Source organism: Python bivittatus, unplaced genomic scaffold (genome assembly GCF_059951505.1).
Source record: "Python bivittatus isolate LINGU-HERP-01145 unplaced genomic scaffold, Pbiv_v1 ctg000700_np1212, whole genome shotgun sequence".
In the NCBI taxonomy this organism is placed as follows: Eukaryota; Metazoa; Chordata; class Lepidosauria; order Squamata; family Pythonidae; genus Python; species Python bivittatus.
In genome coordinates this window covers 104,410,451-104,519,600 of record NW_028277098.1, presented here as the reverse complement: position 1 = coordinate 104,519,600, position 109,150 = coordinate 104,410,451, and the positions used below count along the sequence as shown (strand labels likewise).

Here is a 109,150-nt window from a genome sequence, read left to right as displayed (position 1 = left end):
TAATGGCCCGATCAATGAGGGGTTCTTTACCATCAGCCAGCCAGGGCATGCTGTGCAGCCCCGGAGGAGAGGACAAGCAGGAGGCCAGCCCCGTCGTGGGCTGCCGGGGCAGAGACGAGAGCCTCGTGGGGCTGTTGGCTCTTGGGGTTGGGCTCCGTCGTCTTCATTTTGCCCTCAGCACGTCCTGATCCGGGCTAAATGGCCAGGCCAGGCCGTTTCTCCCGGGCTTTGGCTGGGGAGGACTTTAGAGTGAAAACTCGTCTGCGGGGCAGGGCTTTTTTTCTGGAGATGCACCTGGCGACCTGGCCGGAGGCTTCCCTGCAGAAAAGCCTGCGAGGGCCTGTTACGGTGGAAGCCCAGAGATGCACAGGGGTAGTGAAGGAGTCCAAATGGGGGCCAGTTCAGAATCAGCTGCACTTGAATGCCACCTTTGTGATAGGCTAAGCAGCAGGGTACCCTTCTGGGCCAAGAAAAACAACGTGGAGAATGTTCAGCTTTACACTCCTTTAAAATAATTCTGCACTTTAAGGTGTTATAGTGACTGACTACATGTGTACTTTCTGAAGTAAGCTGCTGGATATTAAAGAACAAAAGCAGAAAATGTTGTTTGTTTATTACCAGAATATTTCTTGCCTGTACTTCGTTTGTAGATCTTTGGGTGAGACAAATCAAAATAAAACAGTTAAAACAATGTCACAAAGGAACAAATAAAACACTACAGGGGTTCCTGCTGATAAATTCCAAAGCCTTGGGTAAATATTACAATACAGCTTGTTGATGCGAAGAACTTGTACCCTGTATTTTTATTGCTTTGGAACATATTGAAGACTTACTGCAGGCAATGCTTAAATTGGTACATTTGAAGAATTGGGAACATTTTAATTTGGAATCCTGCATGTGAGGGGGGGGGAGCTCTGGATAGCCTCAAGAGTCCCTTCCCACTTGGTGCTAGAGCATTTTCTGATGCAGTTACATTACTCAGGGCTCTGGTATGTATCCTGTGCTGGAAACCTCAATTTTTTGTTGTTCAGTTAAGTTGTGTCCGACTCTTCATGACCCCATGAACCATATTGCGCAAGGCCTTCCTGTCCTTCACTGCCTCCCTGAGTTTGCTCAGTTTCATGCTCATTGCTTCTGTGATGCTATCTAACCATCTCATCCTCTGCCGTCCTCTTCTCCTTTTGCCTTCAATCTTTCCCAGCATCAGGGTCTTTTCCAAAGAGTCCTCTCTTCGCAAGAAACCTCAGTGCTGCAGCCAAATTCTCCTTGTGGGAAAACGTCTTTCAGATCTTTCAAGTATCCCTTAGGGGCTGATCTACAGAGACCACAAGGCCCTTCTTTTAAGGTGGAAAGTAGTAGGGGAAGGTAAGGCGGGAGGGGGGTTAAAATTGCCAGCCTCTCCCTCCATAATGCAGCCTTAGGCCAAGATGGGATCCTGCCCTGCCAAAGACTCCAGTCCTTTGAGTGGCTTCCAGGGATTGAACCTTGGTCCGTGTGTGTTGGAGGCGTCCTAGACGTTTTAGAAGAAGGAATCCTTCCAATTTTGGAGGTTGCTGCTGTGACGTAACAGCTGCACGAGGTTACCCAGCGGGTGTGGAACAGCCTGAAGAACCGCAGAGGCTGGTGATCATCGTGGCTATGGCCTTGTTTTTGGAGGCCAGGAGTAGGAGTAAGATGACAGGCTGAGAAAGTACACCCAGGCCTGGCGGCTGGGGAGGACCCATGCTGCTCCTCCCCTTTTGTATTTTAGGGGCTGCTTCATGGTTGGAAGGGAAGCAAGATGCAAAACAGCTCAGAGGCTCCTGGAGTGCTAGACACAGGTGCAGACAGGCTCTTTCCTTAGCAGAAAATGGGCAGCAGGAGCCCTGGTGTGCCCTGTCTGGAGGTCTCCCCCCACATCAAGTCCAGGGAGGCTGCGATGGTGCCAGGGATGAGGCCTTGTAGGTGGGGTGCTCCCTCCTGCACCATGCACTGTGATTCTCAGGATGGACTGCAACTGTTAATTTCCTTGCAGAGCCCGGAGGAGAGTTCTGTGGAGAGACTTGTTCTGGGTCCAAAGGCCTGGCGTGCTTCGAACGGCAGGGCGCCTTGCTTCCCTCCTAGGAGGTGCTGAGCTAAGCTCAGGGAGAGGAAGCCCAGGCAGCACCCCTGAAGAGAAGTCCTTTGGGAGGACATGCTGGCTTGCAAGTCAGGAGCCAGGTGGTGGTGGGTAGGTCTGCAGAGGAAGGCCGCAGCTTGTGGGGAATCACCTCTGGTTTTGGGGGGTGGGGTGGCTTCTTGCTGGGAAGGGCCTTTGAAAAGCCAGTGGCTCCTGCAGGGCTGCCTCCTGTGAAGCAGCAGGCGACTGGTGGCCTTCCTCAAAGGCGAGAGCCCAGGCAGACCAGGGGTTCAGCTGGAAGAGACCCACGGCTTTTCCTCTTCCCTTTCTCCAGCAGAACCCAGCACGCCAACAGGAAAGGCCCAGGGCTGTGGCAGTGGGTGGGGAAGGGGTAACCAGGGAGACCTTTTGTCCCTCCCTCATCTGGTGCCCTCCAGATGTCAGCAGAGCCACAGCTGCAAAACTTTGAGGAGCCATTCTGGAGAGCTGCCAGGCCCTGCATGAGGCTTGTGGCCCCTGTGATTGGCATACTGTTGGGGGTCCCCACCATCTGGCAGCCATGTAGGTGTCCAGCAGCAGTGTGCATGCTGCCACCCTAACCCAACTTGAAATCAGCACTGCTGCGATGTCTCCCGAGAAGCCCCCCCACCCTTGGCCCCGCAAGGAGCAGGAGCAACCAGTCCCGCCAGGCCGCCTTGGAGACATGCGAAGGCAAGGCCCGTGGGGGGCTCGGGTCCTCTTTGTGGGTGCAGGGACAGCATTCCATGGGCAGCGGGCCCCAAGGAGTGAGATCTCTGGCCTGGCCAGCTCTGCTCTCGCTCGCTCTGAGCCTGCTGAGGTCAGCTTCGCTGCCGGACTGCAGAGAGGTCCTGCTTTCTTTTTGGAGCTGGCTGGCGGCTGCATAGCCTCGAGACGCAAAGAAGCCAGGCAGCTCCATTGCTGACAGTCGTGTGGTATTCTTTTACCAGTGGGTAAAATATTCACATGGAAAATATTTTAACTAGAAGGCAGGATAGGTGTGTCATAATAATAACTGTGTAGCCAAATGTGGTTATTCTGGGATGGCAACAGATGAGAGAGAAGCTTCCTGAAAATACAGGTCTTGGGAGCAGCTTCAGGCTGCCAAACAGAGGCTGGAGAGGCGCGCTCTGCTTCGGGCAGCGAGGTTGGTCCCGGGCAAAGGGGCGGGTGGGCGGAGGGTCCCCGGGGCCAGGCCAGGGCAGCGGAGTCTGGGATGATCCTGGGAGCTGCAAGCCAGAGACCTGCAGGGAAAGCGTTGGGCAAGGCTGGTCCAGAGCAAGACCCTGCAGCTTCTGCTGCAGGTGACCAACGGGCTCCTTTGGCTGGGAGACCGATGGAGGAAGAGGCAAATCGTCTTTTCTCACTCTTGCTTCCCAGCAGCTGGCCATCCAGAGGTTGACTGACTGCCCCGGAGCCTTGAAGTTCCAAGCCCCTGACTTGACTAGTGTCACCGAACTGAGTTCTCTCCAAAGTTGCCTCTCTTAAAGTCACCTAAACAGCCATCAGCCCATCAGGGGGCAGGGATTTTGATTCCTTTGCGGGATTGTGCTTTAGTGGGGGTGGGTGGGGGTGGCTGGAGTATCTCTGGGTCACGTGTATCCCACGGCCACTAAGTGCCCTTGGGCCAACAGGAAACAACCCGTCTCAGAACTGCTGAGCGGCAGAATTCTGGAAGAAGGAAGTCGGTGAGCGAGACAGCAGAGGCAGATCCCCTTCAGCCATGCAGTCTCCCCCCACCCCCCTCTGCCCTCCTTGCTAGAGTTGCAGAGGGTCAAATGGGAGGGGGGAAGGCTGCATATGCTCTTGGCCTGGAGGAAGGCAGGGATATGAGGGAGTGGGAAGGGGAGGACCTCCAGCCCCATCTCATATCATGTCTTTCAGAGGACTAAAACGGAGCAGTTCGGGAGTGGGGGAGGGGAGGGTGCTTTGATTATGCTTTTACCCTCCCCCTGGGTCACTTGGGCTCTGGACTCAGGGTACAAGTGCCCCCAGCTCAGGGCAGCTCATCCCAAATTACTGGCAAAGCACAGAGACCCCTGGCCATAGCCTCCCGCGGGAGCCAGTGGGGCAGGGTGGGGAATCGTCCTGGTTTTCCAACATAGGAGTCCCATTGCAGGAAAACAGCTCTCTGGAGACAGGATATGGAAGAGCAGGCGCGGCGCATTTCCTGGGGAGGTCAAGGAACTGTGCTTCTTCCAGGCCAGTAGCCAAGTTGGCGGGGGCCCATGGAAGGCGGTGGAAGCCCGCCACGGAGCCATGGGCTCTTCGGGCCTGCTGGCTGGGTTTTCGTGACCCTCAAGGGCTGCAGCCCTTCGCCTCCTGGTTGTGTGAATCAGGCATTCTGCTACGTGTCTGAGCCTCCTGTGTACTGGCGATCCAGCACGCTTAAGATAGTGCGCCATCCCTGCCAATGCCCTGCAGCCCCCTTCTCCTGAGGGCGGCAGGGCAGGGCAGGGCAGGGCAGGGCGGCCAGGCAGCCCTTCTCGGGCCCACAGGCCGCGCAAGAGGATCGCATCCCGCAGACCCTCCAGCTCTGTCCTGGTCTGCCGGCAGGGCGGGCGGCATCAATCCCACCACAGTCCCGGCGCCGGGGGAAAGCGGCCACCCGGGACAGAGGCCGGGGCCCCGCTTTGGGGTGCGCGGCGGGGGCGGGGGAGGCCAGGGCTGCGCGGCGCCCCTTCCGGGCCAGCTCCCGGCCGCCAGGCGCTCCCCTCTGCTGAGGACGCGGCAGCTTCTTTCCTCCTCGGCCCGGCGCATCCCCGTTGCTGCCGCCTGCGCCGGGCAGGGCCGGCGTTCCGCTCTGCCTCGCGCGCTCCCCTCCGGGCCAGGATCGCCCCGTTGCTGAGAAACGCCGCTGCTTCCCGCGGCTCCCCGCCCCAGCCGAAGCGGCCGAGCCCGTGCACCTCGGCTAGCGGCAGCGAAGCGCAAGAAGGCCCCGAGCGCCGCCGGGCTTTCCCTCCACTCCCCTCCCCTCCCTCGGGCTGGGGCGGGCTCAGGGAAACCGCCAGGGGGGGAGTATAAAGGCGGAGGGCGGCTGGCAGAGCGCGAGAGGCCGGACGAGAGGACACGGGAGTGCCGGCAAGTGTGGCGGGCGACCGGGCGGGCGAGAGGCGAAGGCGTCTCCGGAGGGCGGAGTGGCGGGGGAAGCGGGATCCTCTTTTCCTCGCGCACCGGCTCTGCCGCCTCCCCCCTCCCCTCAGTTCTTGAGGCTGGCAGCCCTTTTGGCCGGGAGCAGTCCGCGCCCGGGCACTGGGGCTCGGCATCAGCTCTGAGCGCGGCCCCTCGGCCACCGCTTTGCTGGAGCAGCGACAGGCTCCTGCGGGCTTATTCGCGCAAAGCGCATTTCCCGAACGTGTTTAGAACCGGGGGAAGAGTGGCGGAGGTGAACTCGCCTTCGGGACTTGGGTCACAGCGGCTGGACGCGCAGATTCGCCCGGCGCGCTGCCTCCGGTGCGGGTCGGCTCTCGGATGCTCTCCGGGAGGCTGGTCGCCGGTTCCGCGGAGGTCCCGGCCCGGGAAGGAAACGCTGCGAAGCCGTGGCTGCCAGCCGGAACACTTCATTAAACGCGGGCGGGCTCCGGAACTCCGAGGAGCGGCTGGCCCGGGACCCTGCCCGCCCCGCCTCGACTGCCGAGTTCCGCCGTTCCGCCTTTCCCCGGCAGGCGGGACGAGCGCTGCTGAGCTCACTTCGGGCCGGCCTGGCTCAGTGCGCCAAGCGAGCGAACCCTGCCCGGTGCGCGCGGCCTTCCGGGCAGGGGAGTCGGGCGGAGGGCTTGCTTGGGTGCCAGTCCTGTGCCAGCCGGGCGGGGCCCACGCCTGCATCCCCCGCTCGCTTTTTCCAGGGACCGGAGTGGATAAAAGGGGCCGGAAGAAAACGCCGCGAGGCTGCGAGGTCGTTTCGGAGGAGCCCTCGCCACTTGGAAAGCTCTCCGGAGCAGCGAACGGACGAAAAGTCGGGTTGCCTCAAGTCAGCCCGGAAACTAAGCTCGGATCCTTAGCCACAGACTCCCTTTATATTGCCCGGGGGAGAAAAGGCGGCAGAAAGAAAAGGGAGAGGCGAGGGGCTGGTTCTTCCCTAGACCCCTAGCAGAGAGCAGTGGCCTCCGCCCCCCAGAGGACTGGTGGGGGGGTCTTCGAAGCTATCCAGGCTGGCAGTGGTGCTTTCTGTTGCGGGCCTGAGAAAGCACGCCCTCCCCAGCTGCCTGGAGCCTTGCGCTCTCAGGACTGGGCCAGGTCCGAGGTGTGCCCCCTGCAGACGCTTCCCTGGCTCCGAGCCGTGAGCTGCCGTCTTGCTCCCTTGCAGAAAGCGCTGCCATGCTGCTCCACTGCCTGCTGTTGCTGCTGACCTGGCTGGGCCCAGCCTCTGCTGCCCGCCACACCCCTGCCTGTAAAATGAGAATCACATCCAAGGGCTTGGAGCTGGGTAAGCAGCAGGGGAGGGGCCAGCAAGCGAGAGGGGCTGGGGCAGAGGGACTCCAGACTTTGGGGAGGCCTCCCCCTGGCTTCCAGCTGACGGACCACCGTTTCCCGGCTGGATTGGCCCCCCTGCCCACTTCACTGTGCGGACGGAACGGTGGCCTGCCTGTCACCTCCCTGTGGCCTGGCGGATAGTCTGGGCCTGGGGCTCCTTGCAGCCAGGGGAGCTGGGGGTGATGCCCCTGGGGGTCTTTTGCAGTGAAGCAGGAGGGGCTGCGCTTCGTGGAGCAGGAGCTGGAGAACATCTCCATCCCTGACCTGCATGGCAAAGAGGGCCAGTTCCACTACAACATCAGCAAGTGAGTTGGCTGGTTGGCTGCTTGCGGGCCCAGGACCCCGGCTCCTCCTGAGCGCCCTACCTCCCTCGCCCGCCTGGGGTGGAACACCCCAGAGTCTGATCCCTGCTGGTTGAGTGCAGCTGAGTTCATCCAATGAGTGTGCAAGCCAGGTGTAACGGTCTGTGGGAGTGACCTTGGGAGATGGTGGGAAGAGCCGCAGCCAGGGGAACCATCAGATAAGACGCAGCTGAGCCCGCAGAAGGAACGGGGGCCTGGCAAACATCTCAGAAGGGACCCTCCCTAGTTTTTTGGGCTGCAAAGGCGACGGGAGAGACATGTACATTCAGACTTGCAAGATTCTGTTAATGTCACCTTACAATAAAGTAGAATTAGTCCATCTGGGCATGCTTCCTATCTGGTCTACCTTGTAAGACTCACATTGATCTTGCAAGTCTCATGCTCTCTTCCAAAGAGAGGCAGAAGATCCTCCTAGGAATTTTAGGGATGGCCTCTGATCCCCAAGGGACTCCTCCGTCCACCGAGCACCTCGCAACACCAGCAGCGGGTAGATGTACAAGTGAACACAGTTTGCAGAACGCCATGACACAGCTAAGACAACAGCTGGGACGGAATTTGCCTTGGCCTGCAGCAGCACAGTGGCACGCAGCTCTTCTCCCTGCCTCCCAAGGTCACTCCCACAGAACCCTAACCCTAACTCACACCGGACGAAGTGAAGCAGTAGCAGACGCCCTCACACGGTATGCTAAGCATTTCTGTGACTTAGCTGGCTGTGGGGAGCTGGCCCATTTGGGCTAAGGCAGTATGGGAACCAAGACCATCGCTTCTTTCAGTAACCAGCTTAAGTGTGTTATGTCAATGCAGCCAAAAAATACTGTCATCATATGAGTGTGTGTGTATGTGGGGGGGGGTGGTATTTGGAATTGCCTATCCTCCCTCCTAGAATACAGGGACCTCCTCCAGGAATTTACCAGGGACTGACCAAAACTGGATTGATTGCACAAGCTCTTCAAACAGGGCAGAGAAGTGCAATAAAGTTTACCCATCATGCCTCTGTGACAGCTTATGCAAGAAAAATGAAAAGATCAGCCTGACACTGCTTGAAGGCTGGGCTGGGCTGGGCTGGGCTGGAGGCAGATCCAGGGTTATAACAAGGAAGCTGATGTCTATGTAAGTAGCAGGTGAGGAAAGGCTTCCAGGGTCTTCCAATCCTGGGTTTGAACCCCCAGAATTCCCACATTCATTTCCTTTCTACTTTACTCCTATCCCTTTTGTGTCCACACCACATCCTTAACTTGGTGCTGTTTGTGCAATGCCTTGAGCCACATAGGCTGAGGCAGGGCAGGGGATGGTATCAAAGTGGGTTGATGGCAGGCACAGGCAGGGAGGAGCCATATGCAGGAGGAAAAAAGTGGGGTGGGGGCAGTGGCCTGGCCTGTGGGACCCCCCACTCTGGCCATCTCTCTCTGCAGCGTAAAGGTGACTCACCTGCAGCTGAACTTTTCTGAGCTCCACTTCCAACCCGAGCAGCACCTGGCCTTCAGAATCAACAATGGCTCCATCAGCATGCGCTTCCGGCGCCAGCTCCTTTACTGGTTTTTGTGAGTGGCTTATGCCCCCCCCCCCCCCCCCAGCAGTCCTGCAGTTGGGACCCAAGACTTTTCTGCCTTGATTTGACACTGGCATCTTCTGTATAGTCTGAACAGGGAGGGGGTTTTATGGCTGAACAGGGAAGTGTGTGGCAAGGGGGCACTCTGTGGCTGGAAGGCGCCCCCCTCCCCTCACTTACTCAACTGCTTGCTGCCCAGCTATGATGTTGGCTCCATCAAGACGTCGGCTGAAGGGGTCAACATCCACACCCTGCTGAGGCTCTCCAGGGACAAGGGAGGACGTCTCAAGATCGCCAACATGAGCTGCAACGCTTCCATTGCCCGAATGCATGCAGGATTCAGCGGCACGCTTCGGTAACTCCAGGCAGCAGCTGGCAGCCCCTGCCCCCAGCCATGTCTCTGGAGAGGCAGCCCCTGGCCCCTCCCTCTTTCTGTGGCCTGAAATGCGCCCTGAGGAAGGACGGGAGAGGGAGCCCATCTTTCTCAAGGGAACCCTGGGCCTATGAAGGACCGAAGATATGCACGGGGTGGGTGGGAAGCCAGGACTCAGGTCTGGCAAGAGGTAGCCAGCAGCAGCTGAGAGTGCGAAGCAGGGTATCTTCTAGCTGCTATGGAAGACAAAGTTGTCTTGGTTGACAGAAGTGGCGGGGGGGCGGGCGGGGGGCTATATTCTTGGGTTTCTCCATGAAGGGGGATTTTTGACCTTGACCTGTCTTTCCCGGCTCTCTCCAGAAAAGTGTATGAATTCCTGGCCGTACTGATCACCACAGGGATGCGCTACGTCCTCAGTCAGCAGGTAAGGACCAAGCCAGAGGTGAGCTGTACTGGGGGAAGGTGAGGGAGGGCTGGCCTGTCAGGCGCAGGTGTTGCCAATGTCTCACTTGCTGGTTCCCACTCCCAGCTCCAGGGGGAGGGGCCGGTCTCCACCTCCTGCTTGGAGACACCCAGAGGCATCTGCTTGGCCTCTGAAGGATGATGGGCCTCGATCCAACCCCACATGGTGATTTTAATGCTTTTGTGTTAAGTAAGTGCCACCTACTTGGGAACTGAAGGGGGCCCACGGCCTCCCGTTTCACATCACTTTTCTGACTGCCAGTAGGGCAGACCCACCCACTGTGGGTCAAGCAACATACCCCCAAGGCCAACACAGAAGAGGGAAGTCCTGATTTTGCTTATAAGCGAGGCAATTTCCCACCTTACCTTATTCTGCCCATGATTTCTCATGATGGCTGTCTTGGGGTTCCAACCAGAGAGGGAGGTTTGCTGGCATGGAATAGTCTTGGAGGGGGTGCGCAACAGCTGGTACCTGTAGGGAGTTTGGGGCCAGCCTAGGCAAAGAACCTGCTTTAGGAGACACACGCTGCACCACGCTTCCCTCCCACTTCCCAGCAGCTCTGATGTCTCTCTGGCTTTCAGATCTGCCCTGTGCTCAATCACGCAGGGCTGGTGCTGCTCAACTCCCTGCTGGACACCGTGCCCGGTGAGTGGTGGGCAGAGGAGCCCTGGCTGCCAAGGAGGGGGAGGGAGAAGATAGGCCAAGCTGGCCCAGGGTCTCTCTCCTCAGCTGTTTTTTCTGTGTCCTGCAGTGCGCAATCCTGTGGATGACCACATTGGCAGCGACTACTCCCTACTGAATGACCCCCATGTCACCACTGACACCATAGACCTGGATTTCAAGGTACCTGCTGAGGGCCTCATGCAGAGGGTTCCCTTGTGGGATGTGGTATCAAAGAGAAATTGGGATGGGCAGATTAGTCGTCCTCCTCAGTGCTGCCAAATGAGAATGGCAGCCACATTTTGTGTCTGGTGGAACAATATACTATGTGCTGAGCACCACGCTGGGTCTGCTGGCCTCCCCTTACAGCTAGTAAAAAAGAATTTTTTTTTCAGTTTGGTAGACCGCCATAGTGACATACTAAATACTAGTAAAACATACAGCGAGAGAAGCCTTTGCAGTGTATCTGGGTCTGAAAGTACAGTAAGCAGATTCTCCCCTGCCTGCAGTCCTCCACCCGTGTTGGTTTGGGGCTCAGTCCTGTCTCAGACCCAAGCAACGAGGGGAGGGGGCTGTGGCCCCAATAGCCCATCCTGGGCGCTCTTCCTGACGTGACCCAGCATCTTCTGCTTCCCAGGGCATGTTCTTCCCCTTGCGAAGCGAGAACGAAACGCTGGCCAATCTGGCTGCAGAGCCTCTCATCACGGAGTCGGAGCGCATGGTCTACATGGCTCTCTCAGAGTACTTCTTCGATTCAGCCCTCTTCTCCTACTACCAGGCGGGGGTGCTGAGCATGGAGTTCGTGGGTGACGAGGTGGGCTGAGCAGAGGTCTCTCCAAGAGGCCATGGCCGGAGGGGCCGCTGGCCAGCAGCAGCAGAGGGAGGAAGGCGCAAGGAAGCTGCTGCTCTGCCCGCCACCTGCCTCCTGTGCCCCATCCTTGTTCCAGGTGCCGAAGGACTTGCAGGTTTTGCTGAGAGCCTCCCTCTTCGGAAGCATCATGCTGATGGTAAGGTGGGGGGTGGGGTGGGGTGGGCTGGGAAGGAGGAGGAGACCCTGCAGGAAAGACCCCATTATCCCAGGAGTAACTGACCATCACAAAGTTTTGTTTTCTCCTGAGCTGCACAGAGCAGGGAAATTCCGATTTCTGTCCCAAAACTTGCCATTCAGCTTCATGTAAAATACTGGGGTATCTTATGAAGGCAGCCCAGTTTCTCCAGACCCCGAATTCCACTGTCGTCGTGCTCCCTGCTTTACTGTTCTTCTGAAGTAAAAGACTCTGATTCTGGCGGCCTTTCCTGGCTCCTGGGGTGGTGATGAAAACTGGCAGCTTTTCTTTCAATCCCTTATTACCGAAAGCCGGAACAAGCTCCCTCCAGGCCCCTGAAGTCACAAGGCAGTTCTTGTTCCTTTTTCGCAAGCCCTCTTCCCCCAAGGGTGCCTGGATCAATCCAGCAGGGCCCAGCTGGCTTTCAGGGCTCGGCTGACCTGGCCCACGTCCCCTTCCCCAGAGCCCTGAGGTGGCGGACGCGCCCCTGACGCTAAAGCTGCGGGTCACCGAAGCGCCTCGCTGCACCATCAGGCCCTCCGGCACCTCTGTCTCAGTCGCGGCCCTGTTCAACATCTTCTTGGCCCCCCTGGACCAGCCCCTGATCCTGCTCTCCAGCCTGACCATGGTGAGCCCACCCGCCCTGGGACCCCCCTCCCTGGGGGTTCCCCTCCCACCCTTCTGCTGCCTCTGGTGCTGAGCAAGGGCCATCCTTCCGGGCAACGGTGGCTTTCGAGGGTCAGGGCTGACCTTCCAGGCTGCAGCAGGCCGCTCCAATGAGGACAGGGCCTGACTGATGCCGAGGGAGGGGTCCGCAGGCCGTGGTCTGGGCCCGCCCTATCCCATTGCGACCTCTCTCCCCCACAGGAAGCCCGGTTGAGCGCCAAGGTGGTACTTCACAAAAAGGCTCTTCGGGTGCAGCTCGACCTCAGAAGGTAGCGCTGTCCGTCATGTCCTGGGGGGTGGGGGGCAGAAGATGGGGGACCCCGTCTGGCAGAGCTTCTGGCACTCATCCCCACCCCTGCCCCCTTATTCAGGTTCCGGATCTACTCCAACCAGTCGGCGCTGGAATCCTTGGCAGTAAGTCTTTTAGAGGCAGGCAAAGGAGGGGCACAGCCCGGAAGCTAAGTCCATCTTGACTGAGGGGGGCCCTGGGACTTTGTCCCCCACAAACCCCCCTTCCGCAAAAGGTGCTGTGCCAGGGCTGGACTGGTCCCAACCCCTCTCCCGTCCCCCCCAGCTCATCCCGCTGCAAGGCCCTTTGAAGACTCTGCTGCAGATGACCATCATGCCCTTCATCAACGGTAGGCACAGGGAGGGGCCGTCCCACGCCGCTCTGACTGAGGGCGACGGGGGCAGGCAGGAAGTCGGGGGGGGGCTTGGTCCTTCGCGTTTGGGTGTATGGGCTGCAGAAGAGGGGCCGGGGGGGGAGCATGTTGTGCATGTGCACTCACACGCTCTGAAGGTTCAGCGATGCCCCAGCCGGGCATCTCGCATGGCTCCAGGCAAAGCAGCCCCCTCTGTTGCTTGCAGAGAAGACCAAGAGAGGTGTCCGGATCCCGCTCCCAGAAGGCATGGACTTCACCAAGGAGGTTGTCAGGAGCCACTTGGTAAGTAGGATCCCTCCCAGCACGGCAGAAGAGCCGGGCTGCCTGCAGAGCCCCCTCAGGCAGGACCCGTGGAGCCCCCAACCCCGTTTCTCCTTGCCTCTTCAGGGCTACCTCACCATCGGGGCCGACCTGCATTTCAGCAAAGGGCTGCGAGAGGTCATCGAGAAGCTCCGGGCCCCGCCTGGCCCTGCTCCACCCCCCATGGCTGCATAGGGGCTCCGGGTGTCATCCCCACCAGCTCCGAACTCCTCCTCCTCTCCCTGCAGAGCTGCATGAGGGGCCTTTGGAAGCTTCTGGGGCGCTGAATAAAGAGCCCGCTGCCCGCCTACTTCTGCCTCCTCCCTCCTCCTTTCGGAGCCCAGGCGCGGGGAGTGCGGGCGGGGAGGGCTCTTCTCCAGGCCCTGCAACAGCACTGCCAGGCAGGCTGGCCCGAGCACACTCACGGGCCCATGTGGGGAACGTGAAGTGAGGCCTCCATCTTGGCTGGCAGCTGGCAGGGAGCCAGAGGATCCTCTGGGCCAACGCCCTCCCAGGGCTCCGGGCCTCCCAAGCATTTCAACCCTCCTGCAAAGGGGAGCCCCCCCAGCATCTGTTTCATCGTGGAACAACAACTCCTGTGGAGAATGCGCGGATGGGCCACAGCCTTGGTGGTCTGGCCGTCCCAGGAGGAGCTCATCGGGGTGGGGCAACTCAGTGCAACATCTGCAACACCTCTGGATTTCAAGCAAAAAGGCCCCCGGACTTTCCTGGGTTGATGAGCTGAGGGGGATGCTGAGGGAGCAGAGCCCTCACCCCGCAAGTCAGAGGCCCTCGTGCCGGCTGCCCAGATATTTGAACCGGTCCTTGGGCTGAACCAGGCCCTGCCCTCACCCAAATCCTCCGTTGGCCTCATTTGGGGGCCCAGCTGGCGGCAGCAGCCCAAGATCCCCCGCTACCCACCCGTCCCAATCCCTAAGGGGAGCACCTGGATAGTCGCTAAGAGATGCGACCATGCGGCTCTGGAAGTCACAACTTGGCTGCAAATTCGGGGGAGGTCCAAGGGGGTCACTGCCCCGGTCTGCTCCCCTTCCTCAGGGCTTGGCCTGGGGCCTCCCGGGAGAGGCAGGGGGTGGGCCGGTCAGAGCTAAGGCTGCCTGCTCAAGCCCCTTCTCCAGATCCGCCTGGGGTTGGTGGGCACCCCATTCCCGGGTGGGCAACCCTCTGTGCTGCAGCTGGAGGGCAGAAGGGAAAGCCTCACAGGGCGCCTCCAGCAAGGCCCTGCCGCTTGCTCAGCTCCCTCCCGGAAGAAAACGCACGGCTGCTGCTGCCCCTCCCCACCAGCTGTTTCGGGAGCAGCACAGAGGGCAGGCCTGCGGGGGGAGGAGGGGGAGGAAAGGCTGAGGCCGGCCACTGCTTCACACAGGATGAGGAGGATCCTTAGCGACCAAGAACCATGGTCTGGAGCCAAGGCAGCCCTCTCCTCCAGAGATCACACGCTCCTTTCCTTTAGAAAAATAGTAGTTTAATCCCTTGCCTGGGCCAGAAACCAAGGCTCTTGGCCTCAGATCCAGACCCTCCTCCAAGAGCAACCGAGAACCAAGGCTGAGAAACGGTCCCTCCAGGGACGAGAACGAAGGGGAACTTCTTCCTCCCTGAGGACAGTGCAAATGTGCAGAGAAGGATGAGGGAAGACGGAAGCCGTGCAAGAAGACCTCCTCCGTGCAGAGGCCCTGGCCAAGGGGACCAAGCCCCCCCGGCCTTCTGCAGAGGCAGCAGGTCTCCCCAGCAAAGAGGCTCTCCCTGAGCTCTGGGCTTAGAAGGGCTGCCGGGTGAGGAACCGCTTAAGCATGTTGAAGGCCGCTCGTGGCTGGTCAGCGGGCACCATGTGGCCAGCGCCCTGCAGGGGGAGACACGAAGCGAGGGTAGCCTCACCGAGACCTTGGGTGGGCAAGCTTTGGTCCTGGGAGGGCCCGGGCTGCAGCCCCCCACGTTACCTTGACAGTAAGGAAAGCGATGTTGGTGAACTCCTTCACAAAGCCCCCGATCTGCTCCTGGCCGTCCTCATCTGTGAAGATCCAGGGCCGCCGGGCCACCTCCACCTGCCAGTGAGAGGACGGCTGCGGTGAAGAACTCGAGGCTTCCAGGGGCCAAGAGCACAGCATGGAAAAGAGGGGCCTGGTGGGGCGGGGTCACAGCTGGAGCCGGCGAGGAATCCGCAACTGCAGGTTGCGCCCCAGGACCCCCATCGCCTTCCTACCGGGTCCTTCCACGCATTCCCCAACCCGCAGGGAGAAGCCGCAGGCTGATCGACGCCCTCTGCGTAGAAGGTGGCCCAACTGGCCCCTTCCCAAGAGAGACGGGGGGGTCTGCCCAGGGCACAGCATAGGGCAGAGCAGCAGGGGGGTGCCAGAGTTGGGCACTCCGCCTGCCCAGCCCTGATCCATGGGCACGGGATGGGATTCTCCCACAAGAGTTGCCCCAAAGACAGTGCTGGAGACAGAAAGCAACGCCAGCTCAGCCCACCTTTTGCTGCAAGGACTCCACAAACCATTCGTCCCCCAGGAAGTTGCAGGCCATGTCCACATCCCCGTTGTACAGCAAGATGCGGTATTTCTGCAGCAGAACCAGGCCACAGTCAGCAGGGCCCCCAGGGGGAGCGCCAGCCCGCTTTTCCCTCCGCTGGCGGGGAGGACAGCAGGGAATACTGCCCCCCTGCCCAGTAGGCCCCCTGCTCACCCCATCAACTCACCCCAGTGCTGAGCAGCTTCAGGTACTGGTCGTTCACGTTCATGTAGAGGCGCTTGTAGCCGCGGCTGACGGTGAAGCTGAAAAAGAGCACCCGTTTCGTGGTGGCCTGGAGGTGCCCCTGATGCAACGAGAGCTGCCTAGCGCCCCCCCTCACCTGCAGATCTCCCACGCCGGTGCGTCATCCTCAATGTGCAGAGCGTGGCGCACGTCAGGGTTGTTCAGGTAGAGGGTGGGGCCCGTAGTGTTAATGCAAGGGGGGTCCAGCCGCACCTTCTTGGCAACTTGCAGGTTCAGCAGATTCTGGGAGGAGGGGGAACGATTTGAAGCACAACTGCTCTAGCCTGCTTCCACCAACGATCCACATCCTCATTTATTCATTCATTCATTCGTTCGTTCGTTCGCTCATTTATTCTCCGGGGTTTGCTTGGTCAGCTGCCTTCAGGCCATTCAAGGGGCAAAGCAAAACTGCCTTAGGTCGCGGCCTCTGCGGAGTGAGGGGCTCCCGCCGCTGCTGAGACGCCCAGGCAGCCCTCACGGCTGCTTCCTTCCCTTGCCTTCCGGCAGACCGGCTTAAAACCGAGGCCAGCCTGAGCCGGGGGCGGGGGGGAGAGCACGGACGGTGCATGCAAAGTTCGCCCTGCTTTCCCCGGCTGTTAGAAGAAGGGCGTTTCTAACCCGGTGGGCTCCTGGGGGTCCCCAGGAGAAGTCCCCACCCTGAAAGAGGCCATTTGTGGCTGCTCCCAGAGACCCTCCAGCAAAGGGTCTCCCGGCACACAGTCTTGGGCTCCCCCAGCAGGAGTTCTGTCTGGGGCCCCACGCACCCCAAGAAACCCCCTTCCTACCTGCCTCCAGGCGCTACGCAGCGGCTGCCAGATGAAGGTGTTGCCCAGGTCGTGCGTGACAATGACCCCGTCCAGGTCCCTGGGAGCCGGAGAACAGCCCTGAGCAGCCTTCCGAGGCCCCGACCCGCCCCCTCCACACAGGGGCAGCCTTGGCAGTGCCTAGGGTCCCACACGCCACTGCCAGGAGCCGGGGCGGGGGCAGCCTGCAAACCACCAGGCGCTTACCGGTATTTTCCTGGCACTCCACCAGCACAGGGGGCGTAAAGGTTGTAAATGTTGAGGCCCGACTCGTCGACAATATGGATCGTCTCCGACATCTGCAAGGAGCGAGAGAGCAGAGGAGCAGGCCGGCCTCGAGCGGGACGCAGGCCCAGACTCCCTCCGCCGCCCCAGGGGCGCTCCAGGCCCAGCCCAGCCCAGCCTGCAGCAGGGAGCGCCCTGGCCGTTCTCGCCACTCACGGCAATCGTGCAGTTCGTGTTGGGGTTTTTGTGAAAGTTGCACTTCCCCTGGGAGCAGCAGTAGCGCTGCAGGTCCGTCCAGAGCCTGTGGGACAAGCAGCACAGGGCCTGCTCAGCCGCCTCAGGGCCCTTCCAGTCTGCTGCCCCGCCAGCCGGGGGGCCGAACCCAGCCCCTCCCCTGCCCAGGACCCCGCGGCATCGCCAGCCCCCAGGCAGATCCTCACCGATTCCCCAGGAGGCCGTGGTAGTACGCAAAGTAAACCAGGGAGTTGTCGTTGGTCTCGTAACAGGAGAGCCCGTTGCCCACCGCGATCCCCTGAAACACACCGTCCGGCGACATCAAGGCGGGCCCTGCCGCACTTTCCCTCCGAGACGGGGCGGCGCTGACTTGGTCCAGGCAGCCGGGCCCTCCCCGCTGCTGGGCGGCCTCGCGTGACAGGGAAGCAGGGGAGGCGCCGGCTGGGAAGTCTGGCACCGTGCCCTGGTTTCGGTTCCCCAAAAGAGCACCTGACGCGAGGCTCGGGGGGAAGCAACAGCAGCTGCTGCTGCTCAGGGGAGCTGGTCTGGCTACTCTAAATCTCTGCAGAGCTGCCTAGGGCCTGGGCAGTGTCCTCTGGGCACCCCCTCACCTGCAGCCGCCACCCCGATCACGGCCAGGCCAGGCCAGTCCACCAGGGAGGCTGCTCCAGGGGACAGAGCCACTGGTACACCCACCTTCAAGTTGAGGCTGGGGTCCTGCATGACCCACTCCGCCAGGGTGGGGATGTAGATCCCCCCATAGCTTTCTCCGGCAAGGTAAAGGTCTCTGTTGCGGTGCTCTGGAAACAGGCCAAAGAACTCTTTCAAGGCCAGGTAGTTGACACGGGCCACCTGCGGGGGAGAGAGGGCACTCGGCAGGCAGCGGCCAGGGGCGAGGAGGGCAGGGCCCGCGGCAAGGGCCAGGACTCACCTCCGTGTCGTTGGTCTGGTAATCTTGGGTATCGGAGTAGGAGTAGCCAACGCCAACCGGGGACTCCAGGTACACGATGTGGGCGAGCTAGAGGGGAGACACGGAGGAGTGATGTTCCGTGGGGAGCTTATCCTCCCCGTCTCTCGTGCCCTCTGGTGGCGGGGCAGGACACGCCCCAGCAAAGCTTTCTGGGCTGGAGGGCTCACCTTATTCCAGGCGTATTCATTGTACTTCAAGCTGGCCCCATCTGGCTGGACCTAAAGGAGAACAGAAGGCCTTCAGGGCGAAGGACTCGGCCCTCCTCGGTGAAGACCCCCGGGATGCCCGCAGCCATTGGCCCGATACCAGGCTGTTTGCCCCCTGGGCACCTTGGAAGGTCCCCTGGCAAGGGCTGCCAGGCCCAGCTGCTGCCACAAGTGAGGCAACAGCTGCAGGTGTGGGTGTGACCTCACAAATGCCAGAAGCACAGGGGCTGGCCCTCCTGCAAGGCCCCCAGGAAGGCTGACGGGGGGCTCCCCCCAACCTCGGGAAGAGAGGGCTTCTGCCTGCCTCCCCACAGCCCAGGCATGGGGCCGCCGCGGGGGGGGGTCCCGACCGTGAAAGGGCCGTGCTCGGTCAGAAGTCCGTCTAGGGAGCTGCAACCGGGGCCCCCGTTCAGCCAGAGCACCAGCGGTTTGTCCACAGCGCCGGAGCGGGCGTCCTGGGCCTCGACGAACCTGCCGAGAGAAGCAGCCGCGGTCGGTCGGTCGGTCGGAGGGGCTGGCCCCGGCGCCCCCCGCCCCGCCCCGCCCCACCAGCCAGCCAACCAGCCTACCAGTAGTGCAGGTACTTGTCGCCGTCGACGGCCAGGTAGCCCGTGTACTGCTCGAAGGCCGGCTGCTTTGGCAGCCCCGGCAGGAAGCCGATCGCGTACTTGGAAGACGGAGAGCCGGACCCGGCGGCGGCGGCGGCGGCGGCGCCCAGGAGCAGCAGCGGCAGCAGCAGCAGCGGCGGCGGCGGCGGCGCCATCTGCGAGGGGGGCAGCGCAGGGCGGGCGGGCGGTCAGCCGGGCACGGAGCGGCCCTCCGGGTGCTGCGGCACGAGGCGGCCGAGCTCCCTCCGGAGCGAGCCCCGCGCGGTGGTCCCAGCGCGCGACCGCCCCTCCCGTCCCCGTCCCCGTCCCCGTCCCCGCGCTTGGCCCGACCGCTGCCCCGGCGAGGCTCACTCGGCTGCGGGGGTCCTCTTGCTCCGGCGGCGGCGGCCGGGCGCACGTGACTGCCGCTCTCCGCCGAGCCCTGGTCACTTGACGGGCGGGGCGGGGCCCGGCGGCGGCCAATAGGGGCGGCGCGCCACCTCGCCCCGCCCCCGCAGGGTCCCCGCTCCGCCCCGCTCCGCCCCGCTGCGGAGGCGGCGGCGGAGGAAGCGGCGCTGGGGGCTGCGGGGCTTCGCCGGGCCGGCCCCAGCCGGGGCTTCGACGCAGCGGGGGGACCGGCGCCCGTCCTGCTGCGCAGCCGTCTGCGGGCGCAAGCGCGGCCCCCGCTCCCGGGGCCTTCTGGGAGTTGCAGTCCCGCCGCCCCCGCGGGCTCCCCCGCCCGTCCCCGCGCCGGGGCTGGGGCGGAGCAGCCGCTCCCTCTTCGCGCCGAGACGCCGCCGGGGCGGGGCGGGATGAGGGTTCGCCCGCGGGGGTCTGGAGCGGGATTCCCGGCTCCGCCGGGCGGGCGCTCTGGAAGGGGCTCCGCTCGGGTGGGTGCAGACGGTCCGGCTCCGCTCCTGCCCGCTCGCGCTCAGCGACCCGGGGGCTGCTTCGCCCGGGCGGGGGGCGTCTCCCTCGCCTGGCCGCGGGGCCCAGACGGCTGCTCCCCCGGGGAGGGCAAGGCCCCTCGGGGCGGGGGTGGGGGGCGGGGGGCGGGGGGCGGCCGGCTCCCTCCGCGCGGCGGGGCTGAAGACAGCCCGGCGCGCCCGCCCTTCGGAGGCGAGAAGCGCTCGGAGTGGGACCCGCAGCCCTTTCAGGCCGGGCAGAGCCTCCCTGAGCCGCCGCCCCGGCTCTCTGCCGGCCGCCGAGGAGGGAGGGCTCCGGCTGCAGCGGGCGCCGGCGGCCGGCGGCATTGCCAAGCTGCCGCCGGAGCCCGCGCCTGCAGCCGCTCCCAGGCCGGGGCGCCGGGGCCCATGGGGGCTGCTTCCGCGGGCCCGCGCCCCGTCTCGGCCGGGGCCGCCCCGCGCGCGCCCAAAGGCGCGCTGCCCGGGACGGGCAGGCGGTCTCACGCTGGCCCCGCGGGACGGCCTGGCGCTAGGACCGGCCGGCTCCCCGCCACCCGCTGTCCCTATTTGGAACGGAGCGCCCGCGAGGGCGACTGCCCCGACTCGCAGCCCGCTTAAAATAGCCTCTGCTGCGGCCGGAGGGATCCGAGATGGCGGCCGCGGGCCACCCCCCCGCCCGGTTCCACCGGGTCCACGGGGCCAACGTCTGCATGGACCCCTCCTGCACCCAGGCCACCCGGGTGGAGAGCTTTGCCAACGGCCTGTGCTTCAGCCACCGGCCCCTGGAGCCCGGGCAGATCTTCCTGGTGGAAATCGAGGAGAAGGAGCTGGGGTGGTGCGGCCACCTGCGGGTGGGGCTGACCGCGCACGATCCGCGCAGCCTGGGCGTGGTGCCCGAGTACTCGCTCCCGGATCTGGTCAACATGGGGGACAGCTGGGTCTTCGCCATTACCCGCAGCCACAACCGCGTCACTGAGGAGCGGGCGGCGGCCAGAGTGCGGGGCTTCCTCTCTGGCCCCTACCTGATCATCGAGCAAGTCCGGATTCCCCGGGACAAGCTGGTGGGCCGAAGCAGGCCTGGCCGGTACAGCCACATCCTGGATGACCTGTACAAATCGAACGTGCTCCCGGCCACAGCCCGGAAGAGTCGGATCGGGGTGCTCTTCACGCTGCAGCCTGATGGAACAGCCGATATGCACATTGTCATCAACGGAGAGGACATGGGGCCCAGTGCCAGGGGCCTCCCTGGCGCCCGCCCCCTCTATGCCGTGATCGACATCTTTGCTTCCACCAAGAGTGTCCGAATCATCCAGGTTGAGTATGGCTGTAGGTATTGCCATGTGTGTCCAGGGAAACCCCAAACCCAAGACCCTGGGCCCCAGCTACACCAGCATGGGCTGCTGGTTGGCTAGAACTAGGAAAGCCCCACAGGGTCCAGCCCAGGCCGTCTCACGGCGAGGGCCGCACAGCTCTGTGTTGGGCCGGAGAGGGAGCCCAGGTGAGGGTGGGAGGCGTTGGCACGGAGAGAGCCCCGGCCAGAACCCTGCGGTTTGTTCCTGGCCAGCGTTGGGAAGCTGTGGGAAGGATCTGAGTGTCCGTGGTGTAAGAGGAGCTATCCGTGATGGCCTCAGACAGCCAACGACAACAGGTGCAGGAAGACAACTCGCCAGGCAGCTTTGGGCCAACCCGCACACCCACCCCTGCCCATGCTAGAGATTCATGCCAGTCCTACAGCTTTGATGGAAAGATTACAAGAGGTAGGGCTGGTCTAGATGCTTCTGGAAGGCTAAAAAGCGATTTAGGAACGCTAAGGATTATCACCGTCTTAATAAAACATTAATTAAAAAAGGGTTATACTGTCTTACAACTAAAGATCAAACCATCTGGCATCTTGCAGATTAATATGTTTATGATGATGGAAAGTTTCATGGATCACAATCCAGCCATGAACCACAAAGAATGATTGTGACAATAAACTGGTTAATCTTTAAGGTGCCACAAGTCTGGGTGGTTTGTGCTGCAAAACACTAATGCAGCTTCAGTCCCTGTGGAGATTTTAAAAACAGGGCTAGCATGAAACTGTCAAAACACATGAAAGAAGGTAGCGTCTGAAGAGCATGGCTGCAGGACTGCCTAACCACAATGGTTTTCAAGGGGGGCTCTGAGAAAACAGGAGTTCAGGACAGTCCATCAGGAGAGAAAGCCACCGTTGCTGACTTCTCCGCTGTAAGCCAGGAGGGGGTGCAGCCAGCATGGCCAAGAGTGGAGCATGCTGGGAGTTGGAGTTCAGCGACATATGGTGTGCCAGGTGTTGCCCAGCCCTGCAAGTGCAGGACCACGTGAAGCCTTACCGGGGCCTGCAAGGCGCTTAGGGGGCCAGGAAACTAAGAAGCGGAGGGTTTCTAAATACGCTTAATCCTTTTTCCTGAGTTCACACAGTTTATTGAGTCATAAGCTAACCCAAAGGGCTGGGTTTCCCCATGAGTCTAAGTCACCAAAACCAAATAAACCACAACAGTCCCAAAGTTAAAGCTACCCAAGCCTATTCACTTGTGGCTTCCAACGTTATGCAGAGCACAGAAAACGAGAGAGAGAGAGACAGCAGGCCGAGGCCCCTCGCAGCTTTGCTGCTCTTCTCTGCCCCACTTCCAATTGCCTAGACCCTTCTTCGATTATGCTGGCCCAAATTGAGACTAATGCAGTGTCTAGAAACCATAGCACTCCCACGCGGGTAACCAAAAGTATGGATCCGGAGTGTGGACAACACCATCACAATAAAAAAGGAACAACTAGAGAAGACGCGTGAAACAGTCAACAGCATCTTCAAAGGAATGACATTCACAAGGGAAGAAGAAAACAACAGCACGCTACCCCTCTCGGATATCCACGTCAGCAGAGGAGATGATGGCAAATTAGAAATGCAAGTCTATCGAAAAACAACCCATGCTCACCGAGCGCTCCATGACCAAAGCAACAACCCCACCTCCCACAAGAGCTGTATAGGAAACATCATTCAGTTGAGCACAAACGCACTGCAGCAACCCAGGACAGCAGAAGAAGGAAACAGCCTATACAACATCTGCCCACAAAATGGATATCCACGCAACTTTCTCAAAAGTGCCTGGCCACTCACCCCACCACAGCACAACCCACACAAGCTATGAAAGGGTAGCACTCCGGTACACCAGAAGCATCTCAGAAACCACCCACAGACTATTACAACCACACGGCATCTCCGTAGCACACCAGCCAACTAAACCCTCCCAAACGTCTTAAGCAAACCAAAAGACCCCGTAGCCCAAGAAGAAAAAGCAGGAGTCATCTACAACATACAGCGTTTAAGGACCGTAGCAGCCATCACGGAGGACAGGCAGGCAGAAGGCTGGCAGAGCGCGTCCCCGAGCACCAACTAGCAGTCAGAAGACACGATGAAACCCCCCTAATCTCACAACACGTGGACAGACACAACCACAGTTTCAGCTGGGAAACTCTCAGCGTCCTAGACCAAGCTAGATCCAAAAATGCAAGGGAATGCCCGGAAGCTTGGCACTCAGACAAATCAGCCATCGATAGACACATAGAGATAAACAGCATCTACACACTATTCAAAAAAGGCAATAAAAAAGCTAAGAAGGAAACAAAAAGACCAGCACACATCCTCCCCAGCAACCAAAACCCAGATAAGCAGGGACTGACGCCAGACAAACAAGCAGAAAACAATCAAGGAACTACCAAGGAGAAAACCACACTCCACCAACACGGGCAGGCCATGCTACTGTACTGTATGTAAACGGAGCAAACCCCACTCCATTCTAGCACTGAAGATGTTACCTAGTCGGGTAATGAAGTGAATAAAGTATCAGTACTGAGTTACAATTAGAACAACCTCAAGGCCAGAGCAAAGGCGGCACAATAGCTTTGTCATAAAAGGAGGCGCTCACCGCTCACAACGGACGCACTTCCAAGGCCCTCCGTAATGGCCCTGTTCTTGTGGCTTTCTGGAAATTCAACAGGGTGGGTGTCTCTTGGTGTGGGCGTGTGGATTTCTCTCTTTCTAATGTGTAAGTTGCTGTTCCAAAGAAGGAGGTGGGAGAGAGGAGGCTTGTTCCCACGGTCCCTGCAAACAGCCCTGCAAACCTCCAGGTTTTACTGGCCAGGCAGAAGTCACTGAGAAGAGGCGACTGCAGAGGTACCCAGGTCCCAGGCCATGAAGGGCTTCAAAGCTCATGAGTAGCCCCTGTTTGTAGCAGTCTTTCCGGTATGCATTTTTCTCTCATCCACAACCTCTTTCACTTAATCACGTCATCAAGAAAACCCCTTTCAGACTTCTCTTTAGTCCCACAGAGAATTGTGGCCCTCTGTAGCAGGGTGATTTCATGGTTCTTGGCAGCTTCCACATCCTTTTTCCTTACTTTTTCTTCCATTTATTTTGTTTGGAGAGTATTCTGTCTTCTAATACTTCTTCCTACAGGACTCATAGCTTTTTTTTCAATCCTATTTTCATGTTCATTTCTTTCACTTCTTCCTTTTTCTTCCCAAGATCCATTGATGACACTGAAAAAAACGTTCCATTCAGACCCTCTGGTCACGCTTGCGTCCGTCACTGATCCCCTCCATCTTTCATCAGAAGCAGTCGGACCAATCGTGCTTTTAGACTTACGGTCCTTCCTTTGCCGTGCGCACAGGAGTTGACCTGCGTGTAAGTCACCTATTGGCAACAGACCTCCTCCTACGTGGACGTTCCCCAAACAGCCTTCTCGTGAATTCTCGGGCCTGCGAATGGCTCGGCCGCTGCTTCTGGGCGCCCTCGCCGCCTCCCGCCCGGCCGCTCGTGTGGCGTGGCGTACCGGGAGAGTTTCCCCCCGAGCCTCGCTCGTTCAGGACGCTTCACAGCGTTCTTCCAAACTCACCTCTGGTTCTCCCACTGTCACCACAGCGCAGCGTGCAACCCACGGAGTCCTGCTTCGATACCTAGCCGTGGCAACCCAGATGGCTCCAGTTCGTTCTTTCTGACATACGTTTTAGTCCTTCTGCTCATAATCAAATCCGCATCTTCACTTCCCTGCGCGCATTCGTCAATTTCTCTCTACAGTATCAGACCCACTCGGTTCAGATCATTTGTATCTGTCCCCTTTCTATTTCCTAGGCCCCCAACATAGCAATCTTTCTTTTTTCCTTTCATTTGCTAATTCATGCTGTTTACCATTTTCTCCTCTTACAAGTCCGAGTCTCTCATATGCTGTGGTTGTCGCTGGCATGTTGACCTGTGCCACCCACCCACTCACTCAAGGCTGAGAAAAATAAACACTGTAGTTTAACCCTAACCTGGTCTGGGGTCCTGCTGTAGCCCAGCCAGCTTGGTTGGATAGGTGCTAGGGAGCCATGCAGGTTCCTACTGAGATTCCTCTAGGAGCTCTGCTAAAAATAAATAAAACACACTTCTCAGTATTAAAACCATTTTAAAATAAAGCAGATAAAACACAGCGAGGCCATGCCAAAAAGAAGTAAGAGAACACCGCCAGCGGACCCGGGCAATGCTGTTCTGGCCACTGCTGCGTCGCCAGCATCCAGCACCGCACACCCTTAGACTAGGACAAGCTGCCTTCTTCCTTCCTGCAGGCTGAGTGGCAGCAATTATTTTGGAATGGGAAAATCAAACTTAACTGAGTCATCAAGCTTTAAGAAATACTAGGCATTTACAGATAAATGAGTTTCCTTCTTTTTAATTATAGTTTTCTCCACCAATCAAGTTGTTTAAATTAAAACCAATACAACTAATAATATAAATAGCAAAATGCATTAATACAGGGTACAGAGCATTCTCTCTTCCTAGTTTTCCCCAAGAACAACCCTGCGTGAGGTAGGCTGGGCGGGCACGAAGTCCTGCAGGAAGCTCCTGTGGCGGGGGGCCCTTGAGTCTGGGCCCCAGCCCAACGCCTTCAGCCCCACAGCTTGCCAGGACCATGACTCCGAGGCCAGTGGCAGGGCAAGAGCAGGATGCTGGCCAGGCTGCCCGATGAGGGGAGGGCTCTTGGCGTGTGCATGGCCCTCAGAAAGCCCCTTTGTCCCAAGAAAGCAACAAGATGCAGGACCTTAAATATTTCCCTCCCTGAAAGATTCAGAGCAAACGTGAAATGCCAGGATACCAGCTCTTTATAGCAACTGCAAGGAAAGAATCCAGACAAATGATTCTGTGTCACTTTAACATCTATCTAGGAGATTTACTACGGCACACACTTTCATGGAATCTACTTCAGGGCGCCATACGTTTGCTAAGTTTTCCAGGTGCCACAACACTTTTGGTGTTGCTGTTACCACAACAGATTTACACAACTATTTTTGGAAATTATTCCTGAGGAATAAAGTCACACAGGGTAAACAGGACTAACATAACAGCTGCTTGGTATTTTTCAACTTCCAAGAGAATTTCTGGGAGGGAGGGTGATTTTGGGCCCTCCAGACAGAATTCACGAGGGTCATTTGGGTCATCTGGTCCAGCTACTTGCTCATGTCTAATTTATCAAATTATACTCTTAAACTACCCAGTAAATGCAGTACCTTGTGCAGGCTACAGAACAGTTGAAAATATATTGTAAGAACTGGATAATCAAGATAAAATCAACAGCAGGAACTGAAACTCTGAATCCAGTATCTACCCAGTCAGAGCGACGCAACTTGAGTTACAATAATGGGAGGCTTTAAAAGCACCACAGTGACTCTTCAGATGCCTGGGGGAGGCAGAAAGTTTTTGCCTGGTGCTAGAAAGGTTTTGAAAGAGGTGCCGGGCTGCCCTCTCTGCGGAAACCTTCCCAGAAATGGGGCACTGCCGAAGAACCCCCCGGCCTTTTCTCATTGGAGGGGCACGTGGAGAAGGACATCAGTGGAGGATCCAGGTAGAGAAGCAGGGGAGTGGGACTGCCCACCCCACCCCAAACTTATGGCTTTGTAAGCTAATGGCAGCATTTTGAGTGGGACCCAAAAGAGGTTGCCGGCAAAGATGGGAAAGCACTGGCTGAAAACGACTGCCTCTACCAGACCTGGCTGCCCAGGTGCTGCCCTGTTCTGAACCAACTGACCAGCCCAAATCCATTCCCTTGTATGGGAGGTGAAAGGGAGCACAGAGGAACCCTGCTGGTAGCTGCTCTGGGGTCCTCCAAATTCACCTTCTGGAACTGCCCGTTCAAATAAGAGTGGGGCCCAGAAATAGAGCAGGCTCCCCTCCAAACTCAGACAGCTGATCCAGAAGAAGGCCGTGGTTGGACCATGAAGGTTGAGAGAGCGATCATGGCAATGGAGCCGGAGGCCCAGTTCCAACCAAGAGTGCCTGAAGATTATCAGCAGCCCCTCGACCACTCCTGGGTTCCCCCTCAGTTACCCTCCCATCCTCCTGACCACTGGTCATGGGGGCTGGGGCAGGCAGGAGTGCGAGGACCCCTGAATTCTTGCCCTGGATTGAGGGCGCCAAGAATGGGAAACATATTCAGCTGTTGGGGAGCAGAGCAGTTTGGGAGGCAGAGTGGCCTAAGGCAGATGCTGCCTCCCAAGGGGATCACAAGAAGTTCTTCGCTTAGGGGGCGAGCCCTTCACAGCCAACATCAGGGACACACTGATAAGCGTGTGTCCGACTGGTCGCTTCCTGGCCAGAGAAGGACCATTGGCTCATGGCCTGGCCCTCCCTCTGGGTCTGCATAGCTTGCTAATCCACGCACCATGACTGACAAACCACAGTTACAGGCGAGGCTGTAACCCAATAAACTACTTGATGGATAAGTGGGACATGTGAGTGCAGCCACAGCTTGTGTGTTTGTTAATCCTTTATTTTAGCAAAACCCATTATACGTAAACTAAACGTGGCGAAGTGCCCCTAAGGTAGGAAGGAGAGTCAGTGTGGTGATGGCACAATCGCTTTCCCCTCCAGGCAGAATCCAGGTTCAAGCAAACAAATGGGCTTCATTGAACTTCTCCCAAGCCCCCAAACTGCTGCTCTGGGAAAGCAACACTGTTGTCCTGAAACCATTTCTGTCATATTTTAAATGTGACATCTCTCTGAATCTTAGGTGAGGGCAGATGAGCCTATTTGGTGATATTGTCATTTAGCCAGGACAGTTTGAACACATCTGTGTTTCAGTCGTGCTTCTAGCGTAAACAATCATAACCACTGTATTCATTTATACACTCAAACAACAGATGTGGCGCTTTATAGAATTAAAAGAAAAGAGCGAGCAGTTCCAATGAAGAAGAGATGAAGGGGGCAATGGAGGAGGATGATAACCAGATGGGTTTTTGTACCTCTTTAGGCTGGGCAGGGGACGGGGGGAGGTAGGAATGAGGAGCAAGAGAGCACAGACAAAGGCTCCGAGGAAGTAGTTGAGCTGGGAAGAAAGGAAAAGATGTTCCTTGCAGGGGCAATGGCCCCCTGCATCCTACAGATGGAGCCCAGCTGCTGGGGGCTAAATGGGAAGCCCCTGGCCACAAGGCCAAAGGGATGGGGGGGCTGGAACTAAGGGAAGAGGAAACCCCTGGTCCCAAAGGGTCTGACCTTCAGGGGCAACAAAGGAGGCCCAGAAAAAAGAAAGATGCTGGATTAAAAGGAAGGAAGAGAAGCCAGTTATGTCCAGCTGGGGCATCCCCCTGGTTTGCCAGGGGCAGGGGCAGAGCCCCCCAGAGGTATCGGTCAAAGTCTGGAAGGGGCAAAGAAGAGAGGGGAGGAGGAAGCACTGCCAAACCCAAGGAAGGAACATGAGGACAACCTGGATGAAGTTCTGAAGACTTTCCCCAGTTGAAGTATCAGAGAGGCAGGAAAGGAGCAAGTATGGAGGGTGGGAGGGAAGGGTTGAGGATGGGAAGGGCTGGATCCCAGCTGTCAAAGGACGGCCTTTCTCCTCTTGAGCAACCCTGATGCTTTGCCGTTAGGCAGGCAGCCCACGCAAGGCCTTTCAGATCCTTCCACCCACAGCATCCTTCCGAGGTGAGGAGCAGCAGCTTCTCTGAATGGAAGGCGCCATGGCAGAGACATCACTGCCCACGGGCAATGCTAATCCCATGCTAAGCAGGGTGGGGAGGGCTTTGTGGTACTTCAGGGGTGGGGAGCCCAAGGAGGTTCTCTGGGGTTGGCAAACAAGCCCCAGCTGGATCACAGGAGGGTGCTGCAGTTCAGCAACCGCTGAAGGACTCGCTCACTCAGGCGTTGCGATGCCGGGAGGATGGCGCGCCAGGGCTGGGCAATGCCTCTGCCGCGTAGCAACTTCCACTCTGAAAAGCGATGCCCTCCTCATCCAGGGGAGGCCCCGGGGCAGCCAGGAGGACCACTGGGCAGCCTGCCTGAAGGAGGGAGGGGAGGCCATGATGCTGGAGCCAGGTGACCACCAGCCTCGGAGGGAGGGGGCGGCTGGGAGCCAGCCAAGGGCAGCATCCGTGGTTCTGGGCTTTAGGCAGCCCAGGTGCCTTCTGGCTGAATCCATCAAGTGCAGACTGATTACGTCCCAACTTTCCCTCTAGACCCAGAGAGCTTCAGGGTGGACCCTGCTCCATGAGGGCTTCCCTCCCTCCCACTCAGCCTCGCCCCCGTTTTCGTTGCTGAGAGAGCAGAGGGATAATCCCGACGTTGTGCCACCCCTGACTCTGTCTCCCTCTCCTTTTCCTTCAGTCCCCTCCTTGCAGACGCTCTGCCGCATGGCCATCCAGAAGCACATCATCCATCGGCTGGCGATCGATGGGCTCAATCTCCCGCCGGTGCTGAAGAACTTTTGCAAATATGAATGAAGCACCAAGGCTTCTGCATACGCATGACACTCACACTTCACCTGCCCAACTGGTGTTTCTGGGTGGGTATGATTCAGCAAACGCGTAGGAAGAAGCCGACTCTCCTGACACCCTGCTCTGCCAGCAGCAACTCCTGCTGCAAGCAACAGGAAGCATCAGTTGGAGGCGCTCCCAAATGAACACGGATAACCTTTCGTGCCACAAAGGCAACCCGGAGGGTGCTGTGGTGGAAGTGCCCCACTGTGGAGAAGGCGAGAGTTGCCTACATACAAATCTGGATCAACTCCAGGATCAAGTGGCGTTATGGCAGTTCAATAAAAACAGCCTTAAGGAAAGGATCATGTTCTGGGCGCAAGGATGTTTCTGTAGCTTCTCCAGCCTTCGGCACGGTAGTTTCTGTAAGTCACCAGGGGGAACCATACAGGGGGAGTGGGCTCACCCCTCTCAGAGCTGAAAGAAGTTTGGTGGCCTGAGGGTCCCAGCTCACTTCAAGCCGCCTGACCTCTTGAGCACAGGGCAAGTTCTAGCACTGAATAGAGACCCCGCAGGTGGCCACACAGTGGGTCTGTATGACGTAAGGTCCAAGCCCTGTGATGCTGGTTCTAGAATGGGGGGGCTCGGGGTAGGCACAGCACGGCACTGACACAGTAGCACTGACCAGGTTGCAGCACGGACGATGGCCTATTGCGGCCTGGGAAAAGCTTCCTCGGCCTCCTTCCCACCCCCCCACCAAGGTAACCCCTCCCCTCTCCAAAATAGTTTGAACAAGCTCGACTTGGCAGCAGCGCGAGAAGGACCTAGAAATGCTAGCAGACCCCCAGCTGAGCAGTGTCGTGCTGCAGATAGATGGGCTCTGGCAACTTTGAGCTGGGTTACAGAACGCCCCACCCAAATCACCCAGATGGTACTTCCGTTGTATTCCAGGCGTTTAGAGCGCGTGGAGCCCAGTGTGCAGTGCTGGGCTGTGTGCTTTAAAGGGGGCACAGTCAGGTTTTTTGCCATCTGCCCAAAACCAAGAGGAACTTCTTTTCCAAGCCCAACTCTAGAGAGTCTCTTTAACAAGATTTATTAAGAAGGAAGGGATGGGGTTACAAGATGCCCACCAACTCAGCAGTTTCCTGTCTGTGACCGCTATGTCCCCACATACACTGAGGTGGGATCTTCCTCATTGTCTGTTTTATTGCTTTCCCTTGAACTGGCAAATGGGTGGGTCTCGTCACTAAGCAGAGAGCTTGGGAGGGGGTATTTATTTTACCTTCTCCTAAATCCTTATTACGGACATGGAGAAACTGGGGAAGGCTAGAGGAGAGCTAGCAGGATGGAAAGGGAACTGGAAACTAAGCCTCATAAGAAGCAGCTGAAGGAGCTGGCCGTATTTAGCCTACAAAGCAGTAGCCGGGGGGGGGGGGGGGAGGTATAGCAGCCCCCAAATATCTAAAAGGTGTACTGGTTCTCAGGAGCAGGACAAGGCCAGCGGGTCAAAATGGAAAGGAAGGATACACAGACTGAATATTAGAAGAAATTTCTTGGCAGCGGGACAGGCCAAGTGGTAGCCCATCCTGCCTAAAATAGTGGTGGACTCTTCCTTACTGGAGATTTCCAAGGAGGGGCTGGATGGCCACCTACATGGTCTCTTAAGGCCCCTTCTCCAGACATTCCATTATCTTGCACCTGCAGGAGACGTTACCAAAATATAGTCAGCCAGGGCAGCTGGGGAGAAGCAGCAGCTCTTACAGCCCCACGTCCCTTCAGCATTATCGGGCAGAAATACCCCTGCTGCTGCCCACCTGGCACAGGCTATGCCCATCTTACTTCACCCAGGACACTCGCATTCCCCACAGGAGCTGTCAATTTTCAGTAGGACTATGCTGATCTTCCTGGGTTCACAGACCACTTTGAAGAGGCTGGGGAGTAACTGCAGTTTCAATGGGGCAGTGCATGCCAAGCCTCCTATGCTCTTTGTAAGCTCCCAGGGTGGGGAAGATGGAACTAAGAGGATGAAAATTACAGGCTGCCTCTCACTGTTGTTCCTGGTATCTCCTTCTTGAGAAAGATGTTTACTCCACTTGTGCAAGCAAGAGGAGTCGCGGGCAGTGGGCACTGTATTTGTGCCCTGGAGCTCCTGTGGGTCCAAGTGCCCCCTCCCCTGGGCTGATCTCCTGAAAGAAGGAGGCTTCAGCTGCCTGCACCCCCTCTGTAGGTTGCATTGCTCCAGCAGGGAGGGCAGCTGAAAACACTGCAGACTCTCAAGGGGGTATGTTGTCCTCTGAACAGGAGAATCTACCAGCAGCAGCAGCAGCAGCAGGACCAAAGGGGCCCCACGGAGTCGGCCCAGCCTCTTTGCCCGGATGCCGCGGGAGGCCTCTCCTTCTGCCGGAATCCCCTGCGCTGCGGGACTCTTGCGAAGGAAGCTGCCGGCCAAACAGGCAATGCCTCTGCAGCGCAGCACTCTGCGGCCGCCCCAGGAGCCAGGCCTCCCCCAGCCTTGTGTGGGGGGCTGTCCAGTCCCAGGGGCCCTCCAACAGGGGAGAGTGGCCTGCTGGGAGCCACACCGAGGTTCCTGCTGCAGGCTTCCCCTTCAGAACGCGGCCCAGGAATACCCCCTGGAGCACCCAGGGGACCGGTGGCTGTACCTCTCTTCAGCGCCCCCGCGCCCCCTTCAGCAGCAGTCGAGCTCTGGCGGAGATTTCGCCCTGGCCCGGTGGGGCTTCCTGCCCAGCGGCCTCTTTGTGGTGTCGGCCAAGCTGAGCAGAGAGAGGGATGCCCAGCCACGGCTGCCTTTGTCTTCCAACATCTGCATCCTGACCCTGGCCATGATGATTGCTGGCATTCCCACAATCCCTGTGCCCGGGGTGCGTGAAGAAGACATGATCCATGCTGCCCAGTGCTTCATGGCGGAGAACCTCAACTCTGGCGAGGTCCAAGGGGAGGGAGCCCAGAGGAGGAGCTGGTCGGCCTTGCAGCGCCTTGGGCCTTCCTGCAAGAGGGGCCGGCAGCGCAGGCGGGCGACCCACCAAAGCCTCTTGCCTCTGTTTCTTGCCCAGCTGGAGAAGTAACAGCGGGGGGTGGTGGGGCTGGAGCTCTCCCTCTGGGGCTGAGAAGCCGACATAAAGGATTTGACGAGCACGAGCTTTGTGGCCCCTTCCTACCCAATGCCTGTGAGAGCCCCTTCCCCAGCTGGCTTGGCTGGGGATGGGCCTTCCTGCTACAACAGTTCCCGCCCCGGCTGGCTCTTCTTGGCCCAGCTGCCCCAGTGCAGGGCTGCTTGGGGGCCCTGCCTGTCCCGATTGGGGTCAGGAATAATAAGGAGCCTCACGTGTCAGGCCTGGAGAGGCCTGTTTCTCGGGGGGGGGGCAGGGCGTGGAGGGCCCCACTCAGGAAACAAGCAGGAGGCAAAGCAGGGAGGAGGCCTGCCACATCCAGCTGGAGGGCTGCTCTGTCCCAGGGATGAGGTACACCAATGTCTTGAACCCACAGGCCATGACAGGCCACTGCTCCTCTTCCGTGTTTCCTCACCACCAGCAAAGCACTTCAGTTTGCAGAGGCAGAATTTCGTCCCATGTAATTCCATTACTTTCACCAAAGAAGCATATTTCTGTGGGTACCAATTGCCAGGAGGTATGGGGTGGGAGAAGAAACTAAACAGCGACATCCCAACATATAGAGTCAGGTCCAGAAATATTGGGACATCGACACAATTCTAACATCTTTGGCTCTATACACTACCACAATGGATTTGGAATGAAACAAACACAATGTGCCTTAACTGCAGACTGTCAGCTTTAATTTGAGGGTATGTACATCCAACTCAGGTGAACGGTGTAGGAATTACAACAATTTGCATATGTGCCTCCTACTTGTTAAGGGACCAAAAGTAATGGGACAATTGGCTTCTCAGCTGTTCCATGGCCAGGTGTGTGATATCCCCTCAGTACCCCAATTACAATGTGCAGATAAAAGGCCCAGAGTTCATTTCAAGTGTGCTATTTGCATTTGGAATCTGTTGCTGTCAACTCTCAAGATGAGATCCAAAGAGCTGTCACTATCAGTGAAGCAAGCTATCATTAGGCTGAAGAAACAAAACAAACCCATCAGAGAGATAGCAAGAACATTAGGCGTGGCCAAAACAACTGTTTGGAACATTCTCAAAAAGAAGGAACGCACCGGTGAGATCAGCAACACCCAAAGACCCGGGAGACAACGGAAAACAACTGTGGTGGATGACCGAAGAGTTCGTTCCCTGGTGAAGAAAACACCCTTCACAACAGTTGGCCAGATCAAGAACACTCTCCAGGAGGTAGGTGTATGTGTGTCAAAGTCAACAATCAAAAGAAGACTTCACCAGAGTGAATACAGAGGGTTCACCACAAGATGTAAACCATTGGTGAGCCTCAAAAACAGGAAGGCCAGATTAGAGTTTGCCAAACGACATCTAAAAAAGCCTTCACAGTTCTGGAACAACATCCTATGGACAGATGAGACCAAGATCAACTTGTACCAGAGTGATGGGAAGAGAAGAGTATGGAGAAGGAAAGGAACTGCTCATGATCCTAAGCATACCACCTCATCAGTGAAGCATGGTGGTGGTAGTGTCATGGCGTGGGCATGTATGGCTGCCAATGGAACTGGTTCTCTTGTATTTATTGATGATGTGACTGCTGGCAAAAACAGCAGGATGACTTCTGCAGTGTTTCGGGCAATATTATCTGCTCACATTCAGCCAAATGCTGCAGAACTCATTGGACGGCGCTTCACAGTACAGATGGACAATGACCCAAAGCATACTGCAAAAGCAACCAAAGAGTTTTTGAAGGGACAGAAGTGGAATGTTATGCAATGGCCAAGTCAATCACCTGACCTGAATCCCATTGAGCATGCATTTCACTTGCTGAAGACAAAACTGAAGGGAAAATGCCCCAAGAACAAGCAGGAACTGAAGACAGTTGCAGCAGAGGCCTGGCAGAGCATCACCAGGGATGAAACCCAACGTCTGGTGATGTCTTTGCGTTCCAGGCTTCAGGCTGTGATTGACTGCAACGGATTTGCAACCAAGTATTAAAAAGGGAAAGTTTGATTTATGATTATTATTCTGTCCCATTACTTTTGGTCCCTTAACAAGTAGGAGGCACATATGCAAACTGTTGTAATTCCTACACCGTTCACCTGAGTTGGATGTACATACCCTCAAATTAAAGCTGACAGTCTGCAGTTAAAGCACATTGTGTTTGTTTCATTCCAAATCCATTGTGGTGATGTATAGAGCCAAAGATGTTAGAATTGTGTCGATGTCTCAATATTTCTGGGCCTGACTGTATGCTAGCAAGCTATGATTGCAGTTCTAACTTCACCTGAATGTAAGGCCTAATCCAGCAGTCAGCTAGCTCACGAAGAGTGCCGTATCTATGATTAAACTCTTTCGGATTGCACTGGCTCAGAAGCCGGCAGATCTCTGTGATTAGAAAAGACACAACCAGGTATTTATCCAACAGTTCACTCCTGGAACTTCTCAAGACTTCCAGCAGGCCATCGGTGTTGGTCTACCCTGGCTGGGAGTTACTGCATCCTTTGCGCCACTCCCTGGCTCCAAATCCTCTCCTCCTGAGTTCAGCGCCGCCAAGACGTGTCTGCAAGGCAAGGCAGCCAGAAGTCTGGCTGAAACGGCAGGTGCAGCCATGGAAACCCTTTGGCCGCGCTCCCTGGGCATCTCCCAAAAGCTGAATGACGACTGTGCCGGCACTGGTTCCTGTCAAACAGGCAGACTTCTGAACCACTGCCAATTCATTCAGGCAGAGCCTCGCTGCAGGCTCCATACAGATGCTGCTCAATGACTGCTTCAGGTACCCTTCAGCCTCCCTGGCAGAGACTGTAGCCTCCCGCTCACTTCCTGCACGCTCGGCAGCCACCAGGTCCTTGGGCTTCGGGGGGGGGTGTCTGTGGGGTTGCAAGAGGAGGACACCAAGGGAGGAGAGGCCTTGGAGAGTTTGCACTTTAACTGAGAATGGCCTGAAAGCTGAGGGAGTCCAGCTGGGAGTTTGCAAGCCCCACTCTGGGCTCAGCAAGTCCTTCACGGCGTCAAGGGCCAATGCTCCCTGTAAGCCTCTTGGACTCTGGTTCTGGAGGGGCTTTTCCTTGTGATTCCAGCACAGGGAAGGGCCGTGGTCCTGCTGCAACCGTCACACTTCAGGCTTGGAGGGCAAAGCCTAGCGAGAAGACCAAGTGGTTAAGCAGAGACGTACCCGCGGGAGCTGCTCTACTGGTGTGCAAAGAAATAAGGCAGAATCACCTCGAACAACACCCCAAACAGAAGAGTTTTTGATAGTGTGTAACTCGTTTCGCTAGAGTTAAGAAATTGATGTAAAGACTGAATGGTCTGAAACGTTTTAAGGGCGAAACTGATTTCTTTGATGATTTCCAGGTGGGGAAGGACAAAGGCCCCACAGCGTGAGGAAACCAGGCGCCAGACTGGGCGTGCACGGGGGGAAAGGACCAACTTTCGGCGACGCCCCATTCGCAGGCGCGAGGCAGCTTCCACGTCCGAGCCGCTCCAGCAGCAGGTCCGCCCGGATGCCTGCGAAGCCCTGGCCGGGCCGAAGCAGCCCTCCCATCACGGCCCTCGGGCCCATCTCGCCGGCACCGCCAGTCCGGGAGGCGTCCGGGCCAGCGGGAAGGAGCGGCGCCCCCCCCCGGCCCGCGCCCTCCCCCTCACCTGCCGCCCCGTCGCCTCCCGGCCGGCCACAGTTCCGCAGTGCGGGATCGGCAGGCGCATCGCCCAATCGCGGATTCCGCGACCTGCCCAGCCCACCCGAACCTGCTCGGGGGCGGGCGCAGCCCGTCGCCCAGGAGACGGGAGGGCGGCGGGTCTGGGGGCTCCGCGCGACCCCCCCCCGGTCGGCGCCCTTTCCAGGAGCTGGCCGCGCGCTCGGAAGGTGGCTCCGAGGTGCGCCGAGACGGGTGGGAAGATTCGGGGCAGGGAGACGCCTCTCCTTAGTGGGACCTCGACTGCCGCCCCGCCGGTCCCGCGCGCTCTTCCTTGGCTAGCCGCGTCAAGGCTTCCCGCTTAACCAGCGGACGGCTGAGCCAGCAGACCAAACCGGGGCTGGCTCGATCCTTTTATGGGCGCAAACAGATAGACATACAAATTGGCAGAAGGGTGAGAAAACAGAGTGGCGAAACGGGGAAGGTCTGCGGGAGAGCGAACGGGGTCGAGCGACGTGGGAAAGGGCCATGGCCGGCCGGGCCGCCCCAGCGCGAATCGCTCGAGGCGAACTTGCTCCGTCGCCGTCGGGAAAGGGAGGGCCCCGGCGCGTCTTACGGCGGTAACAGCCCCGACGCCGAGGGGCCGCCCCGTCCTGCACCTCCGTAGTCACCACGCGCAGAAATACGACGTCCGCGGTGCAATCGCGGAACTCAGCCTCGACGGTGCCCCAGTTCGCCCCAAAGCCGGCTTTCGCGAGCGTCCGCAAGGCGGCTGGCGACGGAGCCGAGGCCGTTCCGCGCTGAGCGTCCGGGCGAGCACCGGCCCGGCTACCCCAGAGCGAACGACGCCCCGCGGCTCCGCGCCCGCCTCCGCGCCCGGCTTTTCCATGCAGATCCCTCCCTCCCCGGAACGGAACGGAACGGAAGCCTGGCCCGCTGCGCCGGCCTCCAGCGCCGCCCGAGCGCTAAACCTCGGGTCCTCCGGTCCCGAGACCGCTCGCGAAAGAACGAGGGCGGCGGGCGCCGTGGAAGCGGCTCGCGGCCCGGGCCGGCGGCCCGCTGGGCCCTCCGCGGCAGCCGGCCCGGGCGGGGGGCGCGCGCTCCTGAACTCGTGGGCGCGAGCAGCGGAGGGGGCGGCTCCGGCACTCGCCGGGCCAGCCGCCCAGCCAGCTGCGGGAGCCAAGGCGGCCCCCTCGGCCGGCTCCGCGCCCCGCCCCGCGGACCGTCGCTCCGGGGGCAGCCGGACGGCCGCCCGGGCAGCGGGGGGCGGGGCCCGCCGGACGAGCGCCCCTTTCGGCCGGAAGCGGGGGCGGACCGAGGGGAGCGCGCTTCCTGCCGGGCCGCCACGTGACCGTCCAAGATGGCGTCCCCCGCGGGCGACGGAGCGGAGCCGGAGCCGGAGCCCGAGCAGGGCCGGGGGCCGCCGGGGGACCTGCGCAGCGTGCTGATCACCAGCGTCCTGCACCTGGAGCCGCTGGACGCGGACCTCTTCCGGTCAGCAGGGCGCGCCGGCGGGCGCCTCTCCGAAGGGCGGGCAGCGGCCAGCCGCCGCCGCGGGGTCGCCCTGCCGAGGGGCCGGGTCGCGGGCGGCGGGGTGCGGCGGGCGGGCGGGCGGCGGCGGCGGCGGAGCAGCCCCGACTCTCCCCCTCCCTCCCTCCCTCCCTCCAGGGGCAGGCACTACTGGGTGCCGGTCACGCAGCGCCTCTTCGGCGGGCAGATCGTGGGCCAGGCGCTGGTGGCAGCCGCGAGGGCCGTGGCGGAGGAGCTGGAGGCGCACTCGCTGCACTGCTACTTCGTGCGGGCAGGTGACTGGCGGGGCCGGAGCGTTGCGGGGCGGCAGATAAAGTTCTAGGCGCGTAAAAGCGGGCGCAGCGGTGGGCTTGTTCCGGCGGTCACGCCGGCCTAGAACCTTCCGGCGCTCTAGCCGCGCACCGTACTTTTAAAAGGTTAGCGGTAAGCCCGCATTTTCCTTTTGTTGGCTTCGGGCAAAATTCTGCAGTCAAATTTTAGGAGGAAGAACGATGCTGTAGGGCAAGCGGTCCTACTAACAGCGGCCAGTTAAGAATCCAAGAAAACCCGCAGAAAACGCGTGGCGGAGTCTGCACCTCCCTGGCTGTCGACTGGAACCGTTAGCGGGCGGAGGGAGTCCCGTCTTCTGCTGTTAGGGTTGCTATTCCTCTCTCCTCTTAATCATTTCCCCAAGTCCATACGAATAACTGTTGAACATCTTTTAGCTGGGACTCCATCTGGCAGGTCTCAGTAGCTGACATGTCATGGGTCGATGAGCAGGACATGCTCAGATAACGAAAGTGGGCAATTTGCGGTTCAGTTGTGGGGAACCAGTCTTGGTCTTGGGTAGTTTATTTATTTAAGTGATTTATATGATTGCCCATCTCACAACACTGATTCTGGGCAGCATGTATAAGGATTAAAGCGAAAACCACAATGTGTAACCCATGGACCCAAGGTTAGAACAATAGCCCCGGTCACAGAAACTCACATCATCATGATCAGGACTTGCCTAAGTTCCTGGCCCAAATGTCTGGTGAAACAGCTAGGTCTGTTCAGAGCCTTGCAAGAGGCTAACTGGATTGGAGCCATCTGGATCTCCAAGGGGGCACCATTCCATGTTGGGTGAGTAGGCCATCACGTTAAGCATGTATATGGTGTATTTGTTTGGGCATAGAAAATTAAGGGGGCAGAATGATTATGCTCCGCAGATTGAATTTAGCATGTTGTGTGGATCCAGCTGTGTAATTTGGTTAAATCTAAACCATGATTTGTTGAATAATGTACAGTTGGGTTTGTGCAACATATTAAGCTGTAAACCATGGTTTACAAAGCATAGCAACTAGGTTTACAAAATGTGCTAAGCTAAAGTAAAATGTAAATATGCTGTAGTCTGTTTTGGCATGGACTCTCTTGACTGTGTGTGTGTGTGTGTGTGTTTGTGAGTATGGATGACAAGGGTACTTCCTTTCCATACTTAGCCAGATCAAATTTTGCCGGAAAGGGCGTCACTCCCTGTTCAATTTTGACAGAGCCCAACATACGAGGGAGAAAAGATTCCAGCTTTGCCTGGGGGTGCAGGGCGGAGAAAATATCACTCAGATGACTCAAACATGCAGTTTACAGGTTTATGGCTGATATGCAAAACAGGCTAAAGCCTACACCTGGGTTAACAAAAGAGGAGTTCTGGACTCACGTATCATGCTGTACCTAATAAACTAATGATCATATTATGGTATGAAGCGAGAGGCTGGTTCACTCAGCCTGTAGAGACGAAGACTGGGCTCCTGCAACACACAAACCAAGACTCCCCAGCCCTATTTTAGCCTGATCCGCAGATGAACCCAGCCAGCCATTTCACAGGAGAGTGAATGACGGAGGAGCTGCAGATAACGGATTGCCAGCTACCTTAGGACAAAGAGGAAGTGAAGAGAAATGGAGAGTGCAAGGGTTATTCCCATGGCAACCCAGTGTTTCCTTGGGGGGCTCATTGCAGGCACTTCTGGCTTCTAGGGGACCCCACTGTGCCAGTTCTGTATCAGGTAGAGCGCACCCGCACCGGAAGGAGCTTCTCTGTGCGTTCAGTCAAGGCCATCCAGCATGGGAAGCCCATTTTCATATGCCAGGCTTCCTTCCAACGGGCTCAGGCCAGCCCTGTGCAGCACCAGTTCCACATGCCAGCTGTGCCTCTCCCAGAAGAACTGCTGACTCAGGAGCAACTAATCCAGAGGTACCTGCGGTGAGTGGCTGGGAGGAGCAGGGCTGAACCAGCGGTACGTTTGGGGTATGGCAAGAGCAAAGCCATAGGGCTTCAGTAGGAGATGCCCCCTGTGGCTCCTGGCTGCCCAGGGAGAAGACCACAACCTCCCCACCCAGGAACGTTGGAACTGGCCCTGGGTGCTGAGCTCAGCTCTGCCTCTGCCCTTGGCTTGAAATTGATTGGAGGCACTTGTATCTCTGGCCGCTGGGAGCCCATCAAGCTGCGCTTGTGGCTTTGTGCTGGCAGCAGGGTAGACTCTTGGGCCTCCAAGAAGGGCTGTGGGCAGGTCAAGCCGAGGCTGCTGCAGCTGAGAGTGAGGAGCCATCCCCCCTCTGCTTCAACTTTGCCATGCCTCTGGCAGAAAGTACAGCGCCGTCACAGCCTCCGTGGCTTCCAACCATCTCACGCTGGCTTTTTTTCAAAGGGATCCAAACCTCCTAGAGAGATACCGACAGGGTCTCAGAAGAATGCTGGCCCAGGAAGTGCCCATTGAGATGAAGCCAGTGAACCCACCCGACTTCTTTCACAAGAACCCCCAGGAACCCAAGCAGCTCTTCTGGGTGCGTGCCAAAGGCTACATCGGTAAGACCTGCGTGCGGCCTCCAGCCTGTCTTTCCACAAGTGAGTTGGTCACGCCCTGCTCTTGGGCAGATCCCAGAGAAGGAAGTGTTAACTTGAAAAAGCAGAGGTGTTCTTTTGGCAGCAGAGAAGTCTTGTGGAGGACCTGCCTGCTCCCAAGTAGGGAGCTCTTCCCACCTAGTCCTTCAGAAGGGCAGCACCTTTGGACCCCTCTCATGTCTTCTGCTGGTGTGCCAGTTGTGGCCCCTCCTGTTGGCAGGAGAACACCAGCACTTCGGGCACTGTGTTTGTATGGATAGGGTTGTAAGTACAAGTCAAAGGGCTAGTTAGAAGGCTGGGCTTGGGGACCATCTCCTTCAAAATCAGTCTGCCTGTCCCTCAAAGTCTGTTCAAGAGTGGTGGGAGCCTGGGGTCAGGCTTTCTCGGTGACTGCCCCATCTTCATGGAATCTCCCCCCCCCCCAGTTGTTTTAGGATGGCAGTTAAGGCATTGGACTGTCAGGCATTTGGAAACCAGCACTGTGCTGTTTGTCCAAGTTTTCTGTGTTTAGGTGATTTTATGACATTTATGGCTAGGAGCGTTGGGTTGCCTTACAGATTTTTAATTAATGTGAACTGCTCAAGTTCTGGACTTGGAATGGATTGCAAATATTGCGCTAAATACATGCCTGAGACCCACTAGGCAGAAGGGCACTCAGTATGCTGAATGGTGCTACTTGGCCTCTTCTGCTAGCCCGCCCTACCCTCCCCCACCTCCCCCCCCCCCGGCCTGCTGCCTTGCTTTTCCTTCAGGGGGTGGTTTTAGGGTTGGCCTTTCTGTTTCAGGCGAATGCGACATGAAGCTGCACTGCTGCGTGGCCGCCTACATCTCGGACTACGCGTTCCTGCGGACAGCCTTGTTGCCACACCAGCACTACAGAGTGAGCTTCATGGTCTCTCTTGATCACTCCATGTGGTTCCATGCGCCCTTCAGAGCCGATCACTGGATGCTCTATGAGTGCGAGAGCCCCTGGGCCGGTAAGTGGGTCTGCCTGCCTGCGATGGGGGTGGCGGGGCAGGAGGACTCGGGCCCAAAGCAGTGCAGCTGCAGCTTTTCTCTCCTCTCCTCTCCTCCGTCCAGGGGGCTGCCGGGGCTTGGTGCACGGCCGCCTGTGGCGCAGAGATGGCGTGTTGGCGGCCAGCTGCGCCCAGGAAGGAGTAATCCGCGTGCAGGAGCAGCCCACCGCCAGCAAGCTGTAGCAACAGCTTTTTCTTTCCCTTGCTGCTATCCCCCTTGTGGGAGGCCTCCCTCCCGGACCAGCTGAGTCTTCAGTGGGTGACGCTGGCCTACAAGGAGTGCCCGTAGCCTCTGGCGGTGAGACTCACAGGTGGAAGCACCGGTACCCCGCTTTACTTGGGCATATTAATTTATTAGACTCTCCTCTATTCCCTGAATGTTAATAAAGGGAGTGAAGCATGCCACACTGCTCTCGTTTCTGAAGCGGGGAGACTATCCCTCTTGGCCCCAGCTGCATCGATGCTGGAGGGGAGAGCTTGCGTGCGGCTGCCTGGGATGCTCCGGTTGCAAGAGAGCAGCCTGGGTGCCTCCGAGCTTCCCTTTTCCAGCGCCAAACGGCCTCCCTCCCATCTAGCAGGAACCGCCTGCAGGGATCCTCTTGGGAGGGGTCTTCGCCGCCCCTCTGCCAGCGACTGTACAGATGCTTGTGCCACCCCAATGTGGCAGTGCCATCGCCTCATTTTCTTGGAAGGATTCAGGTGATGGTGGCTCTGCATCCCAGAAGCCTCTTCTGGTTCTTGAGCTGAACGGACCAGCCCTCCCCCAAACCTCGTCCTGCTGCTCTGCAAGCAGAGGTGTGGAGCTCATGGCTGCATGTGCATAGCGCAGCGTTGGCTTCCTCCTGTTCGCCCTGTGGGTCCTGCCTCTGGTGCTCCCGTTTCCCGAGCACTTCTTCTCCCTTGGCAAAGACTCAGGGCAATGGCTGCTTGACCAGCAGCTCTTTCAAAGCGGGAGGCTGTTGTTCGCCCCCCCCAGCTTCCTGCAGGCCACGCAGGTGGGCTTCAGCCTGCCGCTTGTCCTTACCCAGCACCCAGGCCAGATGGATGTGGGCCTGCAGGAAGGCAGCCAAGAGGGGGTGGCTCTCCTGACCCTCCAGCTGGTGCAGGGCCTGCTGGCAGGCCCTGTAGGCCTCGTCCCACTGCTCCAGCTCTTGGTGGCAGACCGTCAGGCCAGCCAGCGTCAGCAAGAAATGCCCCGAGTGGCAGGCGCCCAGTTTCTCCTGCAGCCGCTGTGAGTTCGTCCAGGCAGCCAGGGCCTGAGGGTAGAGGCCGCTGCTGGTCAAGCGCTGCGCTCCCTGCAGGCTATCTAGGAAGAAGAATTCCAGAAATGTGGCAGAGCAGCGGATCTCCGGCAAGGAGTGCAGGTGGGAGAGAAACTGTTCAAATGCTCGGCTGCGCTTGGCGATGGTCGCAGGTGTGAAGTTGTGCCACAGCTGTTTCCGAGGAAAAGAGACCCCTGCCATGTCTCTGCTGAAGTGGCGACGCAGGCGTCGATTCAGCCGCTCAAAGTCAGAGTAGCAGCGGGCGACGGCGGCAGGCGCTTTGTCAAACTGCCCCGCCTGGATCAAGTAGATGGTGTAGAGCTGGGTGCCAAAGAACAAGCAGGTGAAGGGAAGCCCAGCCCAGCCTGACCCCCCCACCACAGCAAAGCCTGTTGGCCCTCCCCAGCCCTCCCCCTAGCAGGCTTGCAGAGGGTCCTCTCAGGTGGCAGAGACGGGGGCAGGTGAAGCGGCTGCTGCCCCTTGAAAAGAATTACCTGAGGCTCTTCTGAGCCCGCAGTGCCCAACGCAGCAGCACAAAGAAAGAGACAACAGTCAAGGCCAGCTGCCACCAGTTGCACACACCCCGCCATCCCTGCTGGGCAGCCCCCTTCTTCAGAGAAAAGAGAAGGCTGAGGGTACCCTATGGGGAACAGGGTGGGTGCCTCCTTCCTTCCCATGCTGTGGGCCGGAGCATCCGAGTCCTGCATCTTGCTCTGGGCTGCCCTTCCTGTGGGGGAAGCAGGCGGCCTTGTGCACCCCACTTCCTTGCAACCATGGCCGGAGTGTTCTTTTCCTGGGCCCCCCTTGTTTGCCCCCCTTTACTCACCACATACTTGGAGTTGCGCTCACTGATCACGCTGGCGCTGGTGACCTCGAAGAGGAGGCGCTGGGGCATGAGACTTCCCCGCGATTTCCGCCAGAGCTCCTGCAACTGGCGCGTGAGCATGTGGCTGCCTCGTTGCTCTGTCGAGGGGGAGCTGGGCCCTGCACCAGGAGGAGAAGAGCGCAAAGCGCTGAGGCTGCGGGTTTGGGCCTGGGAAGCCCCTGGGCTGGCAGCTGGGCAAGGGTGCCCTCTGACCCCGAGGGGAGGATAAGGGAGGAAGCAGTGCCCTCCCCACTTCGCATGTGAACTGCATTTCTGCTGGGGTTGAGATTTAGCCCAGGGAAGAGAAGCTGCTTGAATCTTCTAAATCCGGGAGTGGGGGAGGATTTTGCCTAAATTCAGCGTGCCTGATGTATGGCCCAACGTGTTGTCCAAACATACACACTGGTTATCTGAATTACCCTGGCTCAGTCAGCCATTGCGAAGTATTCATCAGCTTCACCCTCCCCCGTTTCAAGGCTGTACCTCCATGCTCTGCAGGATCTCCGGGCAGGTCCAGATCCGGGGGGCCCCCAGGCTTCTCTCTAGCTCCTCTGGCGCCCTCCTGGTAGTCCTCCTCCTCCTCCTCGTCATTGCTGGTAAAGCTGAGAGTCCCGCTCAGCCGGGTAGCCAGGCCCTCGGTGTCATCCTCCAGCTCGGAGCTCTCCGGACACTCCTCCGCCCCCGAGCAGCCCTCTGCCAGCCCCTCTTGATCCCCGTTCCCCGCCAGCGCGTGGCGCAACCGGTGCAGGATGCGGGAGGCCATCGGCCGCGGCGGGCCCTGGGGGAAAGGGGTGGTCCGAGGGCGCTGCTCTGGCTCCGGGCTGAAGGCTCCCAGAGGGGCTCTTCCTCAGACCCCCATCCCGCCCCCGCCGGCAACCGCGGCTCTGCTCCGAGGCTTCCCTTCCCGAGCAAAGGCCCCGAGCGGGGCCGGGCAGAGAGGGCAAGGCCGCCAACGACACGCTTGCCCGGACCAGGGAAACCGGCTCGGCGGCTCCGCGCTTGGGCAACAGCTGAAGCGCCCGGGGCTGCCTCCCGCCTCCATTCGGGGCCTTGGCCGCGGCTGTTCTTACGGAGCTCCGCCGCGGCTGCCCTCGCAAAGGGCCGTCCCGGAGAGCGAGTCCCGGCCGGGCTCGCCCCTTCCCACGGAGGGCGGGAGCGGCGCGGCGGAGCACCCCGGCGGGCGGCTCTCAGCCGGGCCTGGCGCTTCCCAGCTGCTCCAGGCCGGCGATGGGCGCCCACGTCTCCCCCACCCGCCGGCGGGGCTCCCTGGCCCGTTGTTGGCGGATGCCGCGCAGGGCTCGGTCTGCCGGGGAACCTTCACTTTGGGGCCGAGACGGCGGATGCGTTTGAGGTCAATCTGGTGGACTCTGCACATGCTCAGAGGAGCCGCGCTTACCCCCCCCCCCGGCTCGGCACCTTACCTGGAAGGGGGCCGGCCCTGTCCTCCTCGGCAGCCCGGCTGCGATGGCCGCTGTGTGGCAGCGGCTCCGCCCGGCCTCTCCCTCCGCGCTCCTTCTCCGTTATCCTGGCGAAGCGCCGCCCCGCCGCCCGGCTTGCCCGGGGCCGCCTGGCGCAGCGGCCGCCCGCGCTCCTCCTCCTCCTCCTCCTCCCGCCGCGTTGGCTCCGGCCGCGGGCCGCCCGCCTGCCTGCCAGCCGCGCAGCGGGGGGAGGGCTGCGGCAAGAGCCGGGGGCCGGGCGGGGCGTCGCCGGCCGGCCGGCCTCCCTCCCCGTAGCTAGGAGTCCCCCCCCCCGCGGCCGGCTCTGCGGCCGGAGCCGGGTGGTCTCGTTTCCCGCTAGCCGAGCGCCGGCCCAGCCGGCAGGGACGCGCCCGGACGCGGGCGCCTGCCTGGCCGAGCTGCCTGGCGGCCTCCTGCTCCTGCCAGCGAGCGCCGCGGCCCCCTTCCTTTGGCAGCCCCGCTCCCGGCGGAGGCGGTCGGCGTCGCAGCGCGCCCGTCCAAGGGCCGTTCTCGGTTTCGCTTTAACGGAAGGGAACGGCCCCCGGGGGGAATCTGGGACGCGCGCTGGAGTTCCCTCTCGGCCGCCTGCAGGAAGGGGAATCGGGCGGGCAGAGGCGCGGCGCGGCGCGGCGCGGGAACTGCTCCCCTCGGGCCCAACCTGGACGCCAGCAACGGGCCGGGCCGGAGTTCGCCCTGGGCGGCCGGGCGGCCCCTCCTCTGCCTGAGCCTCTCGGCTCCTTGGAGAGCGGGAGCCGGCCAAGGAAGGTCCAGCGCCGCGTTTCTCGACCTTGGCAGCTTCGACTCCCAGAATGCCCCAGCCAGCAAAGCTGCCAAGGTGGGAAAACGCCGTCCTAGCGGGTTTCTCAGGCGCCGGACGCGTGCATCGGGACCCGGCCCGCTTTTCCGTAAGGGCTGGTCTCGGAGCCTGCACACGAAGGCAGCCGAGGCGCTGGGCCACTCCCTCCGCGCCCCTCCCTCCCTGGCCCTGGACTCACCAGCCTTCCCAAGGGCACCCCTCCCCACGGCAGGCGCAGGTGTTCGCAGGACGGGCAAGGCCGCTGGCCGGCCCTGGAAGGCGGGCAGTGAGGGGCGCGGCGCCAGGAGAAGGGCGGCTCTTCGTCTCAGGATCGCGGGCGCCTGCGTTAGCAGACGAGGGAGCCCGAACAATGGGCTGCAAGGCGGGAGATCCTCGCGGTCGGATGGCTGGCCGGTGTGGGGAAGGCGGGCAAGTCCTGGTCCCCGTTCTGGGGTCAGGTCTGGTTCGGCAAACAGGCAGCAGAGCCGGGAGGTCCTTTGTTAAAGCCAGCCTTTTTCAGCCCAAGCCACGGCACAGGGTTGTTGTTCTGGGGAAAGTAGGAGGCAGGAGTATTAGGTATGTTTGCCACCCTGAGTTATACATAAAAAAGGTGGGGTAAAAGAATAATAATAATGTTATATTATTATTTTATAATAATAAAAATCACAAGATACAAAGACCTGCAAATAGAGGGAGAACGACTGTGGCAAAAGAAAGCAAAGGTGGTACCAAGCGTAATAGGCGCTTTGGGTGCAGTCCCAAAACATCTGGAGCACCACCTGAAGACCCTGGGCACTGACAAAATCACCATCAGTCCATTGCAAGAGGTAACTTTACTTGGAACAGCTTAAATCCTGTGACTACCTTTAACACCATCACACCACAACATCTGCCTCTCCCAGGTCCTTGGAAGGACTCAATAGGTGGATAAAAATGCCAAATCCAGCGTAAACATCTGGCTGACTGTGCAACCAACCAACCATGATGATGATGATGATAAAAAGATGGAATGCTGAGGTCCACAGCTGACAGAGGGTGGAATGTTGGGGTCTCTCACCTCGTTCCTGCGTTGCAGGCTTCTTCTGAGGGCTGTGCGGTGAACAGCTGGGGAGGCTTCTCTGGTTAGATGGGATTGCGGGGGGGGGGCGGCTTTGTCTGGGGCAGGGAGAGTCAATTTGGGTCTCATGGGATTAAGCAACTGGGTTTGATGTGGGGGGGAAGAGGGGGCGGCCTCCATTTTGCTTGTTAGATTGATTTCCTCCACTACAGATGATTCCCAGCAGTTTCCCCTCCCAGCCACAGGTGGCTGCAGGTGAGTCGGATGGGATCACCGCCCGGCTCAGAATTCTCTGAGAGTTCCCCCACTTGCCTTGCTTTGGCCTCGTCTCCAAAGGCCGCTGCTCCGTGGCAGCTGGGCCGCACCTTTGGATGTCTCCCTTCTCTTCCTTGTCCCAGATGGATTGTTGTTGTTTAGTTGTTAAGTCGTGTCCGACTCTTCGTGACCCCATGAACCATATCATGCCAGGCCTTCCTATAAACCAAGACAATTGCGCTTGGATCCGAAAGTCAGCCTGCAGACAGAGGATTGTCCTGCTCTTTTGGGAGGGGCTAGAGCGTAGGTTCCCCTACGAGGACAGGCTTACAGTGCTGGGCTTTTCGGCTTGGAGAGAAGGAGGGGGAGATGTGTGGAGAAGCACAGATGTGACTTTGGAGAAGAGCGGCAGCGACTGTTCACAAAGCTTGAGCTCAGTCTGGGAGGCGGGAGAAAGAAACTTAAAGCCCCGCCGTGACTCTAGGGGAAGAGGGAAGAGGAAACGCTGCCAGGCTTTCAAGACTCTATTATTACTATAGCCGGATCATAATGAAGGGTTGTAGTATTTCTTGGGGTATCTGTTTCCCGTACCTTAAAGTGCTGATAACGTGAGAAGGAGAGAGGTGGTTAACGAGGCATGGCTTGGAAATGTGGGCAGAGGGAATCTGAACCATCCACCAAGCATATTCTTGTGTGAAGGATGTGTAAATGTGGTGACGGCAGGGCACCAGGGAGGCCCTCCCTTCCCTGGGCTGTTTCTCCCCTTGGATCCTCCTCAGCACCCTCCCCGGAACCTCTTCCAGTGTCTTTGAATCTTCCTTAAAGGGTTCTACCCAAACTGGGTGCGGAACTTGAAGTGGGATTTGACCAAAGCAGAATCAGCCTGTGGCTTCCTGGGATGAAAAAATTATATTTCTGTGATTCAGCCTGAAGCTGCATATCCCTTTTTTGCAGTTACATCTCGCTGCTGACTCAGTATGAGTTGGGTGTTCCATTCCAAGGTGTTTTTCCCAAGCATGGTGACTGAGGCAGGCATCGCCATGCCATACCAGTGGGTTCGGCTTTTCTTTCCTAAGCGAAGCACTTTGCACTCGTTTCGGTGCAATTTCATTCTGATATTTCAGCCCACTTTCCCAATTTTGAATATTTCTGCCTTCTAAGGTATTGGTATCCCTCCCAATTTTGTGCCATCTGCGCATTCTTGACCGGCTTTTTCTTTTTCCCTCTTTGTCCGAGTCCTTCATGAAAATGTTGAAGAGCAGAGGGCCAAGCACTGGACTGCGTGGGATCCCACACAAAAGCTTTCAGCAGTTTGATGAAAACCACTGGTCGTTTTTGAGCCAACTACTTATCATTGTATCTGCCATGTCATGTAGTTGCATTTATTTATTGATTTAAATGTATTGGCTGCCCAACTCCAATGGACTCTAATCACACTTTTAAGGAAAAATGTGTCAAATCCTTTGCTGACATCAAGATGTCTTGTGTCTGTGGCATGCCCACAATTAGATAAGGAGATGTTCTGATAAGGAAATGGAGGGAGTCATTCTAATAAGACTCATTTTTTCCAGGCAGGTCAGTCTCTAAATTGACTGCAATTTATTTCCTAGAAAATCTATTGACGTGACTTTTCTGGTTGGCCTCCATTTTTAATTTGGTGCACCCTGTGTTAAAGGTACTGCCAGAAGTGAGTGGATGTTGGGGCTGACCATGGGGACTGAAGCAGGGGTGGTTGAAGCCCGGAGGCAGTGGGGTTTGGCCCGTTCTCTAGAGCCCGCTGTGTCTGGCACGGCCTTGCCCTCCCAAGGGAGACATTTCCAAGCATCCCGTCTATAGTTCTGGATGGGCCTGAAGGACCTTCAGAGATGCCGAAACCCTCCCTGGGACTGCGGGTGGGGGCTGCCTTTGCCAACAGCAGGGAGGACAGCTGCTGGCAGGCAGTAGCACAGGGAAAGCATCTGGCCAGGTCTGAACAGCCAAGGCAAGAGCCCAGATGTGTTGCGCCAACTCCCACAATCCCTTGCTCTCCAACAGGCCAGGAGAGGCGGTTGGGGCTGGAGCCCCACAGGCAGAAAGTCTTAGCTTCAGACCCTGCTGGGTGATTTCTCAGCAGAGAGACGCCAGCTCTGGAATGGCTTCCCCAAGGAAGTTTGCAGGCACCGACCTCCCACTCCTGTCAGACGCAGATGACTCCTCCTTGATGTGCATCCCAGCTGTCCCGTTTGTCCATGGGGGGGGGGATTATTGTGGCCTCCCCAGAGCCCTCCAACTGGCCAGTTTGAGTCCAGAAGGCTGAACCTGATGGGGCTTTGGCTTGACCCAAAGCTCTGGAAGTTGTTATGTGTTTCTGCTGTGGCCGTCCTGCACTTTGGTTGATTCTGCATCCAATAAACTCTTGCCTAGAAAAGCTTCTGCAGTGAATGGCTTGATCTCCACAAGGCTCCTGGCAGTTTCACTGAGCGCTGGAAGGGAGGCCTGCAGGTCCCTTGCCAGAGTGACCTTTCTTTGCGCTTATGGTGCAGAAGAAGAGCTGGAAGGCTTTGGGGATGGATCTCAGGGCAGACCAAGCAGCAGGGCGGCCTTCCCCAGCCAAATGGCTTTCAGACGTCCTGAGTTGCAGTCCCCGTCCTCCCCGTTGACCGGGTAGCCTGACTCACTCGGAGAGCTCAGCTTGGGGCCTGGAGGGCTTCTCTTGGGGTTCCGGCACAGAAAGAAGGGGCTGTGCTGGGGAGGGGCCGGTTCCTTGTCAGCAAATAGGGGAGGCCCACGGTCCAAGCAGAAGAGCAGCAGTGCCCCGGCGGCTCTGGTTCAGTGGCAAGATGCCCCCGGAAGGGGCGCAGCAAGCTGGGCTGCCTGGGTGTCTCGGACTGGCTCTCGGGAGGAGCTGTAGCACTTCTCGAAGTGGCGCTTGGCAGGGCGTGTGGCGGCAGCCGGGGGCGGCTGTTGGAACTGTGAGAGAAGCCAGCAGCGAGCAGTGGGAAGCTGAAGGCCCTCTGCAGCCACGTCAGCTGAGGCGAGGCTGTCCTCCCACTCCGGATCCCGGCTAGCCGCTCTCTTGGCTGGTGGCTCTGTGGTGGCAGGATCCCTTCTGAACGCCAGGGGAAACCCGAGCAGCACGCCTTTTGCGTGTCAGGGCTGGCTGCCTACCCCTTCTGGTTTGGCGACAGAAACGAGAAAAGTCCATATTGATTGAAGCATGGGCAGAGTTCACTGCCTTTATGCCAGGCTGTCCTCTCACCTGGGATGGGGAGAGGGTCCCTGGGATGGCCTAGAATGAATTTGGCCTGGTCCTCGTTGCCTGCCCCTGGACAGTCCGTGGGCCTTGGATAGAAAAGCGGCAAAGGCTTGATCTTCGAGCGACTTTTGTGCCGGAGGGGGGCTGATTTCAGCTGAGTGACCCCCACCTGGCACCTGCTAATCCCTCTTTGGCAACTCCTCCGTGTATGTGTGGGGTGGGGGGTGTGAGCCTGGCCCTCTCTACCCTGAGCCAGCACTCCTCTGCCTTATTTAGCGTGCTGCCCCACTGGCCTCCTCAGCAGCTTTCCTTCGGCATGTCTATTAATAGGGGGAGGGCTCCCAGCTGCTCCTGCCTGTCAGGCCCCGGCCTCCTCAGGAATTGTGCTGCCCCTGCCCCAAATGGGCCCTCAACTGGGGGGGCAGTTTGCATCCAGCACAAATCTCCGAGGACTGGCGCTCGGGGCTGCCCTGCCTGCCACTCCCAGTCCCTTCGGTCCCGCGCAGGTGGTTCCTTGTCTCCCCCCAGGTGCAGATGCTGCCTTCTGCAGCCCCAGCTGGTGGCCAAGGAGTGGGGAGGAGCGGCCTTGCTCTCTGGCCTTGCTCTGGCCGCTTGCCCCCCCCCGCAAGACGCAGGGAAGCAGGGAAACAGGATCCCCGTAAACACAGAAGGGCTACATGGGACCAAGGAGCTTCGCTGTACGTGCTGCGCCCCCCCGCCCCTCCCGTAAGGCAGAACTGAGGGAGGGCTGTGGAGTGCTCTGTTCCCCCAAAGCTCAGTGACCCAGTTTGGCCAGGCTGTGCCTCCCCCCTCCCCACCCCCACAAGTGGGGGTATGAACCAAGGCATCCCTGGCCTCATTCTCAATATGGGATGTGGCGATGGGCAGGTCTATTTTTATTCCTGTGCTGGATGGGGGAGAAGCTGGGGGGCAGAGGGACAATTCCTTGTAATGCTGTCTGCCTCAAACTGGGGGGGGGGGAGGCAACAGGATTGAGTTTCTCCCCCTGCAGCCCTGACCTTCCCTCCTGCTTCTTCTCATCCCAACTTCCAGGCCAGGAGAGGCTTGGCTAAATTTGGTAAAATGCCCCGTTGACCAATCGACAGGTGAGGGGGAAGGCGATTGGCCGTGGGGAGAGCTGCCTCTCCTGGCACCCAATGGGAGGGCCCGGGTGGGACCTGGCAGGGCTGGGGGTACAAATTGGGCCGGGCAGGTGGAGGGGAAGCATTTGCCATCTGCTGGGAGCGGTGTGGGACGCGGAGGTTCTTTTTCTGTGGGTGGCTCAGGGGTGATACCTGCCAACATGGTAAGCATGGTAAGACCACGGGCACGGAGGCCCACTTAGAGCCGGCGCCCAGGATGGTTGGAGCTGGCCCTCCTCCCAGGATGCCGAACGGGACCGCGGAATGTGCACAGATGCCGAGATGGACTGGTCGGTCGAGTGTCCGATGGGACAAGCCGGGACCGGGGCCCAGGCCAGCACAAACGTGGTGACAGCTGCCAGGACACAAGCAGTGCTCTGGGAGAGCGGCTCTGTGTGAGGCCGGGGGGCACCATGACCCTTTGGCCGAGGCTGCTGGGGCGACTGGAGGGCGAGGGGGTAGGGCCGGGGCAGGGCGGGGGCACTGTGGGGAGATGACCCTGCTCGGCTGGGGGTGGCTTCTGCTGCTTTGGCCGAAGCGTTCAGGAGAGGATTCGGGTGGAGAAGGCAGAGCCGACGCTCCCGGGGACGCTGGGTGAGGAGGGACAAGAGGCTGCGAAAGGAAGGGGCCGGCTGCAGAGAAAGCGGAGCCACGGGTCACGAGGCGCAAGGACTGCTCAGGCATCTCGGGGTCCCAAGAGCCGGCTCGAAGGAGTAACCCGATCCGGAGGCTGACAGGTGCAGGTCCGGCTGGCAGGCCGCCTGCAGCGGGCCATAGAAGGAGCTCCTGGCGGCTCCAGCGCCGCTAAGAATAGTGCTGTCTCAGGAAGCATCTTTGGTTTGGCCAGCTGCTGCAGGCTGGCGGAACCGAGAAAGTGGCCGGCCCCACGAGCCAGCAGGGCGAGGCTGGTGCCAGCTGCCCTGGAGGAGGAGGAGGAGGAGGATGCAGCTCTCAGTCAGGCGGGCTTTGAGGCTACCCCAGGAGCTCTTCCAGCCTGGGGGCTCTGGGACCTCGAATTAGGGCTCCTTCTGGGACCGTGGCTGTGCCCCTGAAGAAACATGGGAAGAGATAATGGGGCCTCTCCCTCCCTCCCGTGCCCTCCTCTGGCAGCCCTTCCCTGCAGCGGACCTGCTCCCTGGGGGGGCGCTTCTTCCCTTTGAGCTACGGAGCAAAGGAGGGGCACGGCGTCGCGGTCCTCTTCTGGGGAAGCTCCGGTGGTGAGGAGCCCTCTGAGCCCAAAGCCTTGGCTGCCACTGAAACAGGAGATTTGGGGGTGGCTGGAAGGCGGAGGAGCTGTGAACGGCCCTGGGAGTCAGGCTGGGTGGGGCGGGGTGGGGCGGGTCGGGGGGCAACCGGTTTCCCCTGGGCAGGCCCCAGCCAGGCCCCCTTCTGGGCTCTTGGTCACCGATTTGTTTGCCTTGCAGACGGACCAGCAGGCTGAGGCCCGGTCCTACCTCAGCGAGGAGATGATTGCTGGTGAGTGTGAAGGACGTTGCAGGGCAGGACAGCTGTGGAAACACCAGGGTGGACTTGAGGTTGGCCACCGCTGGGCTTCCGGGTGGGGGGGGAAGCTCCTGTGCTGGCAACCTGACTTGCCAGTCCTTCAGGGCCCAGGAGAGGTGGAAGGCTCTGTGTGCACTGAGTGGCCTGGGAGGCAGTTCTAGATTATGCTGGCACCATGGCTGTGGGGACGCCAGGAGCCCCTGAACCCCAGTGACTGGTAGGGGCAGCCTAGCACCTCCTTAACCTCTTGGCTTGGTGCCGGCCCAATGCCCATTTTGACAATGGGGAGACTGGTGGAGCAAGAGCCCGGCTCTGGCCTCGCTAAGCCGCGCTGTCTCCCCCACAGAGTTCAAGGCTGCCTTTGACATGTTTGATGCTGACGGGGGTGGTGACATCAGCACCAAGGAGCTGGGGACTGTCATGAGGATGTTGGGACAAGCGCCCACCAAGGAGGAGTTGGACGCCATCATAGAGGAGGTGGACGAGGATGGTGAGATGGCGCAGAAGCTGGGAGGGGGGAGAGGAGCCGGGGTTGGGGGGCTGGGGAGACCACCGCTGACTCCGGGCTGGAACACTCCCTGCAGGCAGCGGAACCATCGACTTTGAAGAGTTCCTGGTGATGATGGTGCGGCAGATGAAGGAGGATGCCAAGGGCAAGACCGAGGAGGAGCTGGCCGAGTGCTTCCGCATCTTCGACAGGTGGGGCTGGGTTCCTGGGCCCAGAGCCGGAGGTTCTGCTGGGACAGGCTTGGCCTTGGGGGACCGCGCGTGTTTCCAGCCAAGCATCGTGGCCCCGAGGTTCCCGTGAACCTCCACATCCTGAGTCCCAAAATGGAGCCTCTTCAGCAGATCGCCCCTCATCTAAAGTTAGAACGAGGCCCGGCTGCATTTATTCGTTCATTCATTTGGTTGGCTCAGTACAAGCCTTTGGGCCTTCAAGGTGGCTAACGGCATTTAAAAACAAGACAGAATGTAAAAAGGTAAACACGCGGGGTAAAAGTTAACAGTTGCATTGAAATAATCTAAGAATGGAAAATCAGTTTTCCTTCCAAGACGGCCTGGCGAAGGGGACAGTGGCAAAGTCAGGAATTGAAGAGGGGGGGCGCGGTCCCAGAGTCTGCAGAAGCATACTTTCCTAGAGGCTGAGTGGTCTTCTCTAGCAGATCCTGTACTGAACAGGGGCTAAAGGACCTCTGGGGTCCCCTCCTACTCCAGAGCATTCTATGATTCTGCATGCAGAGGCCTCTTGGCTGGGCTCCCTCCTGCCCTCCCAGCTACTCCTTAGCTAGTATGGCAGGTCACTGCTTACCTGCTGGGCCTTGCCCCTCCAGGGAAGACTTGCAACTCTTCAGACATTCATTCAAGCCCAATCACCTCACGGATGGACTACTGCAATGAACGCTACATAGAGCTGCCCTTGAAGACCACTCAGAAGCTACAGCTGGTCCAGAATGCGCGGGCAGTGATGGTTGCACCACGTTGCAGCCACGTCTTGCGGCTGCTCCACAAAGTGCATAGTTGCCGGTTGGCTTCTGGGTGCAATTCAAGGAACTGGTTACCACCTGTATAGGTAGTCCTTCTTTAGCAACCACAATTGGGACCAACAATTTGGTCATTAAGTGAAGCGGTTACGAAGTGACTGTGCTTACAATCTTCCTTCAGCTTTCCTTTGCTTTCCAGACCTGTGAAGGTTGTAAATGCAAGGACTGGTTGCAAAGTTACTTTTTCATCGCTGTCATAACTGTGAACGGTCACTAAAGGAGTCAGTTGCTAAACAAGGACTACCTATACAGCCCTTCACAGTGCAGGGCCTGGCTACTTGAGGGCCTGCCCCTCTCCAAGTTTCTGCTTCACAGGGAGATCAGGCAGAGTGGGTGCGCTTCAGGTCCCTTTGATTGAACAGTGTCATCTATTGGGAACTAGATGGTGCACCTTCTCTGTCACGGTACCTGCTCTCCAGAATAGCATCTCCCCAGCAAGCTTCTAAAAATCTGGCTGTTTTCTTCAATGTGCTGGATTGCTGTTCATGGACGTACACATCTTTTTTCTTTCCTTTTATTGCTCCCTGCATTGGGAGATGTTGGCCACTCAGTTGCTGGAAGTCAGGCAGCCTCTCAATCCACCACACCAAACCACCAGCCCTTTTGGCCACCCTGCCATGGTCCCTGCCTCTGAAGGCCGACACCTTTTGTGTCCTGGCACCTTGATCCAGTTGGTGCTGAGGCCGCGGAGGAGGGGGACCCGGGGGCTTTCCGAGTCCTAGGCTGGCCTTGCGGTGCTCAACAGAACAGGGTGTGCCCTCTGTGCCGCTGTGCCAGCTCAGCTCAACCGGCAGCTAACTGCGCGGGGATGTTTGCAGGATGGCCTTCCGGGCTCACATTCCTTCCCCCTGCCAGGAATGCCGATGGTTTCCTGGATGCCGATGAGCTGGTTGAGATCTTTCGGGCCTCTGGAGAGCATGTCACGGAAGACGAGATCCAGGAGCTCATGAGGGACGGAGACAAAAACAACGATGGGCGGATCGACTTTGATGGTGAGCAGCCCAGATGGCTGGAGCTTCTTGGGGGCTGAGCTGACCCGCGGTGGCTTCCCTCCCCACCATCCCCTCAGAGAGAAAGGGCTGTTCCCAGCTCCTAACACAACCTTCCCCCCTCCTGGGGTTTGGGACCGTAGGGGCTGAGCCCCACTGCCAGCGTCCCCCCTGGGGAGCAGGGCCCACAAGCAGTCCAGGCAGGCTGCGTGCGAGGGGGGTGCCAGCAGGTTGGGGGGCGCTGGGTGGCCCTTGGTGGACTGGCTGCCATCTTCGGCTTTGGATCACGTCTGGGAGGCGGTGCTCTGCTGCCCACCGGTGCTGGGGGCTGATCCAGCTGCCATCCCCATCTCCCCCCAGAGTTCCTGAAGATGATGGAGGGTGTGCAGTAAAGCGCTGAGACATTCCTGCAAGGCCGCCGGGTGGGCAGCTCCCCACAGCCCAGTCTGCCTCCAGCCCAGCCGAGCTCACAAGCCCCCCACTCCTGCGCCAGCTTGCTCTGCACAGCCCAGAGACGCCTCTTCAGCTCAGTTCTGGATGCCATCGCCCCAACGCTGTGAAACCCTGTTTTTGACAATGACACCTCAATAAAGAGCAACGGACTGGAAGCAGTGGGGGTGCAGGGCTGAGTTTGGTTGCGGAAGCATCGTCCCTCGGTCCCATCCCCCAGGGGCCGCCCGGCTGGGAGGAGGGGAAATAGGCAGGAGGCCCCCCCATCAGCCCCCCTGGCTTGACTTCGGTCCTCCAGCAACCCTTTCTGTCCTCCTGAAACCTCACGATGCCTTTGCATGAGTGGACCCCATCGTGCAAAGCGGGGGAGGGGGCACCCTTTGACAGCCAGGGGCACCCTTACACTCTGGGGGAATTGAGGGCCGTGGAGGGGGACGGGTGGGTGTTCTGGGAGGAGTAGGAGTTGCTGGCCCGCTTGGCTGTGGGCTCAGCGTTTGTGACTCCAGGCCCTGTGCTTTGGGGCTTAGCACATTGTGCAATTAGGCGTCACTTTATGAAAACAAACATGTTTATTTATACATTAACACTGGGAAAAAAGCCAAATAAACTTTAAAACAATCTATAATACAACAGGGGTTGACGTACAGGAAATACAAGGATAAAACAGAAAAGGGAGAAGACGTACTCCCCGCCCCCGGGAGGGCATCAAGTATCCTGGCTCTTCGTGTGTCTTGCGTAGGACTCGCGGAGGTATTTTCTGTAGGCTGCGCGAAGAGACAACACGAGCGGATTCAGGGCGGGGGCGGAGCAGGCTCCAGCCGAGGCGGCTGGGGGACAGCGGCAACCTCTCTGTTGCAGCTTTGTTTTGGTTTCGCATTTAGGAAAAGGGCTGGAGGCAAATTCAGCCAAGCCTTTTCTGGGGATCAAATCCTCCCCCCACCGGAAGAATTTCCAGACTGGCCAAAGGTGCGAGGGGGTGACGTTTCTTTTGCGTAATTCTGTGCGTGCTGCCCTGTGGCCATGGGACCCTCAAGGCGCAGCCATAGAAACGTGAAAGCCAGGGAAGGAACGCAAACGCGAATTAGGGTGATTCCCTCCACGTTCAGACAAGAAAGGTCCAGGTCCTCACGAAGGCATCCCAAAATGTAAAAAAGGACCCTCCAACCGAAGTCGCATCTGGGGCCTCTCCCCTCAATGCTTCTGAGGGTTCCCTTCCCTCAAAAATCACCCTCAGAGACACTCACCCGCTTGGTTCTTCCAGAGCTCGGCAGCCTCTGTGTTCAAAGGGCTCTCAACGTTTGGCTCTGGAAGCAGCAAAGGAGGCATCAGAACGCGCTTTGAGAACAGAGCAGCCTCCCGCCTCCCTGGGACTGGGAGCTCTGCTCTGCCCAGGGTAGGGTCTTCGCCCAGGGAAGCCACAGGCTCAGTTGCGCGATTCTTCTGCACAGGACCCAGGATCCCTTGGGCCTCCCCAGGCAAGGGGCATCCTGGGGTGGCACCCCCCCTCCATCGCCGCTTCTTCTCGGGGTGCACCTCAGATGCTTCTGTGGGAGCTCCACAGCTGGCGGGGGGGAATGAGGCAGTGGGAAGAGACAGGGAGTGCACCCCCTGAGGGGTGGGGGACTTTTAGGTGGGGCACACGTGTAGGGGATTTCTTTGGGGACAGAAAGGCAGCAGAGCCGCAGCTGCAGTCGGGCCCAAAACTCAATGTTGGGAAGCTCCCTTGTCCCGGTGCCCGCTGATTCTGGGGCCCGGGGGCTCTTTCACCTCACCTCCCAGCAGACTCTGGATGGAGAGCAGGATGGTTCGGACATCATACAGAGCCGACCACTTGTCTTTGAGGATGTCCAAGCAGATGTTCCCCTGCAGGTCCACGTTAGGGTGGTAGCAGGGGGTGAGGAATTTGACGCTGGGGGCATTGTAGGGGTACCCACTGGGGAACTCCAAGGACAACTTGTACCTCAGGTCCTCGTACACCTGCATTTGCAGGGGGGGGGACAGGAGAGAAGGAAAGGATCAGGTGTGGCATCGTGGACGTCAGACACACTCCTCGGTCCCCTTTCCCTGCGTGGCCCCCGGGTTCAGGCAGTTTCCTGCACAGCCTACCTTTTGGCTGAAGGAAAACTTCTGACCTGCCCAATATTCCCGTTTGCGAGCACCACCCTGGTTTCTTTGGGGTGTCCTGCTTTGCAGCTGTAGGCAACCCCCTCCCCCGGCACCCAGAGAGAGCTCTTGCCGGCCGAAGGAAGGTGGCACTGAAGAGGCTCCTCTGCCCCAGCAGCTCCTGATGGCTCAGACCCCAACGGGCTCCACGCTGGCACGGCTCCCAGACTCATCTCAACTCCTTGCACGCGTCCGGGTGACAGGGGCACGGAAGCGCTCGGCTCGCCGGTGTCTCTACAGAGCGCTGGGTTCCCGCCTCCGAGGGCCACTCCCCCTCGGCCCACTCACCGTCCCAGCCACTCCGTTGATGGTCCCGATCCACTTGAAGAGATTGTCCGACTCCGGGAAGGCCGAGATGCCGCTGGCTCCGGACACCTGCGGGGAAGGCAACGCGGTCAGAGGCGCCGGGACGACTCGGCTCCGGGGCGCCCAGCCCAGCCCGGCCCGGCCCGGCCCGGCCCGGCCCAGCCCAGCCCAGCCCGGCCCGACGCGGGCCTCACCATCAGCGCCATCAGCTCCTGCTGCAGCCTGCGGGCGGAGAAAGAGAGGAGGTTAGCCAGGGCGCGCCACCCCGACCCGGCCAGACCGCGAAAGCAGCTCCGCGCGTGCCGCGGGAGCCGGCCGCGCTCGGCCCACCTGCTGCGGACGGAGCCGCGCGCGGCGCCCCCGCCGGGCTCGGCCGCCTTGCTGGGGGCGCGGGCGGCGCCGGGGTCGGCGTTCTGCGAGGCCATGGCGGGCGCGGGGGGGGGGGGGAAGCGCTGCGCTGCGCTGCGCTGCGCGGCCGCGTCTCGCCCTCCGAGGCTCTTGCCCCGCGCGGCCCGCTGCGCGAGTTTGAATGTTGCAAGGCTCCGGCGGCGCAGCCAATCGCGGCCCGCGCGCGTTCGATCTGGCCAATGGCGTCGCGCGCGCGCCGGGATTGGCCGCGCCGGGAGCGCTCGTCCGGAAGGAGTGGGCGGGGCGTCCCGGAGGGGGCGCCGCGCGGGTGGCCGGGGCTGGACCGCCGCCGGACGGGGCGGGCTCCGCAAGACGCCGTTCCCCCGCGGCGGCTCCCCGGCTCTGCCCTGCCCGGGCGGCGGCGTCACCTGAAGGCGGCCGGCAGCCCCTCCCGGCGCAGCTCCGTGCCGTTTTGCGGAGGGCGGCTCCGCGGCCGGGGTCTGCGGCCCCCGGGCCTCCTCCCCGGAGCCGCGAGAGAGGCCGGAGGCGGAGCGGGGCGCGGCCGGACTTCGCTCCCCTCCCCTCCCCGCCGGCGCGCCTGCCCGCCTCGCTCCGCCCGGGGCTTCTCCTTTCGCCCCCCCCCCCGCGTTCTTCAAAAACGGGTGACGGTCCGCTGCGGGGGAGGCTGGGCCGCCCCCCTCCAGCTGACTGTCTTCACGGGACCCCAGTTGCAACACGCATCCGCAACACACGTGCTTTCCCACTTGACCACGCTCGCTTTGAATCCCAAGTATCTTTTCTGAGATTCATATCCTGCCACCGTCCCATGACTCTCCACGGGAAGGGGGGGGGATAAGAACATCCGCGTAGGATGAAAACACAAACTACCTAAAACATAAAAATAATTAACCACACACACCATAACTCTGAAAGGGACGGCCCAAGAGGGGAACCACCTCTGGAAGGGGCAACCTGCTCCCTGCAGGGGAAGCCTTCCAGCTTCGCTCCCTGGGACCACAAGGAGCTTCCCCCTCGGTGCTCGCAGGCGGGAGGAAGCAGCCCTGCGGGTATCCGGGTGCCAGGCCGCAAGGGGCCTTCAGGGGTTAGAACGGCCCTTTACGCTGTGCCTGGAACAATCTGAAATCACCCGCCACGAACCCACCCCTTCACAGGGAGCACCAGCCCACCCGGGGATCACACTCTGTCTTGCTTGGGTTCAACTTCAGCCTGTTCCCTCCCTCGAAGCCCCTGGCAGTCTCTAGGCACCTGGGCAGAACATCGTCTCCCCACCAGCCCAGGGTGGGGATGCATAATTGGGTGGCATCTGCACACCCCAATCAGCTGATGACCTCCTCCAGCAGTTTCATATGGGCGTGATACAGCAGGGGAGAGAGAAGCTGCCACCGCTGCTCCCTGCGGATTGGGGCCCCCGGGCCTACCTCTCATGCCCCACCACCGCAGGCCGGCACTGTCCCTGAGGAAGGGCAGAAGCGCTGCCTCCTGCCTTCCGCGTTCTCCATGCTACCGAATGGGTGCAGGTGCCAGAGCAAGCCTTGACTTCTTCTGAGTTTACTGGGTGAGCCACCATGGCTGGGTTCATACAACCAGCTAAGCAAAAAAGGCAGACGCACACGAGAACCCAGCTATTGCCAGGCCTTTGCTGGCAAGGGTGGGCCAAGGCATAGGCTTTGCCTTTCATTTAGGTGCTGCGTACCTCCCGCCCCTGAAGCCTGGAAGGACCGCTCTGAGGACAGCAGGCGTGTGCGCTGCAGCTGCCCACAAAGGCCTTTGGGGGTGAGGGCTCGTGGTACCCTTCTGCTGGACAGCCAAGGAGCCCCCGCTGCCCTTCCCTGCCCTGCTTGCCAGCTGCTTCCCACCCCTGGCTCGGCCTTTCAAGCAGCAAAGCAGGTTCAAGCAGATGCCTTTATTTTTCTCCTGCTCTAAACCGTCCTACAAGTAAACACAAGACTCCGAGTACAAAATCAGGGAGGAGGGAGGCGTGCAGTGGGATCCTGTGCTGGAAAAGGGCCGAGGGGAGGTTGCCTCCCCCCACACCGACCTTCCCAGAGGCAGCCCTGCAGCCTGTCCCCGCAAACGAGGGGTAGGCCACGCCAGGGGCCCCGGCTGAGCCCGATCTAAGTTTCACGTGTGCCCTCTGGCAGGGCGGGTGGCGGCTGCTGCGACAGCTGCTGCTCCCCTTCGCTGCGGAGGGTCTTCATGTACCGCTGCATCTTCACAATCATCCAGGAAGGAATGGTGAAGGGCTTCAGCTCGTCCAGCTTCAGGTCCTGGGAACTCCTGTGAAGGGGGGGAAGCAGGACAAGAAGGCTGGGGCTCTTCAGAGGGCGTGGGAACCGACCAGGTGCTTTGCCCTGCCCCGCCCCCACGGAAATGGGCTCAGCTCCCCCGCCTTGCCTGGGGCTCACCTGTACTCGTCACTGGCAGCCAGGTCCTGGATATCCTCCTCCAGCAGGAGATAGGCCTGCGCAGGGAGACGCAAAGGCATCAGGAGCGCCAAGCGACATCCAGCCTCTCCCGGCTGCGGCAGAACGCTGGGAAGAAGCCCATCCCTCGACAGGGCTCCACTGGCCCTGTGCAACGGTCCAAGAGCAAAGGGCCGGGCGGAAGAAGCCGTCCGCCCCTTCCTGCTTCCTCCCCTCCCCACCATTGCCCCCCACTGACCATTTTCCCTCCAGTGGCCCTCATGTACTGCTCCTGCGCCAGCCAGTGCTTGTCTTGCGGGTCTGCTGCATACTGGGAAAGAGAGGGAGGCAGAAGTGAGGAAGCAGCAGCAGCAGCAGCAGCAGCCGCCGCCCCGATCCCCGGTGGCACTCAGGGTCGGGCTGGGGGCTCGGGGCAACGCCAGGGGAGTTTGAGCAGGGGCTGGAGGGAGGGGGAGGAAAAATTGGCCAAGAAGAAAATGCAACCCTTGGCATGATTTAGCCAAGCAGGTGGATGCTCGCAAGTCAGGACAGACATCTGCAGAGAATCCATGGGGCAAAAAAAAGAAAGGAATGCTGATGAAGCAAAGTCACCCTGTCACTGAATAAGAATAATCAGTTGCCAACTGATCTTCTCTCACCATGATCTGATGAACCACGGCATTCTTGCTGAAAGCAGTTGGCAGGGATACTCCTTGGTACGTTGGTAAATTAAGCAGTGCCCCCCCATCTCAGATTTCCTAGCCACGAGCTACCAATCTCCATGCTGCTCTCACTTGCCGTGAGAGTGGTCCCACGTATGGAGGCGGGGAGAGGAAGATTCCCCGCCCCGGTAAAGAAACGTGACTGACCTTAAACAAGTGGGGGTGCTTGATGTAGAGTCTGCCTCTGGTTCCTCCCATTCCAAGGGCTCTGAATCCAGAACATGAATTCTGGTTAGAAGTCTGCAATGGTTGAGGGGCAACCCCAACCCCCCTTTGAAGAAATATTAATATTTAGTTTGGCTCACAATTCTCCCTTACTTGTTTGCTCTTGACCCAAGAACAAAACTCGTGGTCTCCGTGAGGCGCAAGGGATCCCACTGCAAGGCAAGAAGCGGCGAGCAGTGAGGGATGTGAGTCGATGGCAGGAGCTCTGCTGAAAAGCCCCTGGAACTGGAACTGACCAAGGGGCCCCTCGGTCCTCTCCTGACAGCTCCCCGGTCAGTGGCCAGCCCCGTGGCTCAGCCTTGGGAAGGCTGGCTCCCCACTGCCCCCTTCCCCAGGGATGGCTTTGCAAATTGGAAGGGGACTCTGTGCACAGCGTACCTTGGGACCATCCCTCTGCACTGGTTCACAAGACTTGGTCTTCCCCCTGAAAGCAGAGAGGATGATCTTGGGGGGCTGCTGAGTCAGCAACAGCCAAACATTGTGCACTTGTCCTTCCAGGGGAGAACTTTTGTTGCTCCCCCCACCCCAATGCCGTAACAGGCTAAGAAGTGTGCCAGGCTCCAGTCTTGGCTGCGCCTTCCATCCCTCCTCAGAGAAGGAAGCCCCCCTCCTTCCTGGCTCACTCTTGCCATCATGGCTGGGTGGTTTGGCCAGAGGGTGTCCCAGGTTTCACTGGGGAAGGGGGTGAGTGCAGGCCAGAGCAGACCTCCCAGGCCGTCTGGGAACCCTACTCACGTGCTGACGCCTAAGGCACCCCGATCCCCAGGCTGGCTCTGTCCTGGAGGCCTCCCCTTTCTCTGCCAAGGAGAAGAGCCCTCCATCAACGTCTCCTGGTTGCACAAAAGAGCACCGAGTGCATTCTGCCAGGGACTCCCCCAGCGGCCTACCTTTCTGGGGATGGGGCTTCCCTGTTGGCTTACTTCGTCCTCCAAGGGCCTTGCCCGCTGCACAGAGAGAAAGAAAGCGGTCCCTGGAGAGCAAGAACTGCCCATGTAGCCACAGGCTTCTCACAGCAAGGAGGGGAAGGGACCCTCCACGCTCTCCTCTGCTCCTGCGCCCAGCTTTCTGCGATTACCTTCACTGCCGGCACTTCATGGGGGACTCTTGCAACAGGCCTCTTTCCATCACAGAACAGAAGCTTGGCCTGCAAGGAGAGGATGGTCAGACTGGCATCAGGAGAGTTGGTCGATTTCCCCGAAACCCTGACACTTGTGGCTGGTGATTCCAGAAATGCCTTGCCAGCCACAGCCATTCCAGAAAGGGCTGTGCAGGTGTAGCGAGTCTCTCCTTTTGCTAGCTGGAACAGCTCAGAGATGCACTTTTGGCAGCCACACTCGTGTGGGGCCATGTGCTGATACCTAGGGCTCTCGCTGGGCCTTTTCCCAAGGAAGTCAGAAAGAGTTACGGTGGCGTTCCACTCGGCAGCAAAAGCAGAGCCAGGGCCCTCCTTTCACCCTGCTGCGGCTGCCCACCTCCCCCCCCCAGCGCTCAAGTGCGGCAGTTCCTCCGCTCCACCGGGGCTGCTGCCGCGACCCCCGCCCACCTGCTCCAGGCAGCTGCGACAGGTCTCCTGGATGAGCTGCTCCGTGTCCACGTCCTCGCCGACGTTCTCTCGCACGTTCCCTGCCGCCTTTTGGAAAAACTTGAGAAGAGGAACGGCCCTCTCAGAATCTGGGGGCTCCGTGACACCGAGGACAAAACCGGTCCCTCTCTTGAAGGACGGATGTACTTACCGATGAGACTTACGTGGCTGCCCGTCCTACGAAGCGCAGCTCTGAGTGGGTCACCCCCAAACCTGGCGCCTCCCCAGCATGCCCAACGGCGCAATCCCGGGCTTCCACCCGGGGCACCGGTCGCCTGGAGGGGGGGGGTCGCTGCCACCTGGGGAGGCCGGCACCCCTGCAGCTGCCCCACAGGGCTACAGGCCGCTTCCTCCGCCGCCGGCCCCGGCCCCGGCGCCTACCTTCATGTATTTGCTGAAGACGGCCTGGATCTCCTCGTTGATGCTGGGCTGCAGAACGGCTCGCAGCAGGTCCATGGAGACCACCGGATCTGTGAAGCTGCACCAGGAGACCATCTGTGCGACCCGCAGCAGCCCGACCCCACCGCCGCCCTGCCGGAGCCGCCTCCCCCTGGGGGCCCGGGGCCCCGGGGCGGGGCGTACCTGCTCATCATCTGCGAGCGCCGCCCGCGCCGCTGCACCAGCCGGTGCTTGATCATGATGTTCCAGGGGCTCTGCGGGGGGGGGGAGCAGGGTCAGAGGCGCCGCGCCGCCAGCCCCGAAGCCCGCCCCGCCCCACCTCGCCCCCCTCCCCCGCCGGCCCCGCCCTCACCGCGGCGCCCGCGCCCCCCGCCGGCTCCCCCTCGCCCGCCGCCTCCTCGTCCTCCGGCTCCTCGTCCTGCGCCGGCGGCGGCTCGACCTCCCGGGCGGCCCCCATGGTCCGCCGAGAGTTCCGGGCCGCGGGCGCACCTCCACGACGTCATCGCCGCGCGACAGCCGGACCCGGAAGCGGCGCGTGTTGCCCGGCAACGGCGGGCCGCGGCCCCGACGCCGAACGAGCGGGCGGGGCTCGCGCGGCCCCTCGGAGGGGCGCGGGGGTCCCCCTCGGGAGGCGCTTTCGCGGGGCGCCTCCGGGCCCCCTGGACGCGGGAGACGCCCGGGCGCGGGGGCCGCCGCTTGGCCGGGACGTCGGAGGGGCGGCGGCTTCAGCGGGGCGGGGGCGGGGCCGGGCCGGGCTGGGCCCGCCGCCTGCCGCTCCCTCTGCTGCTCGGGGAGTCGCGGGCGGGGCGGGCCCCGGGGGCCCCCGCCTGCGTCCCGGCCGGGGTCTCGCGGGGACGCCGCCGCGGCCGGCGCGACCCGAGGAGGGGCGGCTCGCGGCGCTGGGGCGGCCGCGGCAGGTCCCGGGGGCCCCGGCCCGGCGAGGGGCCTTCACTGGGATGCAAGGCGGCGTCCCCGAGGCCCGGGCCGCGCGAGGGGGCCCCTCCAGAACGGGTCCTCGGCGTGGGTGGGCTTTCCCGAGGGAGGGGGACCCCGGGGTTGGAGCGGCCTCGGGGCCTCCTGGCGCAGCCCCTGCGCGAGGCCGCGGGCGGCCCGGTCGTTGCTCAGGACCTGCAGCGGCGGAGCAGCCCGCTGTGCCCGCCGCTGCCCGTCCTCGCGGTCGGAGCTCCCTCTGAGGAGCTCCTCGCCCTGCCCTCAGTCGGCGCCCCCCCGCCGGCCTCGTCTCCTCTCGGCTAAGCTGCGCGTGCCCAGCGCCTGCAGCATCCTGAGAGCATTTAGCCGCCGGGCCCCTTGTCGTCTCCGTGGCTCTCCCTTGCGTTCGGCGTGGGGTCCGGGTGTCTCGGCGAGGCTGCTGCTGCTGCTGCTGCTGCTGCTGCTCACGGGGAACGGGCAGGACCGCAGCACCTGGGCACGGGCATCTCTGCATTAATGGGAGAGCTGGACTGGGCAGCGGTTTCAGGGGTGCGCGTGTGGGAGGGAGGGGGAGAGAAGTGGGACGTCCGTGGGCAGAAGACGCTGCTCCGATCATTCCTTGCTGGATCAAGCAGGATTGCACAGTACATCCTCCTTTGGAAGCACCCGCTTGGAAGGCCGTCCCTGCGTTCTGGAGAAAGGACTGGAACCGGCGCATTGCGTGAAGCTACGCATGGCAGCTTTGATTAAATCCGATAGAAGCAGCATTTGTTGTGTTCAGCCGCCCAGAGTTGTGCTCTAAGATGGGCGGCCGTGCGAATCTATAATAAAATAAAATAACAACACACAATACTTCTTCACACAATTTCCACAAAGTCTCCCTCCCAACTAATGTCATACCGAGGCGTGTGATCTCTCTCTGGACCTCATAGTAGAAGATGACCTTAGGATGGGGTGGAATCCAGATAAAAAGTGCTTGTGGGTGACTCCACGCAGGCCAACTGGGATGGGGAAATGTAGGTTGACCAACGTGGAGAGTGTCAAGTTGGGGAATGCTGGCCTGAATGACCGCACCCTGGAGCATCAGGTTAGTTGGGTGGGAGTCTGCCTGGCACTCAAAGCTGTGTGCCGCCCAGGGCCTGGCGCAAGATACCTACATGCTGGAATTATTGTACCCAGTGATTTCAAAGCCATCAATTTAAGGGACAGGAAGATGAGAAAGGGCCCAGCAGGCATGGTGGATTTTGAGTGTAAAATAGATGGGAGGGCTGGCAAAAGAAGTTGAAAGGGAGAGGCAGGGGCAGGATGGCGATATCAAGTATTATTGAACATCGCAATAGTCATTATGGGGGGGGGCTGTTGTGATGCTGTATCTGGCGGAGCTCTTCAGTCTGCCTCCCTCCCTCCCTCCCTCTCTCCCTCCCTCCCAGTGTGAATCTTCCTTCTCATCCTTCTTTGAAGCAAGAGAAACATAAAGAATTAGGAACTGAGGCAGAGTTAGAATCAATTCTATTTCAGTCCAAGCAGAAACAGCTTCTGGTTCTTCTGGGTAGAAAGTACGTCTTGGCTCCCAGGTGACTTTCTCTACCGTTTTATCCACTGGGATAATACGCAGCCATAGAAGGGGTGTTAGGAGGATGTGGGAGACCTCTGGGCTGCTGGATGAACAGCAAAGGGAATTGCCAGGAAGCTCTCAGGCCTTGTGATGAAGATAGCTTGCCTCAATGAGAGAGGCTCCCTTCTACTTGTTGTTAATAAAGCTCAGGCACAAGGCTCCCAAGATGCACGTGGGCTTCTGCAAGCCTTCCCGGCCCCGTGGCCTCTCTCAGTGCTTCCCGTGCTCTGAGCAACATTTGCAAAATTGCAGATGTGGTTAAAAGGCAGGAGCCACCAAAGTCATTACCAAGGAAGGTCCAAGAACCTTGGCGTGTAAATGTGGTTTATCTCTATGTGTCTATTGATGGCTGATGTGTCTGAATGCCAAGGTTCCAGGAATTCCCCAACATTTTTGGATTTAGCTTGCTCTAGGGTGCTCAGAGTTTCCCAGCTGAAACTATGGTTGGGTCTGTTCATGTGTTGTGAGATTAAGGAATTTTCATCGTATCTTCTGACTGCTAGTTGTGTTGTCTTCTGTTGGAACTTTGTGATTATTATACAGGTAGTCCTCAACTTATGACCACAATAGGGACCAGAAAATTAGTTAAGCAGTGCAGTTGTTAAGCGAGGCATCACATGACCGCACCCGATTTTGCAATATTTTTTGCGGTGGTCATTAAGCAAATCACTGCAGTCATTAAGTGAATTATGTGGTTGTTAAGTGAATCATGTGGCCATTAAGTGAATCACACAGTTCCCCATTGATTTTGCTTGTTGGAAGCTGGCTGGGAAGGTGATCATGTGACCCCGGGATGCTGCAACCATTGTAAACATATGCCAGTTGCCAAGCGCCCAAAATCTGATCACATGGCCGTGGGGACGCTTCAATGGTCATAAGCGTGAGGACTAGTTTCACCAAAGTCACTTTTTCCAGCACTGTTGTAACTTTGAATGGTTGCTAAACGAATGGTCATAAGTCAAGGACTACCTGTAATGTGGGAATCAGCAAGTGGTACAAACCAGGCCCTCCCATGAAGTCATAGTCACATTTGTTTGGCCAAGCACACTTGGGGAATGCAGTCACTGAGATTTATTGAATATATTGTGTGAACCATCTAAAGAAGAGGTAGAGTCCTTGGTGCTCTCTGTGCTTAGTTGTTTCCTTGCAGACGTTTCCTTACCCAACCAGGTAACAACATCTGTGCTAGTGAGTGTGGCGTTTGCTTCCTGTTTCTGTACAGTACTGTAGCTTGCTGGGCCAGTGTTGGTGGGGTGTGGTTTTCTCCTTGGTAGTTCTTTGGTTAGGGTATTGTTTTGTGCTTGATAGTTTGTCTGCTTGATTGAGCAAACCCCACAATTCAACCCTGAGCCACAGAGATTCTCTTCTACTGGAAAGAAGGGGTGTAATCCTGATCTCTCCAGCCGTGTTTCCTCCCTTTGCAACATTCCCCCCTCCATGTCACCTTGAGCAACAACGCATGCTAGTCACTGTTGCTGACCATCGTGAAAGGCCGCTTGAATTTCACTGGTTGGGCTGGGAGGGACCAGGAGGCCACGTGGGCAAAACTCTCATGGAAACACTGGTCCAGAGTTTGCAGATGAGCTAGTGGCCACAATGGCCCAGGAACACTCAGTTCTCCATTGGCCCCAGTCTGCAAAGCAGAGCCAAGAACATGAACAAGACTGGGGTCGCTGGGAGTGGGGAGCTGAAGAGATGAGACACCTGCCTGGCAGAGGAAAGGGAGGCCTCTGGGTTTCTCTTCCCAGAATGTGCTCTGCGGATTGCAAGCTTGCGGGTTCCAGAGAAGCATGAGATCCAGTCTTCTGATGAATGCTGCTATAGAGAGAGATCATGGCCAGCAAAGCAAGAAGAGAGTTTGTTGTTCAAGGTGGGCAACCCGGAACAACCAGAAGGTCTCATTGAAAGTCAGGATACAGGCAAAGGCAAGAACAGATGAACAAAAAATGGGGGTGAGCCAGCAATGCAGAACAAGAATAGGAGCAGATGGACAGGGCTGGGTCCTGGAGTGGCTGAGCAAAGACAGCTGATTCCCTTATCCAGGTAGGAGAATGTGGAGGAGACCCCAGTACAGTTCAGTCACCTTACTGGTGCAGACCTTCAGGTCTATGAGATCAAGTCTCCTAAAGGCATTGCGCTGCACAAATTCTTGCACGTGACATCACAAGCATCCTGGGACTGGAGGTGCAACACAGGTCTTGTTCCTGGGTCATCTCAGCACTCGTCCTGTCTGGCTGAAGAGGTTCTCCTAGAGGAGCTCACTCAGGTATACGGACAGCCCCTCAACTGCCTCCCTCGAGCCGCGTTCATCCTTCTACAAGTCGTCTCTTTTCATAGGCAGCCCTGCAGGAGAAACAGGTGACTCTTGCCACGGAAACCAGTTCTGCCAGCTGATCCCTGTTGCTGTCTCCACAAGGCTGGTAAAGATTGTTACTACCTGGCTGCTTCTTCCTGTTCTTGTAAGTCATGACATGACATGTGGATAGTTACCATGCTCAGGTAAGTAATTTCCCAATTACTTAAGATTACTGTTCCATTAAAGACACAATTGCATATTAATGATGGTGTTCTGCTACATGCTGGGAAATGCCAGAGACTAGTCAACCTTTGTGAATGGTGTCTGCCCAGGCTAAAGTTTTGTTCCATATATAGTACACATCAAGGAGAACCTACCTGGGGGAGTGGACATCCTCTTATGATATGGCTAACCCTTATAGCCCAGATCTAGAGCTGCTCTAGTCCTTGCTGGCTTCTCCTGTCTCTGCCAAGTGGGAGATGAGCAAGCAAGTTCTGTGGATTCAGGAGAAGGCAAGGACCTGTCTTCTCCCAGCCTTCCCTCCCTCTTTCCCAAACCAGGGCCAAGGGAGACGTCTGTAACGATCAGAAGTAGCTGCTGTGGAATGCAGATTGGCTGGCTGCCGATGTTCTGAGTTCACTCTTCTATGTTCAGAAATCTCTGGAATCTCATAGCTTTTCCACGGGGCCAACAATGGGGCATCCCAAGAGAATGAAGCTATAAAGGGCCTGGAGGTGGCCCAGAAAAACTCTGGGTCTGAACAATGGCAGTTCCTTTCCACCTATGAAAGTCCAGTCTGGAGGTGATGAAATCCTAGGACAGCCAACTGGCAGAACCAACTTTGGAGGAAAAAACCCCCAATCTGGAACAGAGCAGGAAACTGCTTGAAGTCGAAAAACTCACAACTGTTGGCAAGTCACCATCTCATGGTCACTTACACCCTAGTCACCTCCCGATTGGATTATTACAGTGCACTCTATATGGGGCTGCCCTTGAAGACCATTGGGGAGTTTCAGTTCGTCCTGAATGGGTCATTATGGGCACAGCTCGTTATGCCCATGCGACACCACTACACAAGCTGCACTGGCTCCCAATATGTTGCCAGGTGAGGTTCAAAATGCTGCTTGTCACCTTGAAAGCCCTACATGGCACAAGGCTGCTCATGGACTGCCTGTTCCCAAGAGGATCTACCTGCCCCACGCATCCCCATAGGGTCCCTTCTTTTAAGTGTTGCCATCTTATGGGACCCGGGGGCAGGGGGGCTTTGCAGGACTTGGGAGCAAGAAAACAAAGAGGAGGAGGAGGAGGAGGAGGAGGAGAATGTTTGTCAGGTGAAAGAGGGGCAGATGCCCACAAGCTCCTGGCACTGCAGGGTGTCCGTCGCTCCCTCTGCCCCCCCCAACTCAACGTTCACCCACCGAGTCAGGAATGCAGCGAAGGAGCTATGAGCTGGGCTGCCTGCAGGGACCCTGTAAAGGCTGTGAGTGTTCACACAACACAAGGAGCCATAGGCTGGCCAACCACAGCTTAGCTTAATGTGTTGTGCAGTCCCAGCCAGTCTGGCTAGTTTCTGGTCCGCTGTGCCATGTAAGCCCAATAAAGCAGGTTAACTGATAAACTAGGGTTCAGTTATCTATGGGCAAGAATATGGTGTTATTTTGGGTGCTGGGTCACTCCAGATAAAGGGAGTGGAAACAGACTGCCTCCCGGAGTCGTGGGTGCTCCACCACTGGGTTTCAGGGCAGCCCTTTGTCTGGGAAGGACTGAGGATTCTTGCCCTGGGCAGGGGGTTGGACCAGAAGGCTTCCAAGGTCCCTCCAACCCTAGGAGTCTAGGATTCTAAGAGGTGTCCCACCCAAGGCATCACAAGGGCTAGACCCATTTTCTGGCCCAGCCCCGTCCTTGGTGGTCTGAGTGTTGTTGTCCAGTAGGTCAGCCCGGCCAGGAAGTGAATGCTGCCCTCCCAAGGTGATTCCCAACCCTTGGATTGTATGATTCTAAGGAATCAGCCCACAGAAGGGAAGATCTAGTCTCCCTTGCCCCGAGGGCACAGCTTGGCTGGAGCCTGACATAAACTCAGCTTGCGGTCACTCACTCCCACACACACCGCCTGTTGAGGCATGTGGATCTCCCAAGCCCCCTTGCCTTCTGCCTGGGTTTTCCAGATGCGAGTGGCTAGAGCAGGGGAGACATACAGCCCTGGTTGACAGCTGGGAAATAATTAGGAAGACACACAGTCCCCTAACACAGAACGCTGAGGCACATCGATTCTTTGGAATACACAGAGAATTTAATGAATTTAAGGTGGTAGCGAAACTTTACTGCCTACAATATACATTTGCTCTTTCTCTCTCATGCATATGCACTCATCCCCTCCTACCCACGTCCTCAACTAGGCCGCCAGGCACCGGCTAGAGGGGTGTGCTCCGGGACCCCTTTTAGTTCGCAAAGTGCTTGCTTTGTGAATTCACAAGTCTGGCAGCTGTGGATGGGATTAGTGGGGAGGGGGTTTCCGCGTGCTCAGTGCCTGGCCTCCTCTGCTTGCTTCTGGTGATGTTTCTCCTTTGGTCCTTAAGAACATCAACCTCCCTGAAGGGACCTCTTGGACAAGGTTCCTGGCTTTCGCCCGCTCTCCTTACACGCCTGCTTCATCTTCAGCCGAGTCTCCCAGAGCCAGCAGTCCAGAGGGATGACTTTTGGTGTGGGAGCAGTCTGACCAACAAAGAGTTCCCTAGAGGGCTCCGGGCTTACTGGTGGTCTACTTGATCAGCTTCGTAACTTCCTCTGTGAAGCAGGGATTTGATCTTCTCCGAGAAACCTCCAGTTTGAGGATCCTATGATTCTAAGGCTGCTCACTGCATCTCCAGGACAAACGCCGGCGATCCCAGAGTCAGGACAGCCAGGAGGTTGCTTGCTGGCAGGAGTGGTCTTTCGCCTCCAGCCAGGCCCAGGCTACGCTTCTGACCCCACGTCTGAGCCCAGAAGGCCTCTGCTGCTGGAAGTGACGCTCAGGTGGCAGGAGCTGGGAGACAAGGGCATCTTAATACATTATTTAAATTTAGAGGCCCCCTGCGGAGATGACTGGGCGGCCTCCTGTCCTTCAGATGCTGCAGTCCCTGCGGGTCTCTTGCTCTGGGAGCTTCTCTGAGCTGAAAGCCAGGACCTGAGCAGGACAGATGGACACGGAACGAAAGCGTGTCAAAGTCTGAGTGTGTTCGCCTGTGATCACGTGTAATTATACCAAGCCATGAATAAACATGTCTGATTATGGGAGGCTGCAGGGAGGGGAACAGCAGAGCTTGCAGAACCAGCATGGGTGACTCCGTGCAAGACAAGCCACCACACACGTTAGGAGCAGGTGGGGGCCACTGCCGTAGGAAGGAGTGAAACCAGGGATGTGTCGGGATCAGAATCCTCAGGGGTTTCTAAGAGTGACCCAAACCTCTCTGCCAAAACTGTACGGCTGTCAGGTTTGGCAGAGGGACTTTCCCGGCCACCTGATCCTGAGAAGCCCTAAGCAGACACGTTGCCTGGGCAATGGTGGGAAGAACCGCTGGGATCTTCAGGACCCTCCCCACAGCGGTCCCTTAGGTCCAGCTCTGCCCCTCAAGGCTTCGGTTGATCCGGACTTGTCCCCGTGTTAGATCTTTAACGCTGCTCCTTCTGCTCCTGTGTAGGAGGTCTGTGGTGGCTTTCGGGAAGGCAATCAGCCGCTTAATAAGAGGCCTTGACAAGCTACCACAAAAGCTACTTCCTTCACTCCCAAACGGCCCCACCCAGGTGGTGGTTTATAGCCCGGGATAAACTTGCTCTGGGCACTCGGAGCCACCTCTTGACGCTGCGATGAAGCCAGGGCACCTCTTGCTGCTCGTGGGGTCCGTGGCCCTCTGGATGGGGCTGCCGGCTGCACCACCCCGAGGTGAGCACAGGCTGACGCCGAGCAGGATTGCAGGTGGCCTTCTCCCCCTTACTGAAGGAAGCCGCTTGCCCGGAGCAGGAGCAGGCGTGCCGTTTGGGTCGCTCGCGCGCATGGGAGGGGGGTGGGGAGTGGGGAGGAAGAGGAGGAGGAGGAGGAGGAGGAGGAGGAAGCTCAGCCCCTGTGCCCAGAAAGCCAGTTGGCAGAGGCGCTGCGGGCCTTGCTCTCGGGAGAGGCCCCAGGGCTGGGCAGTCAGCAGAGGCTGAGTGGGGAAGACCTTTCAGCGGAAGACCCTCCTGGCCCTTGTCACGGGCCTCTCAGGCACCTTCCTGCGCACTTACCCAGGCGCTTCGTCCAGCCTGCGGGCTGAACAGTCCAGCTGAAACGGCTGCTTTCGGCTTTCTCTACCGGCTCTCGGCATTACCAGGGCTACCCCATGGGCAATACACATGCCATTCTCTGTGGCAAGCAGATCTGCCAGTCCGCTGCTGCTGCTGCTGCTGCTGCTGTTCCCTGAAGCTGGCAAGGCAGCTTGCCACCTGCCTCTGCAATGTGGGGGTTATCCTGCCCAGAGTCGGTTGCTCAATTCATTCGCGTGCTTGCCCCAGTAATGGTGTGGCTGGTCAGATGGCCTCTTGGGGCTGTCCGTGGCATCCTCTGCCCCGGGAGCAGGCGGGTGGCTTTGGGAGATGGGCTGAGAGGCCCCCCAGGGCAGGCCTGGGGGCTGGGCTCTCCAGTGATTCTGCCTCCTGGAGGGAATGCCAGGGTGTGGTGCCACAGCCCCTTTCCCCTTCTCAGGCCAGCTGTTCACAGTGCCCGACCTCCTCCTGGACGCTCCTGAGGCCCCGAAGCTCAGCCAGACACTCCGTATGAGCTGGGAAGCATGGGGCTCCCTGGGGAGGGGGGCAGTGGACGGATGCCACTAGGGCCACAATAAGAAACTCCAGTCCTCCCTCGGTTGGCCCTGAGCGCTCCTGGGCTTCCCCCTTCCTGGAGGTTACGGGGCTTCCAGGGGCCCCCTTGGGCTTCGAGGCGCCTCCAGGAACGCATCGAAGGAGGGCAGCAGCGGGTGGGCCAAGCCCTCCTCTGCCGAGGCGTCTCCTGGCAGACTGCGGGGCCCGGCCTTTGTGGGAAAGAATGCCAGCAGGCGGCGTGGCGGTTGGGCGGGCTGAGTTTGGCCTGGTTTGCGCGGCAGAGCTGAGCAGTCCCTGCGCCGCATTTCTGATGACTAATCGTTCGTTTCCTCCTGAGGATTTCCACATCGATCTCAGAGTTTTTCTCCACACCTGTAAGAGCTGGGTGGTGCTCAGCTCCACAGAGGGTGTCCTCCTCCTCCTCCATCATACTTCATATGCAAATAGAAATACACTTCACAAATTCCAGGGACTATTGGGTTTTGCACAGAAGCAAAAGGAGGAATATAAAGAAAATACCAAACTTTCAGGGCAAATAACAATTGTTTGCAATTGTTACAATTACACAGCTCATAAATTATATTAAATTTATATGCTGCTTGTCTGGGGGAGATAGGTGGCATAGAAATTACTTAAATAAATAAATAAATAAATAGCAAGCTCTGCTGAATTATAAAGGATATTAAAGAATTACTTTCTGCCTTCCGTGCTGAAATTTTACCCCCTTAATTTCAGAAGCCAGGGAAGGGAACACCCCAAAATGGCAGGGGGCTGGTGAGAGCCCAGCCCATCTCATGAAGAAGCCAGGCTCTCGCCTGGGGGCTGCGGGAGCCAAGACCACCGGCTGCCTCAGGCGGCCCTCTCAGGTTTCCAGCTGATGCAGGCAGCTGGGTCCACTGCTGTGTGAGGAGGGTCTAGGGGCCCTTTCGCCGGGGACGCGCCCAGGCCCTTGCTTGGAGGAGGCTCCCCAGACGGAGAAGGGCCTCCCTCCTCTCCGGGGGAACTGCCTGGAATGAGGGGCCTGTGGACTGGGCTTCAGTGGGACCCCGAAGCAGCCCAGGGGACCAGCCACCCACCTCCAGGCCCAGGTCTCCCCCCCGCACTCCTGGATCCCGAGGCATGGCGTAAGGCAACCTCTCCGAAGGAGCACCGGAATGAGGCTGACTGACGCCATTTGCCTTCTCTCTCCCTTCTCTAGAGACTCCCAGACAGCCGCCCCTTTCCCCCAGCAGTGCCCCTGGGGCGCCCCCCCAGAACCAGGCCTCACGGGAGGAGAAGGCACAGCTGGCGCGCGTAGTGGCTGGAGAGGCCGAGGTGGCACCGAAGAGCTCTTTGCCCCGGGGGGGCCAAAGTGGGGGGAAGGGGGAACGGGTTGCTGACGAGCCACAGCCTGGCAAGGGAGGCAGCCTTCCCCCAAAGGTGGCAGGTCTGGCCCCCCCCGGAAAGCACATCTGTAAAAAGAAGCCGTGGCTGGAAAGACCGTCTGTGAATAACACGGAAGTTGCCCCTCCTGAGGGACCCAGACCAGCTGAAAAGCCCCTGGTGGCATCTGAGAGAGACCCTTCCCTGGGCACGAGGCCTCAGCTGGGAGGGGGGCTCGTCTCCAGGGAGACGCTGTTGCCTGGTGGGAAAGTCCCCTTGAAGGAGAAGCCCAGGTGCGTTGACAGGCCCAAGTTGGCTTCCAAGCCAGCATTTCCCAATCTGGAACTCTTCCCCGATAGAGAGGCCGCATCTGGCGGTAAGGCAAACACTAGCGAAAAGACTGCTCCTAACACCCAACATGACAAGCCCACATCTGGTACGTGGAAGCCAACCTCAACAGAAAGGCCGATTCCTGGCCCTGCACACACAATCCAGGACAAGCCCCTCCCCAGTGACAAGCCAAGATTGGATGGAAAGCCAGCTTTGGCTGCTGGGCATGTGGCCCACGTGATCCCCACATCTGGAGAGAAGCCAGCTTCTCATAGTGGACCCATGGCCCATGACAAACCCATACCTGGTGAAAAACCAACATCTGGAGAGAAGCCATCTCCCCATATGGGACATGAAAAACATACACCTGGTGACAAGCCAACTTCCTCTGAAAAGCCAGAACATGGTGAGAAACCTGCAGCTGAGAAGGAGTCTAAACCTGAGAAAGAAGCTGATGATAGCAATAAAGCTGAGGATGAGGAGGAAGATGATCTTTTTGATGAAGATGATGAGAAGGAGGAGGCTAAAGACCATGAAGAAGGCACCTCTGACATCTCAGAAGGAAATAAGGATGGCGACGATTATGCCTTTGACAAGGAACTAGATTATGGATTAAACCAATCCCCCTACAACGCCTATTCCTATCATGATGCCTGGAGTGATGGTGACGCCTAAGATGCAAATCTTCGCTTGATGGAAGAAATGGGGGCTCTTCCCGAGGCTGGGGATGCCTCCAGTGACCGGAAGCCAATGTTTGATGTGTGGGGAGACCCTGTGGGAGGATCAAGGCCATAATGGCAGGCCTAGAAGTGCTTGGGAGGAAGGAAATACAGGGAAGGTGGATTTGAAGCACAACCTTGGAGTGAAGCATTAATTTTTAAACGTTTTAATTTCAGTTTAATTTTAATTTGGGGCCAGGGCAGGCCCCAGTCTGTGGCACAAAGCGCTTGAGCTTGCCAGGAGCTTTTGTCGCCACAGAGCTTCCTCTTTGACCAGGACCTGCCCGTTTCCCCCAAGGCTGATCCAGCTGCTTCCAGACGCTGAGCACTGCCTAATATTGATCTCTTCCTCCTCATGGATCGACACGGATGTCTTGTTTTTGATGTGCTTTGGAAAAAAGAGCCCTTCGTGTTTTGGGGCAGATTTTCTACACCCTAAAAGCCTTGCACTGCAACCACTAGGCAGTACTACAGAATGTGGCTTGACTGACCTGGATGCATATTGTACAGTATAAAATTAGCCACCCGCTGAGACAAAGGCTGTGATATCTCCCTCGATGTTTGCTCTCTGCCTGTGCTCCTCCAGAAGCAGGCCCAGTTCTGTGACCCGGGCTGTGTGGCAGAAGCGCAGTGGGCTCGCTGGCGGGCTCCGCCGCTGCTTCTTGCCCCCGGAAGGACAGAGGTGACCACAGGCTCGCGATGGCTCTTGGCGGTGGGTCGGTTCGGTCTGCAGTCTCGTCTTCAGAAGGGCTGAGGCCGGCGTCCCGCAGCGATAGCTGCTTGCTTCAGGCTTGGACTTTCCTCCCCCCCGCCCCACCGCCTGATTTCTGTATAAATAGCTGGTGAAAGTTCTGGAGAACACGAAACACTCCTCCTCGTTTGGACCTAATAAAAGTATTGTGCTGGAGCAGATTTTGGCTTTTTTCTTCCCCAGGGGCCATCGTGGCTCTACTGCTGTGTTTTATGTGACTGGGAAAATGCAGGGGAAATTCTCAGCTCCCGCTTATGTAGTAATGCGCTGCAGGCAACGTTCCCGGAGGATGTGCGCTCCAGCATGGCAGGGTTTAGTTTTCAGTGAACTTTCACGCTGCTGCATGATCGGCATCTCCGGGTGGCGCTCAGGCACCTCAAACCCGTTCCACGAAGAAACCTGCAAGCCTCTCAAAGGGGCTTATGCGCGCCCAGGTCTAGCCCTGTTCCTGAAGCTCGTGGCCTTGCTCAGGGACCCTCCCTGGCCAGGGCTGCTTTCAGCCGCTGAGCCGCTGGGGGAGGCAGCCCTCTCAAGCCATCCCGCCCCCATCCTCTGAGCCCCCAGGAAAGGAACTTGAAGAGCTCCTGAGGTTCTTCCGACCAAGCGTCCTCCCGTAGAACTGCACAGCAGCGTGCAGCCAGTCTCCGTCCTGGTCCAGCACCAGTCCCCTTCCTTCAGTTCTGCTGGGCCTACTCGGCCTTCGGGACATCTTGTGCAGTGTGCTGCTTCCCTTTGGCCCCAGCAGAAGGACCAGTCCTTCACCCTTGAAGCTCCACGCCCTTTCAGCTTTGCACTCAGCTTAAACAATGGACTGAGCAGTGTGTTGCTGCAAAAAGGGGTGCGAAGCAAGCTTTGCTGAGGGACTCTGCCATGGCACTTCTCTAAGGCCACCAGTCCGAGAGGGCGTGGTGGTGCCTCTTGGGGTAGAAGAGAGGGGTGGCGGGAGGATCTGGCTGGGGCGATTGCTGGTGATGCGGTATTAGCCAAGCATGGAGACCTGGAACGGTGCCTTTTTGACGTTGCACCTTGAGGCTGGGGGAATGGAGTTCCTTTGCAAAGCCAAATGCAGGCCACGTCAAGATAGCTCTGGTGGCGTTTCTGAGGACTTTCAGATCAGCTGCCCAGAAGAGGAGAACTTAAGACCAGACTTAACGCTTCCCCTCAGACCATTTCTCCAGGGTAAGTTTCTGTGCCTAGGCAGATTTCCTGCCTTCCTCCTCGCGCTAGAATTCAAGCTGGCTATACAGGATTCTCCCAAATCCAACCATCAGCGTTAAACACTCCCTTCTGGCTCCTGTTTCTCATGCAGGAGAGAGAATCCGCACACTGAAAGGGGCCCAGGAGGCCATCCGGTCCACCCCCTTGGATTGTTCAGCAATCCAGGTTAAAGCATTCCCGAACTGCCTCTGCTTGAACACATCCAGGGAAAGGAGCCCACCACGCTGCTGGATGGCCGTTGGCTCCGTGGAGGAACTGCGCTGTTAGAAAGTTCTTCGTGGCATCCATGCAGAATCGGCCCGCCTGGAACTAAAGCCCCCTTTCCCCTTCCCTGAGCTTTGGAACGAGAGATGACTTGGCCTTGGTGTGGGACATCCTCTTAGGTCCCTTCTCCTCACCCAGTTGTTTTTCCCAAGGCCAAACAAGCCCACTTCCTTCGGTCTTTCTTCAAAGCGTTTAGTTCTAGTCCTCCTCATTATGGCTGGTGTGGGTCTTCCGGGCTGTGTGGCCGTGTTCTTGAAGTTTTGTTTCCTAACGTTTCGCCAGCACCTGTGACCGGCATCTTCAGAGTGCGGGAGTGCTCCTGTCTGTGCTCCCGTACTCTGAAGATGCCGGTCACAGGTGCTGGCGAAACGTTAGGAAACAAAACTTCAAGAACACGGCCACACAGCCCGGAAGACCCACACCAGCCATCGTATGCCGGCCGTGAAAGCCTTCGACAATACCTCATTATCCTTCTCTGAAGCTGCTCTGGTTTGTTTCAACCCTGAAACTGTGGTCAGAAATGGACACAAATACGTTGTGCAATCAACTTTTTCATGCTTCAGTCCAAGCCTGCAAAAAGCATGTTGCTGCTTTAAGAAATCCATTCTTTAAGGTTACTGCCACTCTTAATGAAGCAGCCCTGTTTTTAGGCTCCTGCAGGAGTCTGGACGAGAGGGGATCGCGTTTTGCACAGCGCCAGAGCCCTGCTTCCACATCATGTTCAAAGCATGCACAGCCCTGCTGGTGCCGTCTGTAGATCTGAGACCCATTTCCTCCCCCTCTTCTAAGCCATTAATAGAAATATTGAAGAACAGGGGCCCCAGGATGGACCTTGTGGCACCCACTTGATCTGGCACAGCCGAGAGGTGTTCTTGGTGTATGAGCCAGCTCTGTATCCACTGAATTGTTGTGCCATTCCAATCACTTAACTCAGGTACTCTGTCAGCGCATCTCACAGCTAGCTAAGTTTGGTTAGTGTTAATCTGGATTAATTTTGGGGGTTCTGTGTGTTGCTGTTTGGTTAGTTTATGATTCAGCGTATGGTGTGAACACAGAAAAACTGGTTAATTCAGAATCCAGTTTAATTTTGGGGGTGTTGTGTGAATCCAGACAAGAGATATGAAACTGGGTGTGTTAATAGGTGGGTGGCCCCTGTATGGAGCGGGAGGGAGAGAGAGAGGGAGAGAGAGAGAGACCCTCCAGGAAGTCCCCCATGTCTGTGCTGGCTCCTCGGGTGGGTGGGACTGACACAGGCCGATCCGATGCCAGGAAAGCGGGCAAGATGGCGGCAGCACGGGCATCAAGCAGGGGCGTGCCAGATCTTTGGCAAGTGGATGTATGGCGGTCTTGATCAGGCACATGAACGTACCTGGCAGAAGTCAGACATGGAGCAGATTCCGTGCTTTAATTGTGAAGGGGGCAGCCTTTGTACCCCTCCGGGAAGGTCACCCTTGCCAGGAAAAGATACTTCTTGGAATTGCACAGCGGTTGGGACCATAATCCTCCTGCCACAATAGTTTATTCCTGAATTCCATTCATTTTAAATGCACATCCAGGCTGTCTGCACCTGGCACCATCCTGAATCAGTCTTTTTGTGCAGCACGTAGCAGGCCGGTCGGGGCCACAGCTGAGTTTCAACCAAGGGGGCCCGTTAGGAGGAGCCTGGAAAAGGGAAGGAGAGGTCAGAAATGGTGCTCCTTGTACGGATGGGAAAGAGGCTTCTCCGACCAGGGGAAGGGCCTTCCCGGCCCCTCCCTCCAGAGGCACCCTTTCCCCTTTCCTGCTGCATTGACGCCATCCAAGAACTGGAGGGGCCCATCCTGCTTTGCTCTGCATCAGTGATTCTCAACCTTCGCGACTTTAAGATGGCTGGGGAATTCTGGGAGTTGAAGTCCACCCATCTTAAAGTCGCCAAGCTCGAGAACCACTGCTCTGCGTGGAGACAGCCCAGCCTCTGTGTTCATGACCTTCTCCTTCTGGGCAAGGCTTAAGGGCAAGTGGAACCTGCCAGGCCTGAGGCTGCAGGTGGGCCGGCCCCACTCCTGGGATTTCTCTGAGCACTGGGGGCAACGTGGCAAAGAGAGCCGGAGCCTCCTTCTGTTGCTTGCCAGGGGGCAGATCCCAGAGCAGAAACTGGGAGGGGAGGACGGGCTTGTAAAGGAATGGTGCTGGCAGTGGGGGACCATCCCTTTCGCCATTTCTCTTCTTTGCACATGCTCATTTGCCCGCAGCTCTAGAGGTGTGAGCAAAGGTGGGAAGTTGCAGGAACGTCCTCCACACATTGCCTCCCCCCCTGTGCCCCCCCCCGGGAGCACTGCACACCGACCTCTCTTGAGGCAGCTCCGCTGGCACGCGCCACGTCTCTTGAAGTTGTTCTTGTTCCCTAGGCATCCCCCGAAGGTGAACCTCTTGCACCTTCGGGTCTTCGAGTCGTAAAACCAGCTCTGGATTTTGGAATCGCAGGGGCCACGTTCGGGAGGCAGCTGGCAGAGGTCTGGAAGGACGGAGGGTCTCTGAAGGCGGGAGCCAGAGCGGTCCCCCCTCCCCCAACCCAGGGCCCCTGGCCGTCCCTCCCTCCCCAGGCCTCTTTCCCAAGGGCACCAATCCTCTCCCCCTCGGCCTTTTCTGCACGCCCCCCATGGAAGTTGCGGTCCAAGCAGGAACTCCTGCTGTGCACAGCACTGATGGAGCAGAACTGGGGATACACCCACTGCCCCTTCCAGGTTAGTTCCCTCCTCCTGTTTTTCTAAGGGTTAGGATTAGACCTGTGCAAACGCAGGAGGGTGTAATTTTGCATACTCATTATGGACTCTTGTCTGTACCCCCCCCCCCCCGGCAAGCACTGCCTGTCTTTATCATTTGCACCCTGCCTTTCAGTCCATTCTGTTGTTTGGACAGAGCGCGTGAGTCTGTGCTGGCTGCCAGAAGGGTCCTGGGTTCAGGCCAGGACTGGTGAATACCCATAAAGCCCTCCATGGCTGGACTGCCAGTCTGTACAGGACCACAGCCCATTTAGCCCAGCCTGGGTGGGGCTGCCTCTATGGGAGGGGGAAAGGGCGGGGCCTTCTCAGTTGCAGCCCCCCTTAGGGAGCACATTGTCCCCGGCACCTGCCCCCTCCCCCCCGCCTTTTGTATGGCTTTCGAAACGATATTACTCCAATGAGCGGTTAGTGCAGGCGGAGGATCTGGGCTGCCTCGGCTGCTGATTCGCTGGTGGTGTCTTCTGCCTGCTTGTAAAGCAGCTTGAATCCTTAGAGGTGGCCGGATGGTGAGGTGACACGAACCCTCTGGAGGTTTAGTGCTGATCTCCCACTGGCCCGACTGGGCTTCCAGTCCCAAAAACACCTGGGGGGCCCCAGGGCCCTCCCCTGGGCCTGGTGTCTCCAGATGTGTAGGGAGCTCTGCCATTTGCATTCCCCGTGCACCAGAGGGCCACGGGAGCACTCGGGCTGCATCCCGGGCCCAGAGGTATCCATGGCCTGCCAGACACCCGCGGCAGCGGAAGAGTTCACGCCAGGCCCGGATCCTGTTTCCCCATCCAGAAGGGTGGCTGGCTCTGGGTCTCACCTGTGATGGGCTTCAGGCAGCGCAGGGCACAGCCGTGGGAACAGCACTTCTCCGTCCCCAGACAGTTGCCATCATGCAGGCAGTCTGCCAGGCACTCGACCGTGATGCCAGTGGGGCTGGGGGGGCAGAAGCCTGGCTTTTCTGCAAGACAGAATCAACCCATGGGCCCTGGGAAGCACCGTTACGCAGCCCCACAGAGAGTGTTGGAAGTCCCATCACAGTCTGGGGGGAGCAGAGGAGGCACAGGAAAGGGGCGAGCCTCCCCCACCCCCCAGTACTGGTCTCTGAGATCAGCTGCACCAAACGAGAACCAGTCGAGGGCAGAGGTCATCATGGAGGAGCCGCCCCCTCAGAAGAAGCTGGAGGAGGAGAGGCGTGAAGCTCTCCCGAAGACCCCTGCCGCCCCCGAACCTGCCGCTGTGGCCCAGGGCAGCGCCAGAGGACGAGGAGGCCTTTCCCGCACGGCATCAGCCCCTTGCCACCCCTTGCCAAACAGCCTTGCTCACCGATCTGTCCGCAGTGGCGCTGGCATTCCTCCACGGTGTAGTACCTGTTGTGGTTCCAGGGACACCCTCGGTAAATGAACGGCTCGCATCTCTTGGAGGTCGAGTTGTAGAAGAACCGGGGTTTAGGCTCCCCACATCGGTCGGAATCCTTGGGGAAGGTGCTGCACCCGCCCTCGACTGGGAAGAGAGAGGATTTTGCAAACTCAAGCCTTTCCTCAGCTGTACGGGCTGGGGGGCGGGATGGAGCAGCCCCCTATAGAACTCCCATCCAGAGTCCTGGGGGCTTCGGGGGGGGGGGTCTCTTGACACAGGCGTGATCCCTTTGGAATGTGGGCTGGGGTTTTTCGTTTTGTTTTTTTCTTTGTCACATGGTTATATTTTAACTGATACTCAATGGCTAGGAAGCCCTGAACCTCTGCCAAACGTCACCCCGAAAGCTGATGCCCTGTCTCCGAGTGGCGCCCTTTGGGTCGAGAGGGTGTGTGTGTAACAGTCCTCTTTCCTTCCATTCCATTCTAGGGACTAGAAACGGGAGCAGGAACCCTTTGGGAAGAAAAACCTCCCATCTGTACCCCCCATGGGAGTTTGTTTTGGAGGTTCATGCCACACATGGGGGTGTGTGTGTTTTAAAGGCAGGGGAAGAATAACTTAGAAAATAAGAATACAAAAAACAAGGTCAGATGTCCAAACTTTGGTTAGGAGCTTCAACTTAAATGAGATCTGGAAAGAGTCTCCAGACTGGATCAAATTTCTAAATTGGGATGAAAACTTCCAACCCAAATATATTTATATCTGATCTGATGGTTTGATGGCCTTTTGTTCATGCACAGAAAGAAGTTTTAAAACTCAAATTGATTTTCTAAATCAGCTCAGCTCAACGCCTGACTTCAAAACCCGAATTAAATTGGTGATTTGATCAGATCTGCCTGATTTGCATGCCCTAATTAAAAATTCTTCCAGTAAAAGGGAATGCCTCCTATCTAGAGCAAATCAAGGGAAGCGTTTTGACCAAAGGAATTTCAAGGACCAATTTCACTCAGAAACAGCTGCATTGAAATTCATTCACAAGTTCTCACAGACTAATCAGACACCATGCTTTCTGAACACATCACGGGCTAAGCAGCGCATTGGTGCATGAACACTGACTGGAAAGCTGGGTATTAGGTAAACAAACAGCGAGAAGCATTTCAAAAGAGATGAAGGCAAAGTCCAACACCGGACAGGAAAAATCAACGGCCTGAGTAGGACGGGAGAGGCTCTTCTGAGTAGCATCGCACAAGGGTATCCTGTGGATTACAAGCTGAATCCCAGCCAACAGCGTGATGCCGCTCAGCAAGATACCTAGGCTGTACCAAGAGAAGTGCGGGGTCAGGCTCAAAAGAAGTCCTGATTCCCTGCCTTCTGTGTGGGTCAGATCACACCTAGAATGTTGCACTCAGTTCTAAGCCCTGAATTTGAGGAAGGACATTGGCAGCGAGGGTGACCAGGGCCCTGGAAGGAGAAACTCTGGAGCCCTGCAGCATCGCAAACATGGGAGGTGTGCTTAGCCTCGGGAAGAGAAGACAGTGGGGAGACCTGTGAGGTGGCTCTCTTCAAGCATCCGAATGGCTGTCATGGCAGAATTGGCAGGCAGAATCGTTTAGAGCTGCTCCACAGACAGAACAAGAAACAAGGGTTTTCCATGGTAAGAATGTAGATTAAGTTGAACAACGGGAAAACTTTGAGAACTGTAAGAGCTGTTCAACTATGGCAAGGATAGTCTTGAAGGGTGGTGGACTCTCCTTCACTGGAGGGTTTGAACAGAGGCTAGGGGGCCATCTGTCAGGGATGCTGAAGTGGGGGCCCCTGCACCAGGCAGGGGTGGACTAGGTGATCTCAAAGAGCCTAGGAACGCTTACGTTCTATAACCTCATGGCTTCCTGCTCTGTTCCTGTGCGGGACCTTCTGCCAATGTACTCTTCATGCCAAATCACGTAATTAAAGTTCTTGTCAGGGACCCTAGACCAGACGCGTAGCCCTTCATATTAATGGCACATTCAAACACTTCCGTGGGTCCCCTTTAGCAGCCTTTCCGCGGGGAGGGGTGAGAATCAAGCTGGGAGTCCCTCCCGCGCGCCCTCCTTCATCCATCCGTTCCTCTCTCCGGGATCGCGGGATTTTGCTCGGAGAGCTGATTCCTGGCACCCAAGGACAGGCCGGGCTTTCCTGGAGCGAGACGCGAGTGGCGTGACCGGGAACCCCGGCGGCATCGCAGGCTGCGTGATTCATCAGCCTCTGGCTGACTAACCCAAGCTTCCCGCCTTGGAGTTACGCACGTCAAGCGAACGCAAGCTCGTGGGAACGGAAGTGCGTGCCAGGTGCCGCCGCAGCCCTTCTGCGTGGCCCTCGGCCCCCCGGCGGGCTGGGCTGGGCGTTGCCCCCCCCCGCTGCCCCTTCCCAGACTGCGCAGGAAAAGCCCCTTCTTCGCGGGGCTGCGCCTTGCCGCCTGCGGACACCCGTCCAGAGGTCACGCGCTGTGAGGGGGCGTGTCTTGGGACAGCCGGGGCCCCTTCCCGAAGCTCCGGGGGCGACGGGCGCAGGCGAGGGGCCCCCGGCTCGCCGCCGGTCTCCCCAGCCCTCTCTGGTCGCTGCAGGACGGGGCGAGCGCGGCTCTCCGGGCAAGGCGTTCTGTCGGGGCGGCGGATGGACAGCCTGGCCGAGCAGAGCCACGCTCGCCCCCTTCTCCTCCGCCCGAGCTTGGCGCGGGACCGCTACCCACCCTCCGGGGCACCCCGGGAGCAGGGCGGCGGGGCCCTGGGGCGCACAGCCCTGCGGAGTGGGGGTTTCTCTCGGGTGTTCGGGCGCCCCCCCCGGGCTGCAGCTGGAGGGGCTCAGGCGGGGGTCTTTCCCGGCCCGACCCGACCCGACAGAAGAGCCCTCTGGCCAAGGCAGCCCACGCCCCCTCCCGGCTCTCGCCCCCCTCCCCGCCCCCCGCCGCACTCACACAGGCCGAGCTCCGTTGGCGGGTGGCTACCGAGGGCGAAGGCGCCCCGGACGAGGACGACGAGGAGGAGGAGGAGGAGGCTGCGACCGGACTGCATGGCGCTCGCGGGGCGACTGAGCGGCTGCGGCTCTCCTTCGGGCCGAAGGGCGCCGCGCCCCCTGACCCTCCCCCTCCGGGGGCCGGGCGACGAGCGAGGCTGCGGAGCCGCGGGGCTGGGAAACCCCCGCGACACGCCCCGCGCGTCCGGATGACACCGCCGGGGAGGTTTCGGCGCCCGGGGTCCGGAGGCGGCGGGGGCGGCTGCCCCGGCGTCCCTCGGCTCCCCACCCCGGGGAGGGCAGGGCAGGGCGCGGCAGAAGGACCAGCCTTGTCTCCGCCGGCAGCTCAACCTCGAGGCGCGGGGATACCTGGCTGGAAGCCCGCTGGCGGACTGCTCGCGGGGCAGCCTCCTCCGGCGACTCCCAGTGCGGAGCCGCCTCTCTCCGGCACGGCTTTCGCGGATTCGGGCCGCCCTGCGAACGTGGGAATGCCTCGCTCGGGCTCCTGTTGCTTAGCCCGCGTCTGCTCCGGCCGCGACGGACCCCCTCCGCGCCCCCCAGGAAATTCCGCGGAGCGCCCGCGCGGCGCGGCGCGGCACAGCTCAGGAGGCGATCGCGGACCGCCCCGGCGCCGCCTGCGCGCTGCTCACTTTGCGCCGCAGTTTTCTTACCGTTGCAAAATGAAAACGGAGGCGGAGGCGGAGGATACGGAATGAAATACAATAAAGTAAACCAAGACAAAACCGAGACCGAATTTTTAAAAAGGGTGGCTCCAGCAATACATACGAAGTCCTGATGAGAGAGGAAGATGATGATGATGATGACGACGACATAGATAGATTTCTCTTTTTTTAATATTTATATAATCTTCATTAAGAAATTTGATTATAATGGTAAAATCTAATACGAACTAAACTTAATGGAAAGATGCCGGTCACAGATCGTTAGGAATCAAAACTTCCAGAACACGGCCGCACAGCCCGGAAGACCCACACCAGCCATCCTTGAATACAGTTGCAGGTTTTAAAGATAAAAACCCGGCTAGGAAAGGGAGTGACGTAACCCATACTTTTGCCACTTGTGGAATATTATCTGGAATCAATGTTTTCCATTGTTCAATTCTCACATGCCATTAATGTCTTTTATTGTTTGATTACTTGCTTTCTGACACATCACATGTATCACATGTATGTATCATTCATTTCTGTACCCTATAAAAAGACTTGACCCCCCCCCCCAATAAATGCTTTTTGCTTTGCCTGAATTACCAGATGGTTCATATTTTCAGGTAGGCTAAGAAGCCACCTTTGCAAAGGTAAAATGGCTTTATCTCCCATATTCAGGGAATAGGTCTTCAGCTCCACGCCACTCGGAGTGCCTGAGTTTTAAAGGCAACACCTTCTCACAAAATCCTTCAGAACTTTAACAAGCCTCTTTTGCAAATCTAATTTAGGAAAATTATCCAGGTTACCATCTTGGTTTGTTGTTTGTATATCCCTTTTAATTATTAAGACATCAGCTGGTTTCTTTTGTATGTCCAGTGTAGCATCTTTTTCCATATAATTCTTGTAGCCTGTCATTTGTAAGTCCACTTTCAAGTCAGTCTCGATCTTGTCAGGTAGAAATTGTTCCTCTTCCATAATATCTGAGACATAGTCTATCTATAGAGGCAGACACTCTTAAAATTAACTTTTGGGTCCATTGTTCAAAAACATCCTTCAATATGACCACTATTAAAATATTTTGCTTCATTCTGTTATTGTAACTCAAGTTTGAGTGTTCTTTTCCTTTAATTGTAATCTTTAGTTCCCTCTAGTTCTCTCTAATGTCCAATTTTTAAAGTTTTTTCTTTTTTTTTAATTAAATGCCTCTTCCCATGGGAAGGATTCTTTACAATTAATTCCAAAAACTTATTTCAAATTTATCTGGACTCTTAGTCCATTTGTAACTTTCTAAAATCAAAGTTTTAATCACCCCTTTTCTGTTTATTCAAAAAATATATACATATATTTTTTAAATTCTTAAATTTGTAGTTAAACTTCTTTCACCAAGGATTGAAGGAAACTCACCCAGTGTTTTCAGGCTTGTCAATCCAAAGGTTCCTAATAGCTGAAAAGCAGTTAACAAGCAATTTCTGAAAGTGATTAGAAAAGGAAGCACGTGAACTTAGTGTCCTTACAAAGGTACCAACTGTGTTTTGAGCTGTCTTGTGTTCTCCTTGTGAGAAGCAGCTGTCTGGAGCACTTGTGGGTGATCTCAAGTCCTCTCCTTGTCTGGAGAGGAATTACTACTCGCCGGCTCCTCATTTCACCATGGTCATCGGCTCCAATTTTAGCGGAGCCATCTTCAATTCACTATTTCTTCTCTGGAAGTCCAAAAGTCTCCTTCAATGTTTTCATTGTTATGTTTTCAACATTTTACAGGCTTGTAGATCTTTCTTCTACCTAAAAACTTTAGCCCCTTCTAGTGTCCAGTTTTTGAAATCATAAAATTGCTTATCTTTGTTGTGTCTTGTAAAAGCCAAAACAGAATCTATTTCCCATGAGAAGCTCTTTGTTCTTTATAATTAATTCCAAAATCATATTGTAAAAATTTTCAATATTCCAATTTTATCAGGACCCTTAGTTCATTTACAACTTTCTAAGATCAAAATCTTATTTAGCTTTTTGTTGTTTATTTCAGATCCTTACATTCTTACGCTTATGATTAAAATTTTCTTTTGTTCAGGATTAAAGGCAGACTCACCGGGCATTTTCAGACTTGTCAGTCCAAAGGTCACGAATAGCTTAGAAGTAGTTAATGAGCAATTTCTGAAAGTGATTAGAAAGTCAGGTTTGTGAACTTAGTGCCCTTTAAAGTCTCTGCCACAGTTGCAAGCATGATGGCTAATTCTGTCATCTCTTGGTGCTCAAACCCACGGAAAACCTCTGTCCTGCAGTCTCCTTGCAAGGAGCAGCTGTCTGGAGCACCAGTGGGCAATCTCCCATCCTCTCCTTATCCAGAGAGGTTGCAAGGAACTGGTCTACTCACCGGTTTCTTGGTCTTTGCCACAGTTGTCAGTTCCGCTTTCGCAGAGACATCTTCAGTTTGCCATACCTCCCCCGGAAGTCCACATAGATATATTTCTCCAATTTGATGAGAGATGCAGACATTCTAAATATTTATATTCCCTATTTCTGTGCCATATGATAATTGTTTAGACAAGGGTAATCTGTTAGGGAAAAAATATTAATGCAACTAATGCAGTGGCTGTGGGTTGGGGGCTCCTCTGTATCTGGAAGTTTACCATCTTTGGTTCTGATTGGGGTCGCACTACCCCAGACAGAACCGGTGCATAATCTGGGGGTGCTCCTGGACTCACGACTCCTGCTCGAAGAGCCAGGTGGCAGTCATGGCCAGGAGGGCCTTTGCTCAACTACATGTTGTGCACCAGTTACGCCCTTTCCTGGATCGGGAGTCCCTCCAGTCAGTCACTCAGGCCCTAGTCATCTCCCGCATAGACTATTGCAATGCGCTCTACACGGGGCTACCCTTGAAGAGTATCTGGAAGCTTCAGCTGGTTCAAAATGCAGCTGCACGGGCAATTTTAGGTGCCCCAAAGATGGCATGTATTACACCTTTGCTGCGTGAGCTGCACTGGGTCCCAGTTTGCTTCCGGGTCCAATTCAAGGTGTAGGTTATCACCTTTAAAGCCCTACATGACATGGGACAGGGTTACTTGACAGACCGTCTCACCCCCATTATACCTACCCATCCCACCCAGTCAGGCGGGGGGGTATGCTGCGGACCCCATCGATGAAAGAATGTCGACTGGCGAGGTCCGGAAGGAGAGCCTTCTCTGCCGTGGCCCCTGCCCTATGGAATACGCTTCCCCCAGAGGTGAGGTAGGCCCCAACTCTCTTGTCCTTCTGGAAAGCAGTCAAGACCTGGCTCTGCCAACTGGCATGGGGTGAGAAAAGGGGCAACCAACCCTGGGGGGGCTAGCACCTTGAAGATGCTCCCATATGTTATCATCTTACTGATCATCAACATCTTGGAAGATATTTTTTGCGTATGTCTTTGGCTTTATTCTAGTTTTACTGTATTTTTATATTGTTTTTATCGTATTTTAATTAATATTTATTGCTGTTTTATTGTGAACCACCCAGAGTCACTTTTTTGTGAAATGGACGGCATCTAAATTCGAAATATAAATAAATAAATAAAATAATATATGATGTCCAACTGGCCCATCTTCAAAGCTTTTTGCTCTTTTTGGCCAAGGCAATTTTCCACTTGTGAAATGCCACCGTGGATCCAGGGGAAGGTGCGCTTGGGCCTTCTGGCATTTCTCCATAACAGATGAGAATAGAATTAATTGTTTATGCTGCATCAATTTCTATGCATGAGGGGAATATAGCCAGTAAGTTCATTGCCAGATTCATTGTGAAAAACGGTTCAGCGCCGTCCAGTTTCCTCAAAAACCGCAACGAGGGCTCCCAGGTCATGGTGGGGCAGGCAGGTGGGACAGGTGCTGGCCTGGGGCTCTGGGGCAAGCAGCTGGTGCCAAGGGGGACGGGGAAGGCATTGCCAGCAGGCGCAGGCTGCCTTAGGTTCCCCCTCCCCATTCCCCGAGTCCACGCCTGGGGCCCCTTTGGGCAGGAAGAGAGGCTGCTGCTGCCCGTTCCTGCTGGGGCTGCCTTCAGATTGGCTGTTTTGCATCATGTTTCTGGGGGGCAGCTGGTGCCATGGAGAGGGGGTCCAGGCTCAACCACCTAAGCTGGGCATAGGGGTGCCCCCCATCTGCAGCAGATACAAAGGGGGACAACCCACCAGGTGGGGAACAGTGATGGGGACGAGAAGGACGGGGAACCCACCGGGCACAGACGTGGCAGCACCGCGTCCTCCTTGGCTGGTCCGGAACACCCAAGCAGGGCTGGACGTGGTAGCCGTGGATGGGGGACCACCAAGAGCTCCCAGGTCTGCAGTCCCAAAACTTGCCCGAAGGCCGCCATATTGCTGCCGAAGGAACCTGCACAAACGTGTCCACGACATCCCCAAAGCTCCACACACACGTACGCGTATCCCCATTCCTCCCCACTCCAGCCCCAACTTGAGGAGGTCTTGAGCAGGCCAGAGGAGGACCTCGATGGGCCCAGCGGAGAGTCCTATCTCCCAGGGGAGGGACAGAGGCCGCAGCGGGAAGACCCCAGTTCCGTGGCGAGGGAGATGGAGGCTCACCCCCCCCGGTGCTCCTGCCCGTTGAGGCTGCCTCTCGCCCCCCCTGCCTCCTCCCACAGGCCCAGCCTTCCCCCCAGCCCAGCCAAGAGCCTCCCCAAAGGAGCAGTGGCTGTGCAGCCTCCTGGAGCCAAGGCAACCGTGCGCCTTGCGCTTCCTGAGCAGAGGACGCACGGAAGCCTCTGCAAGACCAATAAAAGGAAGCCGCTTGACCCCAGGAAGGGTCTCCCTCTGGCCTGGCCTTGAGACAGACATGGGTAGGCAGCCCATTTTAACCATGTTTTATCTTTTCTATTTACATATATTGATAAACCATTTTAATCCAGGGATTGCTTGCTATTTAGCACAGTTATGTTGTTTTGCCCCCACTGCTACTGCCTTGACCGCTGGGTGGCCTCTTGTTCGATAGACGTGGCAGCCGTAGATGAAACTGGGACCATCTGCCCCTCTGTCTAGGGGGGCCGGTCAGTTCAGGTGATGGATGGGACCCCGGTGCCAAGTTACTCGGGAATGTTTGGTGAAATAAAATATCTCGGATGAACCATGTTACTTCCTGCTGATTGGTCCCCCCTCAGCTGGACCGAACGCATGGTTTTCGACTGGGTTATAGTCTGTGCGTTGCTCAGAATTGTGTAAAAGAGGGTCCACCCCAAGCAGGGGTGCGCCCATCGGGAAGTTACTACTGGCCACCTTTTATTTGCAGATAAAGCTTTATTCCTTCCCACCTACCTGGTGTGATTCATGGGGCTTGCACGCCGGGTAAAGGACCGAGCTTTCTGGGACAAGGGCCTGGGGCCCCTCAGCAGCAAGTGTGCAAGCGAGAGGGGGAAGCCCGCACTGGAGCAAACATCGCATGGATGCTGCTCTGCAGGGCCCCACCTGTGGCTGCCGCTCCCCAGAGAGGAGGAGGCCGAGATCCCTGGCCAGGCGGACCCACGGATGGGAGGAGCGCATGCTGCCGGGGCCACGGCAGCCGGGCCCTGGGGAGGCAGGAGGGAGGCACCCCATTTTCCCTTTGCTGCAGAGATCTCTCCCATAAAGGGTGGGCACCATGACAGAAAAGACGCTCTTCCTGGGTGCCACCAGATGGCATTCCCTAACAGATGGGACCCACTGAGTGTAATCGTAGAGAGGCGGTCCCCCAAATAACCCAGCCTCGTGCCATGAAGGGCCTGATAGGTCACCACCAGCCCCTTGAATTGAACCCAGAAGCAGGCTAGTAACCAGTGCAGTGCACTAAGCAGAGGTGCAGCGTGTGCTGATCAAAGTTTGCACATAACCCCCCTGCAGCTGCATTTTGCACCAACAGGAGCTTCCGGACGCTCTTCAAGGATGGCCCCGTGTAAAGCGCATTGCAGTAGTCTATCCGGGAGGTGACCAAGGCACGAGCGACCGTGAGCAGGGCCTCCCAGTCTAGGAATGAACGCAAGTGGCACACAGCATGCGATTCTGCAAAGCCTCTCCTGGCCACCGCTGCCAGCTTTTCCTCGACCAGGAGCTGAGGATCCAGAAGGACCGCCAAACCGCACATCCCAGGTTCTGTTTGGGGTAGCGCAACCCAAAAGGATTCTGTCTATAAGGTGTAAGCTAATAACGGAGCTGCACCGGACTGGACCGTTCCCTTGTTGTCTTGGGCTGGGCCTGACATCAGTCTTGCCAGACCAAATCTATACTACAGCTACTAGTGGAAATACAGGAGTGGCTACCCTGAACCTCTTTCGCTTCCCACGCTCCCCCTGCAGGCTGGGCTGCCTCTTGCCTGCTCCCCCCTCCCCCCTCCCACATCGCCCTCCTCCTCGTAGATACAGTCCGTCACAGTCAGGTTCACTCCTTGTCACCCTCCAGCGGAGCTCTAGGCGTCTCTTCACCCGTTTCATCTCCCTCAACTCCCCCGTAAACCAAGGGGAGGGGCGGGATCCAGGGGATGAGAGAGGCCACATGGGTGCAATCTGATCCAAAGCTGCAGCTGCCCTCTCGGTCAGGCAGCCACCAGGTCGGACAGTGCAGGAACACCCCAGGCTCCCTTTGGGACCCAGCCGGGCCCGTTAGTCTCCGGGGTGGACCAATCGAAGGGGTCCAGCCTCCCTGCGCTGCGGAGCAGCACCAGAGAACTCCATGGTTACGTTATCGGTCCCCCTCTCTTGGAAGTCATCTTATGGACAACTGCACTGCTGCTCAGCCCTCCTTCTCGCCATGGGGAGGAGACGCATCAAGGTGAGGGAGGAAGGCCTCCAAAAGGACAGAAAAACACCGCTCGGTGGGAAGCAGGGACCCAATGCCTTTATTGTGAGGAAAGAAGAATAAGTCCACCGTGTGTCTGAGGGGAAGGACCCCCGTGGTGGTGGCTGGCGAGAGCAGAAGGGCCTCTGGTCCAAGCTGGGGCACCAGACGCAATTCAGAAGAGCTGAGTGGTGAATCTCCACTGAGAGGATCCTTTAGAAAGAGAGTCAGTCATGACATTTCTGCCCAGAGAGGTCTTCTACGCCCTGCCCAGGTCTTACGAGCAGGAGGCCCCTACAGACGTGCCCTGCTCAATCTTAGGGTTAGGTGGATCAAAGCCATGGGTCTTGAGCTTTCTGAAGCCTTTGGGGGCTCGGTATAGTCAAAGAGAGGAATTTAGAATAAATGTCAAATGCATGGCGGGACCAGGGCCTTCCTGTCCGCAAGAGGGGAAGAGGAGAGGAGGCCAGGTCCTTTGCAGCCAAAGAGCCCCCGGATCAGAACGAGGCCATCTCTTGCAGCGGCTGAGACACCTCTGCCCTCCCGCGACCCTCTCTGCCGATCCTCCTTAGACGGGATCGGTTTCCGCTGCCTGCTCTCTAAGGATGGGAGATATCTGGATTTTCTCCTCTGATCATCACATTTGGGGCTTGGTCCATCCAAGGGCATATCCAAGAAGCAAGAGAGCCTGAAGGATTCCAAAGAGGTCTGCTTGGGTTCAGTCCATAGTGGGATCTAGGACACCCTACAGAGCAGGTGGCTTGGTCAGGGAGTCAAACAGGTGTAAATGTCCTTACCTTAGACGGGATCCATGCAGTCCCTCAAACAAGCAAAAGAGCAACACTTCTGCTTCCCAGGACATTCCCAGTCACTTCCACACCTCGCGAGACAAATGGTGACCGTATCTGGAGGTGGCCGGGGACACCCCCCAGGCTTTTCTGTAAAACAGAACATCCCAAGGCTGAGAGATTCCCCCTGCAATGGGAATCCCAGGGCAAGCAAGATCCCATCCGGGCATTTCAGCAGCCAAAGCCTCTCCATGCACCCAGGATGAGATGCGCCGGCTGGAGCAGGATCCTCCCTCCCCACCTCCTTCCCCACAAAGCACAGCCATTTCCTTATGGGGTCCACTCCAGCAAGCAAGGGGCCTCTCAGCACACTGGGCTGGATGTTATAACTGGACTCCCATTTCCTGACTTGGGATCCTGAGGGTTGAGACGCACACACCATGTTTCCTTCAAAGAGGAAGCTTGCTTTCCTTCTGGACATACAAAGAATTTCTGAAGGCAACAGGGAATTAAGCGACAAGTTGGCAGATTCAAGTGGAATGACAGGAGCAAAGTCGTAACTGCAAGAGGAATCCAACTGTAAAACCAGCCAATGTGGAAACCCACTTGATTTTGGGCTCCCTTCTCTAGCTTGTTCAAGCAGAAACTCAACAGGTGTCTTTTGAGGAAGGTTGAATGTGGGTTGCTGCACTGAGTTGGGTTTGGACCAGATGCGAGAAATTTGTTTGCCTAATTTGTTCACCAAAGGCAAAGTCAAGTGGGTTTCCACAGGGGCTGGTTCTCAGCACGCACGAGAGAGTCCCACTGGAAACGAAATAGGCGCATTTACCCAGCACACGAAACGGCTGGTGTGAAGGTGAGAGGGGAGGCGTTACTCAGTGTGCTCCCTTGCAGCTGAAGGCCACCGCAGAAGATCTGATGGGAAAGGCGGTTCTCCACTGAGAGGGCGCAAGGCCTTCTATTTTAGAGGGGAGGAACACCGCTTGCACCTCCTACAGCAATAAGCCATCTTTTACCTTTGTGTGGCTTGTGGTGACATCCGAACATCCCTGAAGGAAACCATAGTTTGTTTCCATGCAATAAACCGCTGTAGAACAGTGATGGCTGTTTGAATCTATCCTGTACAAGCTGTAATGGGCACTTCGTTATTTTTCTGCTGCTGTCTTTGCACGCACCACTCAACGTCCACCTGGGAGGACCGGCAGAAGACAAGGGAGCCGGGATGGCGCTTCTCTCCCACTTGGCAGAATTTTGCCCAAGGTTGGGTCTAGATTGGCCTTTCCTCGGCAAAACTTCATTCCACTGATCTTTGGGTCTGAGGCTGCTCCCTCTTTTCCTCCAATTTGGACTTCCTTGCCAGTGCCAACCCACCGCCAGAGCTGCCGCCCCCTTTACCTTGACAGGTGAAACGGCATTCCTCTAAAGTCTCAAAATTGTTGGCGTTTCCCCCACAGCCACCATAAATGAACTGCTCGCACTTGTGAGAATGTCGGTTGTAGAAAAAGCGACGGATGTAGGCTTTACATGGTCCCGGGTCAGCAGGGAGGAGACATCTTTCTGTTGCGAAAAGAGGGTTCGTTGGCTTGGAAGGGAGTCCAGTGTAGTCCATCTCTTCTTAGAGTAGCTGGCATGCAAATCTCTAACATGCCTCCCCACGCTTCCAGTCAAAAGGAGGGGGGGGTCTCTATATCTGGGGCAAGAGTCACCCTGAGATTAATGAGCATTACAATTGTGAGAAGGCAGGGAGAAGTGAGGGCCTCAAACGAACCATGTTTGCTAGGGGAGAGCGCTGTGCACCATGGGGCAGCCTTGGGGGGGTGGCAGGAGGGAGGATGGGCAGAAGGCACACTCGCACCAGAGTGGAGAGGGACGGCAGGAGGGAGGAAAGACTGCAGGCAAGAGGCACGATCGCACCAGAGTGAAGAGAAACGGCAGGGGGCGGCTGTCGGGTCAAGTGGGGATTGGAATGTGTATTGCGCTGATTGGATTCGGAAAGTGGAATGTCTGCGGTTTTGCGGTTAATTAGCGGCGCTCCGGGGCGGTAAAAAAGGTGAGATTGTGAGCCAAGCCCTCGCAGGAGGGGGAGGACAGATAGGGGGTATAAAAACCTGTCAGACCTTGCTTCGGGGTTCCTCCATTGCTGCGGGAGGGACCCACCTTTGCAAACGTGCCCAATAAAAACTTCTGTCTACTGGACAACCGAACCCGTGTCTGTCGTTTTCTGACACAATGGAAGGGGGAGAAGTGGGAGGCCCTTAACTCTTGGCTTGATAAGTGTACAGCTGCACCACTGCCAGTTAAGAAGGCCATTGACCCATTGGGACACCCTTGTGAGGTGCCTGGGAACCAATTCCCGTGGAGAAATTCAGGGGAGACCTGGCAGAGGTCTCTGGAAAGACCCTCATGAGCAGATGGGCCAGAGTGCTCCTCTGTGGCTCCCTGGGATGGGGCTGAAACCAGCGGGGAGAGATTCCATAGAAGCAGGTTTAGGCCATACAGTGGGAGGGACATTTAGAAACGGAGCAGATGGCTGTGGACAGCAGAGGACTTTCCTTCCTGGCACCTTGCGTTCCAGATCTCAGGCCTCCGTGTGGTGGAAAAATAATAAAATAAAGCCGTACACTCCCCCCCCACCTGCCTCTCCCGCAGCAAACTCTTTACTCCTCCCCTGCCCCTCTTTCTGCCCCCTCCCCCTCGCCTCTCCTGCAGCCTCTTTTCTCCACTTGCTTCTGCCGTTCTTTGCTCATGCAAAACAGGATCAGCTCCAGGCTGTTGCATGACCCAAGAGCGAAGCTGCCGAAAATAGCCCTCTTAATACTATCCTACTGATAGTACAATGGGAGGGCATCACCTGTCTGCTAAGGCTTTGCCCTGGTTCTTATCTCACAACAGAAAGACCATTTTCCCCCCATTTAACATCTATCCAAACCATCCTCGATCAGATCCCTCAGATTTCCCGCCTCTCAGCCTCAAAAGTGTATAAATTCTACGCCTTCCCGTTGTTCGGGGTCCCTCTTTCTTGAAATAAACCCGGTTCTCCTCCTCAGCGTTGTGCTCCTGTTTTGGCCACGACATCCATTATTCCTTCCAGCCTTAACATCCTGTTCATTGCCACATCATGGGATCCTTGAGTCAGCAAGCACAAACTGGTTTTCAGCAACTTAAGCAATCTGCAGGATTTTGTTGTCCTCAAAAACAAATGCGGAGCCAAGGACAGGAAGAGGTTGAGAAAAAAGGAGGAGACGTTATGGTAAAGTGGGAATGTGGCCAAAGTTTTCATAAAGGGCATTTATTAAGGACAGCAGTCAACCTTGATCGGGACAATGTCTAACGGAGGTTCTGTGTCTGAAGATGCTAGAGGAGTGAACAGATTCATGGAGAGCGGCTGGTATTTCCACGATGGCTAAATAGGCCACCATGTTCGGAAGCAGTCTGCCTTTCTCTCAGAGGGTCGAGCGTATAAAACACAGGAAACCGCGTGCACGAGCTTTCTGGATACTTTGCCAGGCGCACCTCTCTCACCACCAGCACGTGGTGGGAGATTGCCTCTTGGCTAAGCTCCTGACACCTGGGAACAGATGCTGAGATTCTTCTTTCAACGGAGGGAGGAAAAAGCATCTCTTACCATGAGTCCGCCATCCAGAGATAGGGGTCATCTCGGTCCAGAGGCCGAGGAGCCCCACCAGCAGGAGAAGGCTACCCGGTGGCATCCTGGCTCAGCCGCTGCTCACCAGCCCTCCCTTCCCTTATAAGCCATCAGGGAGAGCCCTTGGCAGCTGCAGTTCAGGGACAAAAGTGAGGGAGGAGGGAGGGAGGTTTCTCCCCCTTGGAGGGCGTGCCAAAGCTGAGGTGGCCTTTTCCCACTCTTGAGGGGGGGGGGAGCAGGAAAGATTTTGAGATCTGGTCCCATCTGAGAGGGCAAAAGCCTGAAGAGAGATGTCTCCGGATCCCACCCGGGCTCAAAGCAAATGGAGGGTGGTCAACCCTCTGGAAAGCCCACCCTTGGGGAAACTCCCAGAAGAAAACGAGAAGCCCAATGGCCCCATAAAGGACCTCTCACCATTTGTGCTGGACCCAAACACCATCGTGCCTGACAACAGCTCTTCCCCCTCTTGTCCTCGTGATATTTATTTATTTATTTATCCATTTATATGCCCCAGTGACTCTGGGTTGCATACAAAGAAAGAAGGGAAGGAAACCATAATCAGTTCATACAAAATGATATCGCTCATTAAAACCTACTAAAACAATAAAATGGCTACCAGAACTGAGATCTTCTGTAAGTCATCAGTTGGGGCCTCAGTTCCTGGCTTAATGTGTGTTTTCTTTGCTTCTAGCCATCTTCTCCAAGGTCATCCCCGTGGCTCCCTCCACCCACTATGTTACTCGGATAAAAGCCCGCTCTGAACAACGGGGAACACACGGGACACTGAAAAAGCCAGCAGAATGTGGCCAGACTGACGTCTGTACATTTATTCTACAGCTGACGTAGCAGGGCGACAACTTCAGACGGGCCTGCGAAACGTGGATTATCTGGACCTGTGGTAGAGCGGTTGTAGGCTGGCTAGGAAACTTGAACTGAACTGGATGATCTGTACTTGGGCTGCACTTGGGTGGAAGCGATGCAGCCACCCTCCTTCTGCCAGATGTCTCAATGGCCCTTGAGACTATTGACCACAGTATCCTTCCGGATCACCTGTACGATTTGGATGTTGGAGGCATCACCCAGTAGTGGTTTTGGTCCCACCTAAGTGAGTAGATCCAGTCAGGGGTTGCAGGGACCGCGAGGCTGGGCCCTCAGCCACTCCATCATGGGGAGCCACGGGCTTGGTCCTTCCCTCTCCTGTTCAACTCGGAACCACTGAGAGAGGTCAGCCACCAGTTTATTTATGGTGGGGCATCATCAACATCGTGCCGACAATCCTGCGTCTCTGCCTTGGGCTGATGCAATGTAAGTTCCGGCCCAGTTTCTGGACACTGTCAGGGTCTGGATGAAGGAAAACAGGCTCGGATCTGACCCAACCAAGATGGAGTGGACGTTCATTCAGTAGCTGGCTGAAACCAGGATAGCACCAGCGCTCATGGGAGAGGACGAGAAGCTAAGAGGGTGGCCACAGGCAGGCAAGTCCTCCTCTGCTCAAGTCTGGATCTCCCTCTGGAAGCTTCCACCTGCTGGCTCGTGTCTTGCCTTCGGACACTGCAGAGAATAAGTCCACACTGCCTGCCCTGGGACTTCCCTTCTGCTGTTATGGCTCCCCTCAGCTTCCTCTTCTTCAGGCTAAGCCCACCAAGTCCCTTTAGCTGCTCTCCGTAGGAGTCACACCCCGAGCTCCTCACCGTCCTGTCGCTCTTCTCTGCGCTCTTCCCAGCTCCCCTGCGTCCCTCTTGATGGTGGCGACCAGAGCTGGACGCAGGAGGCCAAGGGTGGCCCGAGCAGTGCAGCCCAGAGTGGCACTAGCCCTTCCTTTGATCTCGGCATTGGAACCGCCACGGATGCAGCCCAAGATTGCACTGGCTTTGGGGCAGTCGCAGCACACTGCTGGCTCATGCTGAATTATGGTCTACCAAAACCCCCAGATCCTTCTTACCAACGCTACTGATGAGCCAGGCACTACCTGTCTTGTATCTTGTTTTCCCCCATTTATTTATTCAGATGATGTATATAGCCACCCGTCTCACACAAGGAACTCCGGGTGGCTTGCCAAGATAAAAACACAGAAAAGCCACCATCGTGCAGGACCCCGCAGTCCTCGCCACGAGCCCCGTTCTGTTGAAGAGGGCCCAGCGTTCAAGTTGGCCTTCTGAGGTGTTCGCAATCCCCTCCCGGTTTGGGTCACCCAGACATCCACGGGCAGACAAAGAGACAGGGCTCTGGCCACCCCTTGGCGGTCGCCAACTTCACTGCATCAACTCCAGTTCGTAAAGGGGCCATGCTCCATGGGGAGCTGGCTCAAGGCCCCTGGACTAAGGGCTCTCCTGGAAGAGCAGGGTGGGAACCTTCGGCTGGCTTCGGCTGGTGCACTTGGAGCAGGAGGCTCTGCAGAACATCCCCCTGTCATGCTCTGGTCATCTTCTGACTGGGTCCCTGTAATTCTCTTTACGTGAAGCTGCCCTCGAAGACTCTCTGGGAACTTCAACTAGTGCATTATCTTCAGTAATGGCAAGAGAAACTCCTTGGTGAAATGACTGCGGGAGACTTTTTTCCAGTTCCTCTATCTCAGCCATTACAGAACAGCCCCCCGGCCTTTCCAGCTGGTCTATGGGACAGGCCCACAGGCCCGCCTGAAGCCAGCGTGTTCTTCCTCCCCTCTAGGGCTATACGTCGCACGTATTCCGGGCGGCACAATCCCAATACTTCTGCCAAAGCTGGACCCCCAGTGGCCTCGGCGTATAGGTCACACTTCCTGGGAGGCTCTTCTCGGTGTGACAACAGCATCCGCCCTTCGCCTTTTTAGCTTTACAGCAAACAGGGACGTACATCAAGCGGGTACACAATGCACCAGGCAGACAATAGGCGAGGAATGTGCTTACGGAACAGCTGCAAACATTAAAAGTTAATATCCAACGTGTACGTTTCACCCAAGAATGTAGGACATGAACCTCAAGACCTTCTCCCGCCAAGAGGTCCAAGGGAAAGGGTGCAAGACTGGTTGGAAGACCCCCAAGTCATGCATGCAGCTATCATCTATGGAGCGCTTCTGCACGTCCCCTGCCAGCTTTGCAGTGGTGCGAGTGAGCATGAGTGTGGGTGTTCGTGATGCTTCACCAGCAAAGCCTTTGTAGATGAACAAGACCCCTCTGTGTGCTGTACGCCCCCTTGCACGGGTCGCTCCTGCATACGACCCCAAAGTTCAAATCTGAAACAAGGCATCTGGGCACAAATAGCACCGTCTGGGAAGGAGGGGGAGAAGCTGGGGACACCGGTGGGGTTTTCTCCACTCCTTCCTACCCAGGGACGAGGCGCAAGAAGAGAGGGGATGCTAGAGGCGAACAACGGCCTGCGCAGACGGTGCCAACGGGGAAAGGCAGGAGGTTTCTGCAGTGGGGCGCTCCTGCGAACACAGAGGGGTCTTCTTCCGGAGAGCTGGGAAATGGGCCCAGAGGGCTGGAAACTGAACGCCAAGTACTGGGAGCAGAACTGGGCGGAGTGGGCCCCGAGTGTAATGAGCACATCCTAACAGGGAGGAACTGCTTGGAGATCAAGGGGCGAGACCCTGAGTGCAAAAACCAGTCCTATTCGAACGACAGATTGTTAAAAGGCCAATTTTAGCAAACCCAGGGAAATAGTTAAGACGAGTCCATGGGAAGAAAGTCTTAAAGGTCAAGAGGGCCCTTGAAAAGGGAAGCAAAGGTAGCTGAGTCTCAAGCAGTACCGTGCGTGACTCTGGGCACCACACTCCAGGAAGACATTCAAAGGTTGGGACAGAGAAGACAAAGAGATGACCCAGGGCCTTCCGGACATGGCTTGTGGGGACAGGCTGAGAGCTTGGAGTGGCCACTCTGGAGAGAAGACAACTGAGTTGAGACCCCTGATGAGCACTTAGGAACATTAGAGGGTGCCCAAGGGAAGGTGATCAGGGACTCTTCTCCTGCAGACGCTGTTGTTTGCTATGGAGAGGCTCAACAGTCACCTCTCAGCTGGTGAGTTGAACTGCTTTTCCTGACCCTGCAGAGGGTCGGAGCAGATGACCCTTGCGGTCTCTTCCAACAACCCCATGACTTCTTCAAGAGGAATGGGCCGACAAAAGGTAAGGAGAGACAATGTGAAAGAAATGGGACAAGGGCCATGCCCAGACTGAAGGGAGAGTCTGAGTATAGGGCCCTGAGAAGAGCACTTCAGTCAGAACAGAAGGAAGGGGAAGCACGAAAGGTGTGGTTGTGGGGCAGTGCTATGGGCCTCTGAGCCAGGCAGGGGATCCGGATAATGCTCTCCTCAGCCAAGTGCAGAACCTTCAGGGAGGAGAGACGTGGAAGAAGTGGGAGACTTCAGCCACCTCGACTGAGATGAGGAGGAACGCTGGCAACTGGTTGGCACCCGTCTTGGCTGGAGAACAGGGAGGGGCTTCGGGCAGGGGCTGGGCATGGGCCCTTCTCTTAGGCCCTTCTCATTCTTTATTAGCTCCAATCTTGCTGTCCTGCCCCACAAGGGCCCTTGAGGCACCGGGAAGAGGACAGAACGTAACGGAACCCCCTCCCCTCCCCTCCCCTCCCCTCCCCTCTGTTTCATTTCATTTGCAGATCTCTGAGCGACTCTTCCTTAATGGGGCCGGGCGATTTGCAAAGCAGGCCCCCCTTACCTTTTTGCCCCATCGAAAGGGGCAGCTCAGCCAGGAGGGTGAGGAGACCCAGAACGAGGAGGCCATGCACAGCCTCCATGCTGCTGCTCCGGCAGGAATGCGAGGCTGCGGCTGGAGGGACATTTAAGTCCTGCTTTGAGGAAGTGAGAAGGGCCATTGCGTGAAACAGGAAGGTGTCGAGATCTCTTTCTCAAGCAAACGACCAACTGTCATCTTTACAGCAGAGGCCCACCAAGGTTGCAATCAGGCTTCGCGCAGGGCAGAGCTGGCGAGCCCTCTGGCTACTGCTCCTTCCCGGATCCACGTCCATTGCATTGCAACATTGGTTGGCATGTCAGGATTACAAAGAGTGCCCTGGCTGAAGGCAGCGGAAGGGTCACACGCCTTTGTCATTGTCATAGCTGTGGCTCGGGAGGCTCTTGCAACATTAGGGGCAGGGTTTGAAAGTGATTCCCTACCCAAATGCTGACCCATTTCGGGGTGTATGTGCAAATCATAGCTCTGGAGCCAAGGCAACCGTGTGCCTTGCGGTTCCCGAGCAGAGGACGCATGGAAGCCTCTGCAAGACCAAAAAAGCGAGGTGGTGGGGGAAGCCACTTAACCCCAAGGAAGGGTCTCCCTCTGGCCTGGCCTTGAGAGACACGTGGATAGGCAGCCCATTTTAACCATGTTTTATCTTTTCTATTCACGTATATCGATAAACCATTTTAATCCACGGATTGCTTGCTATTTAGCACAGTTACACTTACGATGTTTTGCACTCAAGGGTAGTGCCTTGACCGCTGGGTGGCCTCTTGCTCGATAGACGTGGCAGCCGTAGATGAAACCGGGACCATCTGCCCCTCTGTCTAGGGAGGCTGGTCAGTTCAGGTGATGGATGGGACCCTGGTGCCAAGTTACTCGGGAATGTTTGGTGAAATAAAATATCTTGGATGAACCATGTTACTTCCTGCTGATTGGTCCACCCTCAGCTGGACCGAACGCATGGTTTTCGACTGGGTTATAGTCTGTGCGTTGCTCAGAATTGTGTAAAAGAGGGTCCACCCCAAGCAGGGGTGCGCCCATCGGGAAGTTACTACTGGCCACCTTTTATTTGCAGATAAAGCTTTATTCCTTCCCACCTACCTGGTGTGATTCATTGGACTTGCACGCCGGGTAAAGGACCGAGCTTTCTGGGACAAGGGCCTGGGGTCCCTCAGCAGCAAGTGTGCAAGCGAGAGGGGGAAGCCCGCACTGGAGCAAACGTCGCATGGATGCTGCTCTGCAGGGCCCCACCTGTGGCTGCCGCTCCCCGGAGAGGAGGAGGCCGAGATCCCTGTCCAGGCGGACCCACGGATGGGAGGAGCGCATGCTGCCGGGGCCACGGGAGCTGGGCCCTGGGGCGGCAGGAGGGAAGCGCCCCATTTTCCCTTTGCTGCAGAGATCCCTCCCGTGAAGCTTCGTGGCCCTGCTCCAGCGGTGGGCGACCCGGGAGCCTGTGTGCCCATGGCCGTGAAGTAGAATCCCTCCCCCCCACTGAGCCTGCCTCGGCTGAGCACGCAAGAGACCGAAAAGGAAGAATGCGCCCGCCGTGGCTGCGCGAGGGGGAGGAGGGAGGGGGTCGCCGGGCTGCGGGCGATGCGGGGAGAAGACGGCTTCCTTGGAACTGCTTCTGCGAGGGCCTAAATTGCGCGTTCTGGGGAGGGGTCCCTGCAGCCCTTAACGCTCCCCGACGCCCATATTCTGCTCCTCTGTCGTTTTCAGGGCGGAGGATGGAAATGGAGGCTTTTCTCCCTGCTGAGAGATTCGTCCCTCCGCGCCGGAGAGATGAGGCTGCTGGTGACTGATGAACCGGTGGCACGCAGAGGAGGCTTTGGTGGGCGATTACAACGGCACACGTGTAGAACATACGCGTGTTTCAGGCACGAGAAGCCCTCACAGACCTGGTATTTTCCCTGCTGTCCCGTTTCCTTTTCCTGCTTTTTCCCTGCAGTTTCTTTTTTATGCTCTGCTTCATTCAGTAAAGGCAAAGCTCTTTGTCTGATTTGCGTCATTGTCTCCAGCCAGGCCACCCGTGCTGAGCCATGGCAGGACAGCAGAGTCTCCGTGCCTATCCCAGGCCTACTCTGGAGTAGGACCTTCACGGGGATGGCGTTTCAGGGGATTTCTGAACCCCGACTGCTGGCTTTGAGAGGCATTTATTTATTTGTTTCCGTTTATGTAGCCACCCACCTCAAATACATGACTCTGGGCAGCTCACAGCAATTAAAAAAGTGTTAGAAAAACAAAAACAAGAAACACATATTAAAAAAAAAAGCCAAAAAAAACCCTAAACAAAGAGAATCAGTAGCCAAAGAATACCAAAAGCTGCCAACAGTGATCAGCACGGCCACTGTCCAAGCTCTATTGCACACCTGGATCTCTGAGACCGATGGCCAAGCAAGTCTTAAGGCCTTACAAAAAGCCAGTAAGATTGGGGGCAATCTACTCTCCGGGGGGCATGCTGTACCCAAGGGTGGGCACCATGACAGAAAAGGCGCTCTTCCTGGGTGCCAGCAGATGGCATTCCCTAACAGATGGGACCCACTGAGTGTAATCGTAGAGAGGCGGTCCCCCAAATAACCCAGCCTCGTGCCATGAAGGGCCTCATAGGTCACCACCAGCCCCTTGAATTGAACCCAGAAGCAGGCTGGTAACCAGTGCAGCGCACCAAGCAGAGGTGCAGCGTGTGCTGATCAAAGTTTGCACATAACCCCCCTGCAGCTGCATTTTGCACCAACAGGAGCTTCCAGACGCTCTTCAAGGATGGCCCCGTGTAAAGCGCATTGCAGTAGTCTATCCGGGAGGTGACCAAGGCACGAGCGACCGTGAGCAGGGCCTCCCAGTCTAGGAATGAACGCAAGTGGCACACAGCATGCGATTCTGCAAAGCCTCTCCTGGCCACTGCTGCCAGCTTTTCCTCGACCAGGAGCTGAGGATCCAGAAGGACCGCCAAACCGCACATCCCAGGTTCTGTTTGGGGTAGTGCAACCCCGGGGGCTCGCAGGTCTACCTTCAGGGCCGTGCAGAGGAATTTACTGAACATTTGGTAGATAAAATTGCTCGGATTTGCTCCTAGCTGGAGGCCAAGCATAGTGTGGGTCCTTTGGAGATGCCTGGGAAGCGTACTTGCCCAGTTATCTGGGGACAGTTTGATCCTGTTGGGCCTGAGGAAGCAGGCAGGGTCCTCAGGTCCGTAAGCACAGCCACCTGTGCATTAGATCCATGCCCCTCCTGGTTGGTCAAGGCCACCTGGGAGTTGACGTGCGGGTGGGTTCAGGCGATGGTCAATTCATCCTTGAGAGAGGGGGTGTTCCCAGCTCCTTTCAAAGAGGCACTGGTTCCCCCTCTCCTCAAGAAGCCGTCACTCAACCCCACCATTCTGGACAATTTTTGTCCAGTCTGTCATCTCCCCTTTTCGGGGAAGGTGGCAGAGAAAGTGGTGGTGCTGCAGCTCCAGAGGATCCTGGAGGAAACAGATTATCTGGACCCGTTTCAGTCAGGTTTCAGGCCTGGACATGGGCCAGAAACAGCATTGGTTGCACTTTTATATGACCTCTGGCAAGACTGGGATGGGGGTAGTGCATCCATCCTGGTTCTTCTTGACCTCTCGGCGGCTTTCGATACCATCGACCATGGTATCCTTTTGGGTTGGCTGTGGGAGTGGGGGTGGGTGGCACAGCATTGTGCCGGTTCACCTCCTTCCTCCAAGACCAGTCCCAATCGGTGTTGACAGGGAGCAAGAGGTCCATCCCACCACCCCTCCTTGGTGTGATGCTGCAGGGTTATGACCTTTGAAGCCCTGCATGGCATGGCCGGGGTTACCCGAGGAGCTGTCTCGTCCCGGTCTGGCAGGAAGGGCACGTTGTGGACCCCATTGGCTAAAGAATTCCAGCTGGCGGGGTCTAGGAGGGGAGCCTTTTCTGCCATCGCCCCCGCCCTGTGGAACATCTTGCTCCCTCAGCTAAGACTGGCCCCCACTGTTCTGGCCCTCCGGAAGAGCATTAAGGCCTGGCTCTGCCACCGGGCATGGGGGTCTAATGGAGGCTGGCAGCAATGGGGGTAGTTGGTGATTTGATGACACTTTCCTCGTCTTTTAACCCTATATATATATAGTAAAGATTTGTTATTGTTTTTATCATTTTTTATGTGTAAGACGCCTAGACTTGCTTGTATAGTGAGATGGGTGGTGCATAAATTTGATAAAGTAAAAATAAATTAAAAATAAAAGGGTTGGACACTCCCTACAACCAGGGAGGCTTAAAACCCAAAACTGCTCAACCGGATTAGGGCTGAGCTGAAACTGTTACCCATCCAGACCCCACAGCTTTCAGACCCTGAGACGGGACCTCCACAGCATCTCTTAGTTGGCCAGGGGTGGAGATGGAAAGCCGGGTGTCATCGCCATATTGATGGTACCCCACCCCATTCCATTGGATGACCTCAGCCAGCAGCTTCATGCAGTGGTTAAACAGGGGCAAAGAAAGTACCAAACTCTGCAGAACCCCGCAAAGCAGGGGCCAAAGGCAGGACCTCTCCCCTCCAATCCTCCCCCCTAGAACCAGCCCCAGAGGACGGAAGAAAGCAGGCGCAGCGCAGTCCGCCCACTCCCAACCCCAGAGCCAGTCCAGAAGGATACCATGGTAATGATATCGAAAGCCATCAATAGGTCAAGAAGAACAAAGATGGATGCGCTATCCCTGTCCTGCTCCCACCAGAGGTCAACCAAAAGTGGAACCAATGCCGTTTCAGTTTGGGCCCAAATCCCAATTGAAAGGGGTCCAGATAATCCACATCTTCCAGGATTCTTTGAAGTTGCTGTATGATCACCTTCTCCACAAATTTCCCTAAGAAGGGAAGGTTGGAAACTGGACAAAAATGGTCCAGTACAGTTAGGTCTAGCAATGGCTTCTTGAGGAGGGAGTGGACCACTCCCTTAGCCAGCCAGGAGGGACATGAATCTAATACACAGGTCACCAAGCTCATAGTTGTGAGAACTCTGTCCACTTCATCAGGCCCAACAGGATCAAACTCTTCCCAGATATAACCAAGCAAGACTGTGGCCCAGTCATCTCCATAGGACCTGCTCCAAGGCTGGAATCCAAATGGGAGTGGATCCAAGTGATTTTGTCGTACAGACACCCAGGGTATTCCTCCAAACAGCCACCAAGTAGACCTCCGAGCCTGCTCTACCCGAGACAGCTTGGGTCACCTTAAAGAGAACAGTGGATGGCTATCTGCAGGTGCAATAAGGCTGGAGACGTTTCACCACACTTACCACCACGGGTTAGGCCTTAATAGTGGCTCTAGCTCATGTTTGGTCAGGTTCACTCCTTGTCACCCTCCAGCGGAGCTCTAGGCGTCTCTTCACCCGTTTCATCTCCCTCAACTCCCCCGTAAACCAAGGGGAGGGGCAGGATCCAGGGGATGAGAGAGGCCACATGGGTGCAATCTGATCCAAAGCTGCAGCTGCCCTCTCGGTCAGGCAGCCACCAGGTCGGACAGTGCAGGAACACCCCAGGCTCCCTTTGGGACCCAGCCGGGCCCGTTAGTCTCCGGGGTGGACCAATCGAAGGGGTCCAGCCTCCCTGCGCTGCGGAGCAGCACCAGAGAACTCCATGGTTACGTTATCGGTCCCCCTCTCTTGGAAGTCATCTTATGGACAACTGCACTGCTGCTCAGCCCTCCTTCTCGCCATGGGGAGGAGACGCATCAAGGTGAGGGAGGAAGGCCTCCAAAAGGACAGAAAAACACCGCTCGGTGGGAAGCAGGGACCCAATGCCTTTATTGTGAGGAAAGAAGAATAAGTCCACCGTGTGTCTGAGGGGAAGGACCCCCGTGGTGGTGGCTGGCGAGAGCAGAAGGGCCTCTGGTCCAAGCTGGGGCACCAGACGCAATTCAGAAGAGCTGAGTGGTGAATCTCCACTGAGAGGATCCTTTAGAAAGAGAGTCAGTCATGACATTTCTGCCCAGAGAGGTCTTCTACGCCCTGCCCAGGTCTTACGAGCAGGAGGCCCCTACAGACGTGCCCTGCTCAATCTTAGGGTTAGGTGGATCAAAGCCATGGGTCTTGAGCTTTCTGAAGCCTTTGGGGGCTCGGTATAGTCAAAGAGAGGAATTTAGAATAAATGTCAAATGCATGGCGGGACCAGGGCCTTCCTGTCCGCAAGAGGGGAAGAGGAGAGGAGGCCAGGTCCTTTGCAGCCAAAGAGCCCCCGGATCAGAACGAGGCCATCTCTTGCAGCGGCTGAGACACCTCTGCCCTCCCGCGACCCTCTCTGCCGATCCTCCTTAGACGGGATCGGTTTCCGCTGCCTGCTCTCTAAGGATGGGAGATATCTGGATTTTCTCCTCTGATCATCACATTTGGGGCTTGGTCCATCCAAGGGCATATCCAAGAAGCAAGAGAGCCTGAAGGATTCCAAAGAGGTCTGCTTGGGTTCAGTCCATAGTGGGATCTAGGACACCCTACAGAGCAGGTGGCTTGGTCAGGGAGTCAAACAGGTGTAAATGTCCTTACCTTAGGCAGGATTCATGCAGGAACCCTGCAAGAAAGATTGCAGCACTTCTCCTGCCGAGGACATTCCCAGTCACTTCCACACTCCACCAAAGGAGGGGCGATATCTGAAGGTAGCTGGGGACACACCCCAGGCTTTTCTGCAAAACAGAACATCCCAAGGCTGAGAGATTCCCCCTGCAATGGGAATCCCAGGGCAAGCAAGATCCCATCCGGGCATTTCAGCAGCCAAAGCCTCTCCATGCACCCAGGATGAGATGCGCCGGCTGGAGCAGGATCCTCCCTCCCCACCTCCTTCCCCACAAAGCACAGCCATTTCCTTATGGGGTCCACTCCAGCAAGCAAGGGGCCTCTCAGCACACTGGGCTGGATGTTATAACTGGACTCCCATTTCCTGACTTGGGATCCTGAGGGTTGAGACGCACACACCATGTTTCCTTCAAAGAGGAAGCTTGCTTTCCTTCTGGACATACAAAGAATTTCTGAAGGCAACAGGGAATTAAGCGACAAGTTGGCAGATTCAAGTGGAATGACAGGAGCAAAGTCGTAACTGCAAGAGGAATCCAACTGTAAAACCAGCCAATGTGGAAACCCACTTGATTTTGGGCTCCCTTCTCTAGCTTGTTCAAGCAGAAACTCAACAGGTGTCTTTTGAGGAAGGTTGAATGTGGGTTGCTGCACTGAGTTGGGTTTGGACCAGATGCGAGAAATTTGTTTGCCTAATTTGTTCACCAAAG

At 57.4% G+C, this 109,150-nt stretch overlaps 13 protein-coding genes across 21 annotated transcripts; 6 read left to right on the top strand and 7 right to left on the bottom strand.

Moving 5' to 3' along the window:
- Nucleotides 1-5,064: 5,064 nt before the first annotated feature.
- On the top strand, nucleotides 5,065-12,980 carry PLTP (phospholipid transfer protein). Of its 2 annotated transcripts, none has more exons than XM_088154469.1 (16): nucleotides 5,065-5,197; nucleotides 6,423-6,542; nucleotides 6,795-6,894; nucleotides 8,364-8,492; nucleotides 8,700-8,855; nucleotides 9,234-9,297; nucleotides 9,918-9,981; nucleotides 10,088-10,179; nucleotides 10,634-10,810; nucleotides 10,944-11,003; nucleotides 11,506-11,670; nucleotides 11,910-11,977; nucleotides 12,080-12,122; nucleotides 12,283-12,346; nucleotides 12,576-12,652; nucleotides 12,758-12,980. In XM_088154469.1, the coding sequence occupies exons 2-16, from the start codon at nucleotides 6,434-6,436 to the stop codon at nucleotides 12,863-12,865; spliced, it is 1,476 nt and encodes a 491-aa protein (XP_088010595.1). In that variant the 5' UTR covers nucleotides 5,065-5,197; nucleotides 6,423-6,433; the 3' UTR covers nucleotides 12,866-12,980. The 2 variants fall into 2 exon arrangements, with proteins under 2 accessions (XP_088010595.1, XP_088010594.1); XM_088154468.1 differs by lacking the exon at nucleotides 5,065-5,197 and adding an exon at nucleotides 7,397-7,631.
- Nucleotides 12,981-14,131: 1,151 nt separating this feature from the next.
- Nucleotides 14,132-19,129, bottom strand: CTSA (cathepsin A). 2 transcript variants are annotated; one of them, XM_088154470.1, is made up of 15 exons: nucleotides 18,834-19,129; nucleotides 18,444-18,637; nucleotides 18,225-18,345; nucleotides 17,836-17,886; nucleotides 17,630-17,716; nucleotides 17,395-17,550; nucleotides 16,905-16,996; nucleotides 16,681-16,765; nucleotides 16,447-16,538; nucleotides 16,222-16,300; nucleotides 15,534-15,679; nucleotides 15,381-15,456; nucleotides 15,155-15,244; nucleotides 14,626-14,730; nucleotides 14,132-14,528 (listed from the first exon to the last, which is right to left on the bottom strand). In XM_088154470.1, the coding sequence occupies exons 2-15, from the start codon at nucleotides 18,635-18,637 to the stop codon at nucleotides 14,445-14,447; spliced, it is 1,458 nt and encodes a 485-aa protein (XP_088010596.1). In that variant the 5' UTR covers nucleotides 18,834-19,129; the 3' UTR covers nucleotides 14,132-14,444. The 2 variants fall into 2 exon arrangements, with proteins under 2 accessions (XP_088010596.1, XP_088010597.1); XM_088154471.1 differs by lacking the exon at nucleotides 18,834-19,129 and having other exon boundaries at nucleotides 18,444-18,797.
- Nucleotides 19,130-19,283: 154 nt separating this feature from the next.
- NEURL2 (neuralized E3 ubiquitin protein ligase 2) lies at nucleotides 19,284-29,471 on the top strand. Of its 2 annotated transcripts, none has more exons than XM_088154492.1 (2): nucleotides 19,284-20,679; nucleotides 29,013-29,471. In XM_088154492.1, exons 1-2 carry the CDS (start codon nucleotides 20,017-20,019, stop codon nucleotides 29,103-29,105), a joined length of 756 nt encoding a protein of 251 aa, XP_088010618.1. In that variant the 5' UTR covers nucleotides 19,284-20,016; the 3' UTR covers nucleotides 29,106-29,471. The 2 variants fall into 2 exon arrangements, with proteins under 2 accessions (XP_088010618.1, XP_007440837.2); XM_007440775.3 differs by having other exon boundaries at nucleotides 19,284-20,692.
- A 1,335-nt stretch (nucleotides 29,472-30,806) lies between these two features.
- On the top strand, nucleotides 30,807-32,352 carry SPATA25 (spermatogenesis associated 25). Its single transcript, XM_025174753.2, has one exon. The coding sequence runs from the start codon at nucleotides 31,477-31,479 to the stop codon at nucleotides 32,182-32,184; it is 708 nt and encodes a 235-aa protein (XP_025030521.2). The 5' UTR covers nucleotides 30,807-31,476; the 3' UTR covers nucleotides 32,185-32,352.
- A 2,079-nt stretch (nucleotides 32,353-34,431) lies between these two features.
- LOC107326470 (zinc finger SWIM domain-containing protein 1) lies at nucleotides 34,432-35,894 on the bottom strand. The gene is given in 4 exon segments (XM_088154052.1): nucleotides 34,432-34,706; nucleotides 34,709-34,772; nucleotides 34,774-35,292; nucleotides 35,835-35,894. Coding segments are annotated over 4 exon segments (897 nt in total). The 3' UTR covers nucleotides 34,432-34,452.
- Nucleotides 35,895-37,113: 1,219 nt separating this feature from the next.
- Nucleotides 37,114-41,629, top strand: ACOT8 (acyl-CoA thioesterase 8). Of its 2 annotated transcripts, none has more exons than XM_088154487.1 (6): nucleotides 37,114-37,318; nucleotides 37,493-37,629; nucleotides 39,347-39,563; nucleotides 40,018-40,175; nucleotides 40,997-41,188; nucleotides 41,292-41,629. In XM_088154487.1, the coding sequence occupies exons 1-6, from the start codon at nucleotides 37,185-37,187 to the stop codon at nucleotides 41,408-41,410; spliced, it is 957 nt and encodes a 318-aa protein (XP_088010613.1). In that variant the 5' UTR covers nucleotides 37,114-37,184; the 3' UTR covers nucleotides 41,411-41,629. The 2 variants fall into 2 exon arrangements, with proteins under 2 accessions (XP_088010613.1, XP_088010612.1); XM_088154486.1 differs by having other exon boundaries at nucleotides 37,125-37,318; nucleotides 39,347-39,572.
- SNX21 (sorting nexin family member 21) lies at nucleotides 38,731-45,900 on the bottom strand. Of its 2 annotated transcripts, none has more exons than XM_088154474.1 (4): nucleotides 45,807-45,900; nucleotides 43,838-44,132; nucleotides 43,316-43,473; nucleotides 38,731-42,810 (listed from the first exon to the last, which is right to left on the bottom strand). In XM_088154474.1, exons 2-4 carry the CDS (start codon nucleotides 44,115-44,117, stop codon nucleotides 42,139-42,141), a joined length of 1,110 nt encoding a protein of 369 aa, XP_088010600.1. In that variant the 5' UTR covers nucleotides 44,118-44,132; nucleotides 45,807-45,900; the 3' UTR covers nucleotides 38,731-42,138. The 2 variants fall into 2 exon arrangements, with proteins under 2 accessions (XP_088010600.1, XP_088010599.1); XM_088154473.1 differs by lacking the exon at nucleotides 45,807-45,900 and adding an exon at nucleotides 44,776-44,914.
- Nucleotides 45,901-51,404: 5,504 nt separating this feature from the next.
- TNNC2 (troponin C2, fast skeletal type) lies at nucleotides 51,405-56,023 on the top strand. 3 transcript variants are annotated; one of them, XM_088154499.1, is made up of 6 exons: nucleotides 51,405-51,469; nucleotides 52,721-52,772; nucleotides 53,146-53,289; nucleotides 53,384-53,498; nucleotides 55,196-55,332; nucleotides 55,690-56,023. In XM_088154499.1, exons 1-6 carry the CDS (start codon nucleotides 51,458-51,460, stop codon nucleotides 55,719-55,721), a joined length of 492 nt encoding a protein of 163 aa, XP_088010625.1. In that variant the 5' UTR covers nucleotides 51,405-51,457; the 3' UTR covers nucleotides 55,722-56,023. The 3 variants fall into 3 exon arrangements, with proteins under 3 accessions (XP_088010625.1, XP_088010627.1, XP_088010626.1); XM_088154501.1 differs by lacking the exon at nucleotides 51,405-51,469 and adding an exon at nucleotides 51,911-52,033 and having other exon boundaries at nucleotides 55,690-56,022; XM_088154500.1 differs by lacking the exon at nucleotides 51,405-51,469 and adding an exon at nucleotides 51,932-52,513 and having other exon boundaries at nucleotides 55,690-56,021.
- Nucleotides 56,024-56,372: 349 nt separating this feature from the next.
- On the bottom strand, nucleotides 56,373-59,015 carry UBE2C (ubiquitin conjugating enzyme E2 C). Of its 2 annotated transcripts, XM_088154496.1 has the most exons (6): nucleotides 58,579-59,015; nucleotides 58,443-58,470; nucleotides 58,231-58,317; nucleotides 57,552-57,756; nucleotides 57,024-57,083; nucleotides 56,373-56,543 (listed from the first exon to the last, which is right to left on the bottom strand). In XM_088154496.1, the coding sequence occupies exons 1-6, from the start codon at nucleotides 58,671-58,673 to the stop codon at nucleotides 56,485-56,487; spliced, it is 534 nt and encodes a 177-aa protein (XP_088010622.1). In that variant the 5' UTR covers nucleotides 58,674-59,015; the 3' UTR covers nucleotides 56,373-56,484. The 2 variants fall into 2 exon arrangements, with proteins under 2 accessions (XP_088010622.1, XP_088010621.1); XM_088154495.1 differs by having other exon boundaries at nucleotides 58,443-58,809.
- A 1,490-nt stretch (nucleotides 59,016-60,505) lies between these two features.
- On the bottom strand, nucleotides 60,506-64,458 carry DNTTIP1 (deoxynucleotidyltransferase terminal interacting protein 1). The gene is made up of 13 exons (XM_088154485.1): nucleotides 64,300-64,458; nucleotides 64,131-64,201; nucleotides 63,930-64,026; nucleotides 63,510-63,608; nucleotides 63,042-63,110; nucleotides 62,854-62,910; nucleotides 62,702-62,763; nucleotides 62,345-62,390; nucleotides 62,060-62,118; nucleotides 61,889-61,949; nucleotides 61,279-61,350; nucleotides 61,023-61,078; nucleotides 60,506-60,894 (listed from the first exon to the last, which is right to left on the bottom strand). Exons 1-13 carry the CDS (start codon nucleotides 64,402-64,404, stop codon nucleotides 60,732-60,734), a joined length of 1,017 nt encoding a protein of 338 aa, XP_088010611.1. The 5' UTR covers nucleotides 64,405-64,458; the 3' UTR covers nucleotides 60,506-60,731.
- Nucleotides 64,459-72,631: 8,173 nt separating this feature from the next.
- On the top strand, nucleotides 72,632-76,139 carry LOC148214314 (uncharacterized). The gene is given in 3 exon segments (XM_088154472.1): nucleotides 72,632-72,707; nucleotides 74,817-75,217; nucleotides 75,263-76,139. Coding segments are annotated over 3 exon segments (1,320 nt in total). The 3' UTR covers nucleotides 76,106-76,139.
- A 3,177-nt stretch (nucleotides 76,140-79,316) lies between these two features.
- Nucleotides 79,317-85,652, bottom strand: LOC103052171 (BPTI/Kunitz domain-containing protein-like). Its single transcript, XM_088154497.1, has 5 exons — nucleotides 85,319-85,652; nucleotides 82,336-82,512; nucleotides 81,830-81,970; nucleotides 80,589-80,756; nucleotides 79,317-79,924 (listed from the first exon to the last, which is right to left on the bottom strand). Exons 1-5 carry the CDS (start codon nucleotides 85,413-85,415, stop codon nucleotides 79,914-79,916), a joined length of 594 nt encoding a protein of 197 aa, XP_088010623.1. The 5' UTR covers nucleotides 85,416-85,652; the 3' UTR covers nucleotides 79,317-79,913.
- A 7,191-nt stretch (nucleotides 85,653-92,843) lies between these two features.
- Nucleotides 92,844-102,035, bottom strand: SPINT4 (serine peptidase inhibitor, Kunitz type 4). The gene is made up of 4 exons (XM_088154051.1): nucleotides 101,879-102,035; nucleotides 94,977-95,138; nucleotides 93,591-93,731; nucleotides 92,844-93,006 (listed from the first exon to the last, which is right to left on the bottom strand). The coding sequence occupies exons 1-3, from the start codon at nucleotides 102,033-102,035 to the stop codon at nucleotides 93,592-93,594; spliced, it is 459 nt and encodes a 152-aa protein (XP_088010177.1). The 3' UTR covers nucleotides 92,844-93,006; nucleotide 93,591.
- Nucleotides 102,036-109,150: the final 7,115 nt, after the last annotated feature.

Bases quoted from the DNA above. Each gene is read 5' to 3' on its own strand.
- PLTP (XM_088154468.1), top strand. From the start codon at position 6,858: ATGGCAAAGAGGGCCAGTTCCACTACAACATCAGCAA. The intron at 9,298-9,917 runs GTAAGGACCAAG...TCTGGCTTTCAG, and splicing joins GCTACGTCCTCAGTCAGCAG to ATCTGCCCTGTGCTCAATCA. The intron at 11,978-12,079 runs GTAGCGCTGTCC...CCCCTTATTCAG, and splicing joins GTGCAGCTCGACCTCAGAAG to GTTCCGGATCTACTCCAACC.
- CTSA (XM_088154470.1), bottom strand. From the start codon at position 18,637: ATGGCGCCGCCGCCGCCGCCGCTGCTGCTGCTGCCGCTGCTGCTCCTG. The intron at 16,301-16,446 runs GTAAGCGCCTGG...TCCGGCTCCCAG, and splicing joins GGAGTGCCAGGAAAATACCG to GGACCTGGACGGGGTCATTG. The intron at 14,731-15,154 runs GTGGGCTGAGCT...TCTCACTGGCAG, and splicing joins TGGAGTCCTTGCAGCAAAAG to GTGGAGGTGGCCCGGCGGCC.
- NEURL2 (XM_007440775.3), top strand. From the start codon at position 20,017: ATGGCGGCCGCGGGCCACCCCCCCGCCCGGTTCCACCGGGTCCACGGG. The intron at 20,693-29,012 runs GTAGGTATTGCC...CTTTTCCTTCAG, and splicing joins CATCCAGGTTGAGTATGGCT to TCCCCTCCTTGCAGACGCTC.
- SPATA25 (XM_025174753.2), top strand. From the start codon at position 31,477: ATGCCGCGGGAGGCCTCTCCTTCTGCCGGAATCCCCTGCGCTGCGGGA.
- ACOT8 (XM_088154486.1), top strand. From the start codon at position 37,185: ATGGCGTCCCCCGCGGGCGACGGAGCGGAGCCGGAGCCGGAGCCCGAG. The intron at 37,630-39,346 runs GTGACTGGCGGG...TCTGGCTTCTAG, and splicing joins CTGCTACTTCGTGCGGGCAG to GGGACCCCACTGTGCCAGTT. The intron at 40,176-40,996 runs GTAAGACCTGCG...TTTCTGTTTCAG, and splicing joins GCGTGCCAAAGGCTACATCG to GCGAATGCGACATGAAGCTG.
- SNX21 (XM_088154474.1), bottom strand. From the start codon at position 44,117: ATGGCCTCCCGCATCCTGCACCGGTTGCGCCACGCGCTGGCGGGGAAC. The intron at 43,474-43,837 runs GTACAGCCTTGA...CTCCTGGTGCAG, and splicing joins AGATCCTGCAGAGCATGGAG to GGCCCAGCTCCCCCTCGACA. The intron at 42,811-43,315 runs GTGAGTAAAGGG...TTTGGCACCCAG, and splicing joins AGCGCAACTCCAAGTATGTG to CTCTACACCATCTACTTGAT.
- TNNC2 (XM_088154499.1), top strand. The intron at 53,290-53,383 runs GTGAGATGGCGC...CACTCCCTGCAG, and splicing joins AGAGGAGGTGGACGAGGATG to GCAGCGGAACCATCGACTTT. The intron at 55,333-55,689 runs GTGAGCAGCCCA...ATCTCCCCCCAG, and splicing joins TGGGCGGATCGACTTTGATG to AGTTCCTGAAGATGATGGAG.
- UBE2C (XM_088154495.1), bottom strand. From the start codon at position 58,673: ATGGCCTCGCAGAACGCCGACCCCGGCGCCGCCCGCGCCCCCAGCAAG. The intron at 58,318-58,442 runs GTGAGGCCCGCG...CCTTCCCCGCAG, and splicing joins AGGAGCTGATGGCGCTGATG to GTGTCCGGAGCCAGCGGCAT. The intron at 57,757-58,230 runs GTGAGTGGGCCG...CTGCAAATGCAG, and splicing joins TCAACGGAGTGGCTGGGACG to GTGTACGAGGACCTGAGGTA.
- DNTTIP1 (XM_088154485.1), bottom strand. From the start codon at position 64,404: ATGGGGGCCGCCCGGGAGGTCGAGCCGCCGCCGGCGCAGGACGAGGAG. The intron at 62,764-62,853 runs GTAGGCCGCTGG...TCTCCTTGGCAG, and splicing joins GAAGCCCCATCCCCAGAAAG to AGAAAGGGGAGGCCTCCAGG. The intron at 61,950-62,059 runs GTAAGGGAGAAT...TTCTGGATTCAG, and splicing joins CTTGGGTCAAGAGCAAACAA to AGCCCTTGGAATGGGAGGAA.
- LOC103052171 (XM_088154497.1), bottom strand. From the start codon at position 85,415: ATGCAGTCCGGTCGCAGCCTCCTCCTCCTCCTCCTCGTCGTCCTCGTC. The intron at 82,513-85,318 runs GTGAGTGCGGCG...CTCTCTTCCCAG, and splicing joins GCCAACGGAGCTCGGCCTGT to TCGAGGGCGGGTGCAGCACC. The intron at 81,971-82,335 runs GTGAGCAAGGCT...TCTGTCTTGCAG, and splicing joins GCGCCACTGCGGACAGATCG to AAAAGCCAGGCTTCTGCCCC.
- SPINT4 (XM_088154051.1), bottom strand. From the start codon at position 102,035: ATGGCCCTTCTCACTTCCTCAAAGCAGGACTTAAATGTCCCTCCAGCC. The intron at 95,139-101,878 runs GTAAGGGGGGCC...TTTTCGCAACAG, and splicing joins CCTTTCGATGGGGCAAAAAG to AAAGATGTCTCCTCCCTGCT. The intron at 93,732-94,976 runs GTAAAGGGGGCG...TCTGTTTTACAG, and splicing joins ATGCCGTTTCACCTGTCAAG to AAAAGCCTGGGGGGTGTCCC.